Consider the following 144,179-nt stretch of genomic DNA (forward strand, 5'->3'; position numbering starts at 1 on the left):
TGTAGCCCACCTTGGGTATAAATTGGCGGATCTATGTTATGTTGACTGAGAGTTAGAGATTGTTCATCTTCCCTTGCTTTCATGTCTCTATTTACATAGAATTTTGTCCGAAGCAATTTGCATCTGAAAATTTTTAGGTTTGTCTCCCATTGGAATGTATCAAACTTGTTTAATCGAGAGAAAGATAACCCTTTCTCCAAGACTGATACTTGTGTTGAAGTCAGGACATGTTTGGAAAGATTAATGATCTTAAGTGGAGCAGTAGGTGTCATTGTTTCCTGTTGTAATTCTTGCGTGTTTGATACCGCGCGGGTGAAGGAGACTCCCATCTCCTGCTTCTGCCTCTTCTTCCCCCACCTAATCTTCATTTTGTAGTAATGTCCTGAGGGCCTCTTCTTTCCCCTAAAAAAGAAAACTGTTCCACAGTGTTGGATCCTGTTAATAAGGCTTCTCGATTTTGACGGGCAGACAGTAGATTCCCCTCTGATTCAGAATAATCAGTATCTGAGGAACTATAATTGTCTCTGTCCTTAGGGGTAGTTATATTCTTAAATCTTTTTGTCCACCTAAAAATATTGCCCGTCTGGAAATCTTTTTGATCCCTAGAAAATTTACCTTTTTTTCTTTCAATGATATTAGATTCATATACCTCAAGATCTTTTTTATATTTTTCAAAAATTTGTTGGAAACTGGCACTTTGTTCCCAAGCTTCCAGAGCTTTGCCAACAGTAGTGATCTCTCTTTCACACTCCTCCAAAACAAGATGATTATGTCTGATGAGAATACTCATCAGTTCCTGAGAACATTTGAGTAAGCTCTTTTCCCATTCACTTTTCAAGTTGTCAGAAATTAGTTCAAAGGTGGGGAATACTTTCGGTCTAAGGCCTCTTGGAGCAATTTTCTGCTTAATATAATTTTCCAAGCTAATCAAATTCCAGTTAGTTCTGATCTGTTTCAATTGAATTTGTTTCAATTTCTGTAGATCAGCTTCCCATGAGGAGTCTAGGATTGGTTCCGCTGGGTTAATTGGAAAAATGCTATACAAATCTGTAATTTTACATTTGTATAATAACTCATTTTTTAAATTGAAGCTTGTCATTGTATTTATGACAAACTCTGAGGTATGAACTAAAATATCCGAAACAATTCTGGGCGTTATATATGTCGATTCTAAAATTGTCTTGTTGATAAAGTATTGCCTCTGTGCAAAGAATCTGATACTGTATAGACACAGTGATATAGGTATCAAGTGAGGGAAAAGGGGAAATTGGGAAAAAGATTCTGCACAAGAGAAAAAGTTAATTACCGTTGGTGTAAATGTAAATTACCAACTATAAATACAAATCACTTAGAGTGAAAACTCTTTTTATAAATAAAGTGGTTGGCGGTGCTCCCGAAAGTCAAGTATATCAAGGAGAAAGAATATTCCCTGCACAGGCAGGCCAAGTAGACTCTTTGTTGGGGCACTCTTTAATAATTGTATGAAAAATTAATTAATGATATGATGGATTAATAATAAAATAACAATTTTAATGATTCACTCATTAAAATATTGGTGCTAAGAGCACTAAATTACATGACAAGACAAAAGACAAGAATTAAACATATAATAATTAAAATAATAAATCCTGTCCTAAGAATTCAATCAATATTCTTATTGCAAGAAAATGATGGGCGAAAATATAATTAATCTCTCATAAAGAGAGATAAAGGTGGCTGGCAGACACAGACAAGGTAAATATAAACAATGATTCCAAATAAGCAAGTATCCCTTGCTAATAGTAACCAACACTGCCTTTATATTCAGCATAAACACCTGTAGTTTCGGGACTACCGTTGTGACGTAAACCACATAATATGTCCACCTGTTTCTGAATAATAGGTTGAAATACCTCAGTATCTTAAATTCATGGAACACAATTAGGTTAGTACTCAGTGCTATAAAGCTACTTATTTGAACCTTGCATCCAGAATGTAATCAAATTAACATAATGTGCAACAATAATTAGGTCACATGTGTTCAGTGCATATCAAGAGAAATAATTCTTAAGATTGTGCATTGATATAAATAGCATCAGCAGCGCCAACATGCCCCAGCAGCGCCAACATGCTAACTACCTTGCCCCAATAAAGTTTTTTTTTTACACTGAAGCAAGTGCGGCGTGACGTCGAGCCGCGACGGGCGGGTAGTGTGAGGAGCCAGCATCCGGAGCATAGAGGCTGAGACAGAAGGAGCGAGATATGTAAATTAAGTCTCTGTGTGTCTGTCTGTGTCTCTCTCTCTTTTCTCCCAGACCCTAGCCAGGCCATTTTGATGGATGTGTTGGAGGGATATGGATGCTATTGGTTAACAACAAAATAAAATAACAATATTCAACAATATAAAAATAATTGCTAAAGAGAAGCTTAGATTTTTTTGCAATTATAAAATGATGAACTTCCTTGTGTCTTTTAAAACATTAAACAAACGTAGCCAGCTAATGGTGTGGAAAACCCCAAAAAAGCCTTTGCTTTTACAATTATCCTGCTCTATTGCTTTATTCTCTCAATGGAGATAAACTGAATATAATAAGCAGGAAAGTAGTCTGGGATGTGAGCCAAACCTAATTACAGTAAGGATATTAAATACCAAGGAGAGCTGTAATTTGAAAACAAAACTTTTACAGAGACTTCATCTTGTTGAGTGTGTTAAGACTATTATGAAATAAATAAGAAAGGAACTACCACCAGTCATTGGAAACATATTATTTTTTTATTTATAAAGCAATAACATATTATGTAGCGCTGTACATGTGATTTGCAGAGTTATGAAGTAAAAGGTAAAGATGGTTATAGCTGTTCAGCATAAAACACTAAGGGGGGAGATATATCAAGCAGTGTAAAGACTGGAGAAGTGGAGAAGGTAACTTTAGCAGCCAATCAGCTTATGGGTACAAAAGCATTTATCAAGTAAATTCTATAAAATGATAGGTAAGAGCTGATTGGTCGCTATGGACAATTTCTCTACTTGTCCACTTCTCCACTCTTCATATTACTTGATACATCTCCCCCTAGATCCAGCAGAGCATTTGAATTAATAAATCAATTATTTCTTATTTCAATATTCTGGATGTAAATATTTTGCTGTAGTACTCTTCTGTACCGTAGCTGGTGAATGAAACTGGGCAACCCTAGAAACATTCTATCAATACCTTATATTAACATATTTATAGCAAGTAAGGTAATCTGAGGGCAGATGTGCTACTATTAGGATTAAAGTATTTCTGAGGCTACTCTTGGTTTGCGTGTATTGTATGATCTTCAAATTAACAGCATAAAAGTATACATCAGTTTGAATCTTCTCTTTTTTGTCTAATTGACTCACATAATATACACTTTAAAAATTTTTCCTAATTTGGAAAATGAACAAATTGTTGCTTGTTCCTATCTAAAAAGTTTGTATATTTAATGGTTTACAATAAGAAGTATTTACAAAAGAGAAATATGAGGTTTTGCACATACCATATTTTAAGTTCCTCTGCTTTTATACCACACATATGGGTTTATTGTTAAAGAACATTAACAAATTACTGTATGGTTACAAGTTCTGGAAAAATTTGAATTCCCACTGTTAATTATTCTTTTGAATATCTTTGAACTTTTGTATTTTCTGATCCAAGGCAAGCACTGAGGTGGGGTGAATGTGCTGATTATAAATCCCAAGAGTTCCCATTTGACACCAGACTTACTCAGTAAATTTGAATAAAAAATTTAGCACTGTCATTTCTTCCATTTCACAAGCTTCAATACTCTTGGCTAATTGGCTACTGCATATAATTTTTTAAGAACCAGGCTGTGGATCTTCTGCTGCTTTGGGACTTGAACTACACCAAATTTCTGGTATGGTGGGCCAATATGCAATCAAGTTTGGACCCTTTGTTATGAACAGCGAATGTGTTTTTAAGCTGACTGTGATTATTCACCTATTAGGTGCAGAAGCGTAGCTTTGTACACATACTGTATGCCGCTGCCTTTGTACCTTGACTCTTCTAATAGTTTGGCACCTGGACTGACTGCTGCCTGTGTACCCCAACCTTTTAATTGTATGCCATCTGGACCAACTCTGCCTGAATTCTGCTGCTTGTTCAACTAGTGTCCGAGCTCCTTTTAGTTAACTGAAGATCCCTCTGCAAGGCTTTACATTTTTTCTACCACATACCAGCCACAATTCAAGTTAGAACCTGGAAGGATAAGTGAAGACCTTCCTAAGTGTTCTGCGCACCCAGCAGGCTATATAAATTTCTAGAATCAGGCTAGAGAGCTCTTCACCTATAGCAACTGCCTTTTATGTAGAGTTTTATATTCTTGCAGATACTCAGATGTCCCCAGGGCTTAGTTAGTAGGAGAGTAAGAGCTTATGTTTGACCCCCTGAATATTTGACTGGTTGGAGTTTAATACCTTACTTTCCCATTGTGTAATGGATTACCATCCAAGCCACATTGCTGGAATAATTAAGGTATGTTCAGAGTTTCAGCAAACTCAATGTCCAGGAAGTTCCAGACTGTGCCACTATCCAGGAAAGCAATAATATTGGTAACCCGGTTATCAAAGTGAATGTGTGCAGGATTTAAGAGAGAATTTTGGAAGATAGTGTCTATAAACCTAAATAGATCTCTTGGTCATCCATTAGGCTTGGCCTTTTCCCAACTTATTGGGGCAGGAATGGGAAAGATGTCTCTTGCCACCGTAGTAAAGGCAGAGACCTAGGAAGCATCTCCCAGATTTATCTTCTTGGGACAAGCTATAAGCCCCAAGTTACATGTGCTCCGAAGGGTCATTCATGGGGGAAAGGGAATGGCAGAAGAGACGGCGCATGGTACCTCCTTCTCCATCTTCCTTTCTCTGAGGTAACTGTCAATCTTTATAGCGAGTTACATGAGTCTCTACAAAGAATCAGGAACAAGATCCTGGACTAGAAAATCTTTGATTTGTTCTGATAGGCCAAGGCAGAATTGACTACAAAGTACTGAATCATTCCATTCGCAGTCAACAGACCAGCATCTGAATTCAGAGCAATATCCTTCTCTAGCACCTCACCCTTGTTTCAGAGCACCTAGGTGAGCCTTGTGGTGTTATCATAAAGTAACCCCAGCACCACAAAGAATGCATCCACAGTATGTAAAGTCAGATGCCCAGAACTTTATCCAAAGACCCAAATCTGAGGGTCCCTTTTGCAACAAAGAAATTACTATTCCTATTCTCTGTTGCTCTGAGCCAGAGTCTTTGGGCCTAAGTCTCCTTGAAATTCTGGAATAACTTCTGATCTCCAGTGACACGATCTGGGATATGTAATCTAGGCTATTTAACAGAAGCTGAGGCAGCTGGAATCAATCGTGATACCTCTTCTTGAGCAGCTAAATGAAGCAATAAATCTTAGACCACCTGTGACAGAGTTTATATTTGGCTAGCCAGCAATTCAGTCTGATTGGATGGAGCATGATCCATAATCCAAATAATGCATGGCCGGTTATAATATTATGTACACCCTGTCCACATAAACTCCTAGATTCAGGCTAGGTAAGTCTTTATCTATAGCAACCACCTTTCCCATAGAGATTTATATTCACACAGGTACTCTGATATCCCCAGGTCTTATACTCAGGATAGTAGGAACTTATGTATGGACAGCAGGTGGCAGCAGGGAGAAGGCTGGAATGGAAGACAGGCTGCAATAAACCAGAGTCACATGAAGTATGCTTACACTTAAAAGCAAGAACAAGAGATCAAGTTACAAACTGACAGGGAGGTGATGTAGATATTAACTATAAGGTATGAAAGCTGAACTGGTCTGGACTGGAGCATTAGGCAAGGTGCAGTGAGAACAGCAGGACAGGACCAATCTGGAGGCTTTACTTGAAGCAGGAACTAAAGCAGGTAAGCCAAGAATCCAACAGCAAGCAGGAAGGTACAGGGCGCTGGTAACATCAATAACTGGCATGGATGCTATAACCAGCAGGGAGGTTAAGCCTTCCCTGCCTTTTATCCTCCTAGGAACTATTCAGGCTGCCTTCAGGCTGCTGGAGTGGGAGTGCTAGGGAGAGGCTTCCTGGCTGCCGTGGCAACCACCAGGACCATGGCATCCCACAGCTGATGCACTGCATAAGTCGGCGTCTCTGATTGTGGCCACGACCTAGTGGTGAAATGTGAGCCGCTGTGGCTAGCATGGCAGGTCATAACACTAATTATATACATTAAGGTTTAGCATGACAAGTTGGTAGATATACCTTGGGCTGAGTTTGCCTATAATAATCACCCACTTGGCCACCACCATTTTTAGTCCAGTATGGTTGACTTCCTTATCTACACTGAGGTAAGCATTGTATAGAAGTGTCACAATCTGTTGCAGTACCACTCTTCTACCAGTAGTGCTACTCTCTTCTGTGGTGCTTCTAGCATACTCTGATCTCTGTGATTCTGCAGACTTTATTAATTAGCTGATTCTACATCATATACTGCACTAGTGATTGCATGATTTATATCAGCTCCACAGTGATCTCTGGGCCAGATCATTCTGTCAGCACCACCATGTGAGTATCTTGGTGTCAGACTACTGTACCTTTACCTACCTTCCTACCTTGCTGGATCTGCACCTAGGACTCCTGGTCTTTCTGTGTCGCTGGTTATGGCTCATCCAGTGATTTGTGGAACACCTGTTTGGCTTTGCCTCTCTGCATCCAGCTCCCCATGTTTTCCAATATTCCTGCACAGCATTCCTCTACACCAGTGGTTCCCAAACTGTGTGCCGTGCCACCCTGGGGTACCTTGGGACACTTGCAGGGGTACCTCAGGTTGGTGCTCCAGCACCAAATCAAGTTATTTATGGTCAATGTAAGGTAAATATGTAGACAAGTAGAAGCGCAAGCCTGTCTACCACCACATAACTGAACCTAAGGATGACAAGTAAGCACAATTTATTTCACTTTTCTACTTTACTACATTTTTATCTGAATTTATAAATAATAAACTTTTGGCTTAGAGGTGCCGTGAAAACAATGCTGATACTCTAGGGTGCCGTGTTCTCTACACCATTCATATTTATTATCATTATTCATTCAAATTAAACTAGCTTTATCAAACCATAAATTGTTGATTATAACACTTGCCATTTTTCACAGTATTAATTCCACAAAAGCTGACACATTCATAAACATTTGTTTTCAATAATACATGATATACGAATGTGGTCCAATAAATAAGCGAAATAAGGCAATATCACAGGGATTTTTTCAAAATCCTTTGCAGTGACAGAGCTTGCGAAAAAGCTCAGGGCCTGATTTAGGGCCTGATTCAGAGCCGCTCGTAAGCGGCCGCTCATTCGCTCCGAGCAATGTTCTCACAGCTGCGCAGGCATACGGGTCGTAATGCGCATGTGCCAACCAGTCAATGCGGTCAGAAATCGAGCGCTCGCAAAATAGCGAGTGCCTGCTAATTTGAGTGACAGGATGAGGCATTTGTGGGTGGTAACAGGGGAAGGTGCTTGAAAACGGGCAGTGGAGATCCGAATGCAGGCGTGGCAAATGGTCAAAACAGGTGTTTTAAGGGTGTGCATAAGTAACAAAGCAGCGTCATCGACCACGTCACTTGGTTGTTTCTTAGTCTGAACTGTTCGCATGATTGCGGTAGGAAAATCCAACCACAAGCACTGCGAGCAGTTCAGACGCCTTTCGATGTACTCGATTAATCTAATAAATAGCGGAGATGATGTAGGATGCGAGCGGCCAGGGGGCGTTTTTGCAAAATAGCAAGCGCATGTTTTGTACACTAGCTCAGACATAGAGGCGTCAACAGACCGCAAAGAACGAGCGCTCAATTTAAATAGCCGGCCCCTTTTTCTGAACGAGCGAGCACAAATAGCGTCCGGCTCTGAATCAGGCCCTCTGTCCCTGCGAATTCCCTCCGAAATATTTTCACTGTAATTTTCTGAAAAAATACAGTGAGACGGTACCGCTACTTCCCCCCCCAGACGACCCCCTTGTGGCCGCACTGCATGGCCACAAAGCTGATCACTGGGGCCCGGCTCTCGGCTTAGTGCAGGAGTTGGGGAACCAGGGGAGAGCCCTAATAATGCCATCTCCAGGTGGCATTATTATCTCAGGGCTTTCCCTGGTATTTTTTCACAAAATATTTTTAGTAACTTTGGCCAGATCACATTTCTCATAACAATTATGGGAAATGCGATCTGCTTACTAAAAATATGTGATAGTTAGGGCAATTCTACTCCAATTGCTCTATTGTTAATTTAAGTGATACTAAAATAATGTGAAAAGGGTGTAAAAACACCCTTTTTCACTTTATTTTAGTAAAAATAACGTTAAAAAGTAGACCCCTAAATCTTAAAATCTAGAAGATTACAAAAATTGAACTATTCTTAAAGCTGATTATTCATTAAAATGAATGGAAATATCTGTATGATTATCTTTAAAAATGTTTCAATTAAAGTTTGGTTGGTTAGATATTTTTGCAAAGACTTGTGTTTTGCATAAAAGGGTTATCTCATTTTATGGCAACTGATACCCCATTTAAATGTAAAACTAATAGCTCATAGCTAAATACTCATGTACACATAAGTACAAGTATATGTCCTCACTTAGCTATCCCTCTAACCATACATACAGCAGTTTAGTTAGAGTAGTATTAAATGAGAAAAGGGTTAAGCTATTATTAGCTTAATAATTAATATCTACTAGCTATTATTCTATAAACTTCAGTTGTGTAGCATGAGATATGCTACACAAGTGAGGACACATATGTGTGTGTCTATATATATATGTCCCATTAAGGCTTTGTCACGGCTAGAGATATTGGAAGGGGTGGACCCGAGCTGGGTTGAGATACAGAGACACCAGGACCAGGAGAGAGTTGGAATTTAGATGGTTTAATGTAATTCCTTTGCATACAGTAAAATGAGGACTAAACGTGAGATGGTAATTATAGTCCTTGGTGCAGAGATGCTCAACTGAAGACACTGTAAACTAAGATAAGAGTCTCTGAGGTTCAGGGGGTACTGTGGCACGGAACTGTAGAATTGAATACTGTAGAACTTGAAGAAGGATACCAATACTGGAGGGTAGTTGAATATAACTACTGGATGGAGTAGGCAGAATTGATATATGAACTTGAGTCAGACTCTGGGACGGAGTTCGCTGGATGGGATGAGCACTTCAATAGGGCTTTGGGATGGAGTGTGCTGGATTGGGTGAGGCACTTTGAATAGGACTCCAGGATGGAGTGTGCTGGATTGGGTGAAGCACTTTGAATAGGACTCCAGGATGGAGTGTGCTGGATTGGGTGAAGCACTTTGAATAGGACTCTGGGATGGAGTGTGCTGGACTGTGAGCAGGAGTACTCCCGACTGGAGTATACAGGAACTTGAGGCAGGCAAACTGGAAGGAAATCAGCGGAGCTCAGGAAAATAGGTCTTGCTGTAGCAAAGAGCACTATTGTACTGGCAATGAGACAGAGTCAGGGAAGGGCTTTTATATCCCTGGTCGGATGATGATTGGCTGGAGCAACTGGAGAGTGCTGCTGGCTGGATGGATCTGGACCACCTGACTTGATCCAAGATTGCCGCGCCCAAGATCAAGAGGTCTGACACACAGAAGTGCAGAAAGTGCATGGAAGTGTGACTGGGATACATAGGCAACAGCGGGGATGCAGGAAACCACCTTCAGGCATAGGCCCCATTCTGGATTCCACTGACAGGAGCGACTGCGACTCATCAATGCGTGATAACATAAGCGCATGGGGAGATGCAGGGGTCTCAGCCAGAGGTCTCTAGCACGGTTTGTGACAGGTTTCTCATATATGATCTGAAATTTTTAACAAAACCTATTGAATTTCTGCAACTCAAACTTCAAAAAGCAATGAAATTACGATCATTAAGGCTGATGCCTTCATGGATGTGTTCCTTGCGCAATACAGATATGCAGATTCAACACTCTCACATAGTGAGATTGCTGTCACTCACAAAATGGTGGAGCTGCTAATTCACAGAATTGTGTACTCCTGGAAATACAGAGGGAAAAAATGCATAGGGTCCCCCTGTATTGTCCAGAACCAGCACCAGACTTTTTCTAGCGGGTGGCTAATGCCACAGCCAGGGGAACCCTTTCACTGGGTTCCCGATCCGAAGCATCAACCCTGACTGCTAGTCTGCCCAGCCCATAAATCCCTGGATAGCTGGGGACCAATCCAATAAAGGGGTACCCCTCTCCAGGGCACCCCAGGCCTAGGCTTAAGCACCATTTTTGAAATGGGCACCGCTGCCGAACTTTGCAGAATGGCTGGCAAGGACTGGATCCTTTTGGATCTAGGCCTGCCACCAACACCTGCACTGCTGCCGGGTCCCGCTGACTGCACCTCTGCCATCCACACCACCACCACTGATGCCCGCACTGCTGCCGGACCCCACCTGGCTAACTGCCACAACATCACCAGGTCTCCGCCCATGCTAATGCCCACTACAATTGCTGGGTTCCACCACCGCTAATGCCCACACTGGGTAGTTAGAAGTGAGAACCCGCTTTGTGCAAGAGCCATTGACAGAGTGTAAATACTGCAGCTAACTGGTAAGAAAGGTCCGTACATATGAGGCTGCACTGTCTGGAGGCAAACAGGTATCCAGCTAAAAGCACAGGTGTCCGGCTAGTGTTTTGGCTCTGGGTCATAGAGACTTGAAAAAGTTTGTTTGACCCAGACACGAAACACATTGACGTCACCAGCTGTGTAGTACTCGTGCACTAGCTGGACACCTGTTTGCTTTCTAGCTGGATGCCTGTCTACCTGTCTGCCCAGAGAATCCAAGAAGTGAGCCTATCATTGCCTCCAGACAGCACAGCCCCGTATGTACGGACCTTATTTACCAGCTAGCTGCAGTATTTACACTCTGTCAACGGCTCCTGCACAAAGCAGGTTCTTACTTCTACCTGGATCATTGGCACTGACACCTGTGAAAACCATTTATCTATGGGATATCCGTCAAACCTGAATAGAGGTCCTGGTATTAATACCTCCAAGTGCGACTGAACAAAGCAAGTTATCTGTGCTGTGACGCCAGCACAGATATCAGGATTTATCCTTAATACAGGTATCACCTTCCAAAGAGGCTAATTGTTTTTTAACACAGATTCATGAAGTAATTACTTTTAAGCTACTAGACATTGCACTAAGACATCCATTATATGGTAGCAACAACATTACAGACTTGACCTTACTTAAGAATAAATAAATACTTAAGAAAATATATAATTAATTACATTCTACAATAAACTGTGCACTGGGCTAAAGGGGTGCTGTGACTCCTATCTTTTGGAAATTGATCTCTGATCCATATTCTAATGTGTAGAGACTGATTGGTGTTCGTGCACTTTTTGCATATTTATCTGTGTTCTCACATATAGTTTATATGATTCTTTCAGCAAGAGTTGAGTGAATGAAGATGTTATGTTACGTTAAAAAACTGAGATATTTCCAATTAAAGATACATTTGACATGAATTGCACATAACACTTTTATCCACAAAATATATCAGTCAATAGACTACCAATGTTTAAAATAACATTGTTACTATGATCCACTAAAAAAAGTTATGTTTCAGAAAATTGTTACAATTCACCTTCATCCACTCACTTCTTTTATGTTGTAATTAGCTTTTATCTGTTTAGCTAATCCCGCCATCAAACATGCCAGTCCACAGGTTACATACCGCTGGACTGTTTGCTTTAGTAGAATTGGGTGAACAAAAAATAAAGTGGCTGCTTCCCTCACAGAAGGGTCTCTAACAAATAATGCGGCACAAATGTACTAATTACAGACAGTATTGAAAAGTGCAAGTGCTCTTCCAAGCTATCCAGGTATGATAGTGGCTATGAAAAAAAGTTAGAGAGTCAAGTGATGGCAACTAAAGAACCCAATGCCCATTACTCAATAGAACATTCACCAGCTAACCTAGGCTGAAACCAAGATTTATTTTCGCTGAAGTTTAGAATTAAGAGTAGAGTCCAGTCATTTAAAGTGATGCATTTCTGAATTTCTATTGTAAACAATAAGGATACTGTGGGGCAGATGTACTAAGTTCTGGAAATTGATAAATTGGAGAGTGATAAACTAGCAGCCAATCAGCTCCTAACTGTCAGTTTTCAAACACAACCTGTAACATGACAGTTAGGAGCTGAGTGGCTGGTAGTTAATCACTTTCCAATTGATCACTTTCTAGAGCTTAGTCCATCTCCCCCACAGTGTCACCAAGTACAGAGGCAGAGAGTTTTATGCATGTCCATGATATCCTTTAATATTTATGGTTGATGGTGGGTTATCCTAAAGTACTGACATCACAACTCACCATTTATTTTATTGATATACATTAAAAATCTAATTAACAGAAGGGTTCCCCCTAATATTTAGTTTTCTATTACAGCAGCTAAGTAAATTTCTATGAGCAAAGATAATCTTAATTCATATGTTTATAAATTCCAATGTCTGGAGATGGTATATGATCATAGCAAAATATAAGGATTAAAATATTGTTATAATGATAAAGACAAATATAGAAAGTTAGAAACAAGGCTGGTTGGTTTCCTATAATTCCATTCTTAGTGGAAGATGGAAAAATCCTACCTCTATTAATTATTATTATAATACATTATGCAATAATTATTATGAGGAAAATGTGTGAAGTTGATGAATATATGATGTATTTTATTGCAATGCTGGTTGTACATATAGTACTGGTTTAGCCATTACTATTAATATTGCTTTGTGTTATTTGTATTTATTGTAAGGTGATAACCCACCATAGGGCCTGATTCAGATATGGATGGTAATGCAGCCGCATTTGCAACCACTCCCGGGAATATGCGAATGCAAATCCCTTTGAGCGGGATGGGGTGATGAAGTGTACAAGCAGTGAGAGGCCCATTTTTAGGCTGCTTGGTCTGTGCATTTGGGAAGGAGATTGTAAACACTCCAATATCGACGCAACATTGGTCACACCATTGACATTTACAGTAGCCTAGGGTCTACTCTAGCTACTCTCCTCAATTCCAACTAAACATAGCCTCTGAAGCTGTGGATTTGCGAATGGGAACACAGCAGCATTCCCAGACACAGCTGTGACACTCCAATAACACGCCCTTGAAATGCCCCCTTTTTGTGATCACTTTAGGTCACCTCCCAGATTCCACCCTAAAACACCCTGGGATCAAAAACCCCTTTTCAAGCATTAGCGACACTATACGCAATTGTGATTGCCATCGGACACTTGATTTTGCAGGTGCATAGTAAGGGATTTCTGGAGTTTTCACGCATGCGCAGTAGCAAAACATCGCTCAACTTGGTAAACATCAGCATTGCAACTTTCTCTAAATCAAGCTCATAGATTGGCAATGGTTTGATGATCCCCACATGGGAGATCTATCAACACCAATGCTTATTTGTTGTGCAGTATTAGGGGTCTATTCATGAATTAGAGAAAAACACTGGTTAACTGAAAACTAGGCTTTTCACTGCATCATTCTATTCAGGAAGGGGGTGAAGTTCATGACTTCTCCAGCAGCACCCCCACTCCGTGGCTTTATCGCTTTCCCATACTACTGTATGGGGAGAGCAATTCATAGAAGAATAAAAAGCTCAGCTTTCCATTCCTCTGCTGCCTAGAGAATCACCATCTCAGTATGGCATCATTTGTACTGCGAAATGAAAAGAGCAGTGAAGTTGAATACTTACCTGCCCTCTGCCCATCACCCGACACTTGCCTCTCCTCCTTTCTTGACCAGCAGGTCTGACAAGTAATTGTTTTCCTTATTTATCAGTCATTGATGTTATTATAAATCATAAGATTATGTCATTTTATTTCAAGATACAGAGGACCTCATTCAGACCCGCTTGCAAGCGCTGAGTGCTCACAAGCGGGTCAATGTTTAGGCCCTGCGTACGCGCAGTGGCCGCACTGCGCGTGCACAAGCCCTGGAGTGAGATAGAAATTCTCTAGCTCCGGTGTTCACTACAAAAGGGGCGGGTGTCGATGGTGATCGACAGCTCGCACCGTTTTGTAGGTGTGGTGAGGGGGTGGTTACACTAATGGAGGCATTCCTTAAGGAATGCCTGCCGTTTTGTGGGCGCCCCACTGACATCAGCAGTGATGTCAGTGGGGAGCTTCCTGCTTGATCGCCGAGACCCAACCTTAGGGTCTTATCGCAAGCCCTGATGGTCGCGATGGTCTTGACCATCGCGACCTTCAACCTGGTCAATCGCTAAATCTGTGGGTGGTAACCCACAGCTTAGCTAGCGACCAGGAGGCCGCACTTCAAAAGAGAAGTGGCCGCCCACAGTTAGAATGAGTGCTCACATTTTGCGAGCACCTCTGAATGAGGACCAGAGAGGATATTTCATTTGTTTCAATTAAGATATTAATAGTTGCTACATGTATCTCTCATATTGGAATGTAATTGGAATTTGAGGTCAGTGTTATATATTGTATTCAGCAGTGTGGTTTATTACTGGTGTCTATTAGTTAAAGTTTAATGTTGGTAGTGAAACACTTTATAATTCACTTAGTTGGTTGTATCTTTAGTTCCTAAAACTTCAGTAAAAAGGTAACTAAAATGTAATATGATATTTATTTGTTTGATTGCTCATATTTCTTCTAAGGATGTGGATATATATTAGTTTCAAGCATTTATTATATTGCGTATTAAAAAGGACATACGCAGTTTAACAAACCAAGCAGCTCAGTGACAGGGACTGCCACTTTTGTGGCTGAAGTGCTTGGTTTGTTTGGGTTTTGTTTGAACCCCCACAAAACAAGCTACCAATGGGCTTAAGGTGGTTAACAGCATTGTTAATTATCTCTACACCTGGAAGATGTTATTATCCTCCTCACCCTCATCAGTATTAACATCATTATCACACAATAATAGCTCATCCCCAAAGGAATCCACCATTATAGAAGTCTCTGTACTTTGTTGCATTTGGCTGCAAAGCTCTTCCTCATAGAATTTGTAGTTTATGAACATGAGTTTTTCCACATTTTGAGGAAGTAGCCTCCTACGCTGTTCGCTTACAAGGTCCCCGACTGTGCTAAGCACTGTTTCTGAGTACACACTGGAGGGTGGGCAGCCTAAGTACATCAAAGCTAGTTTCTACAAGGGGCTTTAAATTCCCTTTTTTCCTCCCAGTAATCAAAATGATTGTGCAACATGCTAATTTGCACATTGTCATTAAAATAATCCTTCACCATCCTATTGATGCTTAGTGTATCAGTTTGAGTCATGGTAGATGTGTCAATAATTGTGGATAATTCTTTTAAGCCTTACCAGATGTCAAAATGGTATTTCACTTTGGTATGCTGAGATGACTCATCTTCCACCCCCCCAGTGGGTCTCTTGGAAAATATCAGTTTTTCCTGGCAGCAAACTTAAGCAGGAGACATTGTGCTGGCAAGGAGCTCTTTTCATCTCTTAAGATCTGTGTCAGTTGGAAAGAAAGACACAACTTAAACCTAGGATCAAGCATGGTTGCCAAAATGTAGTGATCCAATTTCAAGATCTTGAAAACCTTTTGGTCCTGGCAAAGCAAATAATGAAGTTGACCTGCAAGTCCAACATACTTAGCGGAATCACTTTGTTTCATATCCTGCTTCAGTTTCTCTAGCCTCTTTTCCAGTAGTTTTATTAAGGGAATCACCTGATTAAGCTGCTGGCAGTGTCTGAACTCCCTTAATTAGTTACTACTTCAAATGGTTTCAGTAGCTTGCATGAAACAATAAAACAGTGAGTATTCTCAAGTGTGCTGGACTAAGGGCCTGATTCAGAGCTGGACGCTCTGAACGAGCGCCCGCTCTGAATCAGGGCGTTTTTTTTTTTCTGGTGCATCCTCCTGGACGCTCGCATAGCTGTGGGTTACCACCCACAGCTTATGCGAGTGTCCATGATGATGGTCGTGATGGTCAAGACCATCGCGACCATCGGGCTTGCGATGAGACCCTGCGGTAGGGTCTCGCTACCGCAAGCCCTGGAGTGATTTTGGCTCTATAAGAGCCAAAATCACTCCCACTGACATCACTAGTGATGTCAGAGGGGCCGGACCCAGACGGTAGGCGTTCCCATGGGAATGCCTCCATCTGGGCAGCCATGCCCCGGCACGCCCTCCAAAGGGGGCGTGCTGTCACTCACCATCGACAGAACGCCCCCTTTGGTGCGAGACCCCGAGCGACGGCTTCACCGTCGCTCGCCGGGTCTCCCACATGCGCATGACGGAGCAGCCTTCATCGTGTGCATGCGCATTTGGGTACATTTGACACGCTTGCGAGCATCCTGCAGTCACGAGCGGGTCTGAATGAGACCCTAAGTTACATTCTCCCTCCTATCCCTATATCATGGTTTGTTGTGTAAGTTTGGATTGCTTTTTGCTGGTTCTCCATTCACTGATGCATATAAAGGGTGGAATTCCATCTACCATTACTACCTCTTGCTTCAGTTGGTGGCGTATCAAATTGAACTGTTCTTTCAGCAACTGCAATCTTCTGCATGCAGTTGCTGAATGCCGAAAATGTCCAGAAATTTTTTGGGCCACAGACATGCTCCTGCATGCCCCTTTAATTTAAAAAAAACATTCTAAACCAACAAGTTTATTGTGTGGGCAAAACATGGGGCATTTTTAAATTCACCCTGTTGCAATGCTCTCACAATGTTACTTGCATTGTTGGAACTGACAAATCCTGACTAGAGACCTAGTGGGGCAAGCCATTTTGCTATGGCATCCATGAATTTTTCTGACACCAGTATGCCTCTTAGTGAAGCTGGTGATACAGAGAGTAGACCGCCTGTGAATGAGCTGGCATTGTATGTTAGATACTACTGCTGCTGCTGAAGTCGATACACTCACCCAGTGGGCTGTGACAGTCATGTAATCTTTAATTTGCCCAATACTGCTTGTCCACATATCTGTGGTTAAGTGGATAGTGGGCACAATGGTATTTTCTAGGTCAAGAACTAGTTTTTGTAATATTGTGGTACAGGCAAGGAACTGTGGTTCTGGTAAAATGGAACCAAGATTAAATTTGGTAGTGAAGATGCAGGACCTCAATTAACTGTCTAAAACCACATGCATTGATGGCGGATATTGGATGCAGATCTCATGCTAGCATAGCCGTCATGGCTTTAGCGATCCGCTGTGCAACTGGATGGCAGCTTTCATACTTGTTTCTTCTTGTACAGGATTGTTTCACAGTCAATAGTTGTTTGAAACTAGTCTCCGTGGTCCCCTTCTGGGAAAATTCACCTCTAACAGCATCAGCAGGAGCCCTAGGACCTCATTCAGACCCACTCACAAGCGCTATGTGATCACAAGCAGGTCGATGGTGAGGGCCTGCGCATGCGCAGCACTCGCACTGCGCATGTGCAAGCCCCGGAGCGAGTGACAAATGCACTCGCTCTGGGGCTCACTACAAAAGGGGCGGCTGTTGATGTTGATCGACAGCTCACCCCATTTTGTAGGCGGGGTGGGGTGTGGCCGGACAAACAGAGGCATTCCTGAAGGCCCTACTGACATCACCAGTGATGTAAGCAGGATGCTTCCTGCTCTGTTAGAGCAGAACGCTACCTGGGGCTTGCGGTAGATGAGACCCTACCACAAGGGTCTCGTTGCAAGCCCTGATGGTCGCGATGGTTTTGACCATCGCGACCATCACCTAGTCCCTCAATAAAGCTGTGGGTGGTAACCCACAGTTTAGCGAGTGGCCAGGAGGCCGCCTTTCAAAAGAAAAGCGGCCGCCCTCATTCAGAGCGAGTGCTCGCTTTTTGCGAGCGGCTCTGAATGAGGTCCCTAGTGAGCAAGGGGATTATTAGATAGGGGAGGAGTCAACTTTCGCAAATTGGATGCAAGAGGACTACCACCGATCAGCATTAAGGAAATTGGGATGAAGGTGTGTTTATTAGAGGTGATGTTTTCTTTAACATTGTTAAATATTGTTTAGATTTCAGGTGCTGTTTCTTAAACTTTATTTCCCCTGGACCACAATTACAGTAGTAGATGTTCTATCATGACTGCTGGCAGCATCACAGCACAAGTACTGAGTTGCTGCTCCTTCTTTTCTGTCAAGTGATCTATATCAACTCTCAACACTCCTAGTATAAGGGTGCCACTCTAATGACTTTATCTTTTTTAACACAGAAGTTTTAAAATGTTATTATTTTTTGAATAACAGTGCCTAAACATACAGCACAGTGTCTCACAGTGCTCCTAGTATAAGGGTAGTACCCTGATGATGTTATATTTTTTAACCCACAAGTTTTAAAACTTTATTATTTTTTGGATAACAATGTCTGAACACACAACACAGTGCTTCACAGCTCTCCTAGTGATGGCACTATAATGACGTTTTTTTTAACACAGTGTCTGAACACATAACAGTTTGATTTTAATTTTGTTTTAGCACAACACAGTCTTTTATTTTATTTTTTAACACAGTGCCTATCCCTGAGCACATAACACAGTCCACGGTTCCTCCATTGTGTTGGGGTTTTTTTATGACACAGTGCCCTTTAACACAGTGCTCCTAATGATGTTTATTAGTGCCTTACACAGAACACACAACACAGTGTCTCACAGAGCTACAGTGCCCCTTTAACACAGTGCTCCTAATCAATTTAATTTTTTTTACAATGGAAGAAAGCGCAATGGAATATGAAATTAATATATTTAATAAATAAAATATTGAATTAAAATAGCTGTAGCATAAATGTAAAAAATGAGCAAACTTGGATCATATATATGTCCACAATATTAGTACAATATATGTATAGATAATATGTAATCAACAATACTATGAAAATATATTTAAACATAAAAATACTTATAAAATAAAATATACTGTATGCAGTTTAGTGGTCAGATTATATATCTGAATATATCTCTGTGGAACATATGTCCTTATACCTCAATCAAATCTTAGAGGTGTATAAATGTTCTCAGATGATGAGAAAGAAAAACTAATAAATAGTTTGATCACTTGTATATATTACACTATGGGCCTGATTCAGAGCCGCTTGTTAGCGGCAGTACGCTCGTTCACCGAACGAGCGAGAAAATTTAAATTCCTGCGCTCGCTCGAAAGTTCGCTCGTATCTAATCTTCCGCCCCAAAGTCTCCCAACCCCTCCTCTAGCTAACGAGCGAGCAAAATTGCGACCGGCCATCTCCCAATTTGGTTGCAGGGAACGCTCGCACAAGTCCAAACCGGAAGTGGGCCTGTCAGATTTCGATTACCTGCTCGTTCATTCTGCGTACATACTTTAATCGTATCATGCCAATCAATATATTAATTAGCTTAATTGCTCTTCACATGTTTGCCATCCGTTTTTTTTTTTTTTTTCCATAAACTTTATTGTTGTCCGTGTGTGTCATTTTACCCGCAGAATACGTACGGTTTCACCAATGGTTTACTTTAGCAAAAAAACATGTTGTAACCAATTATCCTATTGTTTTCCTGTGTTTAGGATATTCCTATTTTCAGATTTCAATTTCTTTATTTAAATTAGCTTACGCATGTCACTGCATGAAGCCTATCATAACTCACATTATATTTTGGAGCCTGTAGGACACATGACTCATACAATAACCAATACAATGGTTCCTGTTAATTTACAAAGTACATTAGCCAATCAAAAGTTTTCTCTGGCCTTTATTAAAACTGTTTGTTGTAAAAAAAATCATTGCCATCATGAGAGCCTCCGCATTTACAACATGGGAGCTGTTGGTCCTCACAGAGGTCATGGACCGGAGGATCACCAGCCAGCCTCCCCCAATCACCAACCGGGCCAAGCGATCGGCCTATGTGGAGGTTCGCCACCACCTGCGCTCCTTCGGCTCACGCCGTAATATAGGCCAATTAGAGCGCAGGTGGTCTGATCTGCGGTGCCGCACCCCCCACTTGCTGGCATGTTTTCGGCAGCGGATCGCTGCAAGTAAGTGGTTTTTTTTGTTTGTAGGATTTGTTTTCGGCCCTATCTGCGTGTGCTTGTTTCCAGTATAGCCCTGTTTGTTTTTTGCGGCCCTATCTGCGTGTGCATGTTTGTTTTCAGTATCGCCCTGTTTGTTTGTTGCAGCCCTAGCTGCGTGTGCATGTTTGTTTTCAGTCTAGCCCTGTTTTTTGTTTTTTGACATGTCTGTGTGTGCATGTTTGTTTTCAGTCTAGCCCTGTTTTTTGTTTTTTGACATGTCTGTGTGTGCATGTTTGTTTTCAGTCTAGCTATGTTTTTTTTTGACATGTCTTTGTGTGCATGTTTGTTTTCAGTCTAGCCCTGTTTTTTTTTTACACATGTCTGTGTGTGCATGTTTTCCTTTTTTAGAATGTTTGTTATTTTTTTGGTGTTGTAAATTTGGCTTCCACACCCCCCTTCCCAAAAAAAATGAAAACATTTTTCCTTAATCATTTAGGGGCTGAACACAGAATCCGGACTCTCCGCACAGTTCGGCGCCGGACTCGGCCCCTGCCGCTGACGACCAGTCCGAGCCCATCTCCCCAAACTTCCCCCAATTCCCCCTCCACCCCTGCCCGGCCAATAGCTGAGGCCCCTACCTCTCCCAATTTGCTCCACCCCCAAAATTCACCCTCCCCTCAAACCCCCCCTCTCTTTTCTTCACCCTCCCCTCCTCCACCCCCTAGATTTTCTGGCCCATCAACAATTTCCGCCCTCTCCCCTCCCTCAACCCACCAGCACTGGCCCACCTCTGAGGAGGAGGAGGATGGAGGTCCTTCAAGACCATCCAGCCCAATGACCGGTATGTTTACCTTTCTTTTGTTGTAAAAATTAATTTAGAATTGGATATACAATGTCTTGGATATTTTCCACTGATACATATCACACATGTGAAAACACTCATTCTTGGGGTTTTGTGCTTTACCCTAACAAGGGTACTTTTTCCTTTTTGGGTCGCCTTTTTGTGTGTTCATTTATAATTTAGTATTTATACCATCTTAGCATTTGCCAGTACTTGTTTTTTAACACAAAACTGGATCTTGTTTGCAACTAGATTTATTTGTTTAGTTTGTTTAGTCAACTTATAAAGTAAGGTGTCATTTCATTAAGGATCCCTTTTTTTTTATACCAACAGCGGACCAGAGGCGGATGCATGGTATGCAGGAGGGCTTGGCCGCCTTGCGTGGCCACGTCATTTCCATGCTCGTGGTCTTCGACCACATGGCGGCGCTCCTTCGGAGCTGATTTTTTGTTTGTTTGTAATTTAGTTATGTTTTTTTGTCAAAATAAAATAGCGTTGTATGTTAACGAGTCTCATTTCTTGACTGAAAATATTACATTGTTTAACCTTCCATAAGTCCACTATTTGGTCATGTTCTTTAAAGTAAGGTAAATTAGATTGTACAAAGCGCTAGAAAGTAGGTAAGATGCCACATTAAACACCTCACCGTACCAATAGGTTTGTGGCTAAACCAACAGTTTGTTGTTTTTCTTGTGGTGGGTAATGTAAATAGAAACTGAAACCAGCTTAGGCCTCTTTTTAACAAACTACTGATTCACCCTAATACCTTTGTTGTTTTTTCTAAGCCACAAAGCATGTTCAAAGACTTAACAATTTCACACATTACAGGATTCGGCATTATGAAAGGTGGCATTTTTTGAGACAGGTTACACATGCTTGTAATGTGTAAATAAACAGTCTTTTTAACTGAAAAGAAAACTTTAATACACAGCAAACACAAACAGAAAGTGAATTGTGACAAGCAATTCACACAGTGAAAACACACTACAAAAAACAACCTACACCAAATGCAAAAAAAAAACAACACTCAAGAACTGTTGAAATAAGTAGCAGGCCAACATGAATCCACAAATGAGGCGATGAAATAATTTTTCAACAAGTTAGTACCAATGTGGCCACATGTAGACAATTTAGTGGATCAGGTAGTAGGCATCGTTTTTACATGGTTTGAAAAGGAAGACAAGAAAAACGAATGAAAAACAAGATTAAAAAGGCACATTACAATTGTACATGTAGACATTGGGACAATTAAGTAAATGTTTGTCAATAATTACCTGAAAAATCGGGCCACCACATCATCGCGTATGGCCCCCCCACATACTGACCTCCAACCAACCTCGGGGGGGCCATCCTCAGGAAAGGCATCCTCTGGCTGCATTGGGACACCACTCCTTATGGCGATGTTGTGAAAGATCCCACACAGGACCACAATTTTTGAAACCATAGCCGGCAAATACATGAGTTTGCCACCAGAGCGGTGGAGGCATCTGAATCGGCCTTTTAAAAGGCCGATACAGTGCTCCACCACCTGCCTGGTGGCTGTAAGTGCAGAATTATACTCACTTTGTGGCCCTGGTGTGGGAGCCAAATAAGGAGTGAGCAGCCAGGGCGTGCAAGGGTAGCCACTGTCTCCTGTGAAAAAAACAAAACAAACAATCAGGATCACTGTGTATCAAGCTATGCATTGGTTTCAACTAAAGGTCTCCACTTACCCAGAAGCCACGCATCACCAGCTTGTAGGTTGTTTAATTTATGCCAAATCCCGGATTGCAGGATGACGAATGAGTCATGTGCACTCCCGGGTAATTTTGCATTCAGGGACAGGATCTGGAGGGAGGCATCACATACTACCATTACACTAAGTGAGTGATAGTGCTTTTGGTTCCTAAAAATTGCCTCCAGCCGTGCTGGAGGCTGAAGTGGTATGTGAGTACCATCCACGACCCCTATGATGTGTGGGAAGCCAGCTATTTGGTAAAAATTGGCCTTCGCCACACTAAGGGAACCCATATCCAATGGCATGTTAATAAAATGATGGAGGTGCTTGAAAAGGGCCTCCATCACTGCCCTCAGGATCCTTGAAAATGAGGATTGTGAGATTCCGGCCACTATTCCCACCGTGGTTTGAAAGGATCCTGAGGCACAGAAATGTAACACCACCATTAATTGCGTAAGTGGTGGTATTGCTGTAGGACTGTCAATTTGCCACTCAAGATCACTCTCTATTAATGAGAGAGTGTCTATGATGATTTTTGGAGGAAGACGGTATCATCGTAAAACCTCATCATCGGGCATTCCAAAAAGGGTGACATGTGTTCTAAATATCTTGGGCCTTGCACGCCTACGATGCCTATGCCTGGGCCGAGATTGAGGTTGGTCGGGTTCTGGAAGCATGGCCATAACAATACGACCAACATCAACCTGAAATGGGAAGCCAGGTAGTTTTTTTTTAATACAATGTAAAGCCAAAAATATACTTATCTTAGGTTAAAAATCCAAAGAAGCTTGCATGCCGGGGTAATGTCATGAGTGCCACAACCTACATTTCCAAAATTTAAATTCAGGTTAGATTTTTTGAGGGCCATATTTGATTCTTTACAAACAACAAAAATGCGTTAAAAGATAGGGGGAGCACACATTATTTAGAAAATGAACCCTACATTGAGAGGACAAAAAAGAATGGGCAAATTTATACCCAAACAAACATTATTGCGCTAAATAGTTCGCATTTGGCGAAGGAGAATAAGGAAACATTAGTGCGCTAAATAGTTTGCATTTGGCAAAGGAGAATAAGGAAACATTAGTGCGCTAAATAGTTCGCATTTGGCGAAGGAGAATAAGGAAACATTAGGGCACTAAATAGTTCGCATTTGGCAAAGGAGAATAAGGAAACATTAGTGCGCTAAATAGTTCGCATTTGGCGAAGGAGAATAAGGAAACATTAGTGCGCTAAATAGTTCGCATTTGGCGAAGGAGAATAAGGAAACATTAGTGCGCTAAATAGTTCGCATTTAGCGAAGGAGAATAAGGAAACATTAGTGCACTAAATGGTTCACATTTGGCGAAGGAGAATAAGGAAACATTAGTGCTCTAAATAGTTCACATTTTGCGAAGGAGAATAAGGAAACATTAGTGCGCTAAATAGTTCGCATTTGGCGAAGGAGAATAAGGAAACATTAGTGCGCTAAATAGTTCGCATTTGGTGAAGGAGAATAAGGAAACATTAGTGCGCTAAATAGTTCGCATTTGGCGAAGGAGAATAAGGAAACATTAGTGCGCTAAATAGTTCGCATTTTGACATTGAAAAACCAAGGAAAAATATTTGCCAATAACTGACGTTATATTTAGTGTTAATACATGATAGCAACAAATATAAATAAGACATTAATGTTCCAAATATATGCGAAGATCAACACATCAAATTCTTCAAATAATGTTAAAATACAAACTTACCAAAAGTCGAACAGTAAGTCACAGTCCAAAAACTTCTCTGGGGCCAAGCCAAAATAACTGGAATAAACAAAATTAAATATAAAAATGAAGAAATTCAGTTAGTAGATCCCTTATTTTTAAAAGGACATGGAAAAAATACTTACTCCAAAAAAAACCAACAAACAAAATATCCGCTAGAAAAAAAAACGAACGGAAAATAGCCAAAAAATCCACTACTACACATGATACCTCCAACAATCAACGCCTGCCACCTCGACTCGAGTCACCCATATCCATAAATAGTCTTTATTTTCCAGCTCAAATTAAGGATGGATCATAGGAGCGCACAATCGATGATGCGTACCAAAAATAAGGACGCATGTATAAATACGTCACGGAAAAGCCAAAACGGTCTGGTGTAGTTCAAGTTGTTTGGATCAAAATGGCTACAGACCAGCAAAACAATGGCCAAGAGGCGCCTGGTAAGTACTTCTCTCTTTCTGATTAAAGGATTAATTAGACCCCGAATTTAGAGACAGTTGGACATGTAAGTTATATAAATTTTGTGTTTCAAAGGTGTTGAGGATGCCATGGAAGAGGCTGCTGGGCCGAGTATGCCAACCAAAGAAACCAAAAAAAAAAGGCAGCCACAATTCACAAGAAAGGAGATGGAGGTTTTGGTACAAATGTGTGTTGACACCCTGCCACAGGCAGATCGGAATATGGGTTCAAGCCAGAAGTGGAAAATGTGGGAGGAGATAGCCAGTGCTGTCAATAGGGTGGGTGACTTTGAACGTCTAGCCCGGGATGTCAAACGCCGGTACGTAAAAACAAAATTTTTAATATAAGTGGTTACAGGCCCAAATACTGCAGGAATAATGCATTTTTTATCACCCACAGATGGACCGATTATAAATATCGGCTGAAACAAAAACTGGCAGAGAAGGCTAGGCATGCAAGGGGGACAGGTGGGGGTCCCACCCCTGTGTCATTGGAGCTGAATGACTTGGAAGAGCTGGCACAGGGGTGTGTGCAATATGAGGAGGTGTTTGGCGTGTCCAACATGGATATGGACATGCCAGACTTTGCGGCTCCTCATGTTGTCCCAGGTAAATGTTGTTATGTTACCAACTCAGAAATGTGTTTGTGACAATATGTAGATTGTAATGTTCCTCTTTTCTCATTTTTCTCACAGAGACACAGGTGGATGAGTCTGCTCCAGAGGGGAGCCTTGGCCGCAGAATTTCTGCTGGCTCTGCAGGGGAGGAAGCAGTAGATCCGGCTGGGGACCCTGCAGAAGCCAGTCCAGGGCAATCCCCCTCGCAGGCAGTGGCCCTCCTCACGGATCTCAATTTTAAATCGGATCACCACATGGAGATTCTGCTGAGGATGGACGCCAGTCTGCTACGGGTGGCGGAGGCCATGGAGCAAAATGCTGCGGCCAACATGACCATTGGTCAGGCCCTGGCGGAAAATACCAGGGCCAACATCCGAATTGCCAATGCCCTGGAGCAGCTCGTTCGCTAGCATATGGTGGAGCCGGCCTCCCTTCCTGCCAGAACATCAGGATCCTCCACCTCTGGCACAACAACAGCCATCCCTCGAAATGTGCCTAGCCCTCTGCCTAGTCCAGAGGCCACAACATCTGCCACTGGAGAGGCCAGCCAAAGGACATCCCGGACCCGGTCAGGCTCCCACCCTACCCCAGCCAAACGGGGCAAAAAGCGATGACAGCACTGGCTAATTTTCCCACAATCCTTCTGTGCTTGACCCATATTCCTTAAGGGCCAAAACTTCCCTCTCCTTTCTTGTGAATTGTTTTTAATGTGTGTTATTTTATTTTGTCCAAATGCCACTCTTGTTTTTTAGTTCATTATGTCATTTTTTGTGACGTTAGCCAGACCTGCAAACTGGCAAATGGCCTTAAAACACAAAAAATCTGTGTAAACAAATAAAAACATTCTAAATCTTCACCATTGTATTGTGACATTATTCCAAAAATGTTTTTTAGGTAATCCCGGCCCCAAAAAAACAAAAAAAAAAATTCTAAAGGGTTAAAATCCATTTTGGAGTTTATAGGAACACTTTTCCATAAAAAAATGCCTGTGAAATTTCCGTGAACATTAAAAATGGAGAAAAAACACAAACATGATGACAATATTGTTGCATTAACATACAGTAAACCCAAAATCAAAATTCTGAAAAAAAATTTTGCCCAAAAAATGGTACGCTAATTGATAGTCTAATCCTGAAATTAGCAGCTGACTGCGTACGGTTTTGTGCTTCCAAAAAAAAACTAGTTGCTCAACACATAACAAGCAAGTTTTGTAATCAAAGTTAATTGCTTTTCTGGGTTAAAATGAAACATTGATGAAACATCGAGGAGGCACGGGGAGGGGGCCGAGCCCATCGACATTGTGGTAGAGTATACCAGACCCCAAGCTGTGTGAGCAGTTTGAACGGAAAGTGGATCAGACAGTGACGTATAACTTGTTCCGATCACATTTGCCGTTCGCATGAGATAATTTAGGGACACCCACAAAATGCCTTGACACGCCTGCGTTTTCCCATCTCCACCCCCGTCACCGCCCAAAAACGGCCTGTTCTGTCAATCACATTTGACACTTCCTGTTCGCTATTTGACGAACGACTTAAAAAAATATCGCAATCAGCCGTACGCACATGCGCTGTGTAACACCGGCGCATGCGTGGTTGCACAACATCGGAACGCTACGAGCGTACTGCTGCTAACGAGCGGCTCTGAATGAGGGCCTATGAAAGTTAGTTTGAACAGTGGTATTGTGCACAATACAAGCTGACCTGTTTGTTGTCTCCTGATTTTTACTCCAAATGAGAACAGAGGGCAGTGTCTGGAATGCCACTCTGATATTTATTGTCACCACACAGGGGGATAATCTCTTATTGGTGTGATGGAGATTATAAAACACTGGGAATGAAACAGTCCGGGATATCACTAGTAATTGAGCTACCTGATGGGAGCCCTCCAACTGGTCTGTGTTTCCTCTCAATAGCTGATATTCATTGCGGTCAGCGATCGGAGCTCCGTGTAGAGGAGAGCCAAAAGGAATGACAAGTGGGGTGTCAGCTGGTCTGCGGCTGCTGCTGATCGCTGCGGTCAGTGGTCGGAGCTCCGTGTAGGAGAGCCAGGAGAAAAGACAAGCCGGGTGTCAGCTGGTGTGCGGCTGCTAAATAAGAGCTGTATTAGTGCTCCATGTTCCGTCTGCAACTCAGTCACAGAGGATAATGATGAACTACCATAGTAGAAGGTCAAATGATCCTTATGGTGAATGAAGACATAAGGCGGTCTAACGCTTTTCTCAGCCCTCTTATGTCTGGCCATTTCCTCAGAGACATTGATCCTTGTTTCACATGGAGCCCAAGATATAACTTCAGTCATTAGTAAAGTATATGCAGGTGGAATCTCTGCTGATATCCATTAGTTAACAATCCTTGACTTTGATTAGCCCAGGTCTCATAGCCAGTGTGTTTAAGTAAATAGAGAACCTGGGACCCACATACTAAATAAAATCTTACATTTTTTTAGTGCCGTAGCCCAGTCCCACACCCTCTCCCTCTGGTTGGCGCCTGATCTTGAGGGAGGGACTTTAATATGCAATCCTCACTTAACTTGGTCTTTACTCACCGTTGTGATATTTCTGATTACTCCAATTCCCCATCCCCCTCTCTGATCATAACCTTCTCTCTTTTAACCTATCCCTCTCTCCTCCCTCCTTTACCTCCTAAGGCCACCATCACTAAGAAGAACATTGAGGCTATTGACACTGTTGCTTTTTCCTCCCTGCTAGACTCTCTTCTCTCCTCTATCCTTTCTCTCTCCTGTCCTGAACAAGCTACTTCCATGTACAATTCCTCCCTTACTTCTGCTCTTGACTCTATTGCTCTGGCAACAACTACTCACCCTCGCAGATCCACACCACAACCCTGGCATTCCGAATGTACCAGGTACCTGCAAAAGTGTTCAAGAATTTCCAAGCGTCACTGGAGAAAATCATGCTCTAAGGCTGACTTCCTCCATTTCAAATTTATTCTCTCATCCTACAGTACTGCCCTGTCCCTCTCCAAACAAACATATTTCAAGAACCTCATCTCCTCCCAGTCCTCAATCCCCCAGCATCTCTTTGCCACTTTCAACTCCCTCCTCTGCCCTTCCCCTCCTTGCCTCCCCTCCTCACTCTCCGCCCTTGACTTAGCCACCTACTTTACATCTAAAATGACTCCATACGTAAGGACATAATATCCCATCAGACCCTCAGCACTCCTCCCCCACCTTTCCCTGACCACTCCTCCAATTCTGCCTCACCAACTCTGACATCATTCTCCCTTGTTTATGGAGAGGAAGTCATTGCCCTAATCAGGTCCTCCCCTCCTTCCACCTCCCCTCTTGACCCTATCCCTTCCCGTCTCCTCTGTTACCTGTCTTCCTATCTTGATCACCTACTTAATCTCTCCCTATCATCTGGCACTATCCCTTCTGCATTCAAACATGCCCTTGTCTCCCCCATTCTTAAATAGCCTACTCTTGATCCTAACCCTTGATCCAACTACTGGCCATCTCTCTTCTCGCCTTTTGCTTACAAACTCCCTGAGTGTATTGTTTAAAACCGCCTAACCACCTTCCTTTCCTCCCCCTCCCTCCTTGACTCATTTCAATCTGCTTCCATTCTCTCCACTCCACTGCCCTCATGAAAGTCAGCAATGACCTCCTTGCTGCTAAATCCAAGGGTAACTACTCTCTGCTCATTCTCCTTGACCTCTCTACTGCATTTGACACTGTAGACCACCCTTTCCTCCTGCAAATCCTTCACTCTCTTCGTTTACGTGGCACTGCCCTCTCCTGGCTTTTCTCCTACCTCCTTGATCGTTCCTTCTCTGTGTCCTCTCATGACTCCTCTTCCCCCCCACTTCCACTAACAGTAGGAGTTCCCCAAGGTTCTGTTCTTGGACCTCTCATTTTCTCCCTATACACATCCTCTTTAGGTGAACTCATTAACTCCTTTGACCTCCAATATCGTCTCTATGCTGATGATACTCAAATTTACCTTTCCACCCCTGAGCTCTCTCCCTTGCTCCTTACCCGTATCACCAATTGTCTCTTTGCTGTCTCTTCAAGGATGTCCCAGCACTTTCTTAAACTTAACATGTCTAAGACTGAGCTGATCATCTTCCCACCCTCTTCCATTATCTATTGTGGGCACAACTATCTCCTCTAGCCCCAAAGTGTGCTGTCTTGGAGTTATCCTAGACTCCTCCCTCTCATTTATACCAAACATTTAGCACCTCTAGTAGTCCTGCCATTTCCACCCTTCCTCACACAGGATGCCACTAAAACCCTCATCCACTCACTGGTCATCTCCAGATTGGACTACTGCAACCTTCTCCTAGCAGGTCTCCCAGTCTCTCACCTCTTTCCACTACAATCAGTACTCAATGCTGCTGCTTGGCTCATCTTACTCTCCAGACATTCTACATCTGCATCCCCTCTCCTTCAAGCCCTACACTGGCTCCCCTTCCCCTTCAGATGCCAATTCAAGGTTTTTAGACTCACCTACAAAGCCCTCACCAAATCCTCTCCCACATACATTTCTGACCTTCTCTGCCCTCACACTCCCGCTCGTCCACTTCTCTCATCTAATGCATGCCGCCTCTTTTGCCAACTGATTACTTCCTCCCACTCCCGCATCCAAAATTTTGCCCATGCTGCTCCTTACCTTTGGAATGCTCTCCCTCTCCCTATCAGACTCTACACCTCTCTACAAATCTTCAAGACCCACTACTTCATCAAGGCCTTCCAGCTCTCATCCTAACCCACTTCATGCTCTTTCCTCACTATCTTCCCCTTCTGTGTTACGCCTGTCTGTCTGCCCCTCCCCTTTAGAATGTAAGCTCTCACGAGCAGGGACCTCTTCCCTCATGTGCTTCTCTTTACATTTTCCTCGACTCTTTTCTCCCCATAAGGGCACCTAACACATGACTGCCAACTCCCTGCTGCTTATTGTGAGTGTCTAACTGCTATTGCAGCAATGTATATATATTGTGTCCTTGTCCTGCACTGTAATGTACTGTAAGTTACTTGTTTCGTGTTCACTTGTTAGTTCTATGTACTATGTAAGGTGCTGCGGAACACTTGTGGCGTCATATAAATAAAGGATAATAATAATAATCCGAAACATGTGAGATCTGACAACAGGAAGATGACGTTTTGCCTCATTTTGAGATCCGAGCTTGGTGGGAATATATATATATATATATATATAAAAATGAGGGGCACTCACCAGCTTTACACATAAGATGTATAAAAATGTTGTTATGTTCTGGGTTGTTTGTGGACCCGGGGTGGTAGCAGGAGCGATCACAGGAGCAGATTTAAAGGTAAATGTGGAACTTTTAATGATTGGCTTAACAGACATGGGAACGGCAAGAAATAGTCCAGGTATAGCACTAAAGTGCACTTAATAACAGTAGTGGAGTAAATGGGAGAATGTCCAGAAAGTGACAGGCAGGAACAGTCCAGTATGCAGGTATGGTGAGTTGTAACAAAATGCAGGCAGAGGTAACGAAGTCCAGCTGGGTGTAAATGGAGGTAAGGTGCAGGGAAACAGCAGGTTCAGGTTCTCAGGCAGGGGAAAAGGTAAATGGAGGGTGCAGGGTAAGTCTAGCCGACACAGGTGCTCTGGCAATAGGAAAGGAAATTGGAGGAGGCAGGGGAATCCAGCAGGGTTGGAGCAGGTCAGGTGAAGCAGGCTTAGGCAATGAAACCAGGTGAAACCACAGGAACTCACTCTCTCAGCTCTCACTGAGAAACACGTTGCACTGGCAATGCAAGGGAGCTCTGAACTCCCTTAAATCCCCAGTGCTCAGCCGTGACTGGACAAAGAGGAGCATGTGACACAACAGGATAGGGCAACTAGGTCACCTGACTGGAGACAAGATGGCAGCGCCCATGCCAGAACGAAACAGAAGCACCACCATGCCTAACCAGACCAGAGTGACAGTATGCCCACATGGAACCACGCATAGCCAATGCTCCCCACCAGGCACCAGTGCCACCGCCAGATGCCCCTCGCCATAGCATCCTCACAGGTATTACCCGTCGACTACCATGCCAAGAAACCCTGGTCATGACAGTACCCCCCCCTTTATGGGTGGCCTCAGGACACCTTCTAGGCTTTACAGGGTGAGCCAAGTGAACTATGTTGACAGGACTGGAAGCGTGGACATCCCCAGCTTTGGCCCAACAGGAACCAGAACTGGAAACTGAAAACCCCTGCTGGGGTACGAGACTTGAGGCCCCTTCCTGGGGTGCTAGATTTGAAATCCCCTCCTGGGGAACAAAACTTGAAACATCCTCTCGAGGTATGGGGCTGAAAACCCCATCCTGGGGCTGGACACTCAGAAATCCCTTAAGGGGCTGAGGCTCTGGAGTCACCCCTCCTGGTGCTACAAAGGACCTCCCAACAGGCGGTTGTAGTTGTATAGCTGTGAAAACTTTTGCCCCAAGCATGGGTGTATTCCATAGTGTTTCTAGACCACTATCAGGGGATAATGACCGTGACAAGGCAACGGTCTTCGGAAGGCAAGACACTTGACATTCCACACTCCATGACTGAACCTGCATAGTGTTCCAATCAATTCTGGGGTTGTGCTTACACAGCCATGGGTATCCGAGTATAACTTCATGGGAAGTCTTGGGTATAATGAAGAAACTGATATGTTCAACATGGAGGTCTCCAACACGAACCAAAACAGGTTGAGTTCTCTTAGACACAGTTCCATTACAAAGAGATTTACCATCAATGGAGGTCCAGGAGACAGAATGATCCAAGGTGTTGCAGGGAATTTGTAATTTATCTGCCAACCGAGACGGCATTAAATTCCCCGCTGCCCCGGAGTCCAAAAGGGCAGACACAAACACAGGGCTCGAATTAATGTCTAAGGCTATGGACAACACAGAATCAATACGTTTAGAGGACAGAGGAATTGCTCCTAGCTGAGTGCACCCAGAATTAGCTAGAAACGGGATGCTCCCTGGCTTGCGGGTACAGGAAGCCACCAGGTGACCCGAGTCTCCACAGTATAGACAAAGGTTCTCTTTAAAGCGTCTCTGTCGTTCTTCGTTAGAGAGACGGGTATGATTTACCTGCATGGGTTCTTCCTCGGAAAGGGAGGGAGTGGGACGGGTAGGGGAAGGGAAACGCTTAGCTCTGTGTTTTTCATCTTGGCGCCCTCTAAAGCGTATATCAACTTTATTACAAAGGAAAATGAGATCACTAAGACTAGAGGGTAATTAACGAGTCACTAGATCATCCTTTAATCGATCTGATAGACCTTGCCAAAAGGCCAATGTCAAGGCTTCTTCATTCCACTTGAGTTCAGATGCCAAAGTCTGAAACTGAATGACGTACTGGCTGACAGGACAGGTCCCTTGTTATAACTTCATAATACTGGAGGAAGCAGAGGAAGTTCTTCCAGGCTCGTTGAAAATCCTCCTGAATGTTGCTAGGAACTCTGGAATTGTCCAGAAGCGGATCTGAACGCTCCCAGAGTGGAGAAACCCATTCTAGGGTGGAGCCGGATAACAAGGACACAATGTAAGCCACTTTGGTTCTAGGAGCAGGAAAATTAGAGGGTTGCAAAGTAAAGTGCACATCGCACTGATTGAGAAATTCACGACACAGTTTTGGAGTACCATCAAACTTATCAGGTGTGGGAAGATGCAAACGAGGAGTAGATCCAGAGGAGGAAATCACAGGAATGGGGCTAGGAGTAGCTGCAACCACACTAGGAGCCGTTGATGTGGCTTGTACAGTATCCAGACGGTGTGCAATGTCCTGCACAAACTGTGCCATCTGTCACTGTATAGTCTCCACACTCTCCAAGCGAGTTGCTATGCTCTGAATTAAGTCCATGAACTGAGCCATTTGGTGCTGCATAGCTTCCAAGTTTTCCAAACGTCCTGCAATACTTTGGAATAAATCCGCACCAGACTCCTGTCCTGTGGCCGGATCCATGGGGCCAGTGCAAACTGTTATGTTCTGGGTTGTTTGTGGACCCGGGGTGGTAGCAGGAGCGATCACAGGAGCAGATTTAAAGGTAAATGTGGAACTTTTAATGATTGGCTTAACAGACATGGGAATGGCAAGAAATAGTCCAGGTATAGCACTAAAGTGCACTTAATAACTGTAGTGGAGTAAATGGGAGAATGTCCAGAAAGTGACAGGCAGGAACAGTCCAGTATGCAGGTATGGTGAGTTGTAACAAAATGCAGGCAGAGGTAACGAAGTCCAGCTGGGTGTAAATGGAGGTAAGGTGCAGGGAAACAGCAGGTTCAGGTTCTCAGGCAGGGGAAAAGGTAAATGGAGGGTGCAGGGTAAGACTAGCCGACACAGGTGCTCAGGCAATAGGAAAGGAAATTGGAGGAGGCAGGGGAATCCAGCAGGGTTGGAGCAGGTCAGGTGAAGCAGGCTTAGGCAATGAAGCCAGGTGAAAGCACAGGAACTCACTCTCTCAGCTCTCACTGAGAAACACGTTGCACTGGCAATGCAAGGGAGCTCTGAACTCCCTTAAATCCCCAGTGCTCAGCCGTGACTGGACAAAGAGGAGCATGTGACACAACAGGATAGGGCAACTAGGTCACCTGACTGGAGACAAGATGGCGGCGCCCATGCCAGAACGGAACAGAAGCACCACCATGCCTAACCAGACCAGAGTGACAGTATGCCCACATGGAACCACGCACAGCCAATGCTCCCCGCCAGGCACCAGTGCCACCACCAGATGCCCCTCGCCATAGCGTCCTCACAGATATTACCTGTCGACTACCATGCCGAGAAACCCTGGTCGTGACAAATGTATTCCTCACATAGTCCATGAGTAAACAGGTAATTCAATCTCAACATCTCGCTCCCATCCGGACCTCTTCAGGAGATACAGTAGTACATCATGCACATCAGTAATCAGCCAATCCTTAAGGATCCTATATTGCACTGAGCATCACCCACTGGGTCACTAAATATCCCAACAATCAGTCAAATGGCGCCAAACCATACACATACCTCCCAACATAACCCTCTCCAAAAGGGACACAATGCTCTGGTCCTGGAGTTCCCTGGTAATTTATGATTGGTGGTGACTCCAGGGGTGGGGCTGCAGCACAGTTCAAAATTCAAATAGGGGAGTTGCACCAACTGCCAGTGAGTCCCAGCCAGTGATGTTTGGCAGCGTGTGAAATTACAGTAGGTGTGGCTCCCCTATTTGAATTTTGAACTGCGCTACAGCCCCACCTCTTATCAGGGAAGTCCAGGACCAGAGCATTGTGTCATGTTGGGAGGTATGCATACAGCTAACAGCCACCAATAATTAATTAATCAAAAAAGCGGGACTTACCACATACTACCCACGAGTGCAGAGCGGCATAATCACACCACTACTCCTGGTATGTGAGCCGCATATAAGGAACAGTGGAGACAGTGTGACGGTGCTTCCGGCAATTGGAACGTGCACATCACTGCCGCTGGCCACACACCCAGACTTAGACAGACAAGCATCGCTGTCCATGGTGCGTGGGTATCATCACGGCCCACCCACTTACCATGACCATGGCAACCTGGCTTTAGTCAGAATTGTATGTCATCACCATAGCAACCTAATTATCCATAATCGTAGTTAATGCCAGGAGGTCTAATTAGACCCTTATGGTCACAGAGCAGCAAGTATTTTACAGTGGAAGACCAAAGTTTATAAGATAGTGAAAAACAACTATACAATGGCGCCATTGCACTAATCAACTGGGGCATCCAGAGACCCATGACACAGGGATATACCCTTATCAAAATCACATATTTATTAATGGAGAGCATAAGCAATTACAATAATGTTATAACCACATGGTACATAATCCAAATACATATACCCCCCTACCTAACAAAAAATAAATATAAACAACAAAAACAAAAACAAAAGTTTTTACATTACAGTGTATTGATCAAAAAAGACAACATTTAAAATTGAGCTCTACCACCACAGGCTAGTATTACCACCATCAAAATATTTCTAGCGCCAAGACATTTTTTCATATATTGCTAGATATTGAGTGGATTGCCCTCATTGAGGCCGTTGGGTGGTACAGTACCAAGATGAAAAATCCATCTTGCTTCAAGCTTTTTTAAGACAAGAGCATGATCACCACCAAGTTTTACAGGTGGTACCCAATCGATGATACAGCATCTTAAAGAAGTAAGCTGATGTGCCAATAACAAAAATGATAAGCCACTGGGTTGTCTGTCTCACCACTTGATAGAGCCTGATGTATTGATTTATGGTTATTCGCCATTCTTTTGCAAATTTGTGAATGGCCTGATTAGGATACTGAGGTGTCTACACACTTAGCGATATTTTACACGATTTGGCCCATTCTGACGCATCGTGACTAGAGATGTGTGCCGACCCTAATGTTTTGGTTTTTTATCTGGATCTCCCCTGGTTTTGGATCTGAATTGGTTTTCCCAAAACCTCACCTCCGTGTTTTGTTTTCGTGTTTTGGTTTTGGATCTGGATTTTTTCTTAAAAAATTCATAAAAACAGCTAAAATCACATAAAATGGGCCTGTTTTTGTTCCTACAGTATAATTACCCTCAATAACATTTATTTCCAGTAATTTACAATCACTTTTGACCACCTTACAATATTATTTGCTTCATCTAGTTAAGGCCAAAAGGTTGCATCCAGCTAGCTGGCTGACTAAGCTAAGTGACATAGTGGGTGGCACTAACATGGGGCAGTTCAGCTTCTAATTTCCAACACAGATACAGTGTGTTATACAGTGTTGGTTGGATACGTCAATAGTGCACTTACAGTGACAGCAGTGTCGGCAGAGCGGGATTGCTGACGGTGTTCTAAGTACATTGAATGGCAGTGCTGTGGTGCTGGCAGTATCCTCAATGAAGGGTACTGGTGATGTCGGCAGTGCAAGGGTGCCAGCGTTGTCTTTAGTGCAGGATTGCTGGCTGTGTCTGCAGTGCGGGGGTTGCTGGCGGTGTCCTCAGTACATGGAATGGCAGTACTGCGGTGCTGGCAGTGTCCTCAGTGATGGGTACCAGCAGTGTCGGCAGAGCGTGGGTGCCAGCGGTGTCCTCAGTGCAGGTTTGCTGACTGTGTCGTCAGTGCAGGGGTGTTCTCAATGCATGGTGCCAGTTGTGTCGGCAGAGTGGAGGTGCCAGCAGAGTCCTCAGTGCATGTGTGCTGACAGTGTTGGCAGTGCAGGGGTGCTGGTGATGTCCTCAGTGTGGGAGTGTCAGCAGTGTTGGCAGTGTGGGGGTCGCTGATGGTGTCTTCAGTACGTGGGGCAGCAGTTTAGGGGTACCGGCAGTGTCGGCAGTGGAGGTGTCGGCAGCGGGGGATGCTGCCAGTGGGGGTGCCAGCAGTGTCGGCAGCGGGGGGTGCCGGTGGTGTCAGATGGCAGGGGATGGGGGGGCGCCATCTTCTTTTTCTTTTGAGTGCATTTTCAATGGGCTTAACGCTGATTGGCTGAGAGCAGTGACAGATGGCTCTCTCAGCCAATCATCATTAAGGCCGCTCAATACAAAACCTCATGACCCGACAGCGGGGTTGCAAGGTTTTGCCTCGGGTGATGGATCCGGAGTAGGCAGGGAGATCCGAGCTTGGCTCAGATCGCCCCGGATCCCCGAAATTCGGGTGGGTTTGGATATCTGAGATCCGAACCCACTCTTCTCTAATCATGAAGACAAATCATGTAAAATATGCCCAAATCGTGAATGTCCACTCATGATCATGATGCCGATGTGAGTCCCCGCAGACCGTACATCGCATCTCCAGATCTGCCATGCTATAGGGCAGATCTGACAATCTCAGTCACAATGCACTGGAATAGTTAGGAGGCAGTTGTGCCCTTATATTAAGGCTGCATGTAAAAAACTGCAATTCTCCCATAGAGAATTTTGGAGGGGGGGCATGGTGTTTAAGAGGCTACACCTCAAAAGTTATTAGAGATACCAAGCTGACATTTGGCACGGCCGGGTAGAATTGTCGCTCGGTGTTGCATGCCAAATTTCAGGGCATAACCATAAACAATGAGGACTTGGGAGTAATCTAAAGTTCCAACTGTCACATTTTTCTGACATTCTCAATTAGGACCACTTTTCTGCTGTAGTCTATGGGTTTTTTTGGGAAGGCATACCTCAGGGTAGGGGGCGAATTTAAACTTGGGGTTTGTTTTATTAGGTAGCTATTGTGCCAGGGTACGTGCTTTTGGGGTTAAGGTAAATTAAAAAGTTACAGTTTTTAAACTATTACCTCAAGAATGCACAATTGAATAGATAGTGTTGCAAAAAGACAGATTTTGCGTTCGCATGGGCATAACTGCACTGAATACAAATGGTATAAACATGTAACTTGTTCCTTTTTTTCTCTTTAACTTGGTATGAAATGTTATCTGCGTATAGGAAATGACAAGCCTTTTAACAAAGGTTGGATGAGAGGATATTGAAAGTTTGTGTTCCTGCCCAGCCATAAATGTATAATGGCACTGTTTACATTGTATGTACAATCTATCTATTCTCTGTAGGAGAAATGCTTTTCAAATTGTATAACTGAGAGTTAATGGATGGGCTAGTGTTTACTTATTGCCCTACGCTCAGGGTACAAGTTGTTCCTCACTTGAAGCAGGGATCAAAGAGTGGAGTCTGGTTATAACCCCACAGGGGGTCAGGCTTACAGGCCAACGAGAGACAGACCAACCAGCAAAGTGTCAAATCTCTTGCCTAACCTATGAGCTTCAAACAAGCTAGGGAGTGAGCAGTGACCTAATCCCTGCTCTGGTGACCAAGAAACCCTTTGTTACAGTCAGGCTCCAGAGGTGTATGTTTTATCACATAAGCCGTGTGCACGTTTATTGACCTAAGCCCACTTCTCAAACTTCAGAAAGGGCTGAAAGGTAATTAAAATAACCACTGCTCAAATGACAGAGACCCCTTGTTGCACAGCCGCAGTAGGAGTCTCCAACAGGTGTATTCACTGTGGCTTCACTTGGGCGCACCAAGATGGCCGTCGTTTGCAGGCTTTATCGGTGGTGGGCTAGGGGGAAGGATGCTGGCATTAGCTGCAGTGGGATCCGGGGGAAAGGTACAGGGGTTGCAAGCAATCGCTGCAGCCAGGACTCCAAGACAGTAGTGGGCCTTAGCGGTAGCGGTGCGAGCCGCAGTGTGGTTGGCGGTGGGGCAGGCGTTAGGACCCGGGGAGGTAGCAGCACACAGAATGCAGGCTCAGATCTAGAATATCCATGATTCCTGCTTCTGTATTTAAAAAGAAAAAAAATTTGGTGGTCCCGCCCCCCCAAAAAACAACAAGCACAGGGCTTTGGAGACCCTGTACTTGTTGTGCTAAATACAGGGGACAAATGATGTAGGGGTCCCCAGTATTAAGCACAACCAGCTCCACCCACCCCCCTTTCCTTTTTTCAGAACCAGCACAAGGTTTTTCAGAACCATCCCTGGTTGCCAAAATATGGGGGGGTCCCAAGCTGCCCAGGGATCCCCAGCCTGGGCTGATTAGTGGTCAGGGGTGATGCTTGAGCTGGGGGCCCCATTAGAAAGAGTGCAGTGCTGGTTCTGGTAAATATAGGGGGACCCTATGCATTTTTTCCCTGTATTTCCAGAACCAGGGCTGGCTCAGAGCCCAGTGCTGGTTGCATTGAATATGGGGGACCCCTACATCATTTGTCCCCTGTATTTTGGCAACCAGGGCTGGTTCTGTGCTTGGGGGGGGGCTTTTTTTTATCTTACACATTAAATTTTTAACATAGACGTGTAGATGGATCTCACTGCTGCAGTCGTGCATCTGTGACTTATTGATTCTATTTTCTTAGGTGCATGCGCACTGCCAGTGAGCCCCCTTTGCACTGCACCGCTGCCACTGTTCTGCACCACCACTGCTGCCACTACCCCACACACCTAATGTTGCTCTTCTCCCCTGCAGGTGGCCCGGTTTGCTAATCCAAACCCTGATAGTTAATAATGTTTCACATGTCCTATTAAGGCTGCTTAGACATTAGCTGAAAATTCACAAACCTATTGAATTTCTGCCACTCAAACTTCAAAAAGCAATGGCGTCAGCCTTAATGATCATAATTTCATTGCTTTTTGGAGTTTGAGTGGCAGAAATTCAATAGGTTTGTGAATTTTCAGAGCATGTCTAAGCAGCCTTGATGATACATGTGAAACTGTAAGGATTTTTGTCTATGGAAATGTATGGAAATTTCTGATCGCCCATTGGAGATTTCCGATCGCCCACCATCGATGTTAAGCGATCCGTCGCCGGATAGCTGACATTTGACAAGTTAAATTTCCCTGATTTGACGATCGTGATAATTTTTTTATCGCGATCGTCAAATCGCCAAAATCCAACATATTTGACTTCAGCAATCCTGCGATGCCGAGTTGCAGCATCGCAGGATGTGTTGGGCCCATAAGCCTTGTGACCTAGGCAGTGGTGCCGAGAGGGGGGAGCAGGTACTAATTGGCTAAGCTTGCTTCAGGGACCTGGTGGGGGCCCAGGTCTGGCACCTTCCTCTTATGTCACAGCAGCCTAGCACTGTGTGCTGGGCTGCATTGGGAGACTGCTCATGGCTGCTGAAGCAGCAGCCGGAGCAGTCTCCTGTGCCTATGGGGGGAGCAATCACGCTGATCGCACCACCCATTGGCTGTGAATCGCGCTGAGTGGCTCACAGCACCCCCCTCCCCAGCGCACAGCGCCGCTGAAATAATATTTTTCTTTTTTTTCTAAAGGGGTGTGGCCACACCTCCCATGATTAGGCCTTGCCCCCTGACACCTGGGTCCGGTGTGGCTCTCACCGGCCATGGACCTAAGCCATGTGATCATGATTGTGATCCCCGGCGGTCAGGAAGGAAGTCCCCGGTGGTCAGGAAGGAAGTCCCCGGCGGCCAAGAAGAAAGTCTGCGGAGTAGAGGCAGGCAAATAGCATTTCCTCACAGCCCGGCTGCTCCTCCCCTCCAGAGTCTGCCTCTGCTGCAAGTGCAGGTAGCAAAGTTTTTGATGCCATACTGCATGTTGTCTAAGGTCCTCATTCAGAGCCGTTCGCTATTTGCGTTCGTTCGTTCAAAAACAAGGGGTGGCTATTCAAATGATCCGTTCGCACATTGCAGTCTGTTCACACCTCTAAGTCTGAACGAGCGAGCAAAACATACGCTCGTTTATTTGTTAAAAACGCCCCCTGGCCGCTCGCACCATACGTCATGTCCGCTATTTATTAGATTAATCGAGTACATCGAACAGGATATGAACTGCTCGCTATTCTTGTGGTTGGTTTTTTCAACCGCTATTTTGCAAGCAGTTCTGAGTTAAAAAAAAACAAGTGACGTGGTCAATGACGCTGCTATATTAATTATGCACACCCATAAAACGCCCGTTTTGACCTTTAAGTACGCCTGCGTTCTGATCTCCACTCCCCGTTTTCAAGCACCTTCCCCTGTTACCACCCACATACGCCTCATTCTGTCATTCAAAATAGCAGGCACTCGCTATATTGCGTACAAACGATTTTCAGCCGCACTGACTGGTTCGCGAATGCGTACTAAAAACCGTACGCATGCGCAGATGTGCGAACATTGCTCGGAATGAGCGTACTGCCGCTAGCGAGTGGCTCTGAATGAGGGCCTAAGATCCCTGGGCTACAGGGACAGACCTGCCAGATCGTCGCTGCTGGTCTACTGCACTACAGAGATAAGAGAGCAACCAGACATTAGGAAGGAAACACAGACAAAAAATCATCAGAGAGTAAGGTAAGTGATTACAGTGGGGATTAAAGCTGGGAACCCCTGCCTCCTCTATGCCCTTCTCTCATCTGTGTCCCTGCCCCCACTGCCTCCTCTATATCCCTGCATCCACCTTTCCTCTGTGCCCCTGCCTCCTCTATGCCCCTGCGCCTCTACTGCATCCCCTGTGCACCCCAATCTCCTCTGTGCCCCTGCCCCCACTACCTCCTCTATACACATGCACCCACTTCTTCACTGTGCCCTTGCCTCTATGCCCCCTCTCCTCTGTGCCCCTGACCTTACTGCCTCCTCTTCTGCACCCACCTCTCCTCTGTGCCCATGTCCCCACTACCCCCTATATGTCCCTGCACCCCTCCTTTCATTGGTGACACTTCCACTTCTATGGCCACCTCTCCTCTGTTTCCCTGCCCTCACTACCTCATCTATACCCCTGCACCCCTCTCCTTTGTGCCACTGCATCCTCCATGTACCCTATCCTCTATGCCCCTGCACCTACTGCCACCTCTATAACCCTGTGCCTTCCTCTCTTCTGTGACCCTGTCTCCTCTAACACCCCCACTCCTATGTGCTTGAACCCTCACACCCCTCTCCTCTATCCCCATGCCTCATCTATTGCCCACTCTCCTATGTGCCCCTTCCCCCAGCTACCTCCTCTATACCCCTGCATGCACCTCTTCTCTGTTCCCCTGCATCTTCTATGGCCCTCTCTCTTCTGTAACCCTATCCCCACTACCTCCTCTATACCTCTGCATGCATCTCTCCTCTGTGCCCCTGCCTCCTCTATGTACCTTCTCCGCTATGCCCCTGCCCCTACTACACCCTCTATACCCCTACGCCCCCCTCTCTTCTGTGACCCTGCCTTCTCCATGTCCCCCTCTCCTCTGTGTCACTGCCCCACTACCTCCTCTATATCCCTGCACCCCCCTCTCATCTGTGCCCCTGCCTCCTCTATAACCCCCTCTCCTCTGTGTGCCTACCCCCACCCCTCCTCTATACTGCTGCACCCCACTCTCCTCTGTGCCCCTGGCTCCTCTATGCCCCCCCACTCCATTATTCCCCTGCCTTTCTACTTCCTCCCCTGTGCACCCCCTCTCCTCTGTGCCAATGCCCTTTCAGCCTACCCTATCCTCTTTGCCCCTACTCCTCTATGGCCCCTCTATTTTGTGGGCCTGTCCCCACTACCTCCTCTATACCTCTCCACCCCACTCTCCTCTGTGCCCATGACTCCTCTGTTCCTCTGCCCCCACTACCTCCTTTAAAACTCTGCACCCCTCTCTCCTCTGTGCCCCTACCCACTCTATGCATTTGGTCTCCTCTCCTCTGTTCCCGTGCCCAATTACCTCCTCTATACCCTTGCACCCATCTCTCCTCTGTGCTCATGCATCCTCTACCTCCTCTTCTGTGCACCCCACTCTCCTCTGTGCCCCTGAGTCCTCTATGCCCTCTCTCCTCTGTTCTCCTACCCACATTACCTCCTCTATATCCCTGCACCCCCATCTCCTCTCTGCCCCTGTCTCCTCTATGCCCCCTCTCCTCTGTGCCCCTGTTCCCATTACCTCCTCTATTCCCTTGCACCCCCTTCTCCTCTGTGCCCCTGCCCCGTTACCTTCTCTATATGCCTACACACCCCTCTCCTTTGTGCCCCTGCCTCTATGCCCCATCTCCTCTGTGCCCCTGCCCTTACTGCCTACTCCTCTGCACCCCCTTTCCTCTGTGCCCCTGCTCCTCTATGGCCCCCTTTCCTCTGTGTCCTTGCCCCCACTACCTCCTCTATATGCCTGCAACCTCCTCTGTGACCCTGCCTTTATGCCCCCTCTTCTCTGTGCCCCTGCCCTTAGTGCCTACTCCTCTGCACCCCTTTCTCCTCTGTGCCTGTGCCCACTTATGCTCCTTCACCTCTGTGCCCCTGCCACCAATACCTCCTCTTTACCACTGCAGCCTCTTCTCCTCTGTGCCCTTGCCCCCACTATCTCCTCTATATCCCTGCATCCCCCTCTCATCATCTCATCAGTGCCACTGACTCATCAATGGCACCCTCTCCTCTGTGGCCCTGCCCCACTACCTCCTCCATGCACCTGCAACCACTTCTCCTCTGTGCCCCTGCTGCCTCTATGTGCCTTATCCTGTGCCCCTGCCCACACTACCTCCTCTATTCCTCTGCACCCCCTCTCCTATGTGCCCATGCCCCCACTACCTCCACTAAACTTTGGCACACCCCTCTCCTCTGTCCACCAGCCTCCTCTATGCCCCCCTTTGATCTTTGCCCCTGCCCCCACTACCTCCACTGTACCCCTGCACCCCCCTCACCTCTGTGTCCCTGCCCCCACTACCTCCTCTATATGCCTGCACCCCCTCTCCTTACTGCCTACTCCTGCACCCCCTCTCCTCTGTGCCCCTGCCTCCTCTATGCCCCCTCACCTCTGTGTCCCTGCCCCCACTACCTCCTCTTTACCCCTGCACCCAGTGCCAGATTAAGGTACACATGGGCCTGGAGCTGAAATTTATAAAGGGCCTATTGTGTGCCGCTGCAGGGGAGTGTGACAAGTGCCGTGTCGGTGTGACTAGTGATGCGGGGGAATGACCAGTGTGGTGTGGGTGTGGTCTACACAAGGAGTCTGGCATGTGCAGTGGGTGTGGCTAACTCCATAGAGGGCATTGCTATTGTCACCGTCATATAATACGGAAAGCATCTCGGTGACTGCCATAAAATGCATTGAGCATCGCTGTGACCACCATATACAAATAATACAGAGTGCATTACAGTGACCGCCATATAAAACAGAATTGCAGTGATTGCCATACAGTATAATACAAAGAATGTCAGTACACGTCATATAATACACCAAGCGTCAAAGTGATTGTTATACACAGCTACACACCATGGCCCCTGCAGTGGAATAAATCAAACAACAAGCTGCTGGTAGATCTATCTGTCTATACAGAGACAAATGCAGGATTTCTAGAGGGGGGGTTCCACATTATGCCATTAAAGTGGGCATGACCACCATGCAAGGGGGTGTGGCTATAATTTTAGATAATTTTAGATAATCAAATATGATACCTTAATCTGAGTACAGACACAGGGGTCTACTTACTAAGCAGTGTTAGGAGACAGAGTGAAAAGTGATAAGGTACCAGCCAATTAGCTGCCAACTGTCATTTTTCAAACACAGCCTGTGAGATGGCAGTTGGGAGCTGATTGGCTGGCACCTTATCACTTCTCACTCTGGGCCTGATTCAGACCCGGTCGCAAGCGCTGAATGCTCGCAACCGGGTCGATGGTGGCCCAGAGCGCATGCGCAGGATGGAGCCGGCTCCGTCGTGCGCATGCGCGAGACCCAGATAGCGACGGGCAATCCATCGCTCCGGGTCTCGCACCAAAGGGGGCGTGCTGTCAATGTTGAGTGACAGCACGCCCCCTTTGGTGGGCGGGCAGGGGGGGGTGGCTGCCCAGACGGAGGCGTTCCCATGAGAACGCCTACCGTCTGGGGGCGGCCCCACTGATGTCAGTGGGAGAGCTTTTGGCTCTGTTTGAGCCGAAAGCTCTCTGGGGCTTGCGGCCACGAGACCCTACCACAAGGGTCTCGTCGCAAGCCTGATGGTCGTGATGGTCTTGACCATCGCGACCATCATCCTGGCCACTGCGAGCGGCCAGGAGACCGCGCCATAGAATAAAAAACCGCCCTGATTCAGTGGCCGACTGGCAGTCCTGCCGACCGAGCGGCCAATTTGGTAGGTATTTCACACAATACATAGATAAGACACTCACTTCATTCTGTCCCAGAGCAGGTTTCACTTCTCCCTGCACCCCCAGACCTCGACAAACCAGCAGGCACTGATTCTCTGCTCTCCTTCTCATGTGGACTCCCATTCCTTGCACACACTCGCCTCTTATTGGTCCCTTGAGCTGTTATTAGATGCCGGTATCTCCGCTCCTCTTGCTAAACGCTGACTCCTTCTTATTCCATTCATTGCCCATTGGCAGAGCTGCTACCAGCAGACTGACAGCAGAGCCCTGCAATCTGCTGTGCTGTGAAAGATGCCGTCTCAGGCTGGCTGGCACAAAATATTTTACTGCGGGAGCCCACCTGCCCCATTTAGTGACAGCCCAGTTCGCTATACCTTGCCGCCTCCTTGTTTCACTGCCTGTCCCAGAATGGCGGTGGAGAATAAAGGATCTGAGGGGTGGAGCTACGGGTGGTTTGGGGGCGGAGCTTCGGGTGGTTTTGGGGCGGGGCTTCATATTGCATGTTGAGAAACTTCAGTCAGTCCGGCCATGGCGGAGCTTCGCACGGACCTGTGAGAAGGCGGGGCTTCAGACGGCTCAGGTATATCTGTGTGAATGGGTGCTGCTTGGGTGGTGACAGGAGCTTAGAACGATATGAGGGGGCGGAGCTTTGGGTGATTTCAGGACGGGGATTCAGAATCCATGTTGAGAAGCTTCAGCCAGTCTGGGGGGCGGAGCTTCGGACAGACCTGTGAGTAGGCGGGGCTTCAGGCGGCTGGGGGACTGAGCACTTTCTGTGTGAATGGGTATTGCTTCAGGCAGCCAGGAAGTGAGTGATTGGGATGGTGACAGGAAAAAAAAATCCTGTCAACACTGTCTGAGAAAGCTGTGGGCCTATTTCCATGGGTGGACCTGGAGCTGTAGCTCCACCCGCCCCATTAGTAATCCGGCCCTGCCTGCACCCTCCTCTCCTCTTTGCTCCTGCCCCCACTACCCTCTTTATATCCCTGCACCCTCCTCTCATCAGTGCCACTGACAATTCTATGGCCCCCTCTCCTCTGTGCCCTTGCCCCACCAACCTCCTCTTTGCCCCTGCAACCACTTCTCCTCTGTGCCCCTGTTTCCTCTATGTCTATGCCTTATCCTTTGCCCCTGCCCCCACTACCCCCTCTGTCCCTGCACCCCCTCTCATCAGTGCCACTGCCACTTCTATGGCCCCCTCTCCTCTTTACCACTGCACCCCCTTTTGTGTGCCCCTGCATCCTCTATGTACCCTCCCCTCTAAGCTCCTGCCCCTACTACACTCTCTCTGCTGTTACCCTTCCTCCTCTATTCCCCCCTCTCCTATGTGTTTGAGCCCTTACTACCTCATCTAAACCCTGACAAACCCCTCTCATCTATCCCCCTGCCTCCTCTATGGCCCTCTCTCCTCTGAGCCCCTTCCCCAACAACCTCCTCTATAACCCTGCACGCCCCTCTTCTCTGTTCCCATGCCTCCTCTATGTACCCTCTGCTCTATGCCCCTGCCCCAACTACTCCCTCTATATCCCTCCCTGCCTCCTCTATGGCCCTGCCCCCACTACCTCCTTTATATCCATGCACTCTCTTCTCATCTGTGCCACGGCCTCCTCTATAGCCCACTATCCTCTGTGTCCCTGCCCCCACTACCTCCTCTATAACCATGCACCCCCCTCTCCTATGTGCCCCTTTGCACTTCATTGCTACCACTGCTCTGCACCACCGCTGCTGCCATTACCCCACATGCCTACAGCCCGCCCCTGCAGCCATCTCAAACTCTGCACCTTTCAAACCACCTCCTGTGTGCTGGCCCCTCTTCCACCTACAGAAGTCCTAATGGGCAGCTGACGCCCACTTTTTGAAGACGACGAAACCCTGATGGGTTGGCACCTTTCAGGCAAAGACGACAAAAAATCCTATTTGGTGGCAGCCACGAAAAATAGCTGACAGAGGCTGCCGCCCACTAGGTAAAGACGCCAAAGCCCTGGTGGGTTGGCGTCCACCAAGTGAAGATGCTGAAGCCCTGGCGGGCTGGCGCAGGCCAGCCAAAACCGCCAAAGCCCTGGCGGGTTGCTGCTCACCAGGCAAAGACGCCAAAGTCCTGGGATGGCGGCATCCATGAAAAAGAGCTTAAAGGCTGCCGCCCCCCCAGTTGAAGGTGCAGATAAAATAAAACTTATTTTAAAAAATGGTGTCTGTTCATTTTAATATTTCTTTTACGGGTGTACTACAGGGACCAGTAGGCCCAAAATGCCCCGCATGCTGGTTCTTGTGGTTTTCCAAGTACCAGCATGCGGGGGAGGCTTGCTGGGACCTATAGTTCACCTGCAAAAGAAGATATTCTTTAAAATGCACCATGATAATATATATAGTTATAGTGCCTGCGCTAGTTTGCGTAATTCTATAGGTGCCTAATGTGACAATCAATATGTGTATGTAGAACTAATAATACTAGGCACACAGGGATAATAGTTAGGTGGTTTTAATGGTTCTAGTACATACTACAACAAATTAATTGAGAAGTCACAATGTTCTCTAATTTGGGAATGGGTAGTAAATAAGTATATGGTCAAATGAACGTTATAAAAATGGGTGGGATAAAATAATAAACAGTGTCCTTTAAATATAGGAAAAAATTTAAATAATATATATTGCAGACGGAATGAATGCCCGGGGGGGTTGCGCTCTTGAGGGGCTGCGTCCCATGCCCTCCGGTCCAACAACTTACCCTTCTACTTGCTGTTTATGTTAATTGTTGTGTGAAATGTTTATCTCCATAGTGCCAGCAGCTACCATTATCCTATACCAACCAACAAGCACAGGTTTTGCATCAACGTAATTTAAAATGCACCACATTACACAATCAACCCGGCACCCACCACACAGTTGTGCTGGGGATAGCCCTGGGCTATCATCCTTGGCCTTTGTTGCCCTGGAGAGGGGGACCCCATTATTGGGGGGTCCCCAGCTCCCCAAAGATCCCCATCGGGGCTTGCAACCAGACCGTTGTGGTATGGTCTCATCTACCGTAAGCCCCATTACTGTAGGGCCTTTCTGATTTGGATGTGAAAGATGGCTATGAACCATCATATCCCTGAGGTTTTTAGCTCTTCTCCAGCTCATTTCCACCATAAATGTAGACTATATGGTCTACATTTATGATGCATTTTAATTATATGTAATCACGTTCATGATATGTTTTGTATGTTTTGTTTTTTCATTATCGCCGTCATTCACTTCAGGTGAACATGTTTATCTCTGTTCCCTATGCACTAAGTACACTTTTGATATTTTTCACTTCTGTCTTCATCTTTGTCTAAGCATTGTCTTCATATTTTAACTTTTGCTCGTTACAGAGACCCACTTTATATGATATATTATACTATTATTAAAAGTTATGTTTTAGAATTATTTAGGTGTGCCCCATCTATTAGGAGTACTGTCCCCTCTTTTTTCTGTGTCTACCGTTTATTGCTCCGAGGGTGCACCCTTTTGTTGTCATTGAGTCATAAGAATCTCAGATGTTATTAATGGGTCTTTCTTAATTTTCTTAGAGAATTATCCTGTTACCCTTGTATGGTTTACCATTTAATTTCTTCTCTCCTCTCTCCTCTATGTTTCTCGCCTTTTCATATATATTAACCATTTTGTGGGGTGACTCCCTTTTCAAGAATACACCTTGCACAGGGTAGAGAATTTATTCCATTTCTCATTACATATTTGAACAAAAATTTGTTTATATCTATGGCTGGATTTAGCGTGAAAAATGAGCTAACCAATAAACGACATACCACTGAGGAGTTGGATAATATCTTCTCTGATAGGACACCGGAAGGGATTCCTAATATTAGTTGGGAACAAGATTTCTATATATTAAAACGGACATTACAAAGGAGGACCAGAGTACAATGGGACCTAACTACTATAGAAAACTATATTAAACACAAGATCTCTCCTATAGGACTTAGACCGAGGATCTTTAATACCTTCCAACTAGCTAGTACTAATCTACAAAAAGATTGGGAAGCCAGCCTACTTAAATGTTCACAAGAAAAAATGACGATCTTAATGAAACATGATCTGCTCATTCTAGAAGAGTGTGACAAAGAGGTTGAAAAATTAGGAAAGAAACTAGAGGTCTGGGAAAAAGACCAGCCTTTTCAAAAATGTTTTGAGAAAGCTAAAACTGAACTCAATGAATATGAACAAAATATTATAGAAAGAAATCTAAATTTGCACGAGATAAACGGGATTTTGCTAGTGGAAAAATCTTTAAATGGCAAAACACCAACTACAAGGATCTGACTAGAACTCACTGATACCAGTATACATCATCTGAGACAGAATCCTCTGAAACAGATGATAATACGGGAAATAGCACAGCAAGTGCCAATTACCTGTCTCCTTTTTTAGAGAGTCCTCCTGGGTCCAAACCAAGATATCGGGCAATCAAAGGAGGCCCACGAGGAGGGGGAAGATGAGGAAGAGAGAACAGAACTTGGGAAGCACCATTACACCAATGCCAATCACTAAGGACCAACAGGAGGAAATGATCAACAATCTCCAAATAATTAACCTCTCTAACATCTCACTCTCTCCTGATCATACATCAGTACTAACTAAGGGTCTCACTTTCTCACCTACCAATATGATAAATCATTTTGAATGGGAAAAGGACTTAAATCTCTTCGGGAGGAAGTTACTTCTCACAAAGTTTTTTGCCAACACAAGGAAGGACAGTATTGATGATCGAGGAGCCAGTATCGAAGACTGGCCCAACAGTATGAGCTTATCGCCAACACTACCTACCCCAGAACAACATTCGATTAACATTACCACTACCAGTATCGGTACAATCTGCCACCCCAGCCTTTCAACTGATAAGGAATCAGAGGCATTGGCAATACTGGAAGATCTGGGGGATCAATCTCAGGTGATAATAGATCCTATTAACAAAATTAGACCCCTCTGTAAAAAGAAATCTTCCTTTTATCCATAGGAATACATAAGTCCAGAGGTTAGGATATTTATGGACCTGGTCTACAGGGATCTGGATACCCTGGTCCAACATGACATTGGAGGAACAAGAAAGAGGGTCAATCACAATTTAAATCAAAATTAGCGTAAGGCCTTGAAAGAAATTAGAGAATGGCCTGACATTATAATTAAGCCATCTGATAAGGGTGGCAATGTAGTCATCTGGCCCCTTGACAAATATCTGAAGGAGGCACTTCACAAGCTGGGGTATGAACAGTGCTATAAGCACTTGCTGTTCAACCCGACGGAAAATTTTACTACATTGTACAATATGATCATAGATAGAGCAAAATCAGAAGGAACGATCAATAGATTTGAATATGAATTTCTACAGGTGTTACATCCTAACATACCAAAGTACCCAAAAATTGTGAAGAACCCCCCGGCAGACCTATAATATCTGGCATAGGAGGTCTGTCTGAACAGGCCAGTAAATTTATTTATATACATCTTAGGCACCATGTAGTCACCTTGCCATCCTATGCCAGGGACACTTCGGATGTGCTCAGGCAAATTAATGATTTAAAGCTAGATGAAAACTCAATGTTGGCCAGTATAGACGTCGAGTCTTTATATATCAGCATAAACCATGATCAGGGAATGACAGCTTTTCCTTGATATGGAGTGGACCTCTGATTTCAATGATTTAATTCTGAAACTCCTCGACTTCGTACTTAATAAAAATTACTTTGTGTTTAATAACAAATTTTACATTCAGACCAGGGGGACTGTGATGGGAGCAGTGTGTGCACCTATGTACGCCAAACTATTTTTAGGATGGTGGGAACACTCTTACATTTTCAATGAAGAAAACTAAAAGTTTACCTCACTGGCTCCCATCTGGATTCGTTACATCGACGATATCTTGATGGTTTGGAATGGCACAGTAGAAGAGTTTCACAAGTTCATGAAGAAACTTAACCATAATGTTTTGAACTTAAAATTTACCTATGAACTGAATGCCAATACAATCACGTTCCTTGACCTTAAACTGCATATTGATGAACATAAGAATCTTACATCAGATCTATATAGAAATCTTACTGCGACCAATAGCCTTTTACATAGAAACAGTCATCATTTCTCCCCAACCATCCAGAATATCCCAAAAGGAGAATTCTTAAGACTCCGTCTTCAACAAAAATTGGGTACAAAGGTGGAAATCAGCTGGAGAATAGCTAAAAACCACAGGGATATGATGGTTCATAGCCATCTTTCACATCCAAATCAGAAAGGTCCTACAGTAATGGGATCTTTTCCATGCGGCCACTGCAAGGCATGTACCAACATGATGAAAAGGCATAAAATCACGGATCGCTATGGCAAAGAACACTCTATTCATCATTTCATTAATTGTAGTCCTACAGGTGTAGTATACTGCCTGGAGTGTACTTGTCTCAAAAGGTATGTAGGAATAACGGCTCGACCACTTAAACAACAAATCCTTGAGCACATAGGTAACATTAAACATGTGACCACAGATCTCCAAAAATTTAAGAAAATAACCTCTGTGGCTAGACACTTTTACCATTATTATAATAGCTCAAGTAAGGATCTTACGGCGTTTGGTTTGGAAAAGGTACAATTGAATATTAGAGGAGGAGATTTAATGAAGGACCTTCTAAAAAAGGAATGTGAATGGACTTTCAAACTTGGTACCATGAATCCTCATGGACTGAATGAAACCATTAACTATAGCCCCTTTTTGGATATCTAAATCCCCCTTTATTCTTTATTCTCTATATATATGCTAATCTATTATATTTGTTTATATTCTTTCATTTTTTTTATTTTATTATTTTTTTGATATAATTCTTTATATACCTTTACCACTATCTTTTGCTGTTTCAGAGGATAAATATATAAGTTATCTTTCTTTGTACGCTGTTGCATTTTTCTAGTCCCTCTTAATTTGTTTGGGTAATCAGTGAATACACATTATTACTAGTATATTTTGATTTATTCTGCATCTCCTATTTCATGTCTATTCTGAAATTATTGACTAGCTCAATATTTGAGAAAATACTATGACCTGCCAAATGTAAGGTACTACCTTGGTTTGGAAAACTGATTTCCTTGATTCATTTGTTCTCACTTGCTTATTAACCATTTCAATACCGCAGACCTACTATTATGAAAGTTCTAGTTTACTTGCCAATTAAATGAACATATACCTCTATTAATAAGTCTTGATTAAATTTTACTTTGATATACCAATATATCTTTTTGTAAAATATTATTCAGTTACTGACTACTGGTTTAATTTATTTTCTTATTTATTCATATTTATTTTTATTATTTCTACAATTATTATATTATTTTATTTATATTATTCTTATTTATATTTTTTTATTTATTTTTGTATACCAATGGGTTAATAACAACATTATATATTCTTCTTAGTATGACCAAATTATGATTCTGCCTTGATATCTTAAGTGTTTTTACTTGTTGACACTTAAATCAATTGGCAATGGAGTGTCTGCATCCTGCTGATGGTAAACGGACACTGTATTGAGCAGATATATCTCTTTCTTTTTCTCTTATTATCTTACCCAGTTTGTTATGGTGACTATATTTCTTTAAACTAACTTTCTTTATTAGTAGGTTTGTGGAATATTTAGGAACATCTTTGGCTCCGTTTAAAATCAAGGCTATGTGCAATTGTGACTGCTATTTATGTTTCTAAACCAATGTATTTAGACAATGCATATGATTGGTAACTCCTTCCGTCAATCATTCCTTACCAACCAATCAGTGCTCATCAGGAAGTATTTACTTCCTGCTACCAGCCGCAAGACGAGCTTCCTTTGAGAAAGTCCCCGGTGAAACACGCATCAGGCACCGCTCATGGGGTACCTCTGGGCGCACAGGGGACCCCCGCACCTATAGACCTCCACACCACTGGGAACTATCCTGTAACAGGTACTTATATCTCCCTCACTGTTCTCTCACCAGCCGCTGTGGAGATCCACATCTTGCGTTGCTTGGCAACAAGATCTGTGACTCATCCAAACGCTGGCAGCAGAAACAGCCTGCTAGTATTTTTCACTGTGCCATTGCACGGGGCTCTCATCACCAGTCTGATGTTTCACATGACTGGTGAAAGCAGACCTCAGTCTAAGTGCACGGTCTTTGATTTCTTCTTTAGATATATTTGATACCATCAATTAGGAATTTATCAGGTTCTTCCCAGCACATTGAGGGACGCCTCATTTATTGTTTGATTCTCCATTAGGAACTACTATATGGTCTACATTTATTGTGCATTTTAATTATATGTAATCACGTTCATGATATGTTTTGTTTTTTCATTATCGCCCCATCTATTAGGAGTACTGTCCCCTCTTTTTTTCTGTGTCTACCGTTTATTGCTCCGAGGGTGCACCCTTTTGTTGACATTGAGTCATAAGAATCTCAGATGTTATTAATGGGTCTTTCTTAATTTTCTTAGAGAATTCTCCTGTTACCCTTGTGCGGTGTACCATTTAATTTCCTCTCTCCTCTGTTTCTCATATATATCTCTGCAATGCAGTTCCCATCCCAATTGCTAGTTTGCGCACGTGCACTGCGATGCATGTGCAATGCGAATTAATTGACCAATTGCATGTGTATTAGCAACTGCGTTCCTTGCTGAATCAGTCCCTTAGTCTGTTCCTACAGCTTGTGGTCCTACCACATTATTGTGTATTGCCTGTCTTGTCCATGTCTGTGTCTTGCCTGTCTGGTCCTTTTTTGTACTTTGCCTGTTAAGTCCTTGTCTGTAAATCCTGCAGTTTCACAGTCCAGGTCACTCCTGCCCTGCAGCTTGTGTTCGTTGTCTGGCCACTCCTAGCTGCACCATAGTCCCGAGACCATCATCATTTGCCACTGCTAGTGTACTGTGGCCCTGATTCAGAGCTGGACGCTCTGAATCAGGGTGTTTTTTTTTTTTTTTTTTTGGAGTGCCCTCCAGCTATTGCGAGTGGCCAGAATGATGATCATGATGGTCAAGACCATTGCGACCATCGGGCTTGCAACGATACCCTTGTGGTAGGGTCTCGTGGCCGCAAGCCCCAGAGAGCTTCTGGCTCTAATAGAGCCGGAAGCTGTCCTACTGATATCACTGGTGATGTCAGTGTGGCCGCCCACAAATGGCAGGCGTTCACATGGGAACGCCTCTGTTTGTGAAGCCACCCCCCCTGCCGCCTACCAAATGGGGCGAGCTGTCAATCACCATCGACAGCTCTCCCCCTTTGGTGCGAGACCTGGAGCGACGGAGCACCCGTCGCTAGCCGGGTCTCGTGCATGTGCACGATGCAGCCGGCTCCATCGTGCGCATGCCCAGTAGGCAAACATCGACTTGGTTGTGAGCGTTCAGTGCTTGTGACTGGGTCTGAATCAGGCCCTGTGTCCATACATTTTACATGCTCTGGAATTAGTTAGTTCCTTTAGTGGAAGGACTGGCACTCCTCAACTCTGTCTAGTTTTCAGTCAGCAGTCCTGCAGTCTCTCTCAATTGTGCAGAACAATAACATCAGCACAGGGAGGGCTTATGAAGCCTCCTACTGTGCCGCCAGTATTAGTTGGTAGTACATCAACTGCTGGTGGGATGGGCAGGTGCAGAGTTGTGCTTTCAGTGGGCAGGTCTTGGACAGCCATAGCAAGCAGGCTGTAAAAGTAATTATATTTTTATTCTGTCTCCAGCAGCCCTGCAGATCCTGTGGTCCTAATCTTATGGGGGGCCTGAAACTGCAGTGCATCCACCCCATTGTTAATCTGGCCCTGTAAGGGAGTAAACATGAGCAAAGTCAAGTATAGCCAGAGTCAGAACCCGGTCACGTGTACAAGCAGGGCTGGTGCTAGGATGTTCGGCACACCCTGGAAACTATAAATTTGCTCCCTCCCATTCTTTTTAAAGTGACAGTGCATGCCAAAGAGGTGTGGTCTCACAAGGAAGGGGCATGTCCACACAATAGTACCCCCAATTCAAATTAGGCCACACATAGTGTCCCTGATTCAAATTACACCACATAGTAGTGTCCCTTAATTACGTTACAGCTCACAGTAGTTCCTCTTATTCACGATACATCACAGTAGTGCCTCTTATTCACGTTGCAATACACAGGAGTACCCCTTGTACACATTATGCCCCACAATTGTGCCCCTTATACATAAAATGCCACAGAGTTGTAGTGCCTCTTATACACATAATGCCACAGTTGTAGTGCTCCTTATATACATGCCACAGTAGTAGTGCCCCTTATACACATGCCCACATTAGTGCCTTTTATACACATGCCCACAGTAGTGCCCCTTACACATAATGCACACAGTAGTAGTACCCATTATACACATAATGCTCACAGTAGTGCCCTTATACACATGTCCACAGTAGTAGTGCCTCTTATACAGTTAATGCCTACAATAGTGCCTCTTACACACATAATGCCCACAGTAGTAGTGCCTCTTACAAAATTGCCCACAGTAATGCCACTTATACATTATGCCAAACAGAAACCATAATGTACTTACATGAAGCCCCACTCCTGTGCCCACTGCTACCAGATAGCTTCATGTGCTCAGCACTATGGGAGAGACATCATGACATCTCTCCCTACACACACTGTGGGGGCCAGAAGGAGGAGCTCAGGAGTGAGCACCAGCCTCCACCTGCAGGGAAGGAGCCTGCGGGCACCCACTGGTAACAAAATCTCAGTGGGCACTTGGCAAATGGAGAAGACAGCAGTGCCTCCTTGCATTGCAGAGCCCGATTACTGCATCGTGACAGCCCTGTGTACAAGGTGCAGAACAGCAGAAAAGAGAGGAAGTCAAGACAAGGCAGGTCAAACACAGTATGGCAACAAATAGTATAGCAAAACCATAGATTATGGGTAAGGACCTAATATGTTGGCTACTCATAGAGAGGTTTATATATTCTGGCTTATTTGAAGTTCTGATGTCACTGTTCACATAAATACAAGGATAAAAGACAGAAAGTGCCATGTGGCCACCCCAAAAGAGGAAGGCAGGACATCAGTACTTGTTTGGAGTTCATGTGGTCAGCCATTATGCAGCATGTAGTGTCAGAATGCCAAGAGGATCACAGTGGCCTCCGGTGCACTGCAATGTCCAGCACAGGAGTGGAAGAGACACTGACATCATTATCAGTTGTCTGACAGTGTGAAGACCAGTGACGGCGATCCCGGTAAGCACAGACTGAGCTCCAGCATTTCGTGACAAATGGAAAATGAGTCAACCACACTGATATCAACATTAAATATTTTTTTTAGCTTGTAATGAGAAACACAGAAAAAAAGTAAATAAAAGGTATCTTGTATTATCATAAAATAATGTACACTTTTAAAAGTTTTTTGTGTTGCTGCATTTTACACTGTAATCGTAATTTAAATTAACAAATACAAATTAGAAGATACCTGGAGTACTTTGATATAGAAATGTTTTGTTTTATATAAAATGTAACTACCATTATAGGTTGCATTATTTTTTACCTAGTATACTACACGATTGCTTGATAATAAAGTTAGTACTCTGACCTTGAATTTGCTTTATATTCTTTCTTAGGGACACATTTTTTTAAGTAATTTTGCGGGAAAACCTCTTAAAATTGCTGTAATACAGTATTCACAAAATTGAAGCATACATGACGGCTGCTAGCCACAAATATCTGAGATATTTGCTGTAGTCCATCCATTTTTTTATTGCAAAAATAGCCACCGTTAAGTTTCTATGGAGGGTGTTAAACTGTCAAATTTACCAAGCTCTAGAATGCAAAGCATTCGCATTAGGCTCACTGGGTCCATACCTATAAGCAAACTCATAGTGGTACCTATAGCATTGCTTCCAACTATTCCTCAGTATGGCTCTTACCGGAACTTGTGTTGTCAAGAGAAATTTGGCAAATTCAAGTGAAAATATACATTTTCTCTTTGTGCATGTAATCATTATTATCACCAGAACTGCTTTAAAAATGTGGGATGTGATAAATATACCCTTAGTATAAAAAAGGAAACACACCTGCAGTAATATTTATAGGGAGCTAGGTGCTTATAAAGTTCCATAGTACTAGTGGGGGTTAATTCAGTTTGTAATTTGAATTCAAATATGCCTAATAAACTAATTTTCACCAAAGAACAGCAGATGTAGCCAAGCAATTTAAAATTCATCAGCGTTCTTTTATTCCACTTTAGTTGTTTTGTAGGTCAGACTTGCCCTAGAGACAATTTCACTGCACTAAGAGCTAGTTCAATCCCTTAACTAAACTAACATTTAAGCAATTATGCTAAAGTGCTTTCCAGCAAGAGTGAAAAATCTGTAATTCCTTAATGTTCTGTAGAAACAACAGAAAATAGTCCAGTGAACCTAGTATGTAACAGATTAATACTGTATACTCAATTGAAATATACAAGTTGTTAGAAGTATTCTTAAAGTGGTAGTTAAAATGAACTCAATTCATTCATGGATACTTTTGCAGAATGATTTCTGACCATCAGCAAATGTGATACCCCTGGCTTTCATAGACGCCTATGGACGTTGTAGTGCCGTAGAGACCGACAACTAGTGAACTTTGTTGTTGGACATGCGCAGAGAAGATTAAGGCCCTCATTCAGAGCCGTACGCTCTGAGCAGAGCGCACGCTCTTAATGAGGGCCATCCTCCATAATTATGGAGCGTCCTCCTGGACGCTCGTACAGCTGTGGGTCACCACCCACAGCCTATACGAGCGTGCAGGTTGATGGCCGCGATGGTCTTGACCATCGCCACTGCGAGCCGGAGCTTGCGGTTGAGTTTTTCAACCGCAAAGGCCGGAGTGATTTTGGCTCTATCAAAGCCAAAATCACTCCCACTGACATCACTAGTGATGTCAGTGGGCCGGCTTCTGACGGTAGGCGTTCCCTTGGGAACGCCCTCGTCAGGGAGGCACGCCCCCGACACGCCCACCAAAGGGGGCGTGCTGTCAATCAACATCGACAGCACGCCCCCTTTGATCAGACACAACGAGCAAAGGAAAGTCCTTCGCTCGTCGCGTCTGGCGTATGCGCACGACGGAGCTCCCGCCGTCGTGCGCATGCGCAGTGCACAACATCGACCCACTTGCGAGCGGACAGACGCTTGCGAGTGGGTCTGAATCAGGCCCTAAGATCAATGAGCAGCATGGTGAGGTGCTGCAGGTCTGAGGATACTGAGCAAGTAATGTCATTGAAGTGGTGCCTAGTGTGAAGACTGCTGAGTACCTGTAGAGTGCTGAGGACCGCAGCAGAGTTACAGCAGAGTGTGATATAGGGCTCTATTCATCTTCACTTAATTTATACAAAAGCAGGTGAAAATTAACAATTTCACCTGCTTTTTGTAGAAATTAAGTTTTCGGGCTATGTATCAAAAAAGTAATGCAGGAGATATCACAGATATCTCCTGCTTACCTTTCGCACCCGGAATGGCGCACTGTCCCCATACACTAGTATCACAGATATCTCCTGCTTACCTTTCTCTCCCGGAATGGCCCTCTGTCCCCATACACTAGTATCACAGATATCTCCTGCTCTCTACCAGCTATTGTAGCTACTCGCAATTCAAGACCAGGCGCTACTGACACATTTTGCTGATACATTGACAGCCGTTTTGCACTGTCTTCTGTGAGTCCTGTTCACAGCTGAGCTGCTGCTGAGACGAAAACGGGCTCCACCTGCCTACAGCACTCACCGGTGTCCACTCCAGACGGGGATTACTTCCACGTGACTACTGGTCGAAGGTCCAGACGGACGTCAGTATAGAGACACATACTGACGCCGACTGCGGAGGGACAGTGTGCTGCAGCGCATCCAGCCGTGCCAGACGCAAATATTCCTGGCATACCATGCTGAGCCAATTTAAGCTCAGTCTCCTTTAACCATCAAGGGACGGCACGGTGTTATTCACAGGTATCCACCGTTTGTTCCTTATCATCTTAGTACCCAGCACAACATTGTGTAACTCTTGACCGCTCATAAGGGTGCTTATTTGTATTCTATATACAGACCTATTTCTGGAACATATGCTCAGCCTCTGTATTTACATCCGAGACTTGTCACGTTGCCTGTGTCTTTGATATTATTGACCAGCATCATTTCAACGGGCTTTTTAATACCGACATATTGCTGGGAAGAGCTATCAATTAGCTATAGGCTACACTGTTGCCTTATATTATTGCAATTTGCTTCAAGGGTTTATAGTCACCTTTATTTAGGGATATGGTGTAGCCACCACCTTATCTATTTTAGGAGATTGTGTTACAGATTATTGGAGCCTGATCAACTCTATAATTTGTATGGTATACTTTTTCCTGCTTACCACGTTTTACATGAGCTAATTAGCAGTGGTCTGTCATATATTTTTATGTGCTTATATATGTGTTTTTGTTTGTTCTCTTAAGGTATTAAACTTCATATATATATATATATATATATATATATATATATATAAAAATGTGTTGTCCCTACGTCCCAACATTAATATCAGAGCGCAGTTTTTTCCTTCATTGTTTGTGCTTGTGAGGTTGGCAATCACCTCTTTTATTACTGCTGCACTGATATTTGATTCTCTGGCTCATTAGCGCTGAGGTTTCTCTTGTGTGTTCATTAATCGGAATGGCCCACTGTCCTCATACACTAGTATCACAGATATCTCCTGCTTACCTTTCTCTCTCGGAATGGCCCGCTGTCCTCATACACTAGTATCACAGATATCTCCTGCTTACCTTCCTCTCCCGGAATGGCCCACTGTCCCCATACACTAGTATCACAGATATCTCCTGCTTACCTTTCTCTCCCGGAATGGTCCACTGTCCCCATACAGTACATTAGTATGTGGACAGAATTCATCGAGCTCCGAAAATACCTTCCATCTGCTCCTTCCACCAGATGCTGGGGCCTGTAGCACACTAGTGTCACTATATAAAAGTTTCACTGCTCTCAAAGGAGCTGTGAAACACTTCGTGGAGACAGCTGATTTTCAGATGAATTGCTCTGGCGCTCATGTCAACTGTTAGTATGTTAATTATCAGGGTCCATTCAGACCCCGACAATTAACATAGTGAATAGAGCCCTTAGACACTGTGCAGACAGCATGGCAGTGCTGAGGACCACAGCAGGATCCATGGAGGCTGACAGTGAGTTATGCTGAGCAAGGGAGACATCCTTATTTTAGGTGAGCTGCAATCTGAAAGCAATATATCTTCCACAGGCTGAATTATAAAGTAGATAAATGCCAACAGTGCAATACATGTGTTGACTTATGCTAAAGCCAAAACAACTCAGTCTACTAATCTGCCGAGAGGGAGCTATTAGAGATATAATATTGCAAGTTGATTGAGAGTACACTGAATACTGACATATAATTATTACTGTACTAAGTGCTGAAGATAACTATTGTTGGGTGCTCAAAATAGTTATGTAATTAAAGACTGAGCTACAGATACATTATTACCAGAAAGTTGAAGCTGTTGCTTTCTGTGAATCAAGGATGACCAGCATTAGATGCTAACTTTACCTATTGTGGATTCACTATTGAGGATTACAAATACATGCATATAATATGACAGTGACCACCTAGCAAGAGAGTACTCCAATGAAAGAACTCTGTGTTCACCTACAAGTAGATGACTGATCAGTCTGTAGTATTCATGGTCTGTTATGTGATAATATATTTTACAATTTCATAATATGTGCTAAAGGGATTGTTCCTATATATATTGTGAGAATAATGTGTTGAAGTGAGTAAACAATTGCATTTTTTTTAGTAATAGCCAAGAGGAGCTATATCAGCTAAAGTTATAACTGTTTAATTGCTGAGAGAATGTATGTTGTTGCTTACTCATTACAATATCTATAAGGGAATTAATGCATATTATTAAAATCTAATTTGTGCCATATTGAATGTCATTTGTATGCTGATCTCCTCTTACTCCTATTTAATCAATTTGCCAGAATATTCTGCTTAAACTCAGAAAGACATTTATTTGTTTGTCAGGGCAGGGATTCTGCCATGTGCACATCTGCCACTCTGGGCACTGCTGCATTTCTCAACTGCTAGTGACCATGCTCCCTATGTGCAATGTCATGACAGGGGGCAGGCCCGGCACAGGGCGCTGTTAAGCCCTATTACCACCTTACAATGGGGATACCTTTCACATGACTAACTTGCAATCATCTCATTTCCACAAACCTACGAAGCTCAACATGCCTAAGCACAGAAAATATGGTTTACATCTTATTTTAAAGTATCTTATACTGTTGAGTCTCAAAGACTGCCCTCCAATCCCTAAGATTGTGTCTTAGGTTGTGACTCTGGAGATGACAATCTGAAAGCACCCTCCACTAAAGTCAATACTGCAATCATCTTTGTAGAAATTCTAGACTTCAGACAGCCATTCAAACAGAAGTTACTGAAATAGGCTCATGTGATAATGTCTTAAAAGGGAAACATGAAGAGTTTGTCAGTTACAAACAGATGTCAGAGCAAGACATTCCATATAAGCAATGACAATTATTGCAGATGGACCTTGACAACAGGGGAGGAGTAACTCAAAATTCCAGAGACAGTAAAGTCCACTAATTTAGAAGATTGTACCCTCCATTTCAGATGACATATTACTATTGAATAGAACTCATTGTGCTCTTCGCCTTCAGTCACAGGTGAATAACAAGATTTACTCACATTCTAGACATCTATGCAGGGATAGATTGGCCGTAGACTTCACCGGGACTTTCCCTGGTGGGCTAAACCATTTTGGGGTCACTAAAATCTTTCTATTTTTTTTACTTTTTATAAAAAAACGTAACCCGGACAGCTGATGGTGAGACGGCCCAGCCTCAGCTCATGTTCTTTGAGCTGGAGAGAGGCCCTGCCTCCAATCAGTTCAGCAGCCTCACAGTGGTGTGTTGGCCTGAGACTGATGACCCAGCAGTCCCACCCAACTGGCCATGTCGCACCACACCTCATGGAACCACCACACCACTCTCAACCCAGCTCTTGGACCTCAGCTCCTGCCTCCCAGATTCCAGCAGCAGCTAGAGTTCAGGTGCTGCTCTGGAGGCTGCTGTGGCTTTGGAAGCTGCTCCAGTGAGTGTGTGGGGGTCATACATGCTGGGCATGGAGCATGAACAACCCCAGGTAAGTGCTGCCATCCCTGTGTCTCCCCATTTTTCAGCTCAGTGTCCCTGAGACCTCCACCATCTCACTGACCCCCCTCCCCCATCCCAGTGCCTCACCCTTTCATCCACAACCAGCCCACTTCTCACTGCCCCACCTCTTAAAAACCTCCATCCAGCCCAGTAAACGTGCCCACCCCATTGAGCCAGTGTTTCCCTTTCCCATCCAGCCCAGTGCACCCCCATCTCACTCTCCCTTCATCTAGCCCTGTGTCCCTCTCATATATCACTCTCTCCCCCATCCAGGCCAGTGTGCTCCCTCCCTGTGAACAATGCAGCCACCACTTTATCTCCCCCCCCCCCCCCCATCATTAGGACCACTGGGTTGGGTATTGGAAGTCAGTCCTCAGGATCCCAGCAGTCAAAATCCCGACAGTCATCTGGACAGGGTTAGGATACCGACACCTGTTGGTTGGTATCCTAAATTACACCCATTCCCTACCCCTAACCCTCCATTCCTGGTGCCTAAACGAAACCTCCCCCTCACCGCAACCTAACACTAACCTCCTCCTTTAGTGCCTAACCCTAACCCTCCCCCTAGTGCCTAAACCTAACCCCTAACCCTCTCTCTAACCCTTATACTTTTGGAATTCCAGCAGCCACCGGGATTCTGACAGGTGTCAGGATTTTGGCACAGGCCTGATGACATTGGCTTCCTTCCTAGGCAATCAGGCGGCTTCCAGAGCATTTGATCTCTTGCATTAATAGTGAATACAGACACTACCTGTCCAGGAAGGATCAATTTCGTCAGAGGTTCCCCATTGCAGAGAAACCATAAAAAGCTCTACTCTGTCTAGGCCCATGACTTGCTTGACTGGTATCTTACTGACGACTGTTACAGCAAACAGAGTTGCTTGCAGAGGATCTCTTAAGACCATCCTTGTCTTGTGAGAACGAGCTCCCCTTGTGGTGTGGAGGAGGTTGGGAAGCCCCCGCTCACCCACTAAATAGATAAAGTGCACATGCGCAGGCTGTCTATTCACTGGAGAGTAAAAGCCTGGAGACATTCCCAGCAGCTCCTGGACTGCTGGGCATGCCCCAAATGTGACAAAAGCAAGGTGTGTGGCTTGTTGCCACGGTATTTCACATGGCACACCCCTTCTCATAAGGACACGCCCCTTTTTCCAGAGGTGCACAAAAAAGTCCATGTATTGCTGTTTCAGTTAGCCACCATAGGCCACTTTCTGAAATTTTTCCAGGACCACTTTAAATTGTCAATTTGCTCCTGCATCTCTGTATAACTAAGAACAGTGCTATCAAGTTCAAATAAGAACATAAATGACTGAATGTGAGAAGTGAAGGGTTCATTTTCAAATATGTAACAATGTCATTCATATAGCTCTTTCATACTTAATTATAACATGATTTAGGTTTAAATTAAGAATAATTAGATAAATCATTAGATAATAACATGTTGCATTGTTATTAAAAAAAATACATTGTAGCATGCGAATTCCTTCAGTATAATGCAAAGTTTCCCAAACTCTACCATTACAGTCCAGGTATTAAGGATATCCATGCTTGAGTCCATATGGTTCAATCAAATTGACTAAGGTACTAATAAAGTCACTGTGCTCAAGCATTGATATTCTTAAAACCTGGACTCTAAAGGCAGAGATTGGGAAACTCTGGGATCATGTATTTAGATTAATGAATCCACAAGTGAAAGTTGTTGTTGTGTTTGAAATCATGCAGTAATATAGTGTTATTGAGGTAAAGAAATTGTAGTTTTTCAAAGTTGTTTTGAAACATCTTCCCATGTGGAGCTTGATTGACCAGGAGAAAGCCAATGAGACAAAATTTAGGAGCATTTAAGAAGAGTAAAATCCATCACTGCATCTCCAGTGCTATGTTGGCCAAGCTCAAAGCTTGAGATATATTGTTAAATACCTTTGCTATTTCCTCCACTCCCTTCCAATCTACTCATAATTACTTTTTGATACCTAACCACTTGCTGGAAAACTGGCATAGTTCAGGTATGGATGCTTTTAAGGCTATTATCCTAGTTGATGGCCTCATGTAATTTGCCCAACTATAACATGGTTGTACAACAAGTTATGGTGTCCCATCTATAAATTCCTCCAGGTTCGCCATTGGTTCTACTTCTCCCCCCCCCATTTAATGCTGAGCTCCATCCATACACACCTCATCTGTCCCTGGGATAGTCACTGAATGGACAAAAGTATTCGGACACCTGACCAACAGGGACTGTAATGATATTGTGTTCAAATACATATACCTTAATATGGAGTTGGTTCCCTTTTTTGTGGCCATCACAGCTTCCACTCTACTTAGAAGGCTTTCCACAAGATTTTGGAGTGTTTCTGTGGGAATTTGTGGCCATTCATTCTGTAGAGCATTTGAGGTCAGGCACTGATATTGGAAAAGAAGGCCTGGCTCACAATCTCCATTACAGTTAACCCCAAAGGTGCTCGATGGGGTTGAGGTCAGGACTCTGTGCAGGCCAGTCAAGTTCTTCCACACAAACTCATCAAACCATGTCTTTATAGTCCTTGCTTTAGTCCCCGCCTACCCCATCTGTGTCACTCCTATTCATCTGCCCCTCCCTTAAATATGTAAGCTCTTTCGAGCAGGGCCCTCTACCCTCTTGTGCTTCTCCCTACTGTAATTTAATTTATCTCTTACACCCCACTAGGGCAACCAACACTCGGCTGCTTATGTGGGCGTAAAGGTCGCTAATATAGCTATGTTTATTATTCATGTCCATGTCCTGCTTTGTATTGTATTGTAAGTCACTGGTTACTTATTTGTTCATGTACTTTGTAAGGCGCTACGGAACACTTGTGGCGCCATATAAATAAATGATGATGATGATGATGATGATAATAATAATAATAAAAATAATAATACTGATAGAACTGTGATTCTTCTTGAAGGATTTACAATGTCTAAGTGCATATGTTCATTAAGCTTGTCCACAAGATATACCTAACTCCTGAGCACAGTAGCATACAAGTTGGCCCACTCAGAAAAATTCTGCTGGCACAACTGTGGGCAGATTGGTGACACTACTCATATCTTCTGTGCATGCCGCAGAGGTTCAGAATTGCTAGAGAGCCTGATCTCCCAATTTCTTAGCCTGGTTCTGATATTGCATCTCATCCAACCAAAACATGACAGTTATCTACTTGGACAAATTCTATGTACAGCGAAAGCAAACTATTGCACAGCTGTGCAAGAAACCCTCACCCACTCCTATAACTATGGTTACAAGTAAAATCCACAGAAGCTTTCTGATGGAGTTGATCAGCTCCCCTCACTCCTCCCTGATAAAGCTATGGTTCCTGTGGGTTGCATTTATTACCAACTGCCCAGGAAAATGCCAATTTAGTCTTTAACCATGTCATACTGTGCATAACATTGAATGTAGGTTTTCAGGTTTAAATGTAGAAAGAATTCAGTGGTTTCTATCACAATGCCACCTGCGCTATCTCACATGAGGGGCTTCTAAGGCATTGCGTGTAGAAAATACAGAACAGGAAATATTCCTTGCTATTAAACCTATGAAATCCAACAAAGACCCAAGTCCAGATGGCTTCATAGCCACTACGATCAATAATTTTTAAAGGTTTTCATCTTCATTTGTCTCCATTGTTTAAGTGTTGTGAAATTCTCTAAATAGGCCCTAGAAACTAAAATTATAGTTATTTCTAAAGAAGGGCACCCGACATTCCGTGAGGCAAAACCTGTCCACCTCGTTCTCTCCTTAACTTCTACAACTTTGTCATGCAGTGCAGCTGTGCCTGACCAACCTGCCTCTGTACTTAACATCAGCATACTTGATACTCACTATGGCCAACCCTCCTCTCTCAACTCTGCTTGCTGTGTCACTCAGTGTGGATGTGCTTGCACCATCTCCTTCTGTCATCAACACCAGCTCTCGGCTGCCTGGAAACTGCAGTCTCTCCTCGTCCCCTACTGTAGACCCCAACACCCACATGTGCCCCCTCACTGCCTGCACTGACCTACCCCATCACAGTAACTTTGGTCAGAATGCCCCGTCTCTGGCATGCACCCACTCCCCATCCAATGCAAATATTTACTTGTGGTCAGCAGACATATTAGATCCACAGTCAGACAAATATATAGGTCAGTACTGATATATCTGGAATCAGCATGAAAATGGCAGACAAAATGACATTGTGGGTGGAGAGAGAAGAAAGAAAGATGGGACAAGAAGGGGTGAGATAGCTGAATACCCTCTGAAGGAACACAGACAAAGAAACAGAGATAGAGAAAAAAGGGGATGGCAGATAAGGGAGGATAAGAGGAGGAAAGACACAGAGAATGGGGGAAAGGGGGGACAGATATGGAAAGGGAGTACAAACACAATGCCAGCCTGGGCAAATATCTTCATATATATTGTAATACAGGGGGTGGGGAGTGGCAAAGTAGGAAGAGAGCATGAGAATGGTGGTGATAGAGAGAACAGGGGGGAACACAATGGCTGGAAGAGGGTGAAAGAATGGGGAGAGAGAGAACAGAAGATGAAGGAAGAGAGATTACGTGTGTGGGTTGGGGGTAAGACAGAGTTAGAACAGGGGACAGGGAGAGAGAATTGGGGAGGACCCTGCAAAGCTAGCTAGTGACCTGGTGAATTACAGGTCTAAAATAATAACAAGTATAACAGTGCCGCTTTAGCACACAAGTGGACGATTTGAAAACAGCTGCTTAAGTGGAAGTGGCACAGTGCTAATGATCTTTAGTAATGTAAACATATGTATTAAGTACCAAAATAAATAAATAAACTTTATTCATGCAAATAAGATTAATTTTAGTGAAAAAATCTATAAATTAAAATATTCTGCAGATAAAATTGTTTTAAATGTAAAAAAAATATAACACTGTATATTAAAATATTGAACATATGCTTAACAAGATTAAAAAAATAATAATTTCTTTCTCTTTTTCTGTTTTTCACTTTTTTCCCTTTGTTCTTTTTCATTTTCTCTTAATTTTTCTTTCTCTACTTTTGGGTTTTCCATTCTCAGGCTTCAGGATCACTTTGCCACTGATAGAGGTCGTGAGGCCTCACTAGGGCAGTGGAGAATTTTGTGAAATGGCTGCTAGGTATAGGTGAGCAACCTGCAGTTCAGTGAAGGAGGGCTGTGGGTTGTTGGGAGGTCATCAGTGAGTCACATGCAGTGATGGAAAGGAAGGTTGCAGGAAACTGCAAAAGCCAGGAGGTGCAGAATAAGGCCACAGCTCATTGTAGAGTCATAAGGGTTTATTTACGAAGTGTCGGTTTGTAAAACCCGACACTTCTGTTTGTGTTTATGCCATGTCTTGCTAGTAAAAACACTGCCCTTTTAAATATCAGGCATAAACACGAACAGAAGTGTTTTACAAACCGACACTTCATAAATAAACTCCATTGACTATGTAGCCAAAGCAGGGGCAAAAAGTACAACCAGATAACCCAAAGCACTTAACAGATGTGCAACCTCTGACCAATTCAGCCCCTGCTGTAAAATTGCAAGCATAACAGCTCTACAGTTGCTTTTTTATTTTAGCTCTTGTATAGCCACTACTATACCTAAACATTAGTTTGTGGTAGGAGCATTGCTGGATGTTTTGAGGGCTTTGTAATTTCTGACTGAGGAAAGTAATGTGATAAAAGACTTTAATGAAACAGAACCAGTAGGTATTGCTTAAATGCAAAATACTATGAAGTGTGGTTATATATATATATATATATATATATATATATATATACTTACTGACTGGATCGCCATCACCAGCTACAAGGGTACTCATGTACAATGCTCTGACTGTCAGGGGTCTTGCTGGTACTGATGATCACGACCCTGGCACATGTCATCAACAAGCAGTTCATGGTGGGACCATTGGTACCTCTGAATCAGGCCCCATATGTTTCCAAACCCTAGCTCATCACCTCTATTCTCCCCCCCTGCTTTCATTGGACTGTTTAAACCTTCAAGGAGGCACACATAAGGTCCCAAGCTGTACATCTATTCCCCATCCCAGAATTGCCTCTCCCCCTTTTCCATCTGTGTCTCTGCCACTTACCCATCTTACCTTCTTTGCCGTCTGTGCCCCTGCCCCCTTCCCCATCAGAAGTGGTGTGAATGAATGGCAAGGCATAGTACAAGATCACATACAGAGGTTGATTCTGAGTCGCACAAAGAAGCTGTAGTTGCGAGCAGCTGCAGAACCCTGATTTTCTACTTTATGCTGATTCAAGAATATGTAGAGCTTATGTAGGGGTTTGTGCGTTTGCAAGCGGAAAACCCCAATTTCACAGAAAGACAGATCTAGCCAAGTTCCAGCCAACTCAGAATAGAACAGAGATATGGAAATATGCATAACTTCGCATCTGTGCATGAGCTATATGCTATACTTATGTCCGTGAATAGAAATCCATCCAACAGAACCTAAGAGTGGCAGTTAAGCACAATTTTTCTTAGAGCATTAGGGGCGAAATGTAATAGGGTCCAAGTTTGAAAAATGTGCAACTTTGCCGCTAGAAACTTGCGAGTTTCATCTCATAATATGTAATAGGCTCCGAGAACGCAGCATTGAGCTCGCATTTTCACTTCTCACATCACCCAAAAATGCCATCCATATTTTTCCCATTAAAAACATACAACTTGCCAGATGTAATAGACTGGAAGTTATAAACTCGCACAAGACTAGGAAAAAAATTAATCACAAAATAATAGTTGTTTCAGGCTGGCGAGTTCAATGTGCCACTTTACTGTAAGTCATAATCGGAGGCATATTAACACAGAAGCCCATTATTACTAATTAAACCCCTATATAAACCACACCTACATCCAATTCACCTGTGTGGGTGTAGCAATGGCGTTTGAGCTGAGTTTCTATGAGTTGTATTTGTATGGGATCATCACTATGGAGAAGCTGCTCAGGAGGAGGGTGAGAGAGCATGACCAGATCTAGGGTACGTGCCAGGTGAACCTATAGAGAGGGAATGGACCTGGACATCCTCTCAGATCATGAGGTGGTTCAGCTTTTTAAGCTGAACTGCACAAACCTCCTTAACTTATATGAGCAGATGAGAGTTGATTTGGAACCTTTGTCTGGCAGTAACTATGGAGTGCCTGGGCTGCATAAATTATTGTGTGCCCTGCACTTTTTTGCAGCAGGCTCCTATCAGTCTGTGAGCTCCGGAGTGTTGGGGATGCACACCACTATCTCAAGATATTTAACTTGTGTTATGTGCCTTTAAGAAATATGGTGTACTTTTATCATGCTGGGAGCCATAGATTGCACCCACATTGGAATCAGATCACTACACTTGAGGGGTTATATGTATGTGTATGTAGGCATCACTAACACTCCGTCAATGTGCAGGTGGCCTGTTATGGTCACCTCTGTATTCAGTGTGGTTATACATTATCCAGGATCTTGCCATTTCCTCATCTGTATGTCCAGTAATGTGCTCTAACCTCTCCCTCATCTATTTGTCCACCAGCCCTGGTTTTGCCTAACAAATTGACAATAAATCATTTGATTGGGTACTGTACCACCAACCCATGGCACCCCTGCAAGTTCTCTTTTGGCACCCCAGGATGCCACAGCACCCAGTTTGGAACAACTGGTATAGTCTGTAATGTACTCCCACCCTCCACATCAATATACAGTAGCTGTACTGGTCCCCACTATTCAGTATAGTCTGTAATTTGCTCTAGAGCTAGATAAAGACTGCATAGTGCCCTAGGCAAGGCTTGAGGACCCATCCTTGCTTGAAAAAGTCATACTGGCTACAAATATATTTGGTATAATATATATATATATATATATATATATATATATATATTGTAAATACATATCAGCCCCCTTGTATATTCCTTATTGTTCTTTATTCCCCACAACTGTGAGGTATTTAATGTGTACTTCACCACCCACTGTACTGTATTGTACCCTCCTGTATGTATTTTCCTTATTGTGTAGCTGCCTCCCAGATTTACTTTTTATATTCCCACTTCCCCCTGTCTGTATGGTCTCTAGCAGTAACATGTGCTCCCCCAGCAGCACGCAACACGTTGGTTTCTCACATACCTCTCCTCGCTTTGTCTAGGCACTTTAGACAGTCGGAACAGCACAATTTCATCACATCTCATTGGCAGCAGAATGAAGGTGCCGTGCTGCCAGAAATCTGAGTTGCAGGAACCTTTTCAGGTACAGAGGTGTCTGGACAAGCTGCCATTGGTTCAATGATGGGCAGTCATGGTGGTGCCCACGCAGGGCCTTCTGTCCTTGGGAAATGCCCCAGTTGCAAAGCTCTGGTTACGGCACTGTATACAGCAGAGTAAATCATTAACAAACATTGTTGTCTTGTACGTTTGCCAAATATTCCTGTTATTGTAACTTCTTTCATGTAGTTGCATGGTTACTTCTGCCTGTCTATCAACATCAAAATCATATAAACAATTCCTTTATATTTTAATGAATTTTCCTTTCAGCAATTGTGCGCAACAAATGGAAAGTGGAACTGTGAAGGAAACTATTAGTTTCTGTTTCTCTGCAATACAAATCTGTTGTAATTCTGCCTTCATCAGTAATTTTGAAAATGTATTTTAGTGTCTCTATTAATAGGTCAACTTCATTCAAATGCAACATAATGTCATTCAAAGAATATTAAACATACCAGAAATTGTGTTTATTTATCCTCTTGAGATTTAAAAGTTTTGATGGGAACAAGAAACATAAAAATGTTGATGTGTATGATATATTGGATTTAATTATTCCATTTCATAAAGCAACAAATATTTTTAACTTTGAGTTCTACCACTCTATTGTATAATTTCTCAAATGTCTTAGCTTACCTCTTTTTGCACCATTGTCAAATTTCTTTACATATTTTATATATTTTCGGCTTAGGTTGTTAACCTTATTTTTGTAAATTAGTTACATTGTACTGTTTTAAAATATAAACAAATTTTTATTTCACTTAAAGATTTTTAGAATGTATTATTTTCTGCTATTTACTGGAGCTACTGTATGTTGTCTTTTGCAGGTCTTTGCTTACAATTTTGATCTGTATATACATTATTGTATTAATTATTTTATTGCAACATTACAGATTTATGAGACTATCATAGAACTCTATTGACATAAAACACCTATGGCTAATAAGTTATAGCGATATGAATTTAGCTATTTAATGGAAGTTTTGTTGTTGTTTGCAAATTGAAAGTGGGCTGTCAATCAGTATTTCATTACTGGAATTAGAGCAACAGAAGGTTAAAGAGCTTAAACAAGCCAGAAATAGAATGAGCTTTTCTATTAAAAAAAATGCTTCTCTCACTTTGAAGCTTAGATCTAAAGGGTTTAAAATCCCAAACCATAACTTTGTCCTCCTAACAGCTGGTCAGTGTATTTATTTATAGCTTACTCATATTTTGTACATGTGTATTTTGGGTAACTTTTCTAAAAGCCATTTACTTCAGCTCCATAATTTGTCACATATTTTCCTGGTGTGAAAATAACTAAACCAAATAATGAATTGACCATACTATGGAAAAGAACCCCATTACTGCCTCCTCAAATCATTGTGAGCAGTACTGACAAATAAATGAATGAAGATAGTAAAGCTAGAAGCAGTTAAGCTCGTTTATGATCGTTAAAAAATGGTGATCCGCACAATACTTTATTATTTGGATACATATTCCTATTTACTAAGTACTGTACATTTCAAAGTGCACATTGTGGTATATAATAAGAGTAAACAGTAACCACTGCAGAAGCACTCGTAAAGTAGGGTTCAAAGTGTATTAATCTCCACCGAGGATGTGGGAAAGCCTTTTGTGTGGAAGGGAGTAGGGGGTCAAAAGTTGTGCACTCTCAAAGAAAGCAGGGAACTCCAGCCCAAATGCATATTTTCTTCTCTTTTATCTTATTTACAGTATACTGTATACAAACTTGTCAAGAAAAATGGATATATAAGCAGGAGCATTCTTGCAGCTAACATGCACACCTCTATGTTCATACTTGATCTGCCCAGCTCCTTCCATCACAGGGGTGCAAAATGTAGTATCCAATAGTTCAAATCATTTTGGATTGCAAATACATGCACTTGCCCATGAAACATTTTTGGCTTGCAAAAACACAACATACCCAAATCGCAATCGTATATATGCAAAGAAAGGCTTTATGTTGTAATTTTTTATATGATAGGCATTGCTCTCCAAAGTATGTAAATAGAACTCAAGAACATTAAAACTACAGACAGCCTATCAATGACTGCTTGTTTTATGTATGCAACTGTGCCAGAAGACCGAGGACCCGATTCAGACCCGTTCACTAGCAACCGTTCACTCATAGCTACCGATAGTTGCATTGTGCACATGCATCGCAGTGCGCATGCGCGAACAAGTCACAGTGATCGGGAAGCATACGCTCGTAGACAGGCCAGCTGAATGAGTGATAGGAGAAGCCATTTGTGGAGGTGTGAAGCAGACGTTTCTGACCGAAATAATGCCGTTTCATAGGCATGCATAATTAACAGGCAGCATCATAGTACATGTCACCTGGCTGGTTTTTACACTAAAGTGCTCGCGGTAGGGTATGGTCAACCACAAGCACTACAAATGCATCTGATGGTACCCGATGTACTGATGATTGCATACACTTCCTGGAGAAGACGTGCGCAAGTGCAAGTCTTAAGACAGGCTGGTGGGCGCCTGCAGACACAAACCAATCGGACGCTAAGACATAGTGGGCGTGCTTATGGCTTGCCGTGCGATCGCCTGCCTTGTCGTCACGTAGCTGAATTTGCATATGCTGGGAGCGAGCATACATATCTAGCGAGCGTGTCTGAATCGAACCCTGAGGACCATGATTCTCTTTACAAATTATTAAGCAACATCATCATGACATCAAAACAGGCTTGGTTACTATTTCTTATCAACAACTCAGTTTCAGAGAGTGGCAGGAATAATTGATCAGTAAGTCAAACTATTTAGTTTATTCCCAGTATATTACAGCTGTGTCCTCCTACGCCTATTCTTTCTGGGACATATGGCGCCAAGGGTAGCGATTATGGGACTATTGTACTTTTGCTGGTTAGCTTCTTATTCGCTTCCAGTGTACTAGGCACTAAGGATTAGGATTTTTGCCTCAGTAGAATTGTTATAGTCGCAATTTAAGCACAACGATGTGTGGCATGATGCATGGTGTGGCTTACTTTGTATCTGTTCCCAGTCTTTTGCCTCTTTCCCCAGGTTAGTTTCTGAGGGTCTGAGTCAGCATGGATCGCTATTCTGCTTATACGGACGCAACTGTGTTGCTAATACCAGTGGTGATATTTAAATGTTTGCATTCACATTGCCTGACATAAGAACGCTCACTTCCCCTTACACTCATCCGTACACTTGGCCAACATAGCGAAACAATCGGTAACATCGAGTAACATCAGACTCTTTGATTACCTACGTGGAGCTTTTGCTCTTACTCCTGCATACAGACAGTAGAGCACTACATCATACAGACCATCTTAAATCCACTGTCAGAGCAACCAGCTACTGAGGGCTGAGACTAATACATCTGCCCCTCACACACCAAAAGAACGCACTCCCAGGGCTACACCCTACAGATCATATTAGAAGCAACGCCTGGGGTGAGTGTGTGATTCAAACAGGCACTGTACCTAATATACGGTATCTCATTGTTCCTTTTCCCTTGTGGTGAACTATCTAATACAGGTTGAGTCTCCCCTATCCAAAATGCTTGGGACCAGGGGTATTTTGGATATCGGAATATTTTGTATTTTGGAATAATTGCATATTATAATGAAATGTCTTGGAAATGGGACCCAAATATACACACAGAATGCATTTATGTGTTATATACACCTTATACATACAGCCTGCAGGTCATTTTAGACAATATTTTTTATAATTTTGTGCATCAAAAAAAGTTTGTGTACATACATGAAAATCATTTATGTTTCATATACACCTTATACACACAGCCTGAAGGTTATTTTATACAATCTTTTTAATAATTTGTGCCTTAGACAAAGTTTATGTACATTAAACCATCAAAAATCAAAGGTTTCATTATCTCAGTCATGCTGAAAATATTCCGTATTTCGGAATATTTGGATATGGGAGACTCAACCTGTATTGATATTACGGAAGATATATCCATTTAGAATCCACCTGGAATTAAAAAGAACATCCTTTTCCATCTTTGTTGGAATCAGAACACACACACGGACATAGTGAATAGGACCATTAGCACCATTTATTTTTCACCATATTTTTATTACATTTTATGTGCATCTACTAACTGTGTAAACAGATCCTTGACACACGAGGATTTGGATTTCCATATATAGAAAATCCTCTATGCACCATTCCATCTCTTCAGGGAATGTAGTAACTCTCAAGCACAGCATCTTAACTAGTATTATTGTGTGAATATATATTTTTTTGTCCATATGTTTTATTAAAACAGTTTTGTTATATTATTTGTGTTGCAATTTCAAACAAGCGCTCCAACACACATTGTTCACTTTCTTCTATTAGCAGGTAGCAGATCATGATGTTTGGAGCTGCCAGTTTGAATTATTATTATATTGACTGGTGGAGAGGCGCACTTTTTTTTTCTTTTTATAGTTTTCTACATGATACTAGACATCTATCCCATGACTTTTGGCACTTTAGTGTTTCTACTTCAGGGTCCATAGGGTATCCACAGGATACCTTGGGGGTATAGGTGATGACGTCAGTCTTCAGGCACCACAGAGTTAAAGTTTTCAGCCTCCCAGGATGCATCTGGGTCCCTCTCCTATACCCCGCCCCCGGGCCAAGGCATCTCAGTTTCGTCGGTGCCTGGCCGGAGTCGGAGGCACTGTGCAGAGGGGGGCTATGAAGAGCCCCTGAAGTTTCTTTTAAAGACAGCGCTGGCTGCACATCTGGGAGTACAGCATGGACAGTCAGTACTGACGTCCATGCCGTCTCCCCTACACCCCGCCGGTACCAGAACGCCGGTACTGATCCGGGGATGCTGGTAGACATCTGGGGTCACGGCTAGCGGTGTCCCCAGATGTTTTGGACCATGGCCGGATCCAAGGGGATGCAGGTAAGCAGCGGGGTCCCGCGGTGGGTCCCTGCTGGTCACATGGTCCTGAGTCCCCAGGCAGGGGGCTCCCTGGGGACTGGCTGCAGCGTGGAGCCAGGCGACCAACCTGCGCTTCCACTACCCCCTGGGACAGTGGGCCGCTGCTGAGCGGCATGCGCTGCGGCGTCCCAGGGGTTAAATGCATGCCAGGGGAGCGCGCTTTCCCTGTCTCACAGCCGGCGCCTCCCCTGCTGCACACAGCCTCTCTGCTCTGCCTGATTGGCCACAGTGTGTCAGCTGTCCTCCCCAGGCCGGCCTCCTTCATCTTCTCCTCGGTGGCCATCTTTAAAGCATGGTGAACACTGCTGGAAGCCTGTGAGCGGTGGCATTGCGGTCTGGGTCCCCCAGCATACCTCTCCTCTGTTTGTCACAGGTCAGTGTATGCAGCGCTGAGTCCTACCAGCCTGAGGGTCTGAGTAGTTGAGAATCAGCGCTAATAGTGCAGGGATTTGTTTCTTCTGCATTGTATGTGACTGAACTGCTAGCCTGCTGTCTGTACTTTCACTTTCTACTGTCAGCTTTATTACTGTCCCTGATCTTGCTCTGCTCAAAGCCCTTGCGGTGTGCAGGGTGTTATTCACACTATACCAATACGTATAGGTGTGAGTGTCACATACTTACCATCATGTCTGAGACTGATTTTCCTCTCCAGCTCATGTGTACTAAATGTAAGGTACCAATAGCGGAGGGAGAGGGTAACGCGGAGGGGTTATGCCCCCAGTGCCTGGCACTGTCACGGCCGATTATGGTCACGGTCCCGGTATAGGAACCTCCCTGGGCTTGTTTCGCTAAGGCGCTTACAACCCTTGTGGGCCAGCTAGCTCCGCCACCTGCGTTTACCCAGACGGGTTTGTCCCAGCAGTCAGTGGTGTCGTCACCCATGCGGGAGTTCCCGAGACAATTGATGGTACCCCACAGTCTCCCTGTCCCTTCCCAGGTTTCTCCGGAGCCTGCGTGGGTTAATACTCTTAACTGCATTTGTCCGATGTTTTACAGGGGGAGTCTGTGTTGCGGCCTCATAACGGCCGGTGGCGTCTTTATCTGCTCCTTATGGGGATGACTATGAGACGTCTGATCATGGGGAGATTCTGGATCTATCTGACCAAGAACCTCTCCGTACCAAAGAGCCGGACGCTAAGTCCAAGGTGTATATCCCTGGTCTTATTCGAGCGGTCCGCTCGGCTTTAGTTATTGAGGATATTGATCCTTTGGTGGCCACATTCATATATGCCTTTTTAAGGATATTAAGGGTGAGGCTACGGTGTTCCCTCTTTCTGATCAATTAGTGGATCATTTAGAGGAGGCGTGGAAAAATCCAGGTAAACTGTTTCAGCCCCAGAGACGCTTAGCCGTGGCTTATCCGTTTGCGGTCAATTATTTTTCTAAGCGGGAATCCCCTACGCAAGTGGATTCACATGTCACACGCCTAGTCAAAAGTGCCACATTGCCTATGCCTTCGATGTCATCCTTGAAGGATGTCACTGACCGCAAGGTGGAGATCTGCCTCAAAGCCGTTTATTCCCTTGCAGGGAAGCATCCAGACAGGCTCTGGCCGTGTGTTGGGTAGCCAGAGCTATGGAGCGCTGGGCGGATAATTTGGAGGCGTCTTTGGACTCTGACTGTTCGGCTGAACAGACCGAGTTGGTGGGCAATCTCCGAGATTCGGCCACTTACATTAATGAAGCGGCCTTAGATATTTGTATGCTCACCTCTAGGATCTCCTCTGCAGCCGTGGCTGCTCGTCGCACCTTATGGTTGCGTTCTTGGAAAGCGGACGCGGATTCCAAAAAGGGATTAGAAGGTCTGGACAGGTACTATTTGGTCCAGATCTGGACAAAATTGTAGTTACGTTGGCAGCAGCAAAATCTGCATGTCTTCTGTCTGCTACGATTCTTTCTAGTGCTGGTGGGTCGTCCTTTTGGCCTCACAGGGCCCAAGGTAGGCCTAAAGAACAGTCCTGTCCACGGCAGGCTGGGGCCAAGAAATTGTCCAAGCCCAAGAATCAGGTCTGGAGTACCAGATGTCCGGCTCCTAGGTCAGATAACAAACCTGCGGCCTGACGGTCCAGGCCTCCTTTTGGGGGACCCCAAAGTGGGGGGCACCTCCTTCAGTTCGCCCGGTGCTGGTCGCAGTGCATGTTCCAATTTCCCAGAGGGGCCTGGGTTTCTATTCCATTCTATTTTTGGTGCAGAAACCCAATGGGTCTTACCGTTCAATACTAAACCTAAAGGCCCTCAGCAAGTCCTTGAGGGTGCCTCTGTTTCGGATGGAGACCCTGCGGTCCATTATTCTGGGGACTACATGGTGTCATTGGACATCCAGGACGCTTACCTGCATGTCCCTATTTTTTTGCGCCATCAGCAGTTCCTCAGATTGGCAATCTGCAACGAACATTTCCAGTTCCGGGCACTGCCTTTTGGCCTGGTGACTGCTCCACGGGTATTCACCAAGGTCATGGCGGCTCTCCTGCGGACGCAGGGAGTCCGACTGTTGCCTTATCTGGACGACCTCCTGTTGATAGCGGGGTCTCCAGAGTTTCTTTTACACCATCTGGATCTGACGATTGCGGTACTGCAACGTCACGGCTGGTTGACAAACTGGCAGAGGTCCACTCTCACCCCGTCTCAGAGGATCCTGCACCTCGGGGCCTTATTGGACTCCAGGCAGCAGTGGATCTTTGTGACGGAGGAAAAGATCCTTGCTTTGTAGTTGAGGGTGCGCAGTTGTCTGCAGTGTCGACACACTTGGCAAAGAGATTATTGGGCTCAGTGGTGTCGGTATTCGACATGGTGGAGTACGCCCAATTTCACTCCAAAGCTCTGCTGCTATTGATCCGGTCCAGATGGAATGGATTGCCTCAGTGTCTCAAGTCCCAGACGATGGGGCTCACTCCGGATGTTCGCCTGTCTCTAACCTGGTGTTTGCAGACGCCCGTTCTGGGTGGCGAACTGGGTCCTGTTAACAATGGACGCCAGTCTCCGGTGCTGGGGAGCTGTCACGGGTCCACACTTGTTTCAGGGCAGGTGGACTCGGGCGGTAGCGGAGCTTCCAATAAACATTCTGGAGCTCCATGCGGTGTCAAGAGCTCTCCAGCGGGCACAGGCGGTTCTCCAGGGTCACCCTGTGCAGGTCCCGTCGGACAACGCCACCACGGTGGCCTATTTAAACCAGCAAGGAGGAACCGGGAGAGTGGTCTTTATACCAGGACGTCTTTCGGAGTCTGGTGGACAAGTGGGGTCTTCCAGAGATAGACCTCATGGCGTCCCGGCACAACAACAAGTTGCCGGTGTACGGGTCTCGAACATGAGACGAAAAGGCGTCTCTGGTGTATGCCCTGTCCGTCTAGTAGATGTTCCAGTTTGCCTACCTTTTCCCTCCGTTTTCCCTTCCGCGGGTATTACGGAAATTCAAATCAAGAAGGAGGTACTCTACTGTTGATAGCTTCCGAGTGGCCCAGACGGCACTGGTTCTCCGACCTCCAGAGTCTGTCAGTAGACGTTCCTCTGAGGTTACCATTACGACCGAATCTGCTGTCATAGGGTCCTTGTCTTCACCCGGACCTGACTCGGTGTGGCTGTTGAAACGGTCATGCTAAGGTCCAGAGGGTTTTTCTAGCTCCGTGGTGCAAACCATACTAAGAGCTTGTAAACCTTCCTCGGCAAGAATCTACCATCGTGTGTGGCATACTTTCTTCCGGTGATGTAGACCTAGAGGTTATTCCCTTAGGGAGTTTCGCCTGTCTAGGGTGTTGGCTTTCCTACAGGCTGGACTGGATCATGGGCTTCGCCTGGCTTCTCTGAAAGTGCAGGTGTCTGCCCTGTCAGTCTGGTTTCATCGTAGGATTGCTGCGCTCTCTGATTTGCACACCTTTATGCGAGGTGTTCTTCGCATTCAGCCACCTTTTGTTCCACCGGTGGCGCCTTGGAATTGGGCTGTGGTCCTGAGAGTTCTCTAGGGACCGCCGTTTGAACCACTGGACTCAGTGGACTTTAAATGGCTTACAGCTGAAACCATATTCCTTCTGGCCATTGCCTCGGCCAGACGGATGTCGGATTTAGGGGTTCTCTCTTGTAGACCCCCTTTTCTGAATTTTCATAGGAATAGGGCGGTGCTTCGCACTCGTCCTGGATTCCTTCCCGAAGTGGTATCCAGTTTTCACATCAATGAAGAAATTGTTGTGCCGGCTTTCAATTCACCTGGACTTTCAGTGGGTGACGCCACTTGGGATGTTGTGCGGGCATTGAGAATTTATGTTGATCGCACTTCTTCTTTTAGGAAGTCGGACGCCTTGTTTGTCCTCTATGGCTTCCGTAAAAAGGGTTGGCCTGCTTCAAAGTAGACTTTGGCAGGCTGGATTCGTATGGCAATTTCAGAAGCTTATCTTCATGAAGGTCTTCCAGTTCCCTCCTTGGTGAGGGCTCATTCCACTAGGTCTGTGGGTCCTTCGTTTGCAGCTAGACGTGGTGCCTCTGCAGTTCAGATCTGCAAGGCTGCTACGTAGTCTTCTGTCAATACCTTTGTGAGGTATTACGCTTTTGACATCTTTGCCTCTCAGGATGCTTCCTTCGGGCGGCGGATTCTCCTCTCAGCACAGGAGCGTCCCCACCCTTAAAGGATACTGCTTTGGGACATCCCCAAGGTATCCTGTGGATACCCTATGGACCCTGAAGTAGAAAATATGAGATATGGTAAGAACTTACCCTTGTTATCTCTATTTCTACGAAGTCCATAGGGTTCCACAGGACTCCCGCCCTGTCGCACCTGTACTGCAGATGGGCTTTATTCTGGTCACCGTTTTTTCCGTCTCCCTATGGTGAGAATGTGATTCTTGTGAGTGTCCAGATTTTTATTTTTTTTCTTCTCCTCCTCCTCCGGCCTATGGCTTGTGACGTAACTGAGATGCCTTGGCCCGGCGGCGGGGTATAGGAGAGGGACCCAGATGCATCCTGGGAGACTGAAAACTTTAACTCTGTGGTGCCTGAAGACTGACGTCATCACCTATACCCCCAAGGTATCCTGTGGAACCCTATGGACTTCGTAGAAATAGAGATAACAAGGGTAAGTTCTTACCATATCTCATATTATATATGATGCAAAAGTAACTGTGTTCAACAATGCATTCTGTGTTAAATGTGCCTTGAACAACAATGGGTCTACATCACGCATCACGGATTACTCCATTGTATCATATAATATAATCAAATTAGCAATAGCAAGTGCATGGAAGCTTAGCAGAGGAGGTAATCTCTTGATTTAAATCTAATTCTAATAGTTTATAAAGTAAAATCAGCCTAATCTGCAAAGCTGCTAAAACCTGTAATCTGCCATTCGACTACCATCAGAAAGCCTCTCAATAAACTGACCCCACCAAAACACCAGGGGCAAAATTTACTAAGCGGCGGGTTCTAGATCCCGGCGGTTTGACGATGGGTTCTAAACTCTGGCGGTTTGGAGGCAGTTTTCTAAATGGCAGCCCTGTTCTACTATTCTATTCTAAAATTTGTTTTGACTGGTTTTGGCCTTAGTAAATCTGTGGATAGCAAAACCACAGTCAAAACAAATTTTAGAATAGAATAGAACAGGGCTGCCAAACTGCCACCAAACCCGGGGTTTAGAACCCGCCTTCAAACCACCACCAAACCGCCGGGGTTTAGAACCCGCCACTTAGTAAATTTTGCCCCAGGAGTCTCCGAAACTTCATAAACTATATTGAATTAAATTTATTTTCATTATCAAGCTGATTTCTTCTAGACTTGTTTGTTCTCTAAAACAGTGTTTTTCTCACCAAGCTAAAGCCTGAACTGATTCATATAATTCAATAATGCTAAAAAAATCTGTAAATGTAACACCTCTGCACCCCCTCATAATGAAACAGTGACCTCAAAATGGTGGAAAGTGACTAGCACTATAACTGGATGAAATTGTACATATAACTTTGACAACTCTAAAATGAACGGTAAGAATGCACGCAAAAAATAAATTAGGATAAAGTATAAAGATTAGAGAAACTTAAAAGACAGCGCTCAGGAAATGCAGCTCTCAGATGGTTCCAAAGAGTGTTAAAAACTAACAGCCTCTAATAAAATGTTCAAAAATGTACATACAGTATATCATCACAAATAGACACACTAAAGTAGCATATGACAGTTAGATTAAAGAAACAAATGTATCAATGACTGTTTATTGTTGCCAATACATAATAGTTGTTAATCATAATGAGGAGAATTTGTATTGGAATGTCTCTTTGGAAACAAAATCAATCCTCTATATTGCTGTTACTGCAGTAGAGGTGTAATTCTTCAAAAATAATGGGAAAGATGAAAGTCACTTATGCTGAGACAGATATCTGCTCATATTTATGTATCTTGACAATTTGAAATCAGATCAATACTCCAATCAGAAGTGAGCTGAATTCACTCATTTAATATGTTATATAACCTACTGTTACTAACACCACATGGTTGAAGTGACCCCAGGCATATACAGTATAACACCTGTATATAAAACCGAGAATGTTATTTGCAGCTTGCAGCAATACCCGCAATATTAATGAAAGGCCATATACCGTAGGCACTGGGCCTGTACTGATCACACTGCTGATCGCAGATTCCCGAATTAACTGGAAACTGCACATGCACAGGACTCATTCCCCGTATGCCTCTGCCTGATTGACAGACAGAGGCATTTATGGGGCGGTCCGGGGGCAGAGATGGTGTGACTTTCTGGAAATGGGGGCATGCTGCTCCCATTTTCTGGGAGTCGCAAGGCCAGTACCTGCATCCATGGATGCAGATTCTTGGCTTCGCAAGCCGGCCAGCCTGCGTAAGCTGAGGCTTACTCAGTTTATCAGTGCAGTCCAACATCACGACCGATGATCCTAGGCTGTGACCTCGGTCTCAGCGCTGGGATGGCAGATGCAGCGGGTGGTGTCAGACACCTCATGCTGCATTTGCATTTTAGCAAGGATGGAATTGCCAAGTTGTGTGTGTGTGCAGCTATGCAATTCCGCCCTCTGCTGAATCACCCCCTCTGTGGGAGAGTAGCAGGCCCGGCTAAATATTCCAAATACGGTGATAGCCACAAAAATTTCCACATTGCAGGTATTTTCAAAAAGTTATACTTTTTGAATGTATTAAGCACAGAAAAGGATTTTCATTTTCCAATGTGATTGCTTTAGTTTTAGTCAGGTAGAATTTCATGAACATGCACGGGGAAAAACCCTATTTTCTCATCCCTCTACTGACTCTCTGTGTTGCTTCGCCTTTCCCAGAAGAGAGAGCATATCTTTTTGGCAACAGAAGATTGAAAAGATTTGCTCTACCTGTCAAAACATAGGATACCTATACACCCATATACTCTCATTTTAGCTAAACTTAACTCTCTCTGCACTAATCAATTCACCAGTGACCCACTACAGGCTTAGACAACCTGTGCCACTTCAGCTGCTTTGCAGATACACATCCCAGCATGCCTGTGACAATTTTGCAGTTAAGGAGTGCTAAAACTGTGGCAGGAGATGCTGGGATGTGTAGTTTCACATCAGCTGGAGTGCCACAGGTTGCTTCTGACCCACTAGTAACTTCACTAGTTGTATTGTATTTGTAACATGATCATTTGATATCTTTAATTTATTTGTCATAGCCGTGTGCATCAGTAAATATTTTCCCAAATAACTGTATACAATGTAAATCTGGCCCATAAGTCAGTCCATTTTTATTATTGTCTCCAGTGGGTGCTGTAAAATAATTCTGTATCATGTCCATAATTTATTTTACAGTATAATAAAATAGTTCAAAAAAGATATATGTTTGTTAAATTTGAATCACCTTTACTGTAATGTTTTTGTGGCCTTATGCTGAGACCATATTTTTACTCTTTTATTTATCGCTAAAAATACAATGCACCCAGTTACATAGTGGCTGAATGTGCCACAAACGATTCCTCGTGCCTGCATATGCTATGGCGCGCACTGCATTTGCACCATGTATTCCTATGGAGAATGCATGGTGCAAATGCATATGCAGTGTGCCTACCCGCACGCGTCTCGCACTATGCATGCCGTGATTTGCTGCACCAACGGCATGGATATAGCTGGGCATATCTGTACCTTTTCAAATTGTAATTCACTTTGATACATTCAGGTTAACAGTCCTTTATACATTAATCAACGGCACATGGGTCACAGCCAATCAGCGGCTGCTAAATGTAGAACAGCCTCTGATTGGCTGTTGGCCTGGAAGAATGACAGAGGCCTCGCTGATTTTGTCATTCTGCACTGCATAGATGATTGTCATAAGACATACATCTATACATGTTTGACCTTTTACGGGTAGTCTGTTTGTTTTTTTTTTGCCAATACCCCTGGACACTACTGGAGAAGGGGACCAAATCTACATCAGGAGGTAGGTAAGCATTGGAATTTTTTTTCACAGGTAAACTATGGGAATTCTACATGGATAAGGGGATGTGAACATCTGGTAGAAGGTAAGTATGTGAGTGTGTTAGGTGTGTAATAAACTTGTAAAGTCTACGTTGCGTGCGTACTGTGTTTTTTGACTTTTTTTAACAGTTGGGGTATGGGTGCCGGCCGCCTGGTGGCACTTGTAGTTCCATAAGACACGCTGCCACCTGTAGTTTCACTGTAAAAAACAATAGTTTCATTCTAGTTTCACCAATATTACCCCTGCACCCTCTGGCCAGGGCTGCTGGGAAGAGCCCCGAGCTTTAGCGTAAGCCTAAGGTGCTCGGGAGAGGGGGGACCCCTTTATTGGGGGGGTCCCCACCTCCCCTGAGATCCCAGGCTTGTGATGACTAGCTTGGGGTGTTAATGCTTTGGTCTGTGTGACCTGGTGAAAGGGTCCCCTGGCTGTGGCAATACACTCTGGCTAGAAATGAGTCTGGTTTTGTTAATAAAAATAGGGGGCACCTCACGCATTTATTCCCCTATTTGTAAAATGAGGACTGGCTCAGGGAGCCCAGTGCTGGTTCCTAAAATATGGGGGAACCCTACCATTTCTTCCCCATATTTTAAGAAGCAGGACTGACTCAGGAGCCTGGGTCTGGTAATGCATTTTTTTGGGGGGGGACCCTACATAATTTTTTTTTTTTTTTACATTAACCATTTGGATCATATTAAAACACACAAGCAGCCTGCACATATCTCAATGATATGTGCGGGCTGCTTGTTTGGGAAAGTTTGACTGCGGTCAGACTCGCCAGAGAAAACACTATTTCATTCACCATCAGAGAATTTTATTCACTGGAAACTCGATCCTTTGTAAAAGTGCAAATTTCATTATTGAAATCTCTCCTGAGTCCCAGTGAAGCTCAGAGAGTTTGTTCGCCAGCAAAATCGGGACAAATTTGATTCTTAGTAAATTTACCCCTAAGTGTGGATTTTCTGTTTTTTTATTTTGTATAATATTACTTTGCGGATAAGAAAAGTCGTAAAATACATATTATGAAGCACAAACTGCTCCTGCAGTTGAGCGGATGCAGCCGTCCGTTAAATGGGCATTTTTGGGTGTCACCATGTTGACACACAGAACAGATGTGTCTTGTGGGTCTGTCATGGGAATGTTGCGGGTGTGTAGCCTGAGGTGACTAAACACAGATGGGATGCTGATTTTTGGTACCTAGTATAAGGTGGCTGGAAGTGCCAATACCAATGATGATGACTGAAGCTGGAAAAACAGTGGGTAGATTGACTCATACACAGGCAGACACACAGATACAACTTCGTGGGGAGAGTTGAACACTAATGTTTGACTTTGTATGTGGTTTTGTCTTGTCTATTCTTTCATCTGCCACCATTCTGCCACTAATCATTTATTTTAATGTCAAATTAAATTTGACCCAACTTGGGAGTTTATAAACAAGTTATGTCATGTTACAGTAGTAGTAACAATGCAGGACTAGAGATGAGCGGGTCCGGTTCTCAGGGAACCGGATCAGCCCAAACTTCACAATCCGGGCTGGGATCTGGCTCTGGGTTTCCCACCTGACTCGGATCCCAAAATGAGGCCAAATATCATTCTCCCACTGTCAGATTCTCACGGGCTTTGGAATCTATAAATGTCTCTGGTCATCGGTGCCATTTTCACTCCGGCTGTGGAGAGTGTATTGCAGAGATGTGTCACTGTGCTCTGTCCGTCTGTCAAGGGGCTGCTGTGTCTTGCAGGGACCCTCTGCTGTGTCAGTCTAGGGGTGCTCTGCATGCTTTGTCCGGCCATCAAGGGGCTGCTGTGTCTTGCAGGGGCGCTCTGTTGTGTCGGTCTGGGTGCTGTGTCCATCCATCAAGGGACTGCTGTGGCTTGCAGTGGTGCTCTATCAGTCTAGGGGTGCTCTTTCCTTCCATAAAGGGGCTGCTGTGTCCTTCATGGGTGCTCTGTTGGTCTAGGGGTGATCTTGGTGCTCTATCTGTCCAAGAGTGCCCAGTGTAAAAATATAAAAGCCAATAATATTAATATAATTTTCTTTTTTTATGCTGTAGCCCAGTGTACTATATTATTATCTTTTTACTGTGATGCTGCTGGTCTAACTGCAGTGTAATATTCATACATGTATTGTGACACTGTAAGTGGAACTGCAGTGTAATATTCATACACATATTGTGACACTGTGTAACTGCAGTGTATTATTCATAAAAAATATTGTGATGCTGTAGGTCATTGATACCATAGTGTAATATTTACAATTGGTACAAATTGACGTGTGTGTGTGCTGTATCACACTTCATTCGTGTTTTTTTTTTTATTTGGAGAATGATTAGTTGAAAGGAGAGCAGGAAACACATACTAGTGCTGGAGCTACTGCCAGTGACACGAGTCTGACGATACTAGTCTACCTCATCTACTAAAGCCGATGCCAAAGGGCATACAGGGCTTAAGTCAGGGCATCTAAAATCAAAGAAGCAATCTTTTACAGTGGTAAAGAAAAAAACATAATTTGGAAAGTAAGCTTTAGAAAGACATAAAATTGGCAATATGCCTTTCACCACACGAAATGGCAAGGATTGGCTAAGGCCTTGTCCTTTATTTATGACTGGTGATTCTGCCTCTACTGATGATGTAAGCCCTTCTCCCTGTAGGTTTTTCAAGAAAATTTAAATTGTTAATGCACAGGAACCAACTGTATGCTCAGAAATGTCACAAATACCCGAGAAGAGTCTAAGGGGTAAATTTTCTAAAGTGAGAGTTTTTAGAAGTGCGTTTTAAAAGTGATGTTATCCGTAGCAACCAATCAGATTCTACTTAACAAGTAACTAGCACCTTCTGGAAGATAATAGCTAGAATCTGATTGGTATACTGATGATCAGGGTGTTGTTGATGAGGATGTTGTTTGTGTAAATCAGGTCCCAGTGGAAACAGTTGTTGAACATTATAAGGGAAAGACCATTGTCATGTCTGGGCATAAAACAAAGAATATTCTTCTTATGTGTGGAATCATTTGTACCCAAATCTGGATAACAATTGTCAAGCGATCTGTACACATTGTCACCCCAGAGTAGGTAGAGATACACCCTAAGAAAGGACCCATTAGTTCAGAAAAGAAAGAGGGACACTTCATCACTGAAGAGCTCATCCATTTTTCCATCCTGTGGACTTGTCTTTATGCCACTCATTCCGGGTTAGGAGCATTTATATGAATGTGAGATTACTGTAGTTTGATGAAGTGCAACACCTAAGGGATTACCCATACATTGTCTTTGGACTTTTTTACAAATTTTTATGGTTTTTAAACTTATTATGGAATAAATATACTTGAACACTGTTCTGTATGCTGCCTATGAAGTTTTCTCGTTTAAGAGTTGGAGTATAAAGAGACCTTTTGAGGAACGCCTGTATCTGTGCTCAGGTGAGCTATTTCCCAATAGGGACAGTGTTTATGCTGATATATGTTTGCTAAACTACAAGAGGTGAACACTAAAGATACCTTTCAGGGAACGCATTCCTTTGTGATTAGGTCAGTGGAGAATAATACCTCCACCTTTTAAAATATGGAGTACAGAAAGAATGGGAATTACCATATACTGTTTTTTTTCTTTTATGGATGTGGTGTAATCCAACAGCCACATTCAGATGTGATCCTCCAAAAGACAGTGCCATTGGAACCGCTAACATTTCTATTCTATGTAGGGACCTGAACCATCTAGGAATCTCCTCCTTGTTACGTCATCTACAGCACATCCATCAAAAGTGTTTGCAAAATTCAGAAACTTTGGCTACAAAAGTAACAACAAGCAGTCCAGCATCTGCTAGCTCCCATCTCTCTGCTAGATCCAAGCACCTGGCATCTTCACCACCAACACCTTCATCAACAATATCCTCAATCATGATCATAACTAGTCCTGCATCCAATTTGATAAGACTAACTCAGACCTACCCTATCCTGGATTCTTCAGAAGAATCCTTGTGCATTGCGCCTGCTGCTGTTGGTAGTAGATCTATATCCCAGAAAGGGACCAGGACGACTACTAGTAGTAAAAAAACAATTGACTGTTAATCAATCTTTAGCAAGGTGGAGCAAGTATGACAGCAGTCACCCTGTTGCACAGCGGATCACTGATGCCATAACATCTATGCTGGTATTAGATGTGCATCCAATATTCACCATTAGTGCTGTGGGTTTTAGACAGTTAATTAAGGTCCTGTGTCCCCGTTACCAAATCCCATCTAGGTTCCTCTACACTAGAAAAGCAATTCCCGTTCTGTACAGGGACATAAAAAAAACTTAATTAGTGTCCTCCAAAATGCAGTTGTACCCACTGTCCACTTAACTACAGATATGTGGCCAACTGGAACAGCGCAAACACAAGATTATATGACTGTAACAGCTCACTGGTTGGGTGTATTGCCTTCAGTGGCACCAACAGCAGCATCTAAGAAACAGCAGCTCATTCAGAGGCAGGCTACTCTGTGTATCACCAGTTTCACTTAGAGGCATACCGCTGACAACCTCTTAGAAAAACTCAGGGATCTTGCTTGGACTCTCCTCGGGATTTGTGATTTCTGACAATGCTAACAATATTGTGAAAGCATTATAGCTGGGTGAATTCCAACATGTCCCATGTTTTACTCACACAATAAACTTGGCGGTGCAACATTTTTAAGAAATTACAGGGCTGTGCAGGAGTTGCTCTCCGTGGCCTGCAGATTTTCTGGACATTTTTGGCAAACTGCAAGAAATCTTGATTTTGCCCTATCACCACCTGAAGCAAGAGGTAGTTACAAGGTGGAACTCCACCCTGTATATGCTTCAGCAGATGGAGGAACAATAAAAAGCCATCCAAAGCTACACAACGAAGTATGACATAGGAAGAGGAGTTGGAATGTACTTTACTCAAGCCCAGTGGAAAATATTTTCTGTGTTGTGCAAAGTGTTGAAACCCTTCTAAGTAGTCACCTGTGAAGTGAGTTCAGACACTGCCAGATTGAGTCAGGTAATTCCCCTAATTAAAATGTTGGAAAATCAGCTTGAGAAACTGAAGGAGGAGCTGAAACAAAACTATTCTGCTAAGTATGTCAGACTTGTAGTTCAACTCCTTTATTCACTGTGTCAGGATCCAAGGGTTGTCTGGCTCTTCCAATTGGATCAATATATTTTGGTGACCATGCTCAATCCCAGGTTCAAGGCATACGTCATGTCTTTCTTTCCAATGGACACAGATCTGGAGAGATGCAAAGAACTGTTGGTAAGCAAATTGCCAGCTCAAGTGAAATGTGATGCAGCAATGGCTCCTCCTTCAGTTTCTCCAGCAAGGGCAGCTGCCAGGAAAAAACTCAACTTCCCCAAGCAAGTTTTGACATCTGGTCAGGTTTAAAAAAATTGTCTACAATTAATGAGACCTCTACCGTGACTCCATCTGATATGGTCACCTTTCAAATATGGTTGAGGACTATGTTAATGATAGCATCCAAATAGGCATGTCAAACAGTTCGTTTGACTACGGGCAGTCAAAAAAATCAATTTGGAGGCCCTTGTACAAACTGGCTTTGTTTTACTTGAGCTGCCCACCCTCCAGTGTGTACTCAGAGAGTTTTCAGCAAAGCCAGGAACCTTGTCAGCAATAGGCATAAGAAGCTACTATCTCAAAATGTGGAAAATATGATGCTCATCAAAATTAACTACAAATTCCATAAGGAAGACCTTTTCAGCCATTTACATCCAAAAATGACAGAGGCATCTGAGGCTGTAATGGTGGATTCCAGCGGGGACAAATTACACACTGATGAGGGTTGATAAATCGGATGATGATGGCGACAACATCTTGCTTCTGTAAAGCCAGTTTGTGCATGAAAAGATCATTGCCAGCAATGTCATCTGCCCATTTGTAGTTTGTTTTGTGGGAGCCCAAACAAACAAATCACTTCATCCACAATTGGCAGTTCCTGTCGCTGAAGTGATTGGTTTGTTAAACTGTGCATGTCCTGTTTAATATATACAACATAAGGGTGGGTGGAAGGGCTCAAGGACAAATCCATCTTGCACCTCTTTTCTTTGCATTATGTGCTGTTTGAGACATTGCTGCCTGATATTTTTAATTTTATAGTTTATTAAACTGCCATCCTGTCTGCCACTGCAGTGCCAGTCTCTTTCCTAGATGTGCCATGCTGGTAATTGAACTGCCATAGCCGCTGAATTATTCAACATGCACTTTCTGAATGCTGAAAATGTCCAGAGACTTTTAGGCCACAGACAGCATCCCCTGTATGCCCTTTTCATTTAAAAAAAAAAAAATTCTGAACCACCAAGTTGATTGGGTGGGCAAAACATCATAGATTTTTTTTAATTTTTTTATTGCTCCCAACCCCAACCGGTTGCCCCAGGACCCTGGTGAATTGATAGGCTGTTCTAAATAATGGTTCAGCTCAATAAATGCCTCACTCCTTTGTATGTAGGTAACTCTAAGCAGAATTACTGGATAATGTAGATGGTGGGTGTCATGAGAGAGATCAGAAATATGAGCAGCAGCACAGAACATCTTCCTGCCAGGATGTCATGATCTGCTATAAAGAGTTCCTCTGTGGAGGACAGAGAGCCACGGGGTATGGATGACTAGAAGGTAGCTAGGGAAGTGACAGTCCTAGTTGCCTCAATAAAGGTCAAACCCAGGTGTTGGCTAGACCTAGCTAGAGGCGTGGAGTCTAACCCACTCAGTGGTCTTCACCAGTGACCCCTCCAATTGGGATGTGGGTTTTGCTGCACCAGGTGAGCAGGTGGTGGCCCCCTGGCTAGGTACATGGAAGAGACAAGGAGACTAGAGAATGACACTGTAATACTTGAACAAAGGACATCAGCATGTGAGCTGAATACTTGAACACAGGAGATGAACTGAATACTTGAACACAGGAGACCAGCGTATGAGCTGAATACTTGAACACAGGAGACAAACTGAATACTTGAAAACAGGAAATGAACTGAATACTTGAACACAGGATATGAACGAAATACTTGAACACAGGAGATGAACTGAATACTTGAACACAGGAGTGCACTAGAGAATGTTAGAGATCCTAGTCACAGGCTTGCTTTAAGAACACAGGATAATGTACTGGGAATTACTAAAGATCCAGCTGAGAGCTAACTAGTAATTAGCATAAAAGCAGATACCACAGTAACACAGGGAGGATGCAAGAAAGCTAAGCAGCACACCAAAAGACAATACTGGAAAAGTAACATACTGCAAATTAGCATTGAAGCTAATACAGGTGACACTGGAGAACTGCAAGTAGGCTGAAGCAACACTCTGAAGGAAATACCAGAGAAACACTGGTGAGTGTCACAGTCACTGGAACAGTGAAGTTGAACAGCAGTTTCCTGGACTCAGACTTAAATACCCCTGTGTAGCTGGTCATTTGATCAGAGGATCAGCTGAGTGACCACATGACTACCATTGGGAGAGACCAGTCAGGTGATATGGACCAACATGGCTGCACCCATGCCCGGCACCCCAGAAACCCGGACGCATGCATGGAAGCTCTAGCAGACCCCAGGGAGAATACTCAGACACCACTCACCTCTTTTCCCAGTGACTGAACACCTAAGCCCAAGGACACCAACACAGAGGTAAGTAGCGGCTGATCCCAGGCAGCATCCTGACACATTATGTGTGCAATAAAGTGAAAATACATTTAATACAAAAATTTGTTGTGTATATTGGTCACATTACATGCATATTTACATGTTCCATACAGTGCGTAAAGCAGGCTGAGGTAACCTGAGACATGCCACCTGTTGTTGACAATCATCACGGATGCTGGGAATTCTAGTTCAGCTAGAGAGCTACAGGCTGCTTTCCTCTAAAGTAAACAACAAGTCTTGGTCGCATTATCCCTAATAACCTCCCTGAGCACAAAGAAAATGGCTGTTTACAGTACAGTGTGTACTATTTAGCAGCACCTCCACAAACAAGGCCACCGCATTTCTATTAGATGTATAAAAAACCTCCTACACATCAAAGATGTCTTTCAGGAGCTGAAGAGCTTGATACTAAATTGATCTTCACTGATAAACTTTGTTAAGAATCAAAACATTAAAATAATAACTAAATTAAAAACTAATCAATCCTTCCATCCTTTCCCTGTCTTCAGTCCATAAACATAATCCAACTCCCTTGGGCCTCTGAGCTAGTGCTTGATTAATGAAAACATTCTTGGTTTTTAAACTTCCTATGAGGTCGTATAGTTTTTTAAACTGCCATCCAGTCTACCACTGCAATGCTACTCTGTGCCATGTTGGAAGCTGAACTGCCACATGTTAGTGCCACCCACTGCTGTCACTTAGCTTAGACAGCTACCTCAATGCTACCAAAATCGACTTGAAATGACTGGAAATACATGTTATTGAGGTTAATAATACTATAGGAACAAAAACTAGCCCAAATTATGTGATTTCAGATGTTTTTATGATTTTTTAGAAAAAATACAGATCCAAAACCAAAACACGCAAGGGTGGTTTTGTAACACCAAATCCAGGTCCAAAACCTTGAAGGAGATACAGATCCAAAGCCCAAACCAAAACATGGGGTCAGTGCACATCGCTATGCAGGACAAGGACACAGGAGCCATTTCAGACCCAGACACTAAGCTGCATTCGCTCGCTATGGGCGATTGTCACCCATCTGCGTATGTGGCAAAATATGCATGCGCGATCCAGTCTGTGCGATGTGGAAGTACTTGCTCGAAGCCCGCAGATGGGCCACTCCTTTTAGTGACAGATTGTGCCATTTGTGGGTGGTACCAGGGGAAGGTACGGGAAAACATGGCAGTGGATGGGCGAATGCAGGTGTGTCTGAGTTTCAAAATGGCATTCTTTGGGTATGCATAATTATCATGTCAGCTTCATTGTACACATCACCTGGTTGTATTTCAGCCTGCAGTTAATGTAGTGCTTGCAGCGAGGTAGGGTCTACCTTAAGGGCTGCGAGCAGCTCCGATGGCTCTTGATGTTACTGAATAATCATACACTTCCTGGAAGTGTGCTAAGAAAGAAATGTGGGCATCATTACACCGGCGAGCGTTCACTCTGCCGTCGCTCTCTAAGACATAGAGGTTGTCCTTTAGCCTGGGTGTGCGATCGCAGCATTTGCATATCTGCCCCCTGATGGCTGCGAGAGAGCGCAGCTTAGCATCTGGGTCTGAATCGGCCCCATAGTTTGTAAACTTTGCTGCAATAGTGTTCAAAACACTCAAATAAGTAGCAGAGCCTCAGCAACCAAGTGGTAGGTGCCCTTGTGGGGAGTTTGGAGTCTACGATCATGAGTGAGGGAAGGAGAAGCACATGAGAGGAAAGGGCCATGCTTGTGAGATCTTGCATTCTAAAGGGGAGGGGCAGCCAGACAGGTGGGCACACAGATGGGGTAGACAGTGAGGAAGGAGCAAAGAGCAGCGGGTTAGGATGGGAGCTGGAAAGCTTTGATTGCAGGCAGGAGTGTGAAGTGAGATATGATCTGAGATGTAAATGGGAGAGGATTTGGCGAGGGCTTTGTAAGTGAGTGTAAGAAACTTGAATTGGGTTCTGAAGAGGAAGGTGAACCAGTGCTGGGCTTGTAGGAGAGGAGATGTAGATGTAGAACATTTGGAGAGGAAGATGAGCAGAGCAGCAGTATTGACAGATTTAGCAGAGAGAAGTGGAACTCAGGGAGGCCAGATAAAAGGAGGTTACAATAGTGCAATGAGCAGATGAGGGTCTTAGGGCCTGATTCAGAGGCACTCATTGTTTGCGAGCGCTCGCTCTGAATCAGGGCTGGCTTTTTTTTTTTTTGTCGGCCTCCAGGCCACTCGCTAAGCTGTGGGTGACCACCTACAGGTTTTGCAGGCTGCCTGGTGATGGTCATGATTATTGCGACCATCTCGGACTTGCGAGGAGACCTTGTAGTAGGGTCTCAGCTCCGCAAGCCCGAGTGGACTTCCTGCTCTAGTAGAGCAGGAAGTCCACTACTGACATCATGAGTGATGTCAGAAGGGCTGCCCACAAATGCTAGGTGTTCCTAAGGGAACGCCTGCATTTGTGCAGCTACCCCCCTCCCTGTCTACAAAACAGGGTGAGCTTTTAATCAACAATGACCATCCTGTCTTGTAGCAAGACCCGCTGCGATGGAGCTGCCATCGCAGTATGGGTCTCGTGCATGCACACGCCGGAGGCATCTGAATCAGGCCCTTAGTTGCCTCCAGGGTGAGAAAGGGTCTTATCTAGGAAAAATTTTTGAGATGAAAGTGGCAGGACTGCGAGAGGTACAGAATGTGTGATTTGAAAGAGATGCAGGAGTCAAGGATAACTCCAAGACAGTGCACTTGGGGGCTAGAGGAGATAGTTGTGCCATTAATAGATAATGAAACTGTGGGGAGTGAGGTTATGCTGGAGGGTGGGAAGATGATTAGCTCAGTCTTAGACACTTGAGAAAGTGTTGGGACATCCAGGAAGAGATAGCATAGAAACAGTTGGAGATACGAGTGAAGAAAGAGGGAGATAGGTCAGGGGAGGAAAGGTAGATCTGAGCATCATCAGCATAGAGATGATATTGGAGGCCAAAAGAGCTGATGAGTTCACCTAAAGTAGATGTTTAGAGGGAGAATAGGAGAGGTCCAAGAACAGAACCTTGGGGAACACCTACCATTAGTGGAACTGGGGAGGAAGAGAAGCCATGAGAGGAGACAGAGAATAAATGGATAGAGAGGTAGGAGGTCAGCCAGGAGAGGGCAGTATCATGTAGACCAAGTTATTGAAGGATTTACATGAGGAGAGGGTGGTCCACAGTGTCAAAAGTAGCAGAGATGTCAAGGAGAATGAGCAGAGAGTAGTGGCCCTTGCATTTGGCAGCAAGTAGGTAATTGCTGACTATTGTAAGGGCAGTTTCAGTAGAATAGAGAGAATGAAAGACTGAAATGGGTCAAGCAAGGATTGGGTGAAAAAGGTGGAAAGGCGGTTGTAGACAATACGCTCAAGGAGTTTGGATGCAAAAGGGAAGAGAAAGATGGGTTGGTAATTGGTGAGAGTGTTAGAATCAAGGATAGGTTTTTTTAAGAATGGGGGAGACAAGGGCATGTTTTAATGCAGATGGGACACTGGCCCTCATTCAGACCCGCTCACAAGCGATATGCGCTTGCAAGTGGGTCGATGGTGAGGGCCTGCACACGTGCAGCACTCGCAGTGCACAAGCCCCGGAGCGAGTGACAAATTCACTCGCTCCGGTGCTCACTGGAAATGGGGCAGCTGTCGATGTTTAACTGAGCAGTGTAAACACAAGACAAAAGGTATTTTCTCCATCAAGGCAAAATAAGCCATGCTCTATTCTTAGCCCATATCCTAAATAGTTCTAAACAAAGTGTAGAAATGTTGTAAACATTTTGCAACATGCGCACAAAATCTTCCCTTAATTTAGCCAGGGCCACAACTAAGAGGGGGCTGGAGGTGCGCGTGCATCGGGTGCCGAATTAGGGGCCCATAGCTGCTGCAACAGTGCCATTGCACCCGCTGCCAGTGTCACCCAGGTCACCTCAGGCTGGCGCTGCAGGGAAGCTCCATTTGCCGGTGCCTGCTGGGATTTTATTACCAGCATGTGCCCAGCTCCTTCTCTGCAGCGCAGCGGTAGCCGGAGGCTGGAGTTTTCTCCTGATACCAGCTCCCCCCCACGTGTACTATGGGGAGATATCATAACATCTCACCCATAGTTCCGAGGAGCAGCCAGGCGGACCGGTGGGTGGCATACGCAGGAGTGGGGTTTAAGGTAAGTATTGTTTTTTAAAGTGGCATTACTATAGGTGCACTGCTGAAGGGGGCATTACTATAGGTGCACTGCTGAAGGGGGCATTACTATAGGGGCACTGCTGAAGGGGGCATTACTATAGAGGCAGTCCTACATGGGGCATTACTATAGGGATACTGCTGCATGGGGCATAAGTATAGGGGCACTGCTGCAGGGGGAATTACTATAGGGGCACCACTACATGGGGCATTACTATAGGGACACTGCTGCAGGGGGGTGGCATTATGTGTTAAATGCATAACAATATGTGACATTATTTGTAAAGGGCATTACAATATGTGGCATTATGTGTAAAGGGCATTACACTATGTGGCATTATATGTATATGACATTACAATATGAGGCATTATGTGTAATGGGTTTTACAATATGTGGCATTATGTGTATAGGACATTACAATATGTAGCATTATGTGTATAGGGCATTACAATATGTGGCATTATGTGTAAAGGACATTACAGTGTGTGGCATATGTTTATGACATTACAATATGTGGCATTATGTGTAAAGGGCATTACACTATGTGGCATATGTATATGACATTACAATATGTGGCATTATGTGTATAGGACATTACAATATGTAGCATTATGTGTAAAGGGCATTACAATATGTGGTATTATGTGTATAGGGCATTACAATATGTGGCATTATGTGTATAGGGAATTACAATATGTGACATTATGTGTAATATGTTTGTTCTGTCGATATTTGTAGTTTTAATAAAATAATTTGGACATTTGATGTTTTTACTTAAGAAACCTTAACTAATATTTTTAAGGGATGGATATTACATTTATGTCAGAAAAAGCCATCTTATGATGGGTGGGTGGGCAACAAATTACTGTCTACCCCGTGTGACAATAATCCTAGTTTCGGCCCTACTTTAGCCAATCATACATTATGCAGCACATAATGCATTCTACAGTATGTCTCTCAGCTATAAAACAATTGCCAATGCACAACTGAAAATCAAGGTTCTTACCAGATGGACTAGTGCTAAATATGTGCTTGAGTGGATACAGAAAGCCACAAACAACTGCTTGGAGCATTCCAGGCTGTTTGATGGAGATCATTTATCTTATGGCAATACAATTCATAGGGTACTTATGCTGACTGCTCAAACCCTTTGAAAAGGCAATGGGCAGGAATAAGTCAGTAATGCCAATAATTGTGTTTGTATGCAGCAAAAGGGCCTGAAGTTCAGTCATTTTTGCTCCTGATATAGGGTCTCATTCAGACCTAGTCGCAAGCACCAATGTTCTCGCAACCGGGTTGATAGTTAGCCCTGCGCATTCGCGCAGCGGCCGCACTGTGCATGCGCAAGCCCCGGAGTGAGAGAGAAACTCTCTCGCTCTGGAGCTCTCTACAAAAGGGGCAGCTGTCAATGTTGATCGAGAGCTCACCCCATTTTGTAGGCGGGCCGGGGGGTGGTTTCCAAAATGGAGGTGTTCCTTAATGAACGCCTACCATTTTGTGGGCGGCCGCACTGACATCATCAGTGATGTCAGTGGGGAGTTTCCTGCTCTTTCAGAGCAGGAAGCTCCCTGGGGCTTGCGGCTGCCGAGACCAAACCTTAGGGTCTCATCACAAGCCCCGATGGTCGCGATGGTATTCACCATGGTGTTCACCATCGCGACCCTCAACCTGGTCGGTCGTTAAGCTGTGAGTGGTAACCCACAGCTTACCTAATAACCAGGAGGCCTCACTTCAAAAATGAAGCGGCCGCCCTCATTCAGAACGAGTGCTTGCTTCTTACGAGCACCTCTGAATGAGAGCCATAGTGAGAGCTGCACTTTTGGGATCATTCAGAAAGTGTGTATGTAAATTGGCCGTATAGTATAAGATTTTGGGATTGAAGGGAATGTTTAGATATGAACGATTACTGGGTAGTGTGTACGCCGTACTTCGGTCGTTTTTGGGATCATTGGGGTTGGTCAGAGTTGGTCTGAATTGGTCAGAATCTTTTAAGCTTTAGGTGCTCAATACAAGAAACATGAAATTGGGTTAGGTAACACTGAAAATGCTCCTAAGCATTGCTTTCGTAAGTGTAATACTGATTGGAATGTCCTGTTGTAGATTCACATATTGTTGCTTTAGATGAAACCGACTTTCCACAAATTTACAAAGTGTTTATTTTGAGGACTCATTTAATTTACTTTGGCAGTCATATATATGTGATGTAGCCCTGTTTTTAGGTTTTTCAGCTGGCTGCCATTTACTTTATGTGTGAAAAAATACACAGCATCTGCCTCATACAGAAACTAAATTATTTATATCTGCATGCCATATAAAGATGGAAGCAGCCTGTAACAGTCACAGCACTGTACTACAGTATACTGTACTATAGTACACATCATAATCAGGTCATATTGTTGTGTCAGATGAACATTCAGTTTGACCAAAATATGCAATAAGTACCTGATGTTTAGTTCAGATATTATAAAGAATAATAACCGATTTCAAATGTTTTTCTCATTGTGATAGTGAAAAGACTCTGGCTCTAATGTCAAAGTCAAATAATTGGATATGATCACTTGCAATTATTATCAGATGATCTAATCGTCTATGGTCTGATGATGGGTTACCATGACGCTACTTTGCGTCGGCGCAATCTGATGCGCACAAATGCAAATCCACCACACACATACACTGATGCACATAACGCACACACATAAACTTATATGCATACAAAGAGATGCTCGTATGTGTATCCACATGCGTAAACATAGACGCTCACGTGTATTCACATACATACATACGAACACTTCCTATTTTAATATACAGATGCACATATACGAATGCATACATATAAAATGCTTCCCACACATTATAGTTAATAATCAGAGTTATTAAAGGTTTTGTTAGTGAATAATTATAATGTAATATGTACTTAAAAGAGATCTAAGGTGCAGTGTCTTTAGCCAGTTTTAACTAGTTCTTCGGTGGGAAACTACAGAAATAAGCTTTTGGAAAACTAAGCCATACCTCTGATGACACCATATGAACTAACCAATGACCAGATTGACCAGATGCACGAACCAATGAAAACATGCCAACTTGTCCCTTTGTTATCCTTGTAACCTGTACCATATATATGCTGTGTGCTGCTCTCAGTGTTCAGTCATTCTCCATTTTGGGTGACTTCAGGATTGAAGGACTGCATACTGGGACCAGTAGCGCATGCGTATGCATTGTCTGTGTGTGTGTGTATATATATATGTATATATATATATAATATCTTATTGCTTTTTATTCTAAATATTGTTAAATCTTTCCATGTTTACATAAATAACTTTTTGTGCTTTGGAACCACACGATTGGACTGGAAATGGAAAGCAATTCTTTCTTAAGCGACTTGCAGTGCTAAATAGCGATAAAGAATAATCATTAGATGGGGGCTCGGCCTTGAGGTCACATTATCGGAAATTACTCAAAGCGACGACCGGATTTTGATTCCTCAAAAAAGTGTGGACTCGTCACATACGGGTAAGAACGCAATGTGTTTTGAACCTGTTTTGTACTCAGTGTTGTGAAATCAATTATTCTTTCTTTGGGTGATCTAAGGAGCACTGATTAGAATCCAGGGACAAGAGAGATAAGTCAGTTTCTTTTATTGTCACATTTTTGCTGCAATAGGCGACTCACAAATAGCGTAGGCGTCTTCCCTGTATTACTGCCATATGTTTAAACAATCGTTGTAATAGTCTTGTATCACTTGTTAAAATCCTCTGAATAGGTATTGCCACTAGGGAAAGCATTTTTCTGGCCAGAAAACAAAGGTATATGAATGTGAATGTATGCTTGTGATGTGATAAAGGATAAAGGAAAAACGGAAAAGGTTTTTGATTGTTGAACTGTTGGTAATAGACAGCGTCAGCTAAGGTGTCCAAGAGGCGGATAGGGCAATCTGAAGCAGTATACATAGCAGGTATAACTGAGCGAGAAAATGAAGGCGCTTTTCTCGGCCGAACCCCCAATAGTAATCGCAAAGTCCATTGATAAGTTGTAGTGTCTCTGGGCAATGTGATCGGACTGCACGGTAGTGGAAACCATGATTGTGACTTGTGGGTCGTGGGAGGAAGTTAGTGGCAAGGCTTTGTGTTGAAATACTTAGATTCTACCAGTGAAAAGTAACTCAAAGTAGGAAGCGGTAGATGAAGCTTGGTATACATCTGGAAAGCAGAAGTATAGTTTAGGCTAGATTCTGTTTCCTCATTTGTGCAAAACTGACAAAACGCTTAGCGGTCGTTTGTGCACAGTGGGTAGAAGTGCATGGACACAGCTTGTTGTAATTCGTCCACTGGTCAAAATCTCTAGCGAAAGTAGCCAAAGTGCTGTCCCAGATGGGTGCTAAGCAGTCGCTAGGGATGGTCGATGAGATGCTGCTTATGAATGGGCTGACCGAGTTGGCAAGGTAGATAATGAATGTGAAGTATGGCGAGTACGCTACTGCATACTGCGACATATGGGTCAAGATGACCAAAGGATGTATGAAACCCTTCCCTAAAGTTGGCAGTTTCGATTCGGAGGTACTGAATACTGTTACAAATAACATATGTTTAGTCAAATCTTTGAAGAAAAGAGTAAAGTATAATGATTGTTTAAAGTTATGGCAGCACAAGGGGTACACGTGGCATTGTGGTGTATGTGAGTCGCAAAACAGCGTACTCATGCCGCAAAGCAAGACACCACCCAGTTGCGTACCCACGCTGCAAGGTAGCGTCACTGTGCATAATGAAGATAGTGCATTGCGCACCGTTTCCGCCTTATGCGGCCGCAGGTGAAAGTGCAGCCGATAGCAAAAATACTAAAATTAAAAAAAAATTAACAAGTAACTTATATCCTGTTTTAAGGCATTTTTTTAAGGTAATGTTCCTGAAGAAGATAATGAACCCACTGTAAATTCAGCCATTGCCTGTGCAATTAAGATGCAAGAAGTACCAAGCAGGTAAGGAAGGGGAGTGGTCCCCTCAGCAGGGGCAGCAGCTGAAATTGGTGAGATGAGTGTAAAAAGTAATGGTTATGTTAGTTTAAATGTGTTGTCGATCAAAATAATTTATCATAGCCATAAAGGGGCAATTGTTAACCTTTTAAGTGTGTGCAAGCCTTAGTCGTCGTGCATTGTGGAAAGATCAGGTGTACAGTACATATTGAGATTGGGATATGTTAATAAGAACAGGCTTTTCTTTGGTCTACCTGGAGGGTTAGACAATATTCATTTGTTGTTACAAGAGGTTCACTTTGAGCAAGTCAAACTCTGTAAAATAGATCTCTTTATAATGTCTTGGCTGCATTGCCATGAGGCCACAACATCCCATTCAAAACAACACAAATCACCCAACACACACATGCACATACATGTACAAATAATTATTTTCTGTTAGATTGCTCTCCACAATCTATCTCTAGACCAGTAGTTGGGCCGATAGTGCAGGTGAATAATTAATATTCCCTTAAAATATACATACAGTATATCATATCCCCCATACACACACGCGTGTACACTTCACACACATACAACCACGGTATATCATTCCATTTCACCCTGCAGCATTTCTGCAGTGAAACGTGTGAATTAAGGTCACATAATACCCATTGGCACATGAGAGAATTCAGAATTAATCGCAACGAACACAAAAATGAATAATAATTTTTTTCTTATAAATATTAAGTCTTTATATATATTTGAAGCAAATTAATGTAAAATTAGAAATTCATTTAGTGATGGTAAAAGTATTTTTCCTATTACCGGTGTTTTCCAATGTGTTGTGTTCTGAGAATGTCACAAATGTTACAATTGGCAAATTTTATGTTTGTTATGAATAATCATGATTTATACAGGAGCTAGAATTCAGCACAAATATGAATCATGATTTGCATTTGTTACTCTCCGTTCTCAAATGTCTGGTTGTGCACAAAGGGTGGGGTTTGCACACAATCTCAGAAAACAGGGATCTGTGTACTGAACCCACACATGGCTGCAGTACATAAGTTTTGAGGTATTTGTGCTGTAACATGATCTTGGTTTCCGGTGTAGAGTTTGTATGTATGTCTGAAAAATTCTTGCAATACAGCAGTTTACAGATTTACTTTCAGAGTTAAGAAATTCAATTCTTGTGACAGATATATATGTAATATCGGTGTGAAGCTTATAATCAGGTGATGTATTGCTAAGCAGGGTGTGATTAAATTGGATGATATAGCAGGTTTGCAATGAGTCCTGTAATAATCATTATATATGTATTAGTAAGCAGAATGGTTGGAAAAGACTGAAGCGTGTCAATGAATTCTGTAATAAAGGTAAGTATATATGACTGCAGGATATATGATTTTCTTAGACAGCGATATACGTTACATTATATATATATATTAAGAACAATGTGATATGCATAACACTCAGAATGTTGGACTTGGGATATTCCTTAGAAGTAGGGATATAATATGAAAAGCAGAAATAAGGAAAGCTAGATTTGTCATCACTGTAGTAAATAAAGAGACGTCCGTATGGTATTGTATACAGGTAAACTATAATTATTAAATATGTATCACGGAGTAAAGGATTCAAAATCCCCCTAGTGGTAGAAAGTAAGTATCGCAACCCCTGACCAAGTGTTCTTAAATAGTTTCTAGAGCTCCCAAGTGATTGTTAGTAACAGGCACAAACGTGATAATTTTCTTTGTGTTTATAAATCCCTGTAAAATCTAGTTAAATTGTGATGTAGGTATTATGGATAACCCAATGGTGGAGGGTTTCATTTACCAGAACGGGGATTGACATAGATAATAAAAATATGCATATGATTATACTGTTTGAAATTGTTGCAGTGACAATAACTCAGCAGAATGTACGTTTTTCTCAAAAACACCTGTTGTAATTTTGCTGTTTTACCTCTTGTGGACAATAGGGACACTCATAGGTCCTAGGAGGAGGAGTAGGTAAGGGAAATACACATCCTTTTCCCAGCAGAGGTGGTACTGAATGGAATTACTAAGGGTTTTCAATGAAAAATTACATTTTAAGGTTGTTTTAAAATGGTCTTATATTTAAACAGGTTCTATAGGATGATTTTCAGTTATTACTAAATTAATTTGGTATATCTATTAACAGTTTGTATGTTTAGAATAGATGAGAATTAGTTACATATTGACATGCCTGTATTATGTATATTAATATTTCTTTCTATTTTCTCAGAACATCGGAATGTGGATTAAAGTAGATAAAAGTGCCCAAGACTTCTCTGACTCTCCTCAACAATTAATACACAGATTATTGTCAGGAGTGTTACATGGGTATTTGAAGGTTGGAAATTTTAGAATTTCCCAGATTAGGGATATTTTCTTTCTTTGGAGATTCTCATCGAAAATGTTGTTTAACAGATCACTGGGAAGGCCCTTACCAGGGGTTGATGACAAGTACCACATCTTTGGGGTTAGCAGAACGAGATACCTGGGTCCATTCCACCCACTGCAGAAAGGTCAACCACCCTAAGGAGATACAAGGCAGAGTCCAGACAGATTACGTGGACCTGACGATTGCGAGCCTGTTCTGGAAGAACTAAATACTGCAGTGAAAAAACCTGAGCCAGAGACATGTGCAGACCACTATTCCAGCAATGAAGTGGCAGTCTTTTTTTGTGTCTTTGCTTCCTTCCAGGCTTCTCATCCTTATTTGTTTCAGGATTTCCTGTTTCTGTGAGGGAGGTCAATAGTGATGTCGATAGAGTGGAGTTGGAGGAGAGAGCGATAAAACAATCAGGGTGGTATACGGTCAAACTCAGTACAGGAGTTGTTAAGAGATCTGTTAGCCATGGAACTCGGAGACAGTGTGAGGGGTTATTGTCTGATGAATATTGTATTTGTCAGTACTGCAGATCCCTAGTTGATGAGAAATGCATCCAAAGATGCCAGTCCAAGATTAATCTGTATTTGGGTGAGCATCCTTTGGAGGATTACCATTCCTTAGTGGGTAAGGTCTTAAACCAGACTGAATGTTGGGTGTGCTCACAAGTACCTCAAGGACATAGTAACTCGGGATTAGTGCCATACCCATTAAAGTTAGCAGAGGTACTTGAATTACATGGGGGAAGACCAGTGGACAAGAAATTTAATATATATCTAGACCCCCTAGTCTTAAGCTCCACCAGTACCATGTAGATAGATTCCTGGTATGCTTCAATCTCACAAATATCAGAAAGCCAGGAAATTGGGAGCTGATCTGGAACAATCAGACAATGACCTTTTCACACAAAGCTGATAATGAGCCTATCGATTCTGAACTTGTACGCAGTATTGCAAGTGGGAGACACTTCCGGTATAGGTACTCGTGTAGTTATGACAGTGTATCATTAGGATACTGTGCAAATATTATACAAATAGAAATGTGTACCATGCAAATGAGAGAAAGAGGAGCAGGATCCTTTGTTAGAATAATGTGTTCAATGATAATGATGCATTCTCTTCCTTACATTCTCCCAGATGATGTGCATTTTATATGTGGAAGGAAAGCGTACAAGTGTCTCCAAATTCTGAAGGTTTGTTATCTTGGAAGGGTGGTACCAGAGGTTATGACTCTTACACATGATGAAATGATTGGTATCCATAAAACCGCACCACCTCCATATATACACATACAGTATGAACATCGTGACAAAAGAAATATGATACCTGGTGAAGAACATATAACCACACATATAGAATCAACTGGCTTCCAATTTTTGGTAGCATTAGATCCCACCAGGATCACTTGGGGAACTTTAAATTTTAAATATATCCAAGACCTGGCTAAATCAGAGAGATGTATGATGACACTTTCAAGTATGCGGGTAGGGAGCTTCAGGCTTATAAAAAGGAATTGGTACAACATAGATTAGATTTAAACTACCTGACAGCTGTTACTGGTGGATATTGTGTGACTTTGGCCACCCAATTTGGTGTCAAAAGTTGCACTTACATCATCAATAATACTGATGACCCCAAAGAGGTGATAGACCGGAAAATGGATGAAATCCTACAACTCAAGGGGGAATTTTGGAAGGACCATAATACTTCCTTGTAAGAGACTGAGGTAAAGGTAGAGAAATGGTTCTCATGGTTAAACCCTGTCAAATGGTTCACCAGTCTGGGAGAGATTGTACAGGAGATGGTTGCTAGTGTAGGTAAGCTTCTTATTCTTATACTTGTTGTCATCTTAGTAATTGGTTTATGTGTCAGATGTGTTCTTACTGTGGCAAAGGGTGGAAAATGTACCACCAAGGTAAACTGTGAAAATGAAATCATGATGGTGGTGAGTGGTGGTGGTATAGGTACTAAGGTTGATAAAGCACTGCATTACAATCCTGAAATTGAATGTGCCATCAAATATTAACTTGTGAATAGGCTTGGTCATGTATAATACAATGTATTGTAAATGTTCCGTTAAAACATCCTAGATAATGTAGTCTCAATTCCCCCCCAAACTTCTGGTTCGATGAGGTCCGACATCCTACAAATGGTCCCCTATAGATCCGCAGATGGCATATAAGGGTTGTTTTACCCTTTTCCTGAAATGCATTATTAACGGTTCAATTACAAAGTTGTGTCATACCGTTTAGAACATTGAATACTCATTTATTATGCATGACTAAAAAGGTTGAATAGAATGTGATAGTTTCATGTTTGCTATCAAAGGGTGGACTGTCAAAGTCAAATAATTGGATATGATCGCTTGCAATTATTTTCAGATGACCTAATCATCTATGCTCTGATGATGGGTTACCACAACACTACTTTGCGTCGGCGCAATCTGATGTGCACAAATGCGAATCCACCACACACATACACTGATGCACATAATGCATACACATAAACTTATATGCATCCACAGAGATGCTCGTATGTGTATCCACATGCATACACATAGATGCTCACATGCGTATTCTCATAATCAGAGTTATTAAAGGTTTTGTTAGTTAACAATTATAATGTAATATGTATTTAAAAGAGATCTAAGGTTCAGAATACAGTGGACATGTCATGTTTAGTATCATACTAAATCCCTGTTTATTTGCAGACATTCGTTTCTGTCGGCGAAGGATTCACATCTTGCATTCGCTAGTTATGGTTTATAGGGAGTTATTGGTTAGAATGCTATTACTTGTATGCAGTGTCTGTAGCCAGTTTTAACTAGTTCTTCGGTGGGAAACTACAGAAATAAGCTGTTGGAAAACTAAGCCATACCTCTGATGACACCGTGAGAACTGACCAATGACCAGATTGACCAAATGCAAGAACCAATGAAAATATGCCAACTTGTCCCTTTGTTATCCTTGTAACCTGTACCGTTGCTGTGTGCTGCTCTCAGTGTTCAGTCATTCTCCATTTTGGGTGACTGCAGGATTTAGGATTGAAGGACCACATACTAGGACCAGTAGTGCATGCGTATGCATTGGCTGTACTTATATATATCTTATTGCTTTTTATTCTAAATATTGTTAAATCTTTCCATGTTTACATAAATAACTTTTTGTGCTTTGGAACCACACGATTGGACTGGAAATGGAAAGCAATTCTTTCTTAAGCGACTTGCAGTGCTAAATAGCGACTAGCGACAAAGAATAATCAATACTACCTTTCTTTTCTTCTACTGCCTTGGCTCTCCTGTCACAGAGGTAGTAGAAGTGACGATGGAGGTGGGGAACCCAGAATCTGCACATGATGAGGGGTACTCAATTAGGTGCGAATGGCTGTTGAATGTGATTTTGTTGAAATTTTCGCCAGTGAATAATGTTTCGCCAAATTCAATTTAACTTGCGAATGTTGTGAAAATCTACAATTCGCCTAAAATGCTAATCTATCCACTTTTGAATTGTGAAAGTCGAACTTTGCTATTCAATTACAAATATGCGTATATCATTTGCCAAAAAAACAACAAATTTTGCTGTGAATTCGCAAAAAACTGTCCGCACCTCTTAGGGGTGAGAGTTTTAATTCAAATGGTTTAAAATTACATATTTTTCAGGTAAATTAAGTGTGTAACAGCAAATATGCTTTCCCAAGCATTATTTGTTTTAAATGGTGTTGATTTATATATTTTTTCAATTATCTATTGGCTTCAGTCCATTACAGTTGGTTCATTCCAAAGTTATAAATAGACCAGTTGTATTTTTTTAATCACTCTTTCCAGCAGCAGCATCAGCAGCAGCATGTGGAGGAGCAGGAGAGAGAATATTATTACCTGTCAAGGAACTACGCACCTAAATCTGGAAAAGGAAGAAGACACCTGACACAGATAATAGTATCCTTATAATTTGATTATTATCATAGATAAATTTCTGTTTTTTTAAATGGAGCTCTTTCCAGCTCAAGTGTGGGAATTCATGTTTCCAGTATATGTTCAAACGAGTAGGCTGCAGTTTAGGGCGCAGATGAGTATTGCAGCCACTCCTAATGAATCAGCTGTGAATGTGGGTATTTCTGCAGGTGCACCTGAAAGTACTCCATCTTCCTTGGGTGTTGCGAGAATCCCAAGGCCACATCTATATAGGCAAAGACGGTTGTTGGATGGGATTCATGAGGATGAGGTGATAAAATGTTATCGCCTCTCCTCTGCTGCCGTTTACCAGCTGTATGATCTGCTGGAGAAGGATCTTGAACTGCGTGTTCCTACGAACAGAGCAGTTCCACGCTTGGCAAAACTGCTAGCCACACTCCATTTTTTGGCGTCGGGAACATTCCAACCGACCCTGGTGATAATTGCTGGCTTTTCACAAGCCACTTTTTCTCGCTGTTTGTCACAGGTCCTTCTGGCAATGCGGAAACATGTTTCTGAGTTTGTACATTTTCCTCAGACAGAACATGAATGGAATGCTGTGAAGGCAGGTTTTTTTGCCGTGGGACAAATCCCCAATGGTTTAGGTGCAATAGATTGCACCCATATTGCTCTCATGGCCCCCCGCCAAATGGAAGAGATTTTTCAGAATCGAAAATCTTTCCATTCTCTAAATGTACAAATGATTTGTGATTCAAAAATGTGTTTCATGCAGGTGTTTGCTGGCATGCCAGGGGCTTCTCATGATTCCTTTATTTTGCAGCGATCTAGCCTCTTTGAGATGTTTCAACAACAACAGATGCCTCATGGATGGCTGATTGGTAAGTAAATAATTTATTTATCTTTTAATATTTTTTTATTTTATTTTCAATGTTTAAAATATATATATTTTTTTTATTTTAGGTGATCAAGGATATGGAAGTTTTCCCTGGCTGCTAACTCCACTGGCTAATCCTGATACCCCTGCAGAACACAGGTTTCAGGCAGCTCACATTAGGACTATGGGAGTGATAGAACGCTCCTTTGGTCTGCTTAAAACCCGCTTTCGTTGTCTTGACAGGTCAGGGGTTGTGTTGCTGTATTCGCCAACAAATGTTTGCAATATAATTAATGCTTGTACAATTTTACATAATATTTGTATTGCAAGCCGTTTGGAGGCCGAGATTGATCCATTGATCAGTCTCGATTCTGACCTGTCTCCTGCAGTGGTTGATGATGCTGGACTTGGGCAAAGCACTCGCCGTGATCTGATAGCATAATTTTTTCAATGTAAGTTTTTAGAACAATTATTAATCGATGTTAAACCCATTTCCCAGATTTATTTTTTATGTTTTTTTTTATTATCCTTTCAATAGAACATCAACCTTGAATCACAAATCATTGAAGTTTTGGCCTCTACTGGAACAGTTTAAATATTCGTAAAGTTTAAACACCATTTTAGATGAGTGTTACATGCGTTGCAACTGTTTTGGTCAAGTTGGATCACTTTTTCTTTGTTATATGTTTGTTTTTTATAGTATTAGTTGTCTAGTTTTTATTTTTCAGTGTAAACATTAGTAGTTGTTCCTGCTTAATCAAATCCCTTAACCTCCTGGCTCTCCAATGGACAGCTGAGCAGCGGGGTGATGTGCTAGCCATCCCCAAAAAACCATGTAAGTATCAGCAAACCTCATTACTGGTGTCATGTAACCTGTGTCTTTCCCTCCCCTCCTGATTGAAAACTTTTCCCTGGAGCAGAGCTGACAGCTTTAAAACCTGCACATGCTAATCACCTTTCTTCTTTTCTTCCCTCTTAGGGCAGTGGACCAGAACTTTTTTGGACACCCAGGATGCAGATTAGCCCCATCCTCCTGGATCTCCAATGGACAGCTGAGCAGCGGGGTGATGTACTAGCCATCCCCAAAAAACCATGTAAGTTAATTGTAAGTAATATATCTTGATATGATTTAAAATAAAACCAATGTAAAAACATTATATTTTATTTTTTTTTTAAATCTGTTTAAAACACAAATCTTTTATACTGGTAATGTTTTTGTAACAATTTCTTTGCCATTTATATATTAAAATTTTTTTTAGTTTAATTTTTTAATTTTTGAACATGTCAAACTTTTAACGTTGATTTTTTTTCTTGCATTCAAATAAACAACTTTGCCATCTTCTTTTTAACTGGAACATTTGAAGCCTATAAGACATGGAAAAATGTAAAAATTTAAAACAAATAATTTTTCAAACCTCATAAACATTAATTTAACTCCGATTAATATTATTTCACTTCCAGTCCAGCGCTGTCTTGTTTAATAAAGGAAAAAGTTCTTACATCTAAAACAGTGTCCAATTTGAAGTGCTTTTCAGAGCTCAATGGGTTTCAACCTTTGTTCATCAATGATGCATATCTTTAGATCGAAAAATCTCAAAAAGAAAAGAGAGAATATAGTGCAATATGTTCCACAGATAAAACAATTTATTCAAAAAATATTGCACTCACATTTCAATAAAATACAACAGATATATATAGCATCGCCAAATAGATGGGTCAGTTGTATAGGGAATACCGGTAAATCTTTGTTGTAAAGAATGCGGGGTAGAAGGTTCTGGATACCCACCACCACCTGACAAGATCCACCACTCTCCCGAAGCATATTAGGAATACAAGAAATTATGTTAATAAACCTCAATCTAATTATGGAAGAAAGCAGGAATATTCAAAATGGAGATACGATTAGAGAAATAATGGATATAAATACCAGAATGTTAGGAATAATAATTGGAGGAATAAACGAGTCCCAGAGGAGAGAGAGAACTTTTTTAGGGGAGGCCCAATTAGGGTGAGTAATAGATACCAACCACTTGAAGATTTTGAGGATCCACAATCTACTTCTTTTTTAGACTGGGATCGGAAAAGAAGGTGGAGACCTTAAAATATAAAACAAAAAGAGGGGGGAACAAAGAAAAGAAAAAAATGACATGTCCTACAAGTGAGAGAAGTGTATTAAAGAAATCATTAATGAGTGACGAAAATAAGATTTTTAATATAAACAAAGGGTACTTATCCCAGAGGAAGAAATAGTCCTAAAGAAGAACTTAAAATATGCCCCCACAAGTCAGATTGATCCTTTCGACTTGTTTTTAGATTTTCAAAAGTTAATTTGGAAATTAACGGTTAAGAAATTCTTCCTTTGTAAAAATAATGAAGAAGGTGAGGGAATAGGAGAATATTCAGGATCCTCATTTAAACCTAGATCATCATTTTATCCAGTACACCAGAAAGGAAGTTTTATAGACTGTTTTAGTAAAATAGTCAATAAGGAAACAGAAAAAATAGTGACAAAGAAGTTAAAAAATAAGGGCTGCAAAGTCTTTCTTAGTAAGATTACACTTCTTAAGTCTTTAAAACAAGATGACGAGCTGATAATTAAACCAGCAGAGAAGGGTGGAGGAGTGGTCCTTATGGATAAAGATAAATATATAGCGGAGATTAATGGTCAGTTAAATAATGGTGCTACTTATAGAAAACTAAAAAGTGATCCCACTTTAAGAATTACTAAAGAACTTTTTGCATTATCAGGGAAAACTTTGGAAAAGGGAATTTTAAGTAAATCGGAGTACGATTTTATTAACATTGAATATCCGTCAGTACCCACGATCTATATTCTGCCTAAAATCCATAAGGACCCCCTCCACCCCCCAGGGAGACCTATAATCTCTGGGATGAACAGTATCACTTCTAATTTGTCGGCAATTGTCGATTTTTATCTTCAACCACTAGTGAAACAAACTAAATCATTCCTTAAAGACATGAGTAATGTACTAAATAGGTTAGGTGAAATTTATTGGGAGGACCATTATAGGATGGTTAGTGCAGACGTCTCTACCCTCTATACTATTATAGAGGCAGAAAAAGGATTGAGAGCTGTGTCGTATTATTGGATCTTAATCTTGAAACTAGGGAATTTATTTTAGAAAGTTTTCAATAAATTTTAATTAATAATTATTTCATTTTTAATGGTTCCTTTTTTCTCCAACAAATTGGAACAGCAATGGGCACCAGGTTGCCCCCAGCTATGCCAACCTCTTCATGGCATATTGGGAGGATTGTGAGATTTAGCATGGTGATCAGCTGGGGGCGGGCCTGGTGTCCTGGCAACGTTTTATCGATGATATTTTATTTGTATGGGGCGGTACTGAACATGAGTTGTCTGTATTCTGTCAATCTTTAAACACTAATGATCAGAATATTTAGTTAACATTTTCTATTAGCCAGAAGGAGATAATATTCTTAGATCTGAATATATATATTAAGGATGGTGTTATACACACCAAAACACATAGGAAAGAGACAGACTCAAATAGTTTCATCATGAGAGACAGCCAACATCATACAAATTGGTTGGAGTGTACCTTTCAGTCAGTTTTTGAGGTTGAAATGACATTGTTCAGAAAAAGGAGTATGCGATGTACAAATGCAAGAAATGACTAATCGTTTTATCATCAAAAGTTATTGTGAAGAGAAAACTAAAAAAGCATGCCAAAAGGCTAATGAGAAAAATCGTGCTGACCTTTTAAAAAGTAGAGAATTTAAAGGATTGTGTAAAACGGAATAAATTTGAATGGTCATTTTTAAGCAATTTTAATTCACAACATAAGGACATTGAGGCTGTTTTTAAAAGAAATTGGAGAATTTTAAAACAAGATCCGATAATAGGTGATAAATCCATGATATCCCTTCATTTATTTATAGGAAAGCCAGCTCATTAAAAGATAAACTCGTTAGAAGTTCCATTGAGATAAACAGGAGATCTAGTATAAGGAGTGTGGGCTTTCATAGGTGTGGCATGTGTGCCATGTGTAAAACTGTGAAGGGCCTTCCTAAGATTCAGGAGTTTACTGTTAAAGGTGTAACTTATCCCATTAGAAAGTTTTTAACATGCAACTCTAAAAATGTTGTCTATGCACTAGAATGCCAATGTGGGTTACATTATATTGGCAAAACTACTCGAAATCTAAAATTAAGACTGGCAGAACATATTTATAACATTAAAAAAGTATTAGAGACCCACACTGTTTCTGCACACTTTAAAATAATGCATGGGTCAAATCCCTGTTTTCTAAAATCTTTTTGGGCAGTACAACAGATAAACCATATCTGGAGATCTAGAGATTTGGAGCTTAGGTACCAAAATGATTAAATAGGGATTTCGAGTTAAAATGGTTCTTATAAAAACTTTTATGAATTTTTGTATTTTTATAATTTTTTGTATTATTATCTTGACTATTTATTATTATTACATTTTTATTGTTGAATATAAGATGGATTTTAATTATGTATTTATTGTTTGTTTATTTCCCTTATATGTCAATTATGAGCACCGCACTTTATGGATGTTACCCGTGTTAAAATAATGAGAAGAAAATTCCAGGTGGGGGATTGCTTTATTATCATCACAGTACTGTATGGACATTCCCTTTCCTAATATGGAGAAATGAACACTTCCAGTGATCCACGGTGGTGGAATGCGAAAGGAGATTACTAGCACATCCGGTGATGGAGGAAGTCTTCGGGAGTTCCCTTCCGCCGGAAGTCGCAAGTTGGACGGTCACGTGACTTCCGGTACGGGTGATCTCCAGAAGTTGGAAGATTCACAAGCAGGATGTTGTATTTGGTAAATAATTAGTGAGGGTATATTAGATGGATCAGGCAGGTATCCCACTATACTTCTGACGAAGGATAAAGCATATCCGAAACATGTTAAGCTAGTGGGACGGACACTCCAGAGACATTGGAATCGGGAGAGCGGTGGATCTTGTCAGGTGGTGGCGGGTATCCGGAACCTTCTACCCCACATTCTTTGCAACAAAGATTTACCGGTATTCCCTATACAAGTGACCCAGAGATTACATCTATTTGGCGATGCGATATGTCTGTTGTTTTTTATTGAAATGTGAGTGCAATATTTTTCGAATAAATTGTTTTATATGTTTATCTGTGGAACATATTGCAGTATATTCTTTTCTTTTTGAGAGTTTTCAGTGCTGTCTTGTTTAATAAAGGAAAAAGTTCTTACATCTAAAACAGTGTCCAATTTGAAGTGCTTTTCAGAGCTCAATGGGTTTCAACCTTTGTTCATCAATGATGCATATCTTTAGATCACTGGGCACGCTTGGCTCTGAAACGATAGGAGGCTTCTTTAGCCTCTGGTCACTTCAGAGCCCAAGCTTCTACAGCGGTGGTCAGTGGGGGAAAGTGGCAGGTGGTAGGCTGTTTTTGCCGGGTGAGGCATCCTCAGAAAACAACCCGAGAACACTGCCTTGCTGGGATTAGATGGTCAGGAAGGCGGCGTTTGGGATTCCCTCTGTCAGCTATCCTACTGCATCCACATATGTTCTATGTCCCATATGTCCAATAATTAAAATAATCTGTTATTTAAATAAATATACATGCAAACAGTAATTTCTTTTTTAAACATGGATTTTTACCCATTTAATTAATGCTAATAAACTGATTTTTAAATATATACCTTAAATTAAAATTAGACAAAAGGCATTGTAGCGGGTATTACTTCGGATTCAACAATTGATTCATTTTCCGGGAGAAGTCATCTCCGTGTTATGGAAGTTGAGTCATCCAGCACAGGAGTTTTCAACAATGAACCTGATTGAATTTGATTTGGAAGATTGGTTAGGCTTTGACCTGGGTTTAGAATATTCGGTGGGCCAACAACATGGTCTAATCTGTTGGATGGAAATAATTCTGAATGAGTTTGCGAAAAATAATCCTGCCTCATGACTGTTGTTCTCAATATTGGTGTGTTTCGACGGACAATCTGCTTCTCCATTAAGAATTTTATTCCAGATGACATAACTTATAAAGCAGAAGACAGAACCTCTTGTTGTTCTGAAATTTTCACAAAGGTCTTTGACATTTTTGAAAGTTCACTATTCATTGCACTTGCTACTTGCATGGATTCTCTATGAGGCTGATCTATTTGTATACGTGAAGCATGTATTCTTCATGATCTACTCGACTAATGCTTTTCAAAGCATCTTTAACCTCGATTAATGCTTCAGTTATAACTTGTAAATCACCCTGAACTCGGAGACGATGATCTTCTTGTTGATCATTCATATACTTCGCAAAATCTGTGATCGCATCAAATGGAGTATTAACCTGTGTTTGTTCACCCGGTGCTTGTGGTCTATCTGCAGGGGTAGACCTTACCATGAGTTCTAAATTCTTTTGCCAGAATTTTAAAAGCAAAAATAGATCCTAGAAAAAGAAAAACTATACTAAATGAAAATGTCTCTAAAATTTTCAAAATTTATCTAATATACATAAATAACTAACCAACTACCTGGAGTAACAGAAGCTGGTGAAAAAGTCAAGGATCCCACTTTAATCTCCGAATCTTTATAGAAATATAAATTACAATTTTTATTGTAAAACGCATTTATTAGCATAGTGCATTTTTCAACATTCAACCTTCACATACCAGGTGAAATATCTCCAACATCTTCAACATCAGGAATAAGTGGAGTTATAGGTCTTTGTTCATCCATTTGCATAATAATATTTTTTGAAACTGTTGAAATAAAAAAGGTTTAACATTAACAACATTTATATGAAATAAAATTTTTTAAAAAGTATTTTAAATAAACATACTTTCCGGTGCTCTAGGATTGGCCTCGAATATCTCAGAACCGCTACTCTCCAGAGTTATAATGTTTAAAAGTTTAGGATAAAATTTTAGGATAAATTAAAAAATTGTAGTGTGTATGTGTGTGTGTGTGTATGTATGTATGTATGTGTGTGTATGTATATATATATATATATATATATATATATATATATATTATAATATAATTAATACACTTACGTGGTGACGAAATTGGAAAATGCTCAAAAAGATTTTCCGGGGAGTCAACTTCAATATTCAAATCCTGACCTATGAAGATTAATTGATTTTGTTCAAAATAAAGTATACCTTACCTAAGCATACCCATTACAATTTTATACATATGTTGTCTTTTTTAATTATTTGGTTCAGTGGAGGAATTTATATTTTCTCCAGATTGTATAACTTCAGGCGTTGAAATGGGTAAAGATGAAATAGCCGTTTGGGTCAAAGATTCATTTGTTAGTGTCACTACAGGATTATCGTTTAAAACCCTTTTCAATTCTTTGTCAGATGAAGTTTTTCCAGCTGGAGTTGTTTCTTTTCGGGAGGCTTGAGAAGTTGTTTTTTTACCTTTTTAAAAATAAAAATAAAAATTATAATCTGTTCATGGCCAATACACATTTTATTTATACTGTCCAATAAACATACCTGCTATGAGTCTTTTAGGACCTCCAGAAACAATCCCTGTAGATGTGGTGGCTCGTTATGAATCATCTTGCATCTGAATCTGTTTGATTACACAATGTTTGGACAACTGCCCCACAAAAAAAAATAAAAGTACATTTACATACATATCTTCAAAAAATAAACTTATATATATATATATATATATATTTTATATGTGTATATATAAGCTTCAATACCTTCCAATGGAATGGTTGATTGGTTTGTCGTATCAATACTTCCAAGTACTCCCTCAACCAGGACTGGAGAAAGATGTTTCCTTAAATTCTCTTCCTAAACATTAAAGATTATATTTAATGGTGGCCCACCTATAGTTCCACATTGGTGATTTGAAATTTTGGCCATTTTTTTCTTTGCACTACGTTTGCAGTCATGAAATCGCTTTTTGCAATGCTTTATCGTGCGTGGTTGCACAGCGATAGAACAAATTTGGTCTGCTATATTTTGCCATATTGCAGTTTAACGTCTTCCTGGGGTACTTTGTGCTCTTTTACCAAAGAAACTGTGGTATTATTCTAGTACCATCGTAACCTGTAAATCACTCTCTTTAAAACTGAACTGGATATTCCTAGGAAGAGACCCATCTTCTCCATCTGAATAATCACCATCATCATCTTTGTCTTCTTGTTTTTTGGTTTTCTTTTGTCTGGAACCTTTCAAATAAAATTTAAATTAAAAATAAAAATTTTAAATTAATACATTTGTATTTATTTAATTATATATTTATCAATATGTCTGAATTTAACTAAAATGGCTGATGGGGAAACTCCCCCAATCCTTTGGGGAGACCGGAGCCATCAGCCACCACTGATGGCTCTGCCACCAGCCCCTTGGCAGGCCGCTTGATGTCACACCAGCCTGGCACCTGCATATGTGTATATACAGTCAGGTGCATAAATATTGGGACATTGACAGAATTTTCATATTTTGGTCTCTATTCACCACCACAATGGCTTTGAAATGAAACAAACAAGATGTGCTTTAACTGCAGACCTTTCAGATATAACTTGAGGGTAATTACATCCAAATCAGGTGAACGGTGTAGGAATTACAACGGTTTCTATATGTGCCTCCCACTTTTTAAGGGGCCAAAAGTAATGGGACAAACTAAACAATCCTAAATCTAACTTTCACTTTTTAATACTTTGTTGCAAATCCTTTGGCAGGCAATTACAGCCTGAAGTCTGGAACGCATAGACATCACCAGACGCTGGGTTTCATCCCTGGTGATGCTCTGCCAGGCCTCTACTGCAAATGTCTTCAGTTCCTGCTTGTTCTTGGGGCATTTTCCCTTCAGTTTTGTCTTCATCAAGTGAAATGCATGCTCAATCGGATTCACGTCAGGGGATTGACTTGGCCATTGCATAACATTCCACTTTTTAGCCTTAAAAAACTCTCTGGTTGCTTTTGCAGTATGCTTCGGGTCATTGTCCATCTGCACTGTGAAGCACTCTCCAATGAGTTCTGAAGCATTTGACTGAATATGAGCATATAATATTGTCTGAAACACTTCAGAATTCATTCTGCTGCTTTTGTCAGCAGTCACATCATCAATAAATACAAGGGAACCAGTTCCATTGGCAGCCATACATGCCCACACCATGACACTACCACCACCATGCTTCACTGATGAGGTGGTATGTTTTGGATCATGAGCAGTTCCTTTCCTTCTACATACTCTTCTCTTCCCATCACTCTGGTACAAGTTGATCTTTGTCTCATCTGTCCATAGGATGTTGCTCCAGAACTGTAATGGCTTTTTTAGATGTTGTTTGGCAAATTCTAATCTGGTGTTCCTGATTTTGAGGTTCACCAATGGTTTACATCTTGTGGTGAACCCTCTATATTCACTCTTGTGAAGTGTTCTCTTGATTGTTGACTTTGACACATATACACCTACTTCCTGGAGAGTGTTCTTGATTTGGCCAACTGTTGTGAAGGGGTTTTTCTTCACCAGGGAAATAATTCTTCTGTCATCCACCACAGTTGTTTTCAGTGGTCTTCGGGTCTTTTGGTGTTGCTGAGCTCTCCGGTGCATTCTTTCTTTTTAAGAATGTTCCAAACAGTTGATTTGGCCACACCTAATGTTTTTGCTATCTCTCTGATGGGTGTTTTGATTTTTCAAGCTAATGTTGGCTTGCTTCACTGATGGTGACAGCTCTTTGGATCTCATATTGAGAGTCGACAGCAACTGATTCCAAATGCAAATGTCACACCTAGAATCAACTCCAGACCTTTTACCTGCTTAATTGATCAATTGATAATGAAATAATGAGGGAATAGCCCACACCTGTCCATGAAATAGCTTTTGAGTTAATAGTCCCATTACTTTTGACCCCTTAAAAAGTGGGAGGGACATATAGAAACCGTTGTAATTCCTACACCGTTCACCTGATTTGGATGTAATTACCCTCAAATTAAATCTGAAAGTCTGCAGTTAAAGCACATCTTGTTTGTTTCATTTCAAAGCCATTGTGGTGGTGAATAGAGGCCAAATATGAAAATTCTGTCAATTTCCCAATATTTATGCACCTGACTCTATATATCCTACATATATTATATATATGATATACAGTATATATTAAGTATAACACACACATGATTATATATATATATACACACATATATCTATATATCTATCTCATCTATTCTTCTAAACAGCTTCTACTCTGGCTGCTTTATGTGTGCATCTGTAAACACCAGGATTGAAAATGGTTGCAAGAACGATATTTAAAAATTTTTTAAATTATTCTGCAACTACTTAATTTGATGACTCCTCATTCATTTATATTGATGACAATCATGTGCATATTAATATGTATCCATATAAAAACAAATATATATACAAACAAAAAATTTATATTTTTAATACACATTTTAAAAACATAAAGCAAAGGCTTTTTTTTTTTTTTAAATACCATAGACAAAACCTACGGTTTTTGTTAACATACAAGGGGAATAATATATATTTACCCAGCCCCAAAGCCACCTCTACCTCGTGCAAAAGGCCTTTGAACCGTAAAAAATGCCCACAGAAACTTATAAATCATTCTAGACACTTCAAAATTGCGTGAGGAAACTTCCTTTCAAATTAATTTAGCATTCTTAAAGCTTGCCTGTTTATATAGTTCCCCCATATGTAGTGCCCACAGTAGTAGTCTGCCTATGCATTGCCCCCAGTAGTAGTCCCCAGCAGTGGTCCCCCCTATGCAGTGCCCACAGTAGGAGTCCCTCTTATGCATTACCTCCTGTGGTAGTACCCACAGTAGTGCCCCCATTTAGGTCAAACCCAATGGTTTAGTCCCTATAAGTGATCACCACACTCCGGTGTATTGCCTAGAGGAGAGGTCCCCCCACCATGCATACCCCCTGTTGTAGTACACACCCAGTAGAGCCCCCCTTCATGCAGTGCCCTCAGTAGTGCAGAGCCACAAGTAACATTTTTTAATTAAAAAAAAAAATCAGAATACCCGCTGCAGCACCAAAAAACAAATGTATGCTACTCTCTTTCTTCCCCTGCTGACTCACTTTGCTCATGACTCCTCTCAAATCACCCACTGCAGGAGCCAAAAGGCTGATCTCATAAGTGAGATTAAGGCTGATGCTTATCAGTGGGTGCAGCAGCCAATGATAGTCTGGATGCTGAAACTGAAACAACGCCATTGCGCTGTCAACGATGTGTGTGTTAAAAGAACTGTCACCTCTAGGCACTGCCTGTCATAGGTCCACCTCACACCCTTTGCTTTGGGCTATGGGGTCAGTGCTCAGGTTGAAGGAAGGGGCATGGCTTGGCAGCAAAGGATGGTACTGGGTGCAGGGAAGCCAACTGTATTGCTGACCATATAACTGGCATAGCATACTAATCAGTGTTCTCTCGAGGCTGTTTTCTGCAGGCACATCGCTCGGCAGACACAGACTACTGCCTGTCACTTGCACGTCATGACGTCACCCACAACATGAGGAGCCTGCCCTGCGTGCCTGCTGGTTCTAGTTAGATCCAGTCAGAGCAAGGCAGTGGGAGTGGGAGCACTGAGCAGCAAGTTCTGGCCTGGAGCTGGGCTGGGACCCATCTGGGGATACTGCATAATGGGGCCAGCCTTTAGGCACTACATAATGGGGCCAGTCTGGGGCACTGCATAATGGGGCCAGTCTGGGGACACTGCATAATGGGGCCACTCTGGGGACACTGCATAATGGGGCCACTGCATAATGGGGCCAGTCTGGGGACACTGCATAATGGGGCCACTGCATAATGGGGCCAGTCTGGGGGCACTGTATAGGGGCAAAACAGAACTACAGGAGGCAATGCAAAAAATGGAAAACTACCGGGGCACTGTATAAAGGACACAAATATAGGGGGCACTGCATATGGGGATAACTACAGGGGACACTGCATAACATGCACTTCTAAGGTCAGGGTTTAAAACATTTTATTACTGCGAAGGCCTCACCTGGCTACTTCTTGATACCACACGGCTGGCAACATTTTCTGGGGAGAACACTGCTAAAAAAGTGCTAGGATCAACTGTCTGACCATATGTAACATTTCCCATAGGCTGTTTCTGCATGCTGCCATGTGCTGCTCTATTTTGAAAGGGCAGAAAGCACATTCCCATCCAGTGTGGCACCCCCCTCAGACAATCTGCATGCTTGCTTCATCCACAATGTCATACACACCATACAGCACTAGGATCAGCCATTTGACCTTATAAATAGTGCTACATTAGAATACAATAATAGAAAAAATCATTTCCTGTGCAGCATAATACAGGACTAGGATTAGCCCTAGTTACACCACTGAATATATCTAGTTGACTAACACATATCACACATGTGGCTCCCAGCAAAAGAGACAGACAAAATAACCCAAAACAAATAAAATAAAAAAAGACTTTTGGATTTCCAATGCAAAAATAAACAAACAAAATAAAGCAGGATGAACACAACCTTAAACCTGCTAGACACACAAGTAAATCATATAACATTAGACCAGCAATTAAAATCAGTAACAATCTACTCACCTGTACCTAGAAACCACTGTTTCTTCCTCTTCTCTTGGTCAGGAGGAGGACGATGGTAATCCTCATCTTCATCTGATGCCGGAGAGCTGGATTGCTGCTGAGTTGACATAGCCATCTCCTACTGCAGAGACTGATGCACCTCGAATTCGCTTAAATACTGGCGAAGAGACGCCAAATTCTCCCTGTGGAGAGAAATTATACAATTCCCACCCTCACCAAACGTTGTTGATTTCGCATTTTTAAGAGGCAAACATGGCGAGTAAAATAATTTGTCGAAAAGTACTTGCAATTCGCACCTAATTGAATATCCCTTGATGACTCAACTTAATGTAATTTAAACCCATTCCTTAAACTAGTATGGTACATTGTTGATGAGCATGTTGACACTCAAACCTGGTGCAAGCTCAAATGAAGCAAGTGATGTGGCACATCCAGTAAACCCTCTTACTACATTTCGATGTATCCTATAAAATTAGCCCCATAGGAAATCCTGTTAATGAAAAAGTTATTGAAAGTCTGTTCAAGACCGTTTGATATTGTCCACTTTGTATTTACTAATATCAAGTTTTTCAACAAACTGATTGCAGTCGATATTGTGTTACATTAGCTATAAGGAATTAAGCAGGAAAATTATCTATAAGCTACGAACCTGCTATTCGCAGAGCCAGCTGCATGCAACTTGGGAGAAAAGAAAGAAACATTAGGGTTGTAAGTATTCATGCTAATTATCTTACTAATGTATGTAGGTACTTTGCAGCCAAGTGATATGTCCAGTGCTGTTCTTAGCATTAACTTACTCATTTTTTTAAAGCAATGTGGGGGGCTTCAGACTGTCTAACCTTCCTCTGCTGAGGGTCTTCTCAGTCCTGTACTGAGCCCATTTTTTGATGTTTGCACTCATCACATTTCAACATCAATATGACTAATTTCTATACAGTATCTGAACAAATTATACTTATATTGTTTTAGAAATTTCATTTTCAGAAATACAATTAGTCTTTTTGCTCTGTCTAACATAATAAATAAATATTATCCAATCTTGCAAAAAATGCCAATAAAGTGCAAAAAAAGCAAATGTGATTATAGTTTTTGAATAAAATACAGAAAAATACTATGCTGTAATGCATTTTTTTTAATAGTTTTCACCATCTCAATTTTAACACAATGTCTATGAATAATATAGTAGTCCAACAAGGCCTACCATTTTTTAAGAGCACCCACTGCAATAATAAAGGGGTCTCTTTTTTATTTGGCACAAGATGCGAGAGATTTGGGAAATTACATTATTTGTTAACTATTTTAGCAATTTTCTGTTGCTCACCATAAAATAACTACTCAGAGGGCACAATGTTTAAAAGAGAGCATACTTGCCTACTTTTGATCAAGCATTTCAGGAAGATTGTGAAAGTAACACCAATGAGCAACGGGTTAAAGTGGGCAGGAACGGGGTGGAACTGAGTTCCGTCACCTCTAATGGTAGGTGGAACTAGTTCCACCTCCACCAAGTCCCTGCACAGAGGTCCCACAGACAGAGAGCCACTGTCTGCCTAGGGAGGCTCAATTTCTTCAGAGAAACTAGCATATAGGTAAGGAAAGTATCACGCGACGGCAATACATAGGGGTTGCATAAAATTGCCAAATGTAATCCAGGCTTACCTACCCTCCCGATTTGGCCGGGAGCCTCCCGATTATCGGGTGCCGCTCCCGGCCCCCTGGGAAGGCAGGCAAGCCTCCCGCAAGCCGCCATCCCTCCCTAACCCCCCGCAGAGTTACTAGCACAACCCCCGCAGCGGGGGGCCCGGTGACACGATTCGCGCTGAATCGCGTCATCGTAGCCCCGCCCCCCGCTTTACAATGCCGTTAACTCTGGCATTGTGAAGAGGGGGCGGAGCCGCAATCTCGCGGCCACGCCCCCGGCCTGCACTGACCACACCCCCGCAACAACATTACTGTGCGGTCACGCCCCCCGCTGTAAGCTGACATTCAGCCCCCTCCCGGAAGGAGGGAGCTGAATGTCGGCAAGTATGATGTAATAGGGTGAGAGTTTAGAAAAGTGAGAGTTTCTGACACTTTTTAAACTTTGCCAATGTAATAGTGTCCAAAAACAAAGTAACAGAGCGAACTTGCATGTTTTTTTAGACTTAAAAAACTCTCACGATTTAAAATCTCATTCAGATGTTTTCCCATTTTGAAGATAAAACTCAACCAATGTGAGAGTTTACTGCTAAACTCTCACATTTTCTAAACTCTCACCCTATTACATTTTGCCCAGGGCATCCAAGTGACAGACTAGTATGTGGGGACCCCATAAAAACAGTCAGAGACACGGCAGAAAAATAACACTGATGACATAGAACTTTTTTTTTCTTTTCAAGTGATCTAACATTGTAGTCTCAGCTGGTGGCAGGAGGGCTAAGAAAAGCATCTAAAATGTATTTCACACTGTCATAGCCCCCAAAGCTTCTGGGGGCCAGGGCAGACCCCAGCAATAGCATTGCAGGGGGGGCATGGAGGGTAGGCAGCAGGAGAGATGAGTTCCACCACCTCTCCAGGACCACTTTTAGCCCTTACATCCACTTGTAAATGAGCCCCAAAGCAGTTAGTAAGATCTATTTATTGATGAAAACTTTTCAGGGTTTGCTCATGTGTTGTATTTTACAAGTGATTCCATATACTGTAAGTGGCCACTAGAAACCTTATGTGAAAAGGCATGTAACCACAGGGATCATTGTGCCCTGTAACCAATGCAGGGAAATGGCACTGATGCATATAACAGCTACATAATGGGTTAAGGTGCAATCAGGGAGATTGCTAGGGGTACATTTGCTAAAGTGAGAGTTTTTAGAAGTGAGTTTTAGAAGAGATGTTGCCCATGGCAACTAATCAGATTTTAGCAACTATCTTCTAGAAGGTGCTAGTTAATGTTAAGTAGAATCTGATTGGTTGCTATGGGCAACATCTCTTCTAAAACTCACTTTTAAAAACTCACACATTAGTAAATTTACCCCTAGACTCTTTTGGGAGTCAGGGAGATTGCTACTATTTCAGGGAGTCTCCATGACAATCTGGGAGAGTTGGCAAGTATGAAAGAGGGGTACCCACACATGTTTTTGGGCCAGTATTTGGTAGATAAAACTTAAGTTTTCCATAGTATGGGGTGATTTTGTCTGGTCACCACAGTGATGACCAGACAATAGCTGCTATGGGGACAAATAATTTGAAAGAGGGGTCTCCCCTCTTACAAACAAGGGTACCCAATTTTCTATCTTGTATGGTGGAAGAAATAGAATGAAAAAGTCCCACCCCCCATTATCCGCCATATTCCATTATGTTGTGATACATAAAACAGTGGGCAGATGGAATTCCCACACGCAATCACATAGAATGTTCGGATTCTTGCATTAGCATAAGCTACTAAGAGCAGTATTCAATCTGAACCGAGCCGTGATAATTTTTCATGGCCCGGACTCTCCGCCTGTTTTAGGCGGAAAAGTATCGCGGCCATGCCGGCTTTACCCCGTATTCAATATGTAAGTATGCGAAAACCGGACCCGGCGAAACTTGAACAGGTGGAAAGTACTGTCAGTTTTGGGGAAATCAGCCTGACACCCCCCAAAAGATGCTCTGACATGGGGGTTCCCTATGGTACCCCCCGATTTGGCTTGCTGAAGGTATGTGGTGTTTTCAAACGGGCTCAATAGCTGCTAAATAGCGTTTTTCTATATGTGATGCAGAATAGTATTTAGGAGTTTTTTCCAGAAAATAAGTTATCCCAGCAAATTTGGGGTACTTGAAAATGGGGGCCAGCATATTTAAAAGTTGCTAAAGTGAAGTTGAAAAAAATCATTAAAAATTCACCTTCCTCAAACACCTGCAATCAAAAAAACACTTGTGGCATACTTGGGGACCTCCCCAGAGTCAAGTTCGCTGGTTTTTAACTTTGTACCCCCACAATTTTTTTTTTTCGCTCCCTTTTTCAAGTAATTTTTTTGAGGTGTTCTTAAGTGTTTTTTTTTTAGTTTTTGACACAGTTTACCTTTGGGGGACTGTCTGAAGGCTGCACAGGGGTTCCCACAACGTTGCACGCCAAAACCCCAATTCTGCACTTTTTTCCACTTCCCATTCATAGGCGAAACTTTTCCGCCTATTACATTGCATTGACTTTCCACCTAGGCGGAAAGTCTTTCACATTGAATACGGGGTAAAAGGCAAACAAGCGAAAATGACGTCATTGGTGAAAAGTTTCCACCAAAAACACGCGGAAACTGACTTTTCGCCTCAAACTGAATACGGCCCTAAGTAGGCTGCTACAGCCATAAGAAAAAGCGGCTGTGGATGTGTCTCATTCTCAGAACCAGCCCCAAATTATGTTATTGTGAATCAGTAATGCTGGCATGAACATATCAAACACAGTACAAATGTTGAGCTAAAGGAGACTTTTCAGAAAACATAGCGTCAGATTTTATCAAGTATGGCATTTAGCTGTTAGCGACTAAACCAAGATACAATATCTGCCAGAGAAAATAAAGTAAGTTGCAGTGTAAGAAAGCCTGGACATTAAAACAGACAAACAAAAACATTTCCTGATATGTTTTTGTTTACACTGAAGAGAGGATACTGTACATATAGATAACAAGTCCATGGCACCATTCTGTCAGATATAAACGTACAGTACAGTAGGCTACTAATACAGAATTTATTAAACTACCTGTGTCTGATGTCTGCTTACATTTTGTGCAGGTGCTAATAATAAACCATTACTTACACAAAATAAATACACAGAGACTAATTGGCAGGGAAAATGGTCAGCTTTTATAATTAATAAGATATAAGGAGGTAGGGAAATAATGGTGGCGAAGAAAGAATGGCCATACACAGCAGTATTGCAATCTGCTCACCACCACAATTAGGTCTAGATGGGGGCCAGGGCCATAGCTAGGGTAGTGCGGCCGGTGCCATCGCACAGGGCACCACAGATCAGGGGGCGCTGTTTGGGCCTGTCAAATTTTTGTTTATTATCATTCTCACTTGTAGCTTCCTCTAATTTCATCCCCAGCATCTCCTGGCCTCCCCTATCTCTTCCCTGGCCCTTCCCATAAGGCCATTCCTTTTTTTGGGTGTATTATGTCCCTTTGAAGAATGAGGGCGGGCGCCAATGCTCTTGCTGGCACAGGGCACCAAAAAGTCTAGTTACGGCTCTGATGGGGGCCTTCTGCTAGGCCATCATACACACACTGAAGGTATCCAAACTCCAATCCCAATGACACACAAAAGGCCCACCAGGAAGAGTGGGAGAGAATGTCTGGAAAACAAGAGACCACCTCTACCCAGAATCAACCAGAATAACTCCAAAAACTACAGCCATAAACACACCCCTAAACAATTGATTGGCCTTCTACAAACTGGCCATAATGCAGAACAAAAAAGAAATACCCTATTTATCTAGGTGCTGAATTTCTTGTACCAAATATATCAAGACAATATATTTGAATGTTTAAGAAACTGGAACTGCAAGCACCCAGGTGTATCTGTGACCACACACCAAAATGGATAAGGCTATCGAAACCTAATAATCCCACTTATAAAACAACAATCTACTAGAATGGTGCTGCGCTAGTTTTATGTGGACAATGCATCAGAGCTGAGTAAACATGATCAAAACCACACCAGATTTATATAAAAATATAAATGCAATTTATTGCAACACTATGAATAAAAAAATTCTCTTTAGTAATTACTCATACTGTAATAACATACATGAAACAAAAAAGATCATTTATCCTGTGGCTAAAATTTCTTAGTGGCATTTTGTATTAGAGGGAGATTATATAGCCAAAAAAATGTTATGAGCTCATAATGATAGTCCATAAAAAGGATAAAATGTATCAAATCCTATTCACGTTCAGAGTTGTATTTAAATCATAGTTTAAGAAGTGAGGTTTAATTGGTCCAACTTAACCCTCCAAATGCTGTGCATCAAGCAGATACGGGGATGCAGAAGTAAAGCTAATGCAGCGTGTCCAATGTATTGTTCAAGTGCTGTGCTGCTGCAATGTTTATATATAACGTCTGACACTGCTAAAGCTGGCCACACACTAGACCAACTTTCGTCCAACCATCCAACTAGTTGATTGATTGGAATGAAAATCTGGTAACATATGGGAGTAACCGATGATCAGCAATTTGCTCCTAAATGCCAGAAATTAGATGAAAATGGTCGTTCAGACAAGTTTGAACAAATTGTTTATATCAAACATTTAACAAACAACAGTTTTGTCCATTTTCCGGTGTTTGGGAGCAAATTGCTGATTGTCATTTCTTTTCATACCTTACCAGATTTTCATTCCAACCAATCAACTAGTTGGATGGTTGGATGTAAGTTGGTCTAGTGTGTGGCCAGCTTAAGGCTCACCGTTGATGGCTACTTGCCAATTTGTTCCTCCCACAGTGGAGTGTGTCCGGAACTGAATACCGGTAGTTGTACTCATTGCGGCTCCGTTCTGCCAAGTTAGTGCCGGGTGGACTGGAGCATGCTGGAAGTAGCAGTCCTGTGAGTATATGTAACAAATAAAGAGCGCTTGTGAATAAACATGTATGAATGTAACGCAATACCTGTAAAAAAAAAAAAAAAAAAAGGGATTAGTAAAAGATGTTTAAAACCCTTTTTTAATTTTAGGAAAGTCCATAATTGACATCAGGGTTCCGATAACATGCCTTGCAGTGCGGTGTGATACTGGAGTCAGACGTGAAAAACTAACTGTCTCTCCCTATATCTGCCTACCTTTAACGGCTTCCGCTCCGTCCGGCTGGTTCCCTGCACGGGGTGATCGTCTTCTTCGTCCGTGTAAACGGCCCGATGCTGCAAAGGTGCAGTGTGATGATGTCACTATGTCTCTGCTGTGTGTCAGATGTGCGCTAAAACCAACGCGTTTCAGGCTCCTGGCCCTTTTTCAAGGATAGCGTTCCATCCTGTGTGCTCCATTTTATTGAAAGATTTAATTGATTCAATTAAAAACCTAATTCTATAATTAGGTATAATTAGGTATAATTTCCTTTTAGAAATAAATAAAAATTAAGGTATTGCGTTTTTGTGTTTTTATTATGAGAATGGTATTATATTATAAAAAGTGATGTAAAAATTAGAGAAATTTAAGCAATGTATAGAATTAATTGATTAATAGGTATTTAAAGGAAAGCATTTATCTCTATATCCATATTTAAACCTGCAGGTTGCAAGGTTTGCATCCAGAAAATCCATTTTGTTTCCTTTTTTCTCAATTCTTTTGAAATGTCACCTCCTCTCCAGTTAGGGCAGATTTTCTGTATGCCAATAAATGACAAACCAGAGGGATTTCGGTTGTGATGGTCTAGAAAGTGTTTGGACACGCTATGTGTCTGTAAACCTTTCTTGATGTTGAAAATATGCTCAGCAATTCTTATTTTTAGTTTTCTTTTTGTCTGACCAATATATTGGAATCCACAGGGACATTCAAGTAAATAAATTACTGCTTCTGTATCACAAGTGATAGTATCCATAATTTTGTAACTCTTATTTGATACATTTGATTTGAATCCAGTTAATGGTTGTGTCGATTGTTTTCTTAAAGTTTTGCATGGTAAACAGTTCAAACAGAAAAAATGACCTTTCTTTTTGTTCCCAAAGTTGGCTCCATTATTTAAATGAGTATGACTTTTCACCAATTGATGCTTGAGGTTGCATGCTTTTTTGTAACTAATTTTTGGTTTTGTTGGAATGACTGATTTCAATTTATTGTCCAGAAGCAATATATGCCAATGCTTATTCAATATAGATTCAATTACATGATGTTGACTATTAAATTGTGTGACAAAGGCTATATTGAAATCCTCCTTTGTATTGCGTTCTTTATATAAAAGTGTATCCTTCCTCTCTTTAAGCGATATCTCTTCTAAGGCCTCTTGTAATTTCTGTTCATCATATCCTTTTTTCAAGAACTTGTTTTTCATTGTTTCACTTTGTTGTAAAAAGATGTCATGTTGTGAACAATTCCTTTTTAATCTACTAAATTGTCCTTTTGGGATATTCTGAATCCATTTCGTGTGATGATTACTGGTATATAACAAGGTATTGTTTCCACTGATGTCTTTCGTGTGGGTTCTTGTTTGTATGGTGTTATTGAAAATGAAGATTTCCAAATACAAATAAACTATCATGTTCTTGCTAAAAGTTGAGATAAATTCAAGCCCAAAACTGTTATTATTAAGATACGAGAAGAAATCAGCTAAGAGATCATCAGGGCCATCCCAGATGAAAAATAAGTCATCTATATATCGTTTCCAAGATATGATGTTTTTCTGATAGGGGTTATTCTGCCAAATGTATTGCTCCTCCCATTTTGCCACAAAGAGGTTGGCGTAGCTGGGTGCGAAAGACGAACCCATCGCAGTTCCTTTTACTTGGTTGTAGTAATGACCTCCATTCCAGAAATAGTTTTGATGCAAAATGAATTGAATACAGTCCATGATGAAATTAATCTGTGCATTGTGTAAATTCGAACAGTTCGAAAGAAAAAATCTCGTCGCATCACATCCCAGGTTGTGGTCTATACAGGTATACAGTGAGCGAACATCACTCGTGCACAGTATGAAATGACTTTGCCATTTAATGTTTTCCAGATGTTGTAGAATATTAAGTGTATCCTTCAAGTAACTTCTTTGTTGTTGTACTATGGTTTTGAGAAAAGAGTCTACATATTTGGAGACATTGGAGGATAAAGATCCTATTCCCGATACTATCGGGCGTCCGGGAGGGTTAACTGGATCCTTATGCAATTTGGGTAATTGATAAAAGGTTGGAACCATAGGGAATTCTATAAACAGAAATTCATACTCCTTTTTTGATAGAATACCTATTTGAAGACCCTCCTCTAAAAGTTCTTTCAATTCCTTCTGATACCTCTGTGTTGGGTCTCCTTGTAGTATTTCATATGTCTCCGTGTCCGATAAGAGGTTCAACACCTCTGCTTCATACTTTTCTTTGTCCATAATGACAAGTCCACCGCCCTTATCCGCTGGCTTCAGGACAATGGAGTCATCTTCTTTCAATTCTCTAAGTGCCTCCTTCTCCTCAATGGTTATGTTAAATTTCTTTTTTTCCTTACCCGTTAATTTTCTGATGTCATTCTCAACCAATTTTTGAAAGCTTTCAATATGAGGGCCTTTAACATGAGACGGAAAAAATTTTGACGGAGGTTTAAAATTGCTGTGAATATATTTTTGTTCCAATGTTGTATTTTCTTCATTTGGTGTCTTTTCAGCAAAAAACTTCTTGATACATAGTTTTCTTATAAACTTGTGTGTATCAATGTACACATTAAATTGATCTATGGTGGAGTGAGGGGCAAATTTTAATCCTTTATTTAATACAGAGATTTGATGTTTCGACAACTGTCTCTTACTAAGATTGTATATGTTATCATCTTCTGTTTCCGTAATGGCATTTACTGTAACGTTCTTCTTTCTTTTTCCACCCCGGACACCCCTTCTTTTGGAGAAAGTTCCGTTCGTTGTTTTTTTGCTATTGTGGGAGTCAATTCTGGTGGTTTCTTTGTTTCCCAGAGGAGATCTAAAAAATCTTCATCAGTGTAATCATCTTCCTCCTCCAGTGGTGTTGCTCTTTTGCCGTATCTTGGTGCTGTTGTTGTAATATCTCTGTTTTCTCTTGCTTCTATATTACTAATGAGGTTATGATATTTCAAGTTTTCTTCTGTTCTTGCTGACTCTTTTCCCTGATTAAATGATTGTTTGTTTGTCAAATATGTTGTAGTATTCCTATATTCAAAATTCCTTGGATTGTAAGGGTGATAAATTTTTCTTTGCAAAGGTGTTGGTGGCCGATTCTTTATTAGTGGTTCTTTATGAATATCCCTTCTGGGAAATGTCTTGTTTTGTTTCTTATTATAATAATTAGTTGAGCGGTGAGGTTTGAATGAAGTGTTTTGTGGCTGAAAACCTGCCAATGTTGTTTTTGGTTTAATCTGTGAGGATTTCCTAAAATTCCTTCTTTCATTATCAACAATATGTTGTTTCTCCATATGGTCTCTGTGGAATTTTTTCTGTTTTTGATTCACAATAGATTCTTCTAATTCTTCCATTTTAACATTAGTCATTTGCATTAAATCTATATATTCTTTCATGTTCACCAGTGGTTCAAATTTCTTTTCCACTTTCTTAATGTTTTCATTAATACATTCTAAGGATTGACTTCTATCTTGAATAATTAATGTAATCAGCTCTCTAGAGCAATTATCTAAAATGCTATTCCATTTCAGAAAAAAATCAGGAGTTGTGGGTTCAAAAGTAGGATTTTTTTGTATCCTTAAGCCCCTAGGGATTAAACCCAATTCTATATATTTTTTTAAAGTAGTCACTTCCCACCATTGTTTAATCTCGGAAGTGTAATTTTTCTCTAACAGTAGAAATTGATCATAAAAACGTTCACTATCAATTTTAGGTTCTGGTATTTGTTTATTTAAAGTGAAAACATTGCCTAAATTATTCCGCCTTGTATGTGTAATATAACTATCCATTGTGGCAGCAGCAGAAACAATAAATAATAGGTATGATAAAAAAATATATATTCTGCGCTATGGATGTTATTTTGAAAGCAGCTCCTAATAAAATAATTTCAATATGTAACAAATAAAGAGCGCTTGTGAATAAACATGTATGAATGTAACGCAATACCTGTAAAAAAAAAAAAAAAGGGATTAGTAAAAGATGTTTAAAACCCTTTTTTAATTTTAGGAAAGTCCATAATTGACATCAGGGTTCCGATAACATGCCTTGCAGTGCGGTGTGATACTGGAGTCAGACGTGAAAAACTAACTGTCTCTCCCTATATCTGCCTACCTTTAACGGCTTCCGCTCCGTCCGGCTGGTTCCCTGCACGGGGTGATCGTCTTCTTCGTCCGTGTAAACGGCCCGATGCTGCAAAGGTGCAGTGTGATGACGTCACTATGTCTCTGCTGTGTGTCAGATGTGCGCTAAAACCAACGCGTTTCAGGCTCCTGGCCCTTTTTCAAGGATAGCGTTCCATCCTGTGTGCTCCATTTTATTGAAAGATTTAATTGATTCAATTAAAAACCTAATTCTATAATTAGGTATAATTAGGTATAATTTCCTTTTAGAAATAAATAAAAATTAAGGTATTGCGTTTTTGTGTTTTTATTATGAGAATGGTATTATATTATAAAAAGTGATGTAAAAATTAGAGAAATTTAAGCAATGTATAGAATTAATTGATTAATAGGTATTTAAAGGAAAGCATTTATCTCTATATCCATATTTAAACCTGCAGGTTGCAAGGTTTGCATCCAGAAAATCCATTTTGTTTCCTTTTTCTCAATTCTTTTGAAATGTCACCTCCTCTCCAGTTAGGGCAGATTTTCTGTATGCCCATAAATGACAAACCAGAGGGATTTCGGTTGTGATGGTCTAGAAAGTGTTTGGACACGCTATGTGTCTGTAAACCTTTCTTGATGTTGAAAATATGCTCAGCAATTCTTATTTTTAGTTTTCTTTTTGTCTGACCAATATATTGGAATCCACAGGGACATTCAAGTAAATAAATTACTGCTTCTGTATCACAAGTGATAGTATCCAATACAATCTTAGTAAGAGACAGTTGTCGAAACATCAAATCTCTGTATTAAATAAAGGATTAAAATTTGCCCCTCACTCCACCATAGATCAATTTAATGTGTACATTGATACACACAAGTTTATAAGAAAACTATGTATCAAGAAGTTTTTTGCTGAAAAGACACCAAATGAAGAAAATACAACATTGGAACAAAAATATATTCACAGCAATTTTAAACCTCCGTCAAAATTTTTTCCGTCTCATGTTAAAGGCCCTCATATTGAAAGCTTTCAAAAATTGGTTGAGAATGACATCAGAAAATTAACGGGTAAGGAAAAAAAGAAATTTAACATAACCATTGAGGAGAAGGAGGCACTTAGAGAATTGAAAGAAGATGACTCCATTGTCCTGAAGCCAGCGGATAAGGGCGGTGGACTTGTCATTATGGACAAAGAAAAGTATGAAGCAAAGGTGTTGAACCTCTTATCGGACACGGAGACATATGAAATACTACAAGGAGACCCAACACAGAGGTATCAGAAGGAATTGAAAGAACTTTTAGAGGAGGGTCTTCAAATAGGTATTCTATCAAAAAAGGAGTATGAATTTCTGTTTATAGAATTCCCTATGGTTCCAACCTTTTATCAATTACCCAAATTGCATAAGGATCCAGTTAACCCTCCCGGACGCCCGATAGTATCGGGAATAGGATCTTTATCCTCCAATGTCTCCAAATATGTAGACTCTTTTCACAAAACCATAGTACAACAACAAAGAAGTTACTTGAAGGATACACTTAATATTCTACAACATCTGGAAAACATTAAATGGCAAAGTCATTTCATACTGTGCACGAGTGATGTTCGCTCACTGTATACCTGTATAGACCACAACCTGGGATGTGATGCGACGAGATTTTTTCTTTCGAACTGTTCGAATTTACACAATGCACAGATTAATTTCATCATGGACTGTATTCAATTCATTTTGCATCAAAACTATTTCTGGAATGGAGGTCATTACTACAACCAAGTAAAAGGAACTGCGATGGGTTCGTCTTTCGCACCCAGCTACGCCAACCTCTTTGTGGCAAAATGGGAGGAGCAATACATTTGGCAGAATAACCCCTATCAGAAAAACATCATATCTTGGAAACGATATATAGATTACTTATTTTTCATCTGGGATGGCCCTGATGATCTCTTAGCTGATTTCTTCTCGTATCTTAATAATAACAGTTTTGGGCTTGAATTTATCTCAACTTTTAGCAAGAACATGATAGTTTATTTGGATTTGGAAATCTTCATTTTCAATAACACCATACAAACAAGAACCCACACGAAAGACATCAGTGGAAACAATACCTTGTTATATACCAGTAATCATCACACGAAATGGATTCAGAATATCCCAAAAGGACAATTTAGTAGATTAAAAAGGAATTGTTCACAACATGACATCTTTTTACAACAAAGTGAAACAATGAAAAACAAGTTCTTGAGAAAAGGATATGATGAACAGAAATTACAAGAGGCCTTAGAAGAGATATCGCTTAAAGAGAGGAAGGATACACTTTTATATAAAGAACGCAATACAAAGGAGGATTTCAATATAGCCTTTGTCACACAATTTAATAGTCAACATCATGTAATTGAATCTAAATTGAATAAGCATTGGCATATATTGCTTCTGGACAATAAATTGAAATCAGTCATTCCAACAAAACCAAAAATTATTTACAAAAAAGCATGCAACCTCAAGCATCAATTGGTGAAAAGTCATACTCATTTAAATAATGGAGCCAACTTTGGGAACAAAAAGAAAGGTCATTTTTTCTGTTTGAACTGTTTACCATGCAAAACTTTAAGAAAACAATCGACACAACCATTAACTGGATTCAAATCAAATGTATCAAATAAGAGTTACAAAATTATGGATACTATCACTTGTGATACAGAAGCAGTAATTTATTTACTTGAATGTCCCTGTGGATTCCAATATATTGGTCAGACAAAAAGAAAACTAAAAATAAGAATTGCTGAGCATATTTTCAACATCAAGAAAGGTTTACAGACACATAGCGTGTCCAAACACTTTCTAGACCATCACAACCGAAATCCCTCTGGTTTGTCATTTATGGGCATACAGAAAATCTGCCCTAACTGGAGAGGAGGTGACATTTCAAAAGAATTGAGAAAAAAGGAAACAAAATGGATTTTCTGGATGCAAACCTTGCAACCTGCAGGTTTAAATATGGATATAGAGATAAATGCTTTCCTTTAAATACCTATTAATCAATTAATTCTATACATTGCTTAAATTTCTCTAATTTTTACATCACTTTTTATAATATAATACCATTCTCATAATAAAAACACAAAAACGCAATACCTTAATTTTTATTTATTTCTAAAAGGAAATTATACCTAATTATACCTAATTATAGAATTAGGTTTTTAATTGAATCAATTAAATCTTTCAATAAAATGGAGCACACAGGATGGAACGCTATCCTTGAAAAAGGGCCAGGAGCCTGAAACGCGTTGGTTTTAGCGCACATCTGACACACAGCAGAGACATAGTGACGTCATCACACTGCACCTTTGCAGCATCGGGCCGTTTACACGGACGAAGAAGACGATCACCCCGTGCAGGGAACCAGCCGGACGGAGCGGAAGCCGTTAAAGGTAGGCAGATATAGGGAGAGACAGTTAGTTTTTCACGTCTGACTCCAGTATCACACCGCACTGCAAGGCATGTTATCGGAACCCTGATGTCAATTATGGACTTTCCTAAAATTAAAAAAGGGTTTTAAACATCTTTTACTAATCCCTTTTTTTTTTTTTTTTTTTTTTTTACAGGTATTGCGTTACATTCATACATGTTTATTCACAAGCGCTCTTTATTTGTTACATATTGAAATTATTTTATTAGGAGCTGCTTTCAAAATAACATCCATAGCGCAGAATATATATTTTTTTATCAGTCCTGTGAGTATAAGCAACCTCCGACTTGCAAAGGTAAAGGAAATGCCGGCCGGTTTAAAAGAGCAAGTGCTTTGTAACTAACGCATTTCTCTCTACAAGGAGCTTTTCAAAGAGTCATAACACAGACCACACACAACAATACATTAACAGACACATACTGTAGTGTACATACTAGGGGGTATATTTACTAAAGTGTGGGTTTTTAGAAGTGGATATGTTTACCATAGCAACCAATCAGATTGTAGCTAGTATCTTCTAGAACACAGATTCTCAAACTTGGTCCTCAGGACCCCAAGCAGTGCATGTTTTCCAGGTCTCCTCATAGAATCAAATGTGAAATAATAAGCTAAACCTGTGGATCTTTTAAAATGTGTCAGTGAGTAACGAACTCACCTGTGAACCTGCTGGGTGACCTGGAAAATGTAACCTGTGTGGGGTCCTGAGGACCGAGTTTGAGAACCACTGTTCTAGAAGGAGCTAGATAATTGATAAGTAGAATCTGAATGATTGCTATAGGCAACATTTCTACTTCTAAAAACCCGCACTTTAGTAAATATACCCCCAGGTGTTTGACACATGACAGGCAAATAAAATGCCTTCTGTTCTTCAATTTCAAAACAGTCTGCTTGATAATCGTGATTTCTCTGGATGATAACGCAGATTTGACACAACCACCACAAATCAGTCACACAATTTCTGTTAGAGCAGCACAGCACAGCAAGTGCAGGCTTAGGGGAGTGCTTAATAGCTGAAATTTAGAGGGTTTCTGCTACAGCAAATAAAATGGATGACACTTTGTTTGAATAGTAAGAGAGTAGATGGTTGTCATCAAATCCCCAAATTACACAGATTTAACAAACGTAAAAGGCATCTTTTCTGAAGCTATCAAAGTACTCTTGTATACAGTATTTGGTGCGGTTCTTTTCCACATATATCTAATACGTCCAGCAAAAAGAACTGACTGTCATAGCCATAGCAGAATTGGAATTTGCCTAAAGAATTCATACATTTACAAATATAAATTGAGGACAACTGTTTGCACATCAACAGGAGCAGCTTCAGTCCCATAACAATTAATGTGGATATTATCAACCTCATCATCAACAAGGGCAACACTAAGGGGGAGATGTATCAATCCTTGGAGAGAGATAAAGTACAAATCAATCAGCTCCTAACTGTCATTTTTCAAACACAGCCTGTAAAATGACAGAAGCAGATTGGTTGGTACTTTATCTCTCTCCAAGGCTTGATACATCTCCTCTAAAATGTACAACTTACTTGTTTTTCCATCTGTTTGTCAGGTCTTGTGTGTTTCTCCCACTCTAGATTATAATGCATTTTCATTAGTTTATCAAGGCCAATGTTTTGACCATTCATCCCTCCAACAACCTGAACTGATACTTTGTTTACATACTATGTATACAACCATTGCCACGTTGTACTCTAATGGTGCATACACACGATCAGATTTTTCCTTCAGATATGAACGATAACGATTTAAAAATCGTTCAGTCATTCATATCTGAAGGAAAATCGTTCATATCTGACATGCCTGAACGATGGACGATCAACGATGCACGTTCCCGTTTGTCAGATAACGATATCTGACATCTGATGGGTTTGCAGTCAGACTTGGACGATTCCATTCATTTTAATGCAGTCAAAAATCGTTCAATCGTTCAAATCGTTCAAAACTTTGGTAAAATCGTTCAAATCGTTCAATCGTTCAGTCGTTCATCTGACAAATCTGACAAGTCTGACAAATCTGACCGTGTGTACGCTCCATAACTCTGCAAAAATGTTAAAAATGACTATTGTAGACATGTGATAGACCCTGCCTTTCACCTTTTTTTTTCTATTTCTTGAATTGGAAACTACAAGATGTTTGCTTGTAATGTTGTAGGTGATGCAGAACCAGCAGTCATGACACTGCATTATTATATTATTAATTTCAATTAAAGCATACCTTTCTTCACAATGTTATTTTTTGGGTCTGGGAGTGGGATCAGAACACAAATTTGTGCTTCTCATATTTAATTATTGGGGCAGGTAAATTTTTATGCTCATTATTAGCTCCCTTAATTATTACAACTGTATCTGGTTGTGTGAATGTTTTCTCTTTATTATCACCACTCAGTGCAACTGTGTAATCAATTTCTAAAAACAGCTTTTCTTTTTATTTCTCAAAATTCTTCTTATTAGAGAGTTTTCAATCAATATACAGCCACTGGAAGAATAAAAGTTAGTGTCACCAAAATATAGAAATCAAAAGACAAACAACTTGCTAAAATCATGTAGGGAAATGATACAGTGGAATATATAAAGATTGCAAATAGTATATAGAGGGCCTGATTCTGAGTCAGATGCATGACCCAATTATCAGAAGGCTATATGTGCTGCAAGAAGCAATTGCAGATTGTGCATGCGCCGCAACCAGTGGTGTTCCTCCCCACGGTGACACCTGGTGCAGGGATTGAAAGGGGCGTGACCTCTGGAAGGGTGTGTGGTCTCGGGGAAGGGGTGTGGGCTCATTGCCCGAACCCCGGCCCATGGTGGTTAACAATGGGGTGGTGGGGGGTGCTGGAGGTGCAGGCAGTGTCGGCTCACTCACTGTGATATGAGCCGAGTGCTGCACTTAATGCTACAGTGCAGCACCCATCTCTTGTCACTGAGGGGGAGCTTGCACCATGGTGTCACCCCATGGCGGGTGACTCACGGGTGCAGCTGCACCACCTTGTGATGCCACTGGCCGTACCATGCATACGCATCTTTAAGAAGGATACAAGAGTGGCAAATAACTTTGTCCATGTTATAAGCATTTCTGGGTGGCAACTGGGCGGTGTCACAGTTGGTGCTAGTGAGTTACCTGTATCAGGTGATAAACTGGAATCACTGGAGGCCGGCTGGACTGGAACCATGGGTAACATGAATAGCTCTTTTAATATAAGAAGTGGGTAGCAGTGAGAACTGCTTTTGGTGATGAGTGATTGGAACTGGAAACTTGAGACGTTGGAATGAGACCAGAAGGAACTTGGAGGGACCGGACTGGGTACCGGCAGGTAGGCTGACTGAGCTGGTCGGGGTACCAGTAGATGAGCTTGCAGGTGGATGGTAGCACGGAAGCTACTTGGTGCAGCAAATGAGCCGTGAGGTGAGTGGACTTGGAGGAACCGGACTGGGACCGGCAGGAAGGCTGACTGAGCTGGTCGGGTTACTAGTAGATGGGCTTGCAGACATATGGTAGCATGGAAGCTACTTTTTGTGGCTTGGGAAGCCGTGGGTAGACGTTGGTAGCTACATGGAGCAGCCGGATAGCCGTGGGTAGACGCTGGTAGCTACGTGGAGTGGCTGGATAGCCGTGGGTAGATGCGGGTAGCTGAGTGGCTACTTGGAGCAGCCGGATAGCCATGGGTAGGTGCTGGTAGCTGGGTGGCAACGTGGAGCAGCCGGATAGCCATGGGTAGACGCTGGTAGCTGGGTAGCTACGTGGAGCGGCTGTATAGCCGTGGGTAGACGCTGGTAGCTGGGTGGCTATGTGGAGTGGCCGGATAGCCATGGGTAGATGCTGGTAGCTGGGTGGCTATGTGGAGCAGCTGGATAGCCGTGGTTAGATGCTGGTAGCTGGGTGGCTACGTGGAGCGGCCGGATAGCCGTGGGTAGACGCTGGTAGCTGGGTAGCTACGTGGAGCGGCTGGATAGCTGTGGGTAGATGCTGGTAGCTGGGTGGCTACGTGGAGCAGCTGGATAGCTGTGGGTAGACGCTGGTAGCTGGGTGGCTACATGGAGCAGCAGGATAGCCGTGGGTAGATGCTGGTAGCGTGGAAACTACTTGATGCGGCCTAGGAGCCGTGTGGAGAAGCTGGTAGTGTGGAAGCTACTTGGAGCGGCGTGGGAGCCGTAGGTGAGAGGCTGGTAGCGTGGATAGCTGAACGCAGCAGGCTTACAGATAGCACTGGTCTAGGAACCAGCAGGAGCCTGGGACATACTGGCACACAGAGGTACAGCTATAGCACAAGCAGTACACCACGGAACGTAACAAGATGTTCAAGCACTGAGTGCTATTAGAGGAGGATCTATATACCTAGAGTCTGGCAGCGATTGGTGGATACAGACAGGTGGTCTGGCAGTGGCATTCTGAGTGGAGCAAGGCACAAGATGCAGAGGGAGTACTCATCTCTGCAGCCCTTGAGAATCAGGATCACACCTGTGATTCCAATTAAGACTAGCAATGCTCACAGACAGAGCAGGGTCCAGGTGTTTAATCAGTGTGGGGGAAGAGCAGTCTGCACACACAGAGATGTTACAGCCAGCATGATTCAGCCAGAGCAGATGTCCCAGGAGAATTACAAACACAGATCCATGGAGCAGCTGGCAGAGGTAAGTCACAAAAGGTAAAAACTAGCCAGGATTGTGACAGTACCCCCCTCTTCAACGGTGGACTACGAACACCCAGACAAAACTTCCTTCAGAAATACAAGAAAGCTTCCAAAAGACTCGAAACTCGAAACACAACTTGGAAAACTTCTAAAAACTTGGCTGAGCCTGTCCGATATCTTCAAGAACTTCAAACTTTGAGAACTCTAGAAGGTGTTTGGAAAATTGTTTCCTGAGGTAATTTGCTCAAAAAATCTTTCCTTGGAGAGCATAATGTCAATCAATTTAAACAAGCCATCTTCCTTAATAACCTTGACCCCAAGACTCTTTGCTTTCTCTCGCTTGGTTTTTCCACCGAAACGACCCATAACGAGATAATCGATTTTACTGCATATCTTCTCGGAAACTTTACCTCTGTAACTCTCAATTAACAACTTGGCTTCCTCCTTTTCTATGGACTCAAAATATCCCACGATCACAAAGGTTAATCCCTTCAAGCATCTCTCTGTCCCTAGAGGAATTTGCATAGTGTTAAGAAGAGTAGCTGAAGAATTTTCCTTTTTCAGCAAAGTAGTTTTTACTGGTAATTCTTGGGAGAACGTATGACTAGGAAGAACATGGTCTGATACCAAATGGTTGTCGAGGAAAGGAGTATTGTCATGCACAGGATCAAATTCAGAATCAGAATCCATGTCCAAAGGAAGATCAGAGGAGTTAACATGACTTGAAAACCTAGAGGACTCCGGAGATGGGCAGAGGGAAACACAACCAACTCTCATGGTATCATGTTGTTGGTCTCTAAAAGTTCTTTGAGTCTTCTTCTTTCGGACTGATTGATCCTGTACCATATGATTTTGAGAAGGGAGAACAGCGGTGTATGTGAGTTTAACATCTGAAGGTGCTGAAATAACTCCAGAATATTTATCAGAACGGGTATCTGGAGACGGACACATAGGAGCAAATTCTTTAAGCAGAGCTGTACTGAAGGCTATTATGTCTTGTAGAATTGGATCCTTGGACTCAATGAGTGGGTTGGCCCACTCCAAGGCTTTACCTCTAAAGTGCATAAAAAGAAACAGGACGATGTTGGTGGGAGTAATACTACAGGTTGGATTGGTTCTCATTAGGGCATCATAATGCTTAAGCAATACGGTGTACTGGGACACATCATCATCAAAGGTCATGGACACTATATCATCCTGCGCTACCGCATTCTTTTCAGGAACTGAGAAGGAACCACTTAGAAATTCTTTAACATGATGATTAGATGATTCAACCGAACTTAATAGATGTTCTTTCATAGACAGGACAGTGGAAATTTCCACCAAGAGTGTTTAACTTGAAATCTGCTCCTCTAGGACGGGACTTAAAACCCCCTCTTGGGGCATGAGACTTGGGACCTCCTCTTGTGGTGTGAGACTTGGGATCCCCTCTTGGGGTGCAAGACTTGGGACCCCTTCTTGGGGTGCAAGACTTGGGACCCCCTCTTGGGGTGAGAGATTTGGGACCCCCTCTTGGGGTGAGAGACTTGGAACCTCCTCCTGGGGCATAATTCTTGAAACCCACTCCTGGGGTGAGAGACTTAAGGTCCCCTCCTGGAGTACAGAACTTGACACTCCCTGTTGGAGTATGGGACCCAAAATCCCCTTCTGGGGAAGCTGACTCAACTTTTCCTTTTGGGGTATGGAACATGAACCCCCCTTTTGGGATGCAAGGACAGAGACTTCCTCCTGGGGTGAGTGACTCAAAACCCCTTCTTGGGTTATGAGACTTGAGGGCCCTCCTGGGGTTGACAACTGGAGTCTCCTAACGGAACAGGCAGAATCTGGGCTGGGACCGGAACAGGTAGAATCTGGGCTGGGACCGGAACAGGCAGAATCCGGGACGGGACCGGAACAGGCAGAATCCGGGACGGGACCGGAACAGGCAGAATCCGGGACGGGACCGGAACAGGCAGAATCCGGGACGGGACCGGAACAGGCAGAAGCCGGGCTGGGACCGGAACAGGCAGAATGCGGGCTGGGACCGGAACAGGCAGAAGCCGGGCTGGGACCGGAACAGGCAGAATCCGGGCTGGGACTGGAACAGGCAGAATCCGGGCTGGACCCAGAACAGGCAGAATCCAGGACAGGACCGGAAACAGGCAGAATCCGGGCTGGGACCGGAACAGGCATTGAGACATTGACACATAGTTATACTGCTGGAATTGCAAAGGGGACAGCTTTTGACAAAGTGGTCAGAAGCTCCACACTAGCGACAGAGATGTAAATCTTTACGCCGCTGGCGTTCAGCCACAGAGAGCTTGGAATGCGGGTAACTTTGATGTCTCACTTTACTTGGCATGGAAGAATCTTTGGTTCTTAGAGATTCCCAGACAGAGTTTTTAGTTGAGTCAGAGGTAGCTCTAAGAAATTCAGGAATTATCTGAAAGATTTTGCTGAGTAGAGCCTGTAGCTGTTCCAGCAGTTGATGGAAAGTAGTTAGGGGTTCAGGTAAGATTTGGGTATCATCTAGCCGGTTAGTCAGAATTTGCAGAAGCTGTAGTACTCAATGCTGTACAGCCTCCTGTGAATCCAAACGAGTGATTAGGTTACGGAAAGCACTTGATCCAGGATTAGGTGCTTGATCCGCCACCATTGTTAGGCTTGAACATACTGTCACAGTTGGTGCTAGTGAGTTACCTGTATCAGGTCATGAACTGGAATCACTGGAGGCCAGCTGGACAGGAACCATGGGTAACATGAATAGCTCTTTTAATATAAGAAGTGGGTAGCAGTGAGAACTGCCTTTGGTGATGAGTGACTGGAACTGGAAACTTGAGAATTTGGAATGAGACCAGAAGGAAATTGGAGGGACTGGACTGGGACCAGCAGGTAGGCTGACTGAGCTGGTCGGGGTACCAGTAGATGAGCTTGCAGGTGGATGGTAGCACAGAAGCTACTTGGTGCAGCTAATGAGCCGTGAGGTGAGTGGACTTGCTGGAACCGGCCTGGGACCGGCAGGAAGGCTGACTGAGCTGGTCGGGTTGCTAGTAAATGGGCTTGCAGATGTATGGTAGCGTGGAAGCTACTTATTGTGGCTTGGGAAGCCGTGGGTAGACGTTGGTAGCTGGATGGCTACGTGGAGCTGCCGGATAGCCATGGGTAGGTGCTGGTAGCTGGGTAGCTACGTGGAGCGGCCGGATAGCCGTGGGTAGACGTTGATAGCTGGGTGGGTACATGGAGTGGCCGCATAGCCATGGGTAGATGCTGGTAGCTGGGTAGCTAAGTGGAGCGGCTGGATAGCTCTGGGTAGATGCTGGTAGCTGGGTGGCTATGTGGAGCGGCCGGATAGCCGTGGGTAGACGCTGGTAGCTGGATGGCTACGTGGAGTGGCTGGATAGCCGTGGGTAGATGCTGGGTGGCTATGTGGAGCGGCTGGATAGCCATGGGTAGATGCTGGTAGCTGGGTGGCTACGTGGAGCGGCCAGATAGCCATGGGTAGACGCTGGTAGCTGGGTAGCTATGTGGAGTGGCTGGATAGCTGTGGGTAGATGCTGGTAGCTTGGTGGCTACGTGGAGCGGCTGGATAGCCGTGGGTAGATGCTGGTAGCTGGGTGGCTTCGTGGAGCGGCTGGATAGCCGTGGGTAGACGCTGGTAGCGTGGAAGCTACTTGGTGCGGCCTGGGAGCCGTGTGGAGAAGCTGGTAGCGTGGAAGCTGCTTGGAGCTGCCTGGGAGCCATAGGTGAGAGGCTGGTAGCGTGGATAGCTGAATGCAGCAGGTTTACAGATTGCACTGGTCTAGGAACCAGCAGGAGCCTGGGACATACTGGCACACAGAGGTACAGCTATAGCACAAGTAGTACACCATGGAACGTAACAAGATGTTCAAGCACTGAGTGCTATTAGAGGAGGATCTATACACCTAGAGTCTGGCAGCGATTGGTGGATACAGACAGGTGGTCTGGCAGTGGCATTCTGAGTGGAGCAAGGCACAAGATGCAGAGGGAGTACTCATCTCTGCAGCCCTTGAGAATCAGGACACACCTGTGATTCCAAATAAGACTAGCAATGCTCACAGACAGAGCAGGGTCCAAGTGTTTAATCAGTGTGGGGGAAGAGCAGTCTGCACACACACAGATGTTACAGCCAGCATGATTCAGCCAGAGCAGATGTCCCAGGAGAATTACAAACACAGATCCATGGAGCAGCTGGCAGAGTTAAGTCATAAAAGGTAAAAACTAGCCAGGATTGTGACAGGTGGCAACAGTGCATGGAAAAGATCCATCTCGTGTCATGAGCGTGTAGCCAGAATTTCCACCTAGGTTGAGACTTGTGTACAGGGAAGGGATGCCTATTTCTGACATATCATTTCCCATCATGGTGTTGGTGTAAGTGCCCATACTAATGATGACATTTGTGACTGTGGATGTAAAAAACAGCTGATGGTGTCGCCATACGCATGAGGATAGATGGATTATCCTAAGGTAGTAAATCTTCTCTGCACTTGCAGTCTCCAAATCAGACCCAAAATATTCAAGTACTGTAGCTGAATATTTTTGTCCATTATTGAATATTTTTGTCCATTATTATTAGACCCGATAATAAGAAATTATAAATAACCCAGATTTACCAAAAATCACATTCAGGGACAGGGGATCTGAAAGAGAAGTGCCTACATATCATACTTGCCAACTTTTGAAAAAGCATTTCAGGGAGATTGTGAAAGCACCACCTATGAGCGTGGCGGTAATGTGAACGTGTACTGCTACATCTGAGAGGAGTGCCATAAAACTGACTTACATCCAAATGTAAATGAACCCCAAAGCAGTTAATAAGATCTACTTGTTGATGAAAACACACTGATACTTTTCAGAAATGCATGTAGCCATAGGGATTATTGTGTCTTATAACCAATGCAGGGGAAGAATATCTCTGTTTTCTATTATATAACAGCTACATAATGGAGGTAAGATGCAATCAGGGAGATTGCTAGACTCTTCAGGGAGACAGGGAGATTGCTACTATTTCGGGGAGTCTCCCTGACAACGAGGGAGAGTTGGCAAGTAT

General features: G+C 42.6%; 1 long non-coding RNA gene across 1 annotated transcript; it reads left to right on the forward strand.

Annotated features, from left to right (window-relative positions):
* The first annotated feature begins 52,676 nt into the window (after positions 1-52,676).
* On the forward strand, positions 52,677-112,809 carry LOC148507742 (uncharacterized). Its single transcript, XR_015869671.1, has 6 exons — positions 52,677-52,803; positions 70,147-70,247; positions 106,625-106,735; positions 108,363-108,420; positions 108,565-108,679; positions 112,133-112,809. It is a non-coding gene; the product is annotated as an uncharacterized LOC148507742 (long non-coding RNA).
* Positions 112,810-144,179: the final 31,370 nt, after the last annotated feature.

Source organism: Taudactylus pleione, unplaced genomic scaffold, assembly GCF_031769625.1.
Source record: "Taudactylus pleione unplaced genomic scaffold, aTauple2 ptg000386l, whole genome shotgun sequence".
In the NCBI taxonomy this organism is placed as follows: Eukaryota; Metazoa; Chordata; class Amphibia; order Anura; family Myobatrachidae; genus Taudactylus; species Taudactylus pleione.